Source organism: Macrosteles quadrilineatus, unplaced genomic scaffold (genome assembly GCF_028750875.1).
Source record: "Macrosteles quadrilineatus isolate MER2022 unplaced genomic scaffold, UCM_ALF_1.0 Scaffold_2__2_contigs__length_208266976, whole genome shotgun sequence".
Taxonomy (NCBI): domain Eukaryota; kingdom Metazoa; phylum Arthropoda; class Insecta; order Hemiptera; family Cicadellidae; genus Macrosteles; species Macrosteles quadrilineatus.
In genome coordinates, this window is record NW_026542595.1 from 133,808,317 (window position 1) to 133,947,744 (window position 139,428).

Sequence of the window (139,428 nt, forward strand, 5' to 3'; positions counted from 1 at the left end):
TTTCACGAGACGAGATTATATAAAAAAAACAGTTAAAAAGCGCCTGCAGAAAGTCAACGCAATACAGGAATGTGTTGTTGTTGCGTTTCCTTTGCGAAGGCTTTCTTATTTAATTAATTCTTTACATGTAAATATTTCTTTAATTGTTTTATAATTTTTTGTTTTGATAATGACATTGCAAATGATGAGAATATTCCTCATCTTTAAACATACACAATAAACTCCTTGCTAAAAATAGAGATTTTTTTTGTCCTAGGACGCTTCGAACTCAGCTAACAAGAGCACATTTTACTTGCTATACTCACAGCTAGTCATACAGAAGTGAAGTCAATCATCTCCAGTTCTTGGTCTTCAGCCTTTTTGACATTAGAGCTTTAACATGCATATCTTGTTTCTAATTTAGCTTCCCTGGTTCTTTCTTAATAAGCATTAAGCGTTGAATATAACTCTTGATAATTGGGTAAAGAATTATTATTTATCTATCTATCTATCTATACTATTATAAAAAAGAGGTGGTGTCTGTGTGTATGGGAAAAGTAAACGCGAAAACTACTGGTCGGATCGGGCTGAAATTCGGCATGATGATAGCTCATATTCCCGATTAACATATAGGCATATTTTTATCCCAAAAATCCTTCCGGGCTCCGCCCCAGTGGCTCTGGAGCAAAGGTTCCCATGTTAACCTTATGAGAAATGGAATGAATGAATCTTAACAGCTGTTTCAATTAAACAAGTTGGTTCTGTTCTATGATTTTCAATAGCATTAAAGTTACAAGGATTACCAACAGGGTGCAGCACTAGCATTATTTCTTTTACATTTATGACAACAGCTAATTTGCAACCAAAAGGTGAGTGAGCGTAGCGACGAACTTCAACCTGGAGGCGAGTGAGCGTAGCGAACGAGCTAACCTGAAGGCAAGTGAGCGTAGCGAACGAGCTAACCTGAAGGAAAGTGAGCGCAGCGAACGAGCTCCAACCTAAAGGTGAGTGAGCGTAGCGAACGAACTTCAAAAAGAACCGAAATTTCTTAAACCATGTCCTCACTCATAACTGCTATAAGCATTTGATACTTATATGCCAACCCCGTACGAAGGACGGGTACTCTGCTAGTACTATTATAAAAAAGAGGTGGTTGCTGTATGTGTGTATGGGAAAAGTAAACTCGAAAAATACTGGTCGGATTGGGCTGAAATTTGGCATGATGATAGCTCACATTCCCGATTGACATATAGGCATATTCTTATTTCAAAAATCCTTTCGGGCTCCGCCCCAGTGGCTCCGGAGTTTCCCATGTTAACCTTATGAGAAATGGAATTATTGAATCTTAACAGCTGTTTCAATTAAACAAGTTGGTTCTGTTCTATGATGTTCAATAGCATTAAAGTTACAAGGATTACCAACAGGGTGCAGCACTATTATTTCTTTTACATTTATGACAACAGCTAATTTGCAACCAAAAGGTGAGTGAGCGTAGCGAACGAACTTCAACCTGGAGGCGAGTTAGCGTAGCGAACGAGCTAACCTGAAGGCAAGTGAGCGCAGCGAACGAGCTCCAACCTAAAGGTGAGTGAGCGTAGCGAACGAGCTCCAACCTAAAGGTGAGTGAGCGTAGGGTTCCCAGGGACCCTCCATCAAAAAAGAGGACAAAATTACTCACCAAGGGTGGTCCTAGACCTATATTTTGGGGGGTCACCGGGGGGCCTGGGGGGTATGGAATACCCCCCAGCAAAGAAAATTTTGGAAATAACGTGCTAAAATTAGTACTTTTTAAGCTATTTTGAGGACCTAGTTTAACGTGTTCAAGCTTCCCAGTTTATTTTTTAAAGGTCAAGAAATGTTAAAAAATAAACTTGTACTCGTATAATGTCATGTTTTTTTTTTATATTATTGAGACTTGTGGTTTTAATATCAAAGGAATACCGCAACATTACAACACATTCAAGCATGTTTGATTTACAAAAACACCCTGGTGCCAATGTGCATGCTAAACAGAAATTGTCCAAAATCAGACCATGATTTTGAACCAGAGGACTTATTTCATCTAAGAAGTGTTTAAGAACTAGCACCCAACACGACTGCATTATACCTGCCCAGCAAGCAACAGTTAACCTACACAAAGTACACTACCCAACTAACGATGCCGTCGGCGTCCCGTCACTGCTACTGCCTGAAGAGTTGGTTCTCAGTGTTCTAATTTTTTTCTACGCCAGTGGCATTTTACAAGGGGTCAATGTGAGAATAAATTTTTGTGCAACTTTTTTGTGGTTGTGAGTGGTTGTGCCGGGAATTAAATCCGTCCCTTCCGCACCTAAGTCTGAGACACTACCATTTTGTTGTTGTTTTGTGGCTAGCAACATACCAATTGGGTAGTGTTATTCTTAAATATGATATCAGGTGCTCTAAATATGAATGATTTAATATTGAAATTTTAAAAATTTTCAATGGTAATCATTGAGTTACATTACTGTAATAACAAATTCCTATCGCTGAACTCAGATAAATTAATATTCAACTACCCAATTCAAGTTTTAAACCATCTAGGTTAAAATTAATGGTAACATTAAATGCCGAAAAATTAAATAAGAAGAATGCGGCCGAACGTCGAACGCCAGCATCGGACACTGCGTCCGTCGTCTGCCGATCTTCCAGTCTTTTCATAACGTACAAAAAATAGTCAAGACTCAAACGATCCCGAGGTTTGGGTTAGAGTTTGTAATTAGTCCATTCGTTCGCCACAAGTGTAAAGACTACAATGAATTCAATTTGGTAGAACGATTTGCAATAAAAATTATTAAAGTTCCCCTGGTATAATAGTTTAGTAAGACATTATTAAAGTGTAGTATTTTAACTTAGTTTAATGCTATGATGACGATTAATTATAAAAGCTGATTGCTAATATTAATACTTGCAGAAATATTTTTTTATTCTCTCACAAAGTCAAAATCCCGGACATTTGAAAGTATTGCCAAAAATCCCCCCGGACGTTTTTTTTTGTACCCAAAAAGAGGACGTGTCTGGGAAAAAGAGGACGTCTGGGATCCCTAAGTGAGCGTAGCGAACAAACTTCAACCAGGACGTGATTGAGCCATGCGAACGAGATAATCTTGAAAATTAAGAAGTTAAACGGGGCAAAGCCCGCGGGTTACAGCTAGTGATTTAATAAAATACAACATTGATAAGGTAAAATTAACTGGTACTGCCATGTTATTCCTTTGCTCCTGAACTTTCTATACAAATATTTGAGAGTCTGTGTTTGAGAGATTTCAAAATAATTTCTCCAATTTCAAGTTCTACAGGGTTTAAATAGGGGGGGGGGGGTTAAGTTGTTACTAAATACTAAATGTGTACCTAGTTTAGTTGGGATAGAGATTAGTTGAATTCCAATGCCAAGTACTTTTCCTGAAGTCAATTATAGTTAAATATACCAAAGAAAAATGACTCAGTGGAAATTTACTTCTAGTTTAGAAGTAAATGAATGTACAAGTTAGTAATGGTTGTAGCAAGGGAACTCATTACCTCAATTGAGTTCATTGACCCAATGTATCCCAATTGACTTAAATCTCTCGGACCCTCCTGTTGTGAAAAACACTAACAGAACTTGACATTGATCTTGACTGTACATTTGAGACATTAGAAACAGGGCGAAATGTACAATAGGATAAGAATTTAACTTACAGTACCTTAATAAATTTATAAAACCAGTTTTCAGCAAATTTCTAATAAAGGGAATAAACTATTGCTTTGGGTCTCTTAAGACCTAGCCACAGGATCGGTTTACTATTTTTGTTTTGAGGTCTCCAGACGCCAAACATAGGCCTACCATTAGTTCAAATTCATAATGTATTTATGTGTTTTTTGAATCTAGTGAAAATTATCTGATTAGCAGCAAACCTAAGTACTCATTAAAACATAGTTTTATTTAAAAAGAAAATAACTTAAATCTGACATTAAAAAAAATAGTGATAATCAAATCAGGTTAATGTAGTGTTGCTTAGACTGCAGGTTTGCTACGTGGATGTATTTCATTCTAATCGACGATCCATTTTTTATCAGATAAGAAAAAGGTTAGAAAACTACGAGAAATAACGGACTACCTCTTAATGAGTACTGCCTTTTAATGTGTAACAATTATCTCACAGTATGATAAATATATGTGTTTATGGTCATAAATGATTCCGGTGACATCAGTAGTTGGTGGTTGTGCGAACGTAGACTTTGCCTGATGGCATGTTCACTCTGTCCACTCCCTTGGGAAACAGCTTGGGAATGTCTTCATCCTTGACATCCGGTAGGATCATCACCTTCTCTCCCGGCTACAGCATGAACATGATTAAAAATAAATCTTGACAACTGACATAATCATTTCACTGACAGTGTTGTAATTAGGTGTTGACAGTGTGTCACACCAAGCTGAATATGATTTAAAGGTGAAGGTAGAATTAGAATGGAGTATGGAGTGGATGAATTGTGTAGTTTTGTTTATTTGTACTATACTCAGTTCACAAAATTAAGGCGGTTTTAAGAAAAGAAATCTACTCCCTCCACTTGATCCTACCTTTAAAACAATAACTCAACAGCTGAGGTTTTCCAAAATATGTCAATCAGCTGCAAGATGTATTACGTAAAAAAAAGTGGTGGAGGAACTTCTTCTCTTATCGCCTAGATTTTAAACAGACTATAGCTTTGTTGGTGACTTAGGTCAGCTGTTTATCCAAGATCTTTTATGAAAAGCCCAATGTATGTAACAGTTTGGTTTTTTTTTGAACGATCAAACAGCTAAATACTTTTCTCGGTTATTTGAAAAGAAAATTTTCTGTCCAAAAAAAGGGTAACTGCATAAGTAAGTGTGAGATTGTGTTTTAAGAGTTAGGAATGTTGGAAGTTTCAATATAAATTTATTATGAATTGGTTCACGTACCGTATGTATTAAAATAGGAAAACAAACTTGTTACGATAAAACTATACTCCTTCTAAAACTTATCCTGGAATTTATTTGCATGTTTCTCAAAAAGGTGAAGTATGACCGAGTTGTTCTAATATTACTTTGTTTCCAAATATAATTTAAACTGAACACCTTTAAACAATAAAAGACAAAAATTGGGCACCTGAAACAGGTTCTATAGGAACCTTCCTTTCCATATTATTAATAAGGTTCAAAGTTCAACTATGGATTATGTAATATCGATTACCTAAAGTGTTCTTACATAATTAAAAACTTGTACCAACTCCAATGACTCATTGTTGAGTAAACAAGAATCTATAATTAACTTGTTTAAAGCCTTGAGAAAGCCAGGATTAGAATTAGCTAATGTAGGAAGCATGATTTGCATATCTGTGGGTAAAAACTTTTAGTTATTGCTCTCCACATAGTGGCTAGAAAAATTTTAATTGTTGAAAGACTGAATAAATTACCAACCAGACTATATCTTTGTGATGCCACCAAAGCTGGAAAAAACTTGATTTGTCTCTGTTTTGTATATATCCGTATGCAGATTAGAATTAGAATTGCATTTACATGCAAACTGTGTTGGAATATTTAGATTTTCAGCCTTCAACAGGTGTAAGTAATAAATACCATAAGAAAGCCTGATGAAGTCCACAATATTTAAATGACAGTGATGCCATCTAAGACAACAGTTTCTTTAACTCCGCAGCCTACTTGCGTAACGATTTTTTACTTGACACTCCAGTAAAAATATCTGCAGGATTTATTTGAATAAAACCCGGTGAAGGATCACTTGAAATAAACAAATTAAACTCAATCTTATGGAACAGAGCACTTTTGGAAGTAAATTATAATTTCATCCGTTTCAGATTTTTTTAAATATTCAACTAGTCTTGTTGGCGAATACTATGAGGAGTGTGTTCACAGGCATATAAACATTGAGGGGTCAGGGTTCTGACCTGTTACTTTACAAAAATTCCTAACTTACTCCTCCCCCCTCACGTTTGCCCCCCACTCAGCACCATTTGGTGGTCACGTTAATACTAATAATGTTGAAGTTAAGTTCCTCCACTTATCATGTATATGTGGTATTATGTATGGGGATATTTATAGTAAAAAATTAAAAAAAATATCCGCCTAACACTTTCTAGTCAAAGTATCTACTCTATCTTACCGTCCAATTGGCCGGAGTAGCAATGACTTTGAGTTTGTCGCAGAGCTGGAGGGAATCGATAACTCTTAGGATCTCACTGAAACAAAAACAATAATATTTAGGCCTAACTTACACCAGCTTACACCAGAAAAACTGAATGTGAGATCCTTTGTTTCTTTCTCACCACCTCCTTTGATGGTAAAAAACCAATCCTTTCTTGAGTATTGGAAAGTCAAATCTACAAAATTTGTAAATTTCATGAGGCTTCTGAAAATTTCTATTGGCTTCTGAGTCATCAGAATAAATAAACAATTGATGTTACTTGTTAGTTGTTACCAACGGATTGGTCAGTTGCAGTTAACTATTTCAGTTTAAGATTGTTCATTCTTTATTGGGAACATCATCGGTTAATGGCTCGCTTTTATTAGGAACACAATGGACAAGTATATAAACATTTCACTATTTAAAAGAATTACTCTGAACATATTTCTCAATCAAAAAACTGTTTTAAAATTGTTCTCAGGCACATGACCAACAAGAGGTTAGATAGAAATACACATGTTTTCAGTGCTGTTTCTCATACTGATGCTCAAATACATACTCAACATTTCTGCCTGTGGAGGTTGGGTAGGTCATAGCCAGTCGCAGCTTGTGATCAGGACTGATGATGTACAAAGCTCGGACAGTCATAGCCGTGTCAGGGTTGTCCTTGTCTTCTTCGTCCAGCATATCCAACTGGACGGCCAGCTCTCTCTTCTCATCACTGACGATGGCATAGGGAAACTCCCCGGGAATGTCCAGGCAGTATGACTTGATGTCCTGGAAATTGTTTTAGGTTAGATATTAGGGAACTTGAATTAATAGGCTCCTTGTTGATATATTATAGGTTATGGGTTCAATGGCATATTTTATACCAAAGGTACAGTATCAAGTGAGAAACTAAATAAATATAATATATTTAAAAAGAGATCCCCGTTCACCAATCTATATTCAAGCTCTGCTTCACTTGTTTTACGTAGACCATCCAATTCTCCAGGAAAAGCACTACTACTGCACTGATTGACCATATGCTCCACTTTATAATTTAAGACTGTAAAGTTGATGATTGTGTAGTTGACGATGAGTTGTAGTTGATGATGAGTGTAAAGTTGACATGTGAAGTTGATGAAAAGTTGATGATCCTCTAAGTTACTGTCAAAAAACACCAAAGTTAGAATTTATAAGACAGTAATTGGCCCAGTATTATATTATACGGAGCTGAAACATGGAAACCAAATAAAAAAGAAGACAAGAAGTTAATCACATTCGAAAATAAGATTTTAAGAAAAATCTATGGACCAATTTATGAAGGTGGTGAATGGAGGAAGAGACACAACCGAGAACTGAGAGAACTCTACAGAGATCCAGATGTGGTGTGTGAATTTAAGTGTAGAAGAGTTAGATGGGCTGGACATGTTTTACGAAGAGAGGAGCAAAATAAGTTAAAATTAGTTTTACTAAGAAATCCCGAAGGAAGACGACCGAGAGGAAGGCCAAAACAAAAATGGTGGAGCCAAGTAAAGAAAGACATGGAGCATCTAGGAGCAACTGAGGAGGATGCAGAGGATAGAGCAAGATGGAGAGGCTTTGTTGGTGCGGCCAAATATCTTCTTAGATGTGCATGGCCCTGAGAAATGGAAAAAAAAGTTGATGATTGCGCCCCTCTCCACCTACATTGTGGGAGAATTTTCTCTTCCTTGCGAACCCCCAACAAACCTAAAACCTCTTGCGGACCTACCCCACAGCATTGACAATCTGATTTAAAAACTTCAATCTGAAGTATAATGCTTCGTAATACAACTCAGTTAGTTAGTTTATCATGAAAACCATTGAAAAAGAGACTCATACACGGTTCGGGTTCACTGCCTGTCTTTAGAAGAAGAGTTTGACTCTCCAGAAGAATTCTCTGATCCCTTCCTGGACACAGTTGCATGACTTTGTCTGCCAAAGTTTTAATGTTTTTGTAAATAGGCTATAGTCGCTGTGTGAGTGGATGAAATGTTTGTAGGGAATATGGCAATCATGAAAACCACTGAAAAAGAGAAACAAACTGTTCACTGCCTGGCTTTAGAAGAAGAAAATTTTAATTTGTTTGTAAATATTGTTTGCAAGTGGATGAAAAGTTTGTATTGACAAAACTTATCCAGATAAATTTGGTAAAGTATCACTGTTTGATTTAAGGCAATAAAAAAAAATTGTTCTCTAGTACGTACATTGACCCAATCCTTGTGGTCCTGTAGTTTGTCACAAGATAGAGCTAGCAGTTTGGTGTTTCGCTTGACGAAGTGTGGATGATGCACAGCTATGCGGCCAAGTTCCGTGGTACACACGGGTGTGAAGTCTGCAGGGTGGGAAAACAACACCACCCATCTGCAACAAGCAAATTACATTAGTCATTTAGAATTTCTAATACAACATTTTTGATGCTGAAATTGTATTTAAATGTGACAGTTGAAGATCATTAAAAAAATACTAATGCTTTTACTATCGACTCTTGAATACTGAAGCAAAGATCCCAATGGACTATTTGTAGCCATTCAGATTAATCATAGTTGAATAAGATTCTAAAAAAATACTGCTGATATTTTCTCCTTTCTTTGATACTGTGATAGATAATGTGACTCGATGATGTAGAGTACTTGGAGGTATTGGTGTTATATACTGTATCCTGTAATCCTCTTGTATACTCCTCTCTTGTGTACTGTTAATCCTCTGTATACTGTATCCTGTCAATTTTGCGTTGTTAAAAATTTGGTGTATTCAACATAATTCATTCTACAGACTTCAGTGCACTCTGTCGGACGGGCATTAATTGTGCTAACTTACCTGAGCAGGTAGGTTAGGTTAGGTTAAATTAGGTTAGGATTGGTTAGATTAGGATGACATGTAAACAAGGACATTCCTTCTGCCAGCAACTCACCCCTACCTGGCTTGGCCTTGGCGCAACTAAGGAACATTTTTTGGGGCCTTTTGAGGGCTTGGCACAATTAATTCACGACCATAATCTGTCAATCCCTTATTTCAAGATGTCCGTTTATTTCTACAACTAGCTACAGCTTTAACATGGCATGGGATGTCTGGTTCTATAAATATATAGTCAAGGACTTTATAAAGATAAAAATTAAATCACTACCGGTATCTGCAGTATTTTCGAAACCATCAAAGTTATTATTAGAAATTGTCAAAATTGAAAACAAACAAAAAACTATTAAATTAAGTGGGGTTAACTAATCTTTTTCGAACTTGACCTTGCTATCACAAACAAGGATATGTTAAAACAACTTCCATCTGTTAGTTGTTATGTTGCTTTCTCGGAAGAAGTCTTATCTGTTGAGGTTTAATACCCTAGTCTTAAATAAGACATAAATAGTACAGTATAAAATATGTTTTTTTAGGATTTTTGATTAACTCCCTTTGTAATATAAGCAATATTTTCATCACTCCGCATCGAAATGAGCTATTTTCGATAATAGCTGATATCAAAGAAAGTAGATGTTTCCCAAGATCTAATCTAGAGGGAGGGAAAAGCGATCAGCTGATTTTGCACCCTTTAAATTTACTTTCCCTCACTCTTGATTAGTTCTCCATCTACCCACTACGCACGCTGTTAAGGTTTATGTTAATAATTTAAATCAGCTGTTTTCATTGTTGCACAATTTAAATGTGTATAAAGAAACAGGCATTATTTTGTTTTGCTGTGTTTTTACCATAGTCCATGGTTGAGATCGCTCATGTCTAACATTCCTGATGATTTGATGGAAACAACTTCAGAGATAACTTAAAACATTCCACCAAAGGCCTGTAATGGATTAATAGTCTTTTAATCTGTGGTAGTACCCCGAAAGTGGCATTTTCACTGAAGTGTTTGTGTGTGTGACGAAGCCGGATGACGGGAGTAATTGGAGCTAGTGCCGAAAATTACCAGCTATGACTCTTCATCACGCAATAAAGAATAATAGAAACAGATCACAATAAAATTAAAACCATTACTGTGTATTTCGTCAAAATTATTTTTATAACAAAAAAAATTTATAACAAAAAGGTTATAGCAAATCTATACACTGTATAAGTGAAAACAATAGACTCAGCAACAGCAATTAACTGAGTTTGAGATGTTTGTCAGTACTCAATGTCAGTGTTAGTGTGTGTTTTTATTTGTTTAAAAATAGTGATAACAACCAAGCACATTTTGAAGGATTATAAATATGAGGAGTATACATGTTATCTTGGCATTCTTGACATGAAGATGTACTTTTGATCATGACTAAGCAATTAAAAAAAACTTGATTTTAAGGACTTGGACTTAGTTAGGGTAATTAATAAATAACCGTTCTTTCAATAAATAGCTTGTATTGATACCAAACCTTATTATTTTACTTTAAGGCTGTACTCGACAATAATTAATCTAATGGAATTTAACTTTAAATAGGATTTAACTACACACTCTGAAGCCACTCGTTATGTGCAGAGTAAAACATTTTGAATAGGCAAGTCGGTCAACTAACACAATCAAAGATTAATTCAATTTCAATGTCAACTCTGTCCTTTTAAGATTACATAACCCGAAACATCTTAACATTCTACAGGTGAAAAGATGTGCTTTAGCGGCGTGGCGGTCCCTGATTTGGTCGGTATGTGCAGTACAAACTTCCGGTGCGTACATGCACTGCACAATAATGTGTTTCCAATTATTTACGCCATGACATCGGTTGCCGGCAGTCAAAAGAAAGACCACACAACACAATTTCATTAGAGTTACATCATGGTAGTGCACCATATTATAATACTGTGGAATTGGAATAGTCTAGCTTGCACTTGCTTGAAATGGCAGACTTGAATTGTCACATTAGATTCAAACTCGAATCAAGTGTGTAATATTACTCACAACTCCGTGTGACACACTTATTAATTACGCTTACGTTTAGCAATTTTGGCATACAATATTGTATGTACATTTTGAGCTGGTTTTTGTGTCTATAGTTCATGTCCGGTGACACTGATCGCTAATGTCGACGAAATTTTGTTTCTATTGTTTTAGGGTTGATTTTATGATGTGTGCTTTACTGTTATGTAACTAAGGAGCGAGTTATTGTTTACGATACCATCGTTTCATTTGGTTTAACAAGGTTTTAAATGTTGAAATAACAAGAAACAATTTCAATTTGTAAACAAAACATGCCCTAGTGCACCGGACAGAACTAAAATAAATCTTCGGCTGATCCATAAGGATGAGAAATCTATGATACTACATGTAGTTGACACAAACCACAATGCCGCAATAGCAATAGATACGCCAGCAAGTGATTATTCATGTTTGTTTCGCAATCAACGCGTTAGTGATGATAATACAATAAACTTTCAGTAATAAAGCCTCAGACAAGGGAATAAATACTCGTGAGTCACGATCACTCTACGATGAATCTATTATGAATATGATAAACAATTACTGATAAAATACTTGAAACACGCGGGGATTATTCCCGCTCGCTTCGCAACTTACTCTCTGCCGAATCAACAAATTGCACCATTAGATAGGTATATTTGATCGAAAATAGGTCCAAATCAATCAAGAGCCCGTCTCAAACCATAGAAGTATAATTACTTGATTTCATTGTGGTATTGTAATGGTACCATTATAATTTCAATAGTCCAAAGAAGTTCACGTATCTGTTGGGAAAACTCCTAAAGGTCAGTAGTGAAAACACGTCTTCAACTATCACCTGAGCCCTAGAGCCCAGAGGCCATGCACGTACGCTGGCAATAGATACGTTTGACCACATGCTATAATATTTCACATTCCAAAGTATTGACTCTGTGCAATTTCGCAACTTGTTTACTACGTAACTGTTAGAAGCCTTCCTGGTCTAAAATGATAAAAATAGGTTTGTTTCATGTTCGGTTGTTTGGTTTGGACGTTTTTCGACGGTTACATATTAATATTCAGAGACAGGTGTTTACTTTGGGGCCAGTGACGTCATTTGTCTATGTTTAAAATCCATGTCGTTTCTTTTCTCTTTATTTTCAGGTTATAGTACGTCACAAAGTAGTTAATGCGTGGAGGACAAGCACGACTAGCCGTCATACACTATTCCAACTACAAGTAGTATTGGTTGTAATAGTTGTAAAGTTAAAATACATACAGAAATAAATTTAAAAAATACATCGACGCGCCCAAACCTTGTCGGACATAAAATATACATAAAAGTTGTCTTCAGTTGATAATAGATAATTCTACATAGTACAAGGGAGTATGTCGAATAAAAACGTTTTCAAAATGCCAGCCTCTTTACTTAAACTAATTAATTAAAGGCTTAAGTCGCGTGATAATCAATTGATTTTGTGTCTCTTAATTACCATACTACATTGACGTATTCTAAATTTTGCAAATGAAGTAGAATTAAATTTTTTATTTGTTCAAGCTGTGGATGAAAATAAGGTGCTCCAATGCCTAAACCCCATATTCATTTCGTTACAATATTAGTAAGTAAAGTGACTGTAAATAAAATTAGTTGAACCTAAGTTGATTTAATATTGTTAACAATAAATGCATACCAAACAAATGGCACACTTTGTGAAGTTCTATTTATATTTTTTAAGTTCGAATAAATCTAGAACTCTACATTACAGTACCTTTTATTTGTGAAATCGTTATCATCAAAATTGGTACTATACGGTCTAAGAAGAAAGTTCAAGGTTTAGTGCTAATACTTGAAGAAAGTATAAAACCATACGAACTACCTTGCTTTAAATTTATTGGAAACAGTAACTCTGTTATATAGATTGAAATGATGCCATGTTTTGGACTTGAGTGACCGTTTTATGGATTTCATGGACTTACTTCGTAACAAATATGCAAAGTTTGTTTGTTGGGTTTTTTTTTTGTGGTTGTAGACAAACTACTGTATTTTAACTGTGTCGTATTTCCTTATTGTTCTATTTCGTTGAACCAATTTAAATTATAAATAAGATGTTACAAATGGTACTTTGTAAGAAAAGAACATTGCCTCGTTTACAACTATGATAAAAGTGAAGTTGTTTTTGTTTACAGTCTCTTTGATTGCCTTAACACAAGAATCTGGTCGACCCTTTGAAACTATTTACAAAGCACCATTGGCTTGGAATTCTTAGACTTCTCATACCAATGACAATAGGGAGCTTATTTATTTACTTGTTGATGGGCGTTTCGTAACAGAGAGGAAGTCATTGGGTTTCATTTTACAATCTTTAATTTGTTCAATTATACAAAAACGTTAAACAAACCATACAAAACATTATCAATTATTTGTAATATTTAAAACATTCGTGCACAGGAATATAGCATAACAACAACTGTTAGTTAACTACTTTAATAACTGTGATTATCAAAATAACATGAGAAAAGTTTTCAAGCATAAACTCATTCTAAAGAAAATGAAAAACAGGTAAAAATGCTTAAGACATTTCAAATGTTTCACACTGCATTTTTGTGATCAAACCAATACTTAAAAGTTAAATCTCCGAAAAGTCTTATACAAATTCTAAAATGTCATAAAATAATTGTGATATTGTGTATTTTAATAATAAATCCTAAACAATTTTAATACCAACAAACAATGTGCTGTAATGTAACTCGAGCACTAGGAATCGTGAATTTATACTAGTATTAAGTTGAATATTATTGCATTAATTTTGATGCAGTGCGAAAATGCCCCCGCCGCAGCAAACCTGCAGCGAATTTCCATTTTCCTGGCTAGACTTCTACAAAAATATTCCCTTAAAATTAATTGTCAGATGTATTTCCTATTTAAATAACATTAATTTTAATGAGTACTTAGGTTTGCTGTTACAGGGAAGGTATTGAGGTGTTTTTTTTATTGAAATGTAAATTAGTATGAAATAAACAAAATTGCCAAATTTGATTAAATATATTTATAAACAAGCAAACTACAACATCCTTATATATAATACCGTACGTGAAGGCGATTTCTACGAAACACTACTCCTCCGTTAATAATGGACGGATGTTTACAAACGATGTGTCAACATGAAATATTGTTTGTGTAGACAACCCCTTTCACCAATTCCTGTAATAAAAGTCCTCAGGCTTTGCCCCACAGGCCATCAAAATCCCAATTTATTTCTTATGAAGAAAAGATTTTGTTTACTTAAACGCACTAATATTTTTTATTAATTACAGCTGTTCAGAGTAAACACATGTTACACACAAGAGCGTTCGTTTTCAGTTTCGATAACTGGAGTGGAGTGATTGATTACATTATCTTTGAGTTGACTCTTTCAAGTCATCGGAAATAATGACTGTTATTTGTTTTGAAATAACGCTGGTAATACTTTGCAATTGCTCGAATTCGAGCAACAGGTGCACTAGTATTATTTATTCTCCATAAGAATAACATGGAAGTTTTAAATTTACAATTATTTGAATTATCTCCGTAACCGTTAAGAATACAACGATTCAATATTCAAAATTACTTTTTTTTTTAATATCTACAAAATGGTTGGAAAGATGTTGTGAAATTTTACGTTTTTAGGGTCAAATAAGGGAAACCCCAATTTTTACCCCATAAAACACGTTCCCATGACCGATCATGCTGGTTCGCGAAATCGAATAAATGCAGGTTTATAAGTTTGTACCGAATTTAATCAAAATCGGATAATTTTTGCTCGAGTTAACGCGCTAACGGACACATACATAGGTCTTACCATGATACCTACAGTTAAAGCTTATTCCCTATAGTATGGGAAATTCGCTAAAGAAAGGACACGCCCCAGACAGCACACTTTCTCCTCAGGACATCCCACGGATATTGCGACAGGATATGCAAGATATCCCATAGTGGTCCTATGGTCAACTTCCTAATGTCCCCGCCCGGGGATGTCCTACGGATAAGCTCACACGCATATCCGTGGGACATCCGAGGTCATCCCAGGGTAGTCCTCAGGACATTCTCAGGACATATGGGACTACTATGGGATGTCCCTGGGATAAAGTGTGGTCTGGGCCTGAACATAAAAAACACAAAATAATATAGATTTAGTATGAAAAGCTTAATTACAAGTTTAGTAAATTGATTAAATAGTTAATAAACACAAATTTTGAAGAAAAAAACGAGAAAAAAGTTTTTGGCCCAGACGGGTTTCGAACCTGGTACCTTCGTCTTGTGAGCCTCTTACCTTACCTCCTGAGCTATCTGCGCTTGTTGATTGTGGGTGTTTTCAAGTGGTTAAAGAGTAGCCGACAGTTGCAATGGTCACAATACTTAAAATATTTTTGACACTACAGTATAGGCTATATATGATTCTGTTAATCTGTTTATGCCTCAAGTAGTTGAATTGTTTTTCTGGTAGTTGGAGAGGATACTGGTATTTGAATATAGATTATTTAATCACCATTAGATTAGCACTGTAATAATTGATTGTTATATGATTAAAATTAGTTTTTTGTTGTTTTATTAATTTAAAGTTAGAATTAAATTCACATTCCACACAACTATGATAGAACTCTAGTTTTCCTGAACTCAGTGGTAATATGTCAGTAAAGTAAAGTCAACCCTTGCTAGCCATAGTATTAACAAGACATATTTTCAATCTGGGAAACCTTAAACTTTTAAAATAAATTATAAAACCTCAACATCTTAATGCGTGGGAATCTTATTTTTGAAAAAAAAACAGACCAAAATTATTTGTTAGCACTAGTGAAAAAAACAAATTATTATATATTGGCCTTGTTGAACATTTAAATTTAGATATACTGTACATTTCATCAGTGGTAGTATTTTTTTTTCTTCGGTTTGTTACCGGGACATTACAGGATATCCAGTGGATTTTGTACATGTCCTGGGATGTCATGGGACATTCTGGGATATCCTATGGCATTCGTACATATCCCGGGACTTTACAGGATATCCTGAGGTTAACTTACAAATCCCGGGACATTGCGGTATATTGTAGGATATCCTGTGGATTTCGTACTCGTCCCGGGATTTTGCGGGATATCCTGAGGATAGCGCACATATCCCGAGACATTCTCAGGACATATGGGACTACGATGGGATGTCCCTGGGATAATGTGTGCTGTCTGGGGCATTATATAATCGTGTGTTTGAATTATGTTCTCGCATCTAAAATTAAATTAAATCACAATAAAACTTAACAATAAAAACAAATCTAAAGTATATTCCTGACAAATGTACTACTTACGAATCGCCTTGCCAATCATAGAATTGGATAGGGCCGTGAGTGGAGTCTGCGCTGAAATCGGGAATGGTTGCTCCTAGACGCATCTTGCTTGACTGTGCTTGACTGACTGACTCACTGACTGACACTGACAACACGCCACCGCCACACTCACTCTCACTTCTTTTATACTCTCCGACCCGCCGCACGTCGCTGCGACCGACGGCGGACGCCGCAAGTGTGTGCGACGGCTGTAGTAGTGGTAAGGACGTTAGGGCTACCAACTTATGGATTTATATTCACTACCTAATTTGATTTGCAGTTATTTTATTGACGAATCGTGACAAAGAGCAGTTTTAAAACGTTTTTAGAACGTTTTAGATGAATCGGGAGTAAAAAACGATAACCTTGTGCTTTAAAACTTTATAAAAATAATGGTGAGGGTTTTATTTTATCATGTTGCCAGCACTTGACAGCACAGCTGTGGTGTATCGCGGGGTTAAAAAGTTCCCATATGCCTACGTTTCTGCGGCTCGAAGGTGCGCCACTGTGCACCTAGACCGACGCATCATCGCGGCTTTCGGCAGTTCCCGCATGATGCCGTAGGCGTAGGTCGCAGCGGCGTTATCACTGTTTGGCCCCCCCACCCAATACACCGTTCGGTACGTTTGGTCCCACATGTGGAACTGCCATTAAAAAAGTAGATGAACATTTTTGCTTAACCTAAACAATGTAGCTCAAACCGTTCGTTAGGAAGTTATGAATATTTTTGTAAACATACACATACATATACAAAAAGACGCCAATCAAAACGAGATAGGAAATATGTTTATACAGATTGTTTTTGCTTATTTTGAAACGAAAAATCACTACGAAAATTATGTGTACCCACCTCTTTTGAACAGTTGTATTTATACTCATACTAGCTGTACCCGCGGGCTTTGCCCCGTTTAACTTCTTAATTTTTAAGATGAGCTCGTTCGCATGGCTCAATTACGTCCTGGTTGAAGTTCGTTCACTACGCTCACTCACCTTTAGGTTGGAGCTAGTTCGCTGCGCTCACTTGCCTTCAGGTTAGCTAGTTCGCTACGCTAACTCGCCTCCAGGTTGAAGTTCGTTCGCTACGCTCACTCACCTTTTGGTTGCAAATTAGCTGTTGTCATAAATAAAAAAAAAATAATAGTGCTGCACCCTGTTGGTAATCCTTGTAACTTTAATGCTATTGAACATCATAGAACAGAACCAACTTGTTTAACTGAAACAGCTGATAAGATTCATTAATTCCTTTTAAATATGAAAACCCATAAGGTTAACATGGGAAACTCCAGAGCCACTGGGGCGGAGCCCGAGGGTCCGATCAGAATAAAAACAACTTAGTTTGCCTATTTAATACCTAAAGATTCGGTGTACCAAATTTCAGCCTCCTAGGTAAATGGGAAGTGGGAGAATTAGTGATGAGTGAGTGAGTGAGTGTGTCAGTGAGGACTTTGCCTTTTATAAGTATAGATTAAAATGTGAACGACTATGTAGCTTTTTTTTATGTGCTTTTTATGAAAAAGTTAATCGGTCCCGAGTTTAGGTATTACTGTGCTTCCTATGGCGATAGCTACTTCCCTATAGGGAAATTCACTAAAAACACTGTATTTTTTAACTAATGGCGGATGTTACAATGGATTATACAGTAGAACAGATTTAAAGAACAAATTGTTCTCCTCCGCGTCCTATCCCCGTTGCGAAGCATGGGTAGTCAACATCAGCTAGTAGAGAATCTGATCAGTTTAAGGCAATTTTTGAGTAAATTATAATAGGTATTAATATGTGTGTAACTATTTTATGCAACCGATGTAAATATTAAAATGTTTCTATTTTGTGTCCCATTCCCGTTGCAAAGCACGGGTACAACAGCTAGTTATATATAATGGACATACAATAGATTCACTATATTTATGTAAATACCGGTAATTATTTAGGATTGATATTAAATTAAGCTATAAGAGTGGCTTGGATAGCAACGAGAAACTTTTGAGACTGGACCTAGGGCGCACGAGTAAGTGACATTTATTTATTTTTCGACGTCCATATGTGAGGTAAAGTTGACAAGTTGATTAAAAAGATGGAAAAGTATTGTATGCAGCCTTCAGTTTGGTCTTGTGTGATCACTGTCAACCTCGGCCTTAGAGCCCGTTTGACAATCACAAAGTTGATAAGATACATCTAATTCTTAAATAAACACGTTTAATTGCTCATTATAAAAATATGATTACCTATTTATCATTGTACGGTAGTTGAAGCACAATATAATTTGAATATCTCTATCATTCGTCGTATAAAACGAGTTTATAATAACACATGAATCTATTAACTGTGAGTATGGGAAGGGGCGGCAATTGGATTTAGCCTACGAGGTGGCATACTCCTAAATCCGGCCCTGATGAGACTCATGTCCGATACAGATATGTCTCGAACATCCGCCGAAAGCAGTGTACGTAAGCTCTGATTTGATAACAAGTTACTTGATACTTACTTACTTACTTGATACTTGTATTCTTGATCCTTGACTGACAATGTCAGATGGATCGCGTCATGTCTTTAAAAATGTAAAGACTTGATTTATTTCTTTAAATACTGTAAGTTACTATGATAAAACTAATATTTACAACTACTGGTGGTATGGCGGACGTTTTTATTGTGAAGGGAAGAGTTGTATCTCATTTAGCTCCCCCAGAGAATATAGTGGCCTATTCACGAGGGCCTTATGAACAACTTTTTTAAATTCTTTCATGCCCATCTCTCGAACTTGCGACGGCAGTGTGTTGAAGATTTTTATGGCCGACCTAGGGTAGGACTTCAAGGTCCGTTCGAGTCGACAGCGCGGAAGGTCTAAATCCTGAGCTCTTCGAGTGCTGTAGTTATGATGATCTTCCCTTTTCATGAAGTCGCTCCTATTTTCTTTCAGGAGTGTGAGTATGTTGTAAACTGTTCTCTACTGTACACTGTGAGGATCTTCAGTTCCCTAAAGATAGGCCGGCAATGCTCATAATACCCAGATGATGTAATGACTCTGAGTGCCATCTTTTGAAGTAAGAGAACATCCCTTGTAGCAGGGGAATGCCCCCACAGTATCAATCCATACATCACGTGACTATGGAAGAGAGCATGATAAACCGTTGTAAGGTATGGCTGAGTTATTAAATCCCTAAGTTTCCTTAGAAGATACAGCACTCTTGAAAGTTTGACACATACCTTGCTTATATGGTGGTTCCATGTGCACCTCGAGTCGACCCAGAAACCCATAGTAGTTTGACCGGTTCACCCTCTTCTACCCCTGCACTCAGAGTGCAGGTTAGAGTTATAGAGTTATAGAGTAAAGTTATATGAGTTAGACAAAAGATGTTGTCGGTAGGATGTCTATGACACCAGTGTGTAACCGCTTACGTCTTTACAAAGTAATCTTTTTAATTGGATTAAACTTGAAAACCCACTCCTGCTAATCTTTTTGTTTAGTCCATCCCAATTGAACATCCATTCAACATAACATAGCTATACAACTCTACACAACGTGGAATTTCGCCCATAAAGCCAGATTATAGGAGTCCTTGGTGGTGGCTAGCGGCCATCTTGGATTAATTTCAAACAGCTACTGGAGAACACTCAGCAGAATTTTTTGATTTATCATCACAAAACATTTGTTCATATACTAAAATTGTTGTACCGTAATTTAATATTCAGGTCACTGTGGGGAAACTTTTGGTGGTTTTGTAATTGTTTTACCAAGGGAGTCCTTTGAGGCTAACGGCCATCATGGATTTGCTTGCCACAAGAGTAATGTTAATTTTGTTAATTTCAAACAGCCTCTGAAGAGTTATTTACTATTTCAAAATATTTGTTTCAATTCCAATGTGTATTTAAATACCTATTAAAATACATTGTATTGTGAAATTAGAAATTGTCTTTGCAATTGTAGTTTTGTAATTGCTTGATGAGTTAAAACTAAAAACTTAAAAGGTATAGGCACCAAGGACTCAAAGCAAAAGCATAAAGCTAGTTCACTTTCCTCGTTTTATCTTGCTTTTAATTGATATTAACTCCTATTATAGTAACCATAATGTGTTATCATACATTATGTCAATCTATTTTTTTTTTTTTGCATTGCGTGGTAATTTAACTGAAAACGCATAATAATAATCATTGTATAAACATAACAACATCACATATATCGATAAGTGTTATGATCAATGACAATGACAATATTGAACAAGAACAACTTACTTTCCTCTGGTCTGATTTAAATCATCTGTGATTGTATTTATCTTCTGCTAGCGAACGAACGGATGCCAAGCCAAATGCCAAATCAAAGTTGTCATTTTCTTACCTTACTGTTGAGTGTTGACAGTTTTTAGCCATCATGGCTGTAACCGCGGAAAGTTTTCGCTGGTTAGATATTTTAGAAAAAGAGTTCGACAAAGCTTTTGTTGATTTGGATCTTTTAATTGGTACGTACTTACCAGTTATAAAATCAATAAGTACAGTCTCTGGCTACCTTCGCAGCAAATTTAACTCTGATAATCTAAGTACAAGCCTTGCAGTTTAAGTTACGTCAAACTTTCCGGTTTTTGTTTCTTAATGAAGTAATATTATTCGAAAATGAAGTATACATTTACTGATGTTTTGAGTTAGCCTTAAATATGTTGTACACTTTTACTAATATATATTTCGTGCCATCATGGTCCTGGTTCATTTTATAGGTTAGAATACATTAAGAAGGTATAAGCCTAGCGAAGATATTAAATTATTTATTTGTTTTTCTTTCAAGGAAAGGTTTTAAAAGTCTTTAATAAGCTAAACCAAATCAAAATCTTCAATAATACAATTTAGATTAATTGATTCCCTTAACACTTCAGTTTTAGGGTTTCTGGTTAGGCTAGGTATTCACTTTGTTTGTCTTTATAGCTTAGAGATCAAATCAAAATGTGTGAAAACTGATTGTCATTGTAAAACCTTGTATATAACTTGCATAAACCTTGTAATACCTTTGTATATTTTGCCCAAGCTCCTCTCTCAAACCTTTTTTCCCCCTTTACCCTAATTAACTGTGCCGTGTGTCTTAACTCTCTGTGCTGTGATTTCCCTGAGGTAAAACATTACTTTAAGGTAATGTGACATTCCTTAGGCATATAATTAACTTAGTCGTGAATCTAAAATCTGAATTTTTTGCCAACATACATTACGGTAAATAAATGTATAGGCTGTTGTTAAATTAGGTATCTTACTTAATGAATATTTAAGCAAATTGTTGAACTGGCAAATAAGTAGCCTAACGGGGGTTTGGGACACACCTGTACTGTTTTTTACTTGACACAAAATGTTGTTTAGTAACAGAACTCATTAAATGACCACCTCCATTGCCGGTAGATGTATATTTTTTGTACTAACTTAAGCTGGTCTTTTGTGTGTGATGGAATGTTTTTCACATGGTAAACAGTGTTAATTTTTAATGTAATATAAGAAACTAGCAAACCCGTTGTGTTGTGGCTTCGCTCACAAAAATTTAAGAGTTAAATGTTCAACCTGAGTAGGACCTACTCTTGATTTTTTAATTCATTTAACTATTAAAAATCTGTTATGCAGTAAGACTTTTTTTCACCACACTATGATGTTATTAGCTGTTTTACATACGTTAATTAGAGGCTGAAAGTTACGTTTTGCTGGCCATGCCAATTGTTATCGTCATTTGGGGACTGAGCTGGTTTTTACATCTCTAGGGCCGCAAAATCAGCTGCCAGCTTGCATATTAATTACACAAACAGTATCCATAGCATTGTAATAGAATTGTTTTATTTTCACCGTTGCCTAGCAACTGTTTATTATTATTTTTTCTGATTCCTGAAATTACTTCTTCACATAACCTTAAAGTTGCGTTGACTAACAGTGTTCCTTATTATTATTGTGAATAGTTAGTGGTGTGGTGAAAAATAGTGTTTGTACGTCGGACCAAAAATGGTTTTGCAGCTCTCGATCGATTTAAGTTCTCGACTTCGTCTTGAACTTAAAAACCATCTCGAGCAGGCAAAACCACGTTTTTGGCCCAAGGTACGAAATATACTATTTCAAGCCACAACATAAAGTTTTTTTTTTTTTTTTTTTTTTTTTAACTTTATTTAATTTACAATCTGTTTAAGTTGAACAATAAGCAAATGATATAACTAGTAATACAAAAATAACTTGAAGAACATGAGCTAGTGATTGACCACCGTCAACACTAGCAAACAAAGAGAATTTTGATAACACTTAGCCGAATCTGAATGGTAGGTCCAATATCGTATGTCGCTTCAGTCTGTAAATGGTGTTGTGATTGTCCAATAAATTAAGTGCAAGATGATTTGAATGATTTTCCAATTTCATAATGTATTTTTCACTATATTTTGTAATTTCTTCTTTTACTGTTCGAATTTGAAGATCATTGTGAAGTGTTCTGTTGGTAACAAACCAAGGAGCGTTGACAATTTTACGTAATAATTTTGATTGGTAACGTTGAATAATTTCAATGTTTGAGGTACTTGCTGATCCCCAAAGCTGAATACCATAAGTCCAAATTGGTTTTAAAACTGTTTTGTACAGTAACAATTTATTTTGTGTACTGAGTTTTGATTTAGATCCAAGAAGCCAATTAAGTTTAGTTGTTTTTAAATTTAGATGTTGCCTTTTAGTCCAGATATGTGCCTTCCAATTAAGCTTTGCATCTAAGTGCATGCCCAAGTATTTTATTTCCGTTACTTGAGGGAGGTGAATATTGTTCATGGATACTGGAGGACATGTAGCCTGATTTAAGGTAAAAGTAATGTGTGCTGATTTATTTTCATTAATTTTGAACCTCCATGTTTTAAACCAATGAGAAATTTCATCCAAGTTTAGCTGTAAATTTGCTGTAGCTTGAGCTGGATTGTCGTGGACAGATAAAATCGCCGTGTCATCCGCAAATGTAGCAACCATAGTGTTTACACTTTCTGGTAGGTCCGATGTATAGAGAATATACAAGTATGGTCCAAGCACGCTTCCTTGGGGGATTCCTGATTCTATAGGGTAAAGGTCAGTTAAGTAATTTTGATGTTTAATTTGGAAAGTTCTGTTGGTAAGATATGATTTTAAAATAGGAAAAATTGAATGGGGTAGTAACTTCTTAATTTTGAATAGTAAGCCAGAGTGCCATACTTTGTCAAATGCCTGACTGACATCAAGGAAAGCAGCAGAACAAAATTGTTTGTTTTCCAAACAGTTTCGAATTGTATGAACAACCCTATGGACCTGCTCCACGGTGCCATGTCTCCGTCTAAACCCGAATTGGTGTCCTGGAATGACGTCGTCTTCTTCAAAAAGAGCTTGTAGTCTTTTGAGGAACAATTTCTCAAACAACTTGGACACTATAGGCAAGAGACTTATAGGTCTGTAGGAAGTGATTTCATGAGGAGGTTTTCCTGGTTTTGGTATAACAATTAATTGGGCTTTCTTAAATTGAGTTGGTATGTGGTCTAGTCTCAATATAGAATTAAAGAGAAATGCAATAAAAATCATTCCTTTCCTTGGCAGTTCTTTTAACATTTTTCCAGTGATAGAATCGTAACCAGGAGATTTTTTCGGATTTAGCGATTTGTCAATGGTTGCCTTAATTTCTGTAGGTCTGAATTTTTCCAGAGGAAAGTCAAGTTGAAGTGGAGAGTCCAAGAATTCTATTATTTCTTCTTCATTATTGACCACACCTACATTTGGCTTGAATACATTGGAAAAGTAATCCCCGAAAGCTTCAGATTTTTCTATGTCACTCTTAGCCCAGCTTCCATCCGGTTTACGAATTGGCGGGATTGAAATTTGGGGTTGCTTCAGCCTTTTTGTTACTTTCCATAACGAGTAATCCGTAGCTTCCGTAGCCGACAAAGATTGAGTATATTCTTCAAACCATCGGTTTTTTGTGTCGTACAATAATCTTTTCAAATTCCGTGCTGCTCGGTTAAAGTTGGCCTTATCATTTGGGTTTCTTGAGTTTTGCCAAATTCTTCTGAGTCGTCTCTTTTCTGCTATCTTTTTCTTGATATGAATTGGGTAGCCTAGGCCTATTTTCTCTGATTTTTCATGATTAGGTAGAGGTGTGGATTCTTTGGCAGAATTTTGAATACAGTCAACAAAGTGATCAACAGCAGCTTCTACATTTTCAGGACTACGTAGCTGTATGTGTAAATTTAAGTTTTGATTTATAAAATTTCGAAATTGATTCCAGTCCGTGTATTTATTGAAAAATACGTCCCCTGGTTCTTTGTGAAATATTTCGGTACTTAAATTTAACATAACTGGTGAATGGTCAGAAGATAGGTCAAGACAAGATTAAGTAAGTGAAATATTTCATTTTATGTAATACAGTAAAGTAAAATATAACCAGCTGTTTCCTTAATTAATAGTGCAGATTCAAAAGTATTCATGTGTTCAAATGTAAACAAATCTATTCTCCATGAGGATACCATGGGAACTTTAAAAACCACTGGGGCAGAGCCCTGATGGAATTTCTTGAAAACGCTTCCTATTGCACACCTAAAGGTTGATTGGAACCTCCATGCCGATTCCTGAGTTTTTATGGATTGAGATATAGTGAACAGTGAGGAAGTGAGTGGTATTTGACTTTTACAAGTATAGATATCTGTAACATTTTGGTCCTGGTGATAGTTAAGTTTTCTCATTTTGCATTCCAAATTCCAAATTAATGATGAATTTTTAATAGGCCCTATCATACAATAGCTTTTAAAGTTTCTAAATACGGTAATCTTTGCCAATTATAGGTGTATGGTGCATCTAAGATAACTTTTTCTATAAACTGTTGAAAAACTGTACATATTTAGCCTACTTTGATGTTTGTGACGCTGTCAATCCCACTTTGTAGGTAAAAGATGAGGAGGATGTATTGAGGTATTTAATACCGGTATAGCTACCAATTTTATCATCGTATCCCAATTTTTTTTATTATTCTTACAGCTCATTTCCCCACTTTTACTATACCGTACTAACTTATCCATACTTTCTTAATGAGAAGAAATATTTGCAAACTACCTATATATTTTTGTAATATTTTTTTATTTCAAACAAAGGGTTAGGCCTATACATTCAGTGGGGTGATAAATTTTCCTTTAAATTTGTAACTTATGAATCAACTTGTAGCAAACTTGTAAATTACACAAGTTAAGTTTGTAAATTGTTATACATAAAATTTCCACATTTAAATACACTTCTCCGCGCTAATTTACCAAATGGCAATGATTTTAATGAGAGTTCACCCCCTTCCCACTGAAAAAAATCACAGAACACGATTCATAGCATATATGGTTAAAACCATAGACAAATAGAATAAATATATACTGTCAAAGGAAGGTTCTGCGATGTGCTGCTAGAGCGTGCTTAGTGTTTATCGATTAGTTGCCGTCGTCGACTCACCATCTGCTACCAACACTTTCACCCTTGCAAAAAAATGCTACCAACGTATCAGACCCATTTTTCAATAATGTTAAAGTTCAAATCCCGTACTTTAAACGGAAAAGCACATTTTTTTTACTCCTCGGGAAAAAGACACAGAAAATAAACGGAAGAAACTCCTACTCCCCGGTTTCCGGGGGATTCTCCAGAAGTTGGCAATCCTGGGTCCAACTACCAACTTGTCATGACAATGATCATTAGCACTTGACGCTTCAGCGGCGTTCCCGAAAACTACACAGTTCTCCTAGCAGTGGTGGCTAGAATATATGCTAACTGCAAAACTGCTGTCGGTCTATATTAAATTAAATTAAAAAAATAAATTTTAACTCTTTTTTTTTCTATGGTAGAACCAACCAAAACAAGTTGGAAAAGTGAAAAACACAACAATGGTGACATATTTAAACTAGCTGGCACATGGGCGCTACTTTAGCTAGGCTAGTTGAAGACCCTAAATTTGTAGACAACCCGCTTAACTATAGAAAATATTTTGGACATGAAGATCCAATAGGAATAGAACATTACCATAAATACCCTACCATCGTACCTAATTATTTAATTGTCAATATAACCTGTTTATGCTTAATTTATATAAGACATGTACTAATGCCAATACCACAAGCTTTTGAAATTAAATATCAGCAAAATTTCCATCCGAACATTTCCCCGATCAAGACCAAAACCAGATTAATTCTACCGAGTGTGGTAAAAGGGAGTTTAGAGAGAGATGGAGAGCGTGTGTGAGTGAGATAGAATAAAATTGTGGGGGTGTTAATGTTAAAATACAACACCTATCTAGGCTATATTAAAATATTCTAAAAAGGGTGTATACAGTTATACGTGTTGATTTTTATTGGGGTTAATCATTAAAATAACATGTTACGGAATAATTATTTAAATTGCATTTAATAATATTAATGTTTATATTAATTTTGAAAGAATTTAAGTATTATATCGATTACATAATTCAAGTTTAAAATTATTGATATAATTGATTTAACGGTTTCAATGTGTAAAATACATTTTTGGCCAAACACAAAATTGCAGCTTAAAGGCCCATAACATAAAACAACAAGTATTATATGGCAATTATCCTATTTAATTGGTAAAATAAATCAATTGTGGGTAATATTTTGTCAATTAGAACCATCAACGCTAGCACAGGCGGCCGCTCAGTGCGGCGCTCACAATGGCGTACGGGGCAAAAATATACTGACACACTATCGTACATCACTCTGTACATCGGACCGATCTTTTCTTTGATCTTTAGCCAAAAACCTGCCTCCAGAGCGCTCGTCTCCCTGCTCAGCCTGATGTCTGGTTCGCCGTCTGGATAAGTGTACGGACCCCTGACACACTATCGAACATGCTCCCTTCGACCTCCCTTCTCCCTGCTCGGTTCAGGTCTTGATCGGGGAAAAGATTGATAGTTTTCACCATCTTTAGTCTAGGATTGTAAGTTACAAAATTCTGTCCTACTGAAGCCTATATATCTATAGTCTAAGTAAATTATTCCAAGCATAATCTTTCCAATCGAAATAGTTTAACACATAACCAGATATTTAAAAAGTTCAACATATTTACAGGTGATCTAGATAGTGATGAACCGGAAATGGTGTATAATGCAAGACAGAAAATGGCTACGTTGAGTTCTTGCTTTGCTCAACTTACCCATAAGGCACAGACGATCTTCCAAAATAATGCGAAGAATGAGGTAAGTGTCAAAATAGTATTTTTCCTACGACTGCATGGAAATGATCACATTGCCACACCTGTAAACAGTACGCAATATTGCTCATTTCTGCTCTACAGCCGGAAGGACCATTCCTGCTCGCTAATTTTATTGTTGGGGTTTCTAAAAAAAAACTAACATTGAGTAAGCAGATACATGGGAAGTGCAAGAAGAAGTACACTGTCTTTCTTCTAATGGAAGCACCAGAAGAGTAGATATTTTATTGATTGAGAGAGATACTAACAAAGGCATAATTCTCGATCCTACAATTCGATTTGAAACAAACATAAATCAAGCTAACGAAAGAAATGAAGAAAAGAAAAAAATTTATGATTCTACCTTTGAATATTTCAAGCAAAATTTTAAAATTACAAAAATTGAGGTGATTGGATTGTTTATTGGTTCTAGAGGAACATTATCAAAATTTTTTTTGAACTTTTGGAAACAATATGATTTGGACAGATCCTTTTTGAAAATTATTATTCATGAAACATTAAGAGGTTCATTGACCATAATGAGAAATCATCTATATGGCTGTATAATCCTTAGATATTTTATGTGTACTATTTTTCTGTGTCATTGGCAACCTTATTGTTTAAGGCGGAGGTATTTATTTTTATAAATAAATTCTTTTCTCTAACCTAAAAAAGCAAACATAATCTAAATTATTACATTTTACATAGGCCTACAACTAAAAAGTGTATTTGTGTGTGGTTATGGTTAGTTATGGTGGTGGGAAAAGCTGTGTGTGTATTACGAGCACAAACAGTCAGTGTCGCTCTCAAAATGTATGGCCACCCTCAGCTGAGTGGCAATGATGCACTTTTGACTAAATTAATACACAAAAAAGCTATTTCATTTATTGTCAGTAAACCATTGGTATCACAGATGTATATCAAATTAGAACATTTTTATGTATTTTATCTAACTAGTATTTAGCTCTATCAATTTGCTGACTTCGTGTGAGGGGAAAGATACGGATACGTAGAAATATTTACAATGTTTGTGATATAGCCTATCTGTAGTTATCACTCATTTCAAAATATTTTTAGACAGACACACACGTAGGTGCGTATTTGAATGGAGTGAGATGATCTGTAGCTTTGGAACTTACCAAGATTAGCTATTTACTAGCCAAGACCACTTAATTGCCCTATGCTCATGGGCAGGTGGGTTCAATTTTAAATCATCATGAAGCTTCTACTTTTTCTTATAATTGAACCGGCAACTTTTTGACTGTTAGACAAGCATTGTAACCATTTGGCTGAACAGCTGTTGTGTAAAAATCTTCCTTTTTAATCGCAAGTAAGAATTCCTATTCTAAAGTACAACAAGGTACAACCATTGACTATTGGATACTGAAGTCAATTAATTATCAATAGCCAAAGGTACAACCTAGAAGAAAATAGCTAAGAATATTAATCTTAAAAATAAATGAACATGTTTGCTTCAGACCCAGAAAGAGAAATTGGAGACATTACCAGGTTTTAATTGAATATCAGTCAAAATGACAGTCACATATCTGGCTTCAAACAGGTGTTGCTAGTTAAACATTTTGTTTATCTTTCATTAGGAACACAATGAATTTCTAACTTTCAATTCATTGTGAAAACTTTAACTTTTAGTTTGGCTTTGTTAAAAATTTGGTGTATTCAACGTTAAATTTTAATTTAATCAGTGTAGCTGTTGCTCAACTAAATTACGTTCATTTTTTTCTTAGCTATGAACATTTAAAAAATGGTCGTTTTGACATTTTGACAGTAAGAAATTCATTTGAGAGCTTTGAGACATATACCCCCAGCACTACATACAAGTTACATTCATATATTGAAATCATAAAATAAAAAGCGTATACCTGTTCTCTAACGTTTGTTGCCTAGACCTACAGATAATCGTCCACTAACATTCAGTGCCAGACACAAATTTATTCAATAACTCGAGAGTCCAAACTGGTTGATCAGCAGGCACCAGATGACCGGCGTTTCTAACCATCACTTCCGTCAACCCTCCCCCACTTTTACAGTAGCCGGCTAGATCTTCATGCACCCACCACACACGTCTCTGCGCCTGTTGGAATTCTGCTTTACCACTCCAATTAAATTGTTGTATCATTTGTTCGCCCAACGGGTAAGCACATATTACATCAAGTTGTCCAAAGTAAAAGAGTACCCTGTAGTTTTCTAGCAACTCTTCAACATTACTCTTAACTGACTTCATGATATCATCTTTTAACGCTAGAGCTATTGTTTTTCCATCATTGAACTGATTCTCTCCCACGTGAAGTGCGTTTCTGATGGATGTGTTGGTTACAAAAGGTTGAAAATCATTATCGCCCTCCTGGTCGTTGATGTAGTTATAGTGTAGTTTGAGCCCAGTCAGGTTGTTATAGAGGGTGAAATTAGAGTAGTAGTAGTCCATCACCATCATTGAGAATATTTCTGTCGCTTTGGTCCATTGTTGTGATGAAATTTTTTCTGCAATAATTTTCTCGTACTGTTGGAACATTTTTTTCCCGTTTGAATCGACTAACCCCAATTGATAAAGGTAGTCTCCGTAGTGTAACATATTTACGGGATCAACCATTCCGTTTCCAATAAATAGTCCATGAAGGTTAATTTTTAATGTGGAATTAAACTTGTTTTTGTATATAGAATATGCTACTGAAGGGATGTACTTTCCTGCGTACGATTCTCCAGTGAGGAAAAAACTATTGGTTTTTATTTCCGGGAACAAAGCGAAAAGTTGGAGCAAAGCGTTGTGCACAGTGTTGCCGATTTCATCTTGTGTCGTCGGATAACCTCGGGAATCATTTGTAAAGCTGAATCCCGATCCCACTGGATTATCAATGTAAATTACGTTGTACAGTTTCGACCACGAGTAAGGATTCTTTTTCAACCCTACCTTTGTCAAACGAATCGGACCGTTTTCAAACAAAAGTCCCAACAATGATGAAGCTCCTGGACCTCCTTGTAGCCACAACAACACCGGCTTCGTCTCCCACGAAGTTTCGCTTGGGAAAAACCAGAAAAATAAGTTTGAGTTGTATTGTTTATCGACGGTCAAGTAACCTGAAAAACTGATTAAACCTTCTAACATGGGCGGCACAAGAGCTAAGAGTCGGGCATCGTAAATTCTTCCTGATTCGATGTAAGGTGTCAAATACAAAGGTTGGTTTGGACCTGGAACTTCATTGGTAGTTACACTAACACTCACAGACACAAAGAATATAAACAGTAGCTTCATCACTGTCTGTGGACTGACTGAGTTGTAATCTTGTATGCACTGATAATGATGTCTGGTGATAACCTAGTGATCAGACAGCGGCTTAGTAGTTTGTTTACTCTATGCATAACTGCATGGATACAATTTGTGTCCCCAGGTTACCAACTTATCTCAGTTACTGTAACAGATATAATGTGTTTAGGCAAATAAAATTTTATACAGAGAGAAAAAAAATTGTGAATAATTGTAATCTAGAAATAATTTGTGTATGAAATATACATAATTTAAGGTCAATAAATAAAAATATTTAATAAATCAAATTTTTGTAATCTTTTCTAACAAATGTTAATACAACAACAAACCAATGCACAAGTAAAGGCATACTTGATTTAGTTCAATAAATCAAGTTTTTATTAGAATTTTGTATTTTCTAAATTATGTAATACAATTACTGTATTCAGCAAGAAAATTATTTAAATTATATTTTAGCTCATGAGTTTTCATGAAGTGTATGAACTACATCTCCTATGTATCTCAACCTTTTAATATAAATTCCATAGAAAAAGGTAGCCAGGACAGTTTGGAATAAGACCACAAATCACTTTTATTTTAATATTTACTTTTACATTTAAGAGTCCTAAAATTTGTTAACTTTAAAAGTTCAATAATAAAAAATAAAAATAAAAATACGGGTAATTAACTAATTATAATTTTTTAATTTGTCACTTAAATTATCGATAGGTAATATAATATTTTTTTACGTTCTCGATTTGCTTAAGATTTTAAGTGTTGATTAAAGCCATAAAATCTACCCATCTAAAATAATTTCACAATTCTTGTAGTGATACATGGATCCACAGTTTCTTTTACGTGTTCCGGATGTTTTACTCTTTTCATATCTTACATAATTTAATGACTTGGATGACGAGCCCTTGAATATTTTTAACTTTTCTGCCTGTTTGTTTCTGACTTTGACTTTATTAACAAGATTTCTAGGTAGGCTTGTTTATTTCTAAACAAATGAAGCAGTCTTACGCTAAAAGGAATATATCCGACATAGTACTGGACTCAATTCAAACCAACTACAAACACTGTGTTTTTTTAAAGCTCCAAACTTAGAAATTATGAACTAAAACTAACTCACAAGTGAAACATTTACATCACATTAACTAAAAACATCTAATTTAAGACTAGTTCAAAACTAAAGAATAAAACTTAAACTATCTGTACAGTTTACACATAGTTCTAACAAATATCTAAATAAACGTATCTACAACCAGAGAATAGTCTAAAGAATAGTCGACACTTTATTCTGTACTACAACTCTCTAGCAACTCTCATTCGTGATGTTTTAATTCTATCTGCAACATTTCTTCAGTAGAGTCTTTGGAAACTATCTTCTCATTCATTGAATTACAAACGTTTTCAATTCTCTCATACAGACTTTTGTCACTCGTGATTTGATGTATAAGTAAAAGCCTTTCCCTCATTTTTGAGTTTGAATCTGTCGCAACGCTTTGTATGTTTTCTTCTCCAAAGCACAAGGTCTCTACTAAAGGTAGTAGTAAACTTTGATTATGGTTTTCAGTTGAATTGGAAACTTGTAAAGGTTTCCATAACTCGGATATGTTTAAATTTCCGTGTTTAATTTTCATTATTAGTGCATAATACTTGAGCAGAGTTTTCAAATCTTCTGGAATACCAGAGGGTTTATCTTCAGAGTTGGTTGTATTGGATTTTTGATCAATCATGTACGTAGTTCCATTCGCCATGGTAAGTGTAATAGTAGTTTCTTCATTATGAATGTCATCATTATTTTCATCAGAAATGTTTTCCTCCAGAGATAAGTCTGTCGTCAAAGTCGTCGTCTGGATGTTTCCTGCAGTGCTTGACTCTTCATCATCAGTTTTGTTCAACGGCTCTAAATTATACATTTCTCCGCTCTCATCGTCTGGATCCGCCTCGGTGTTTTGAATTACAGCTTCTAATCTGTCCAGACTTATTGTACTGTTGAGAAAGCGTAGTAGTGAGTCTTTTTGGTCTTGGGTCAGATTTGAAGTCATCAACTCAATCACTTGTAGTATTGAAGAATCCAGTGTAAGAGGATGAAATGGTTTTATTACGACAGGTGTTAAGACTGAGGCACTCGCTACACTGCTGTTGTCTGCTAAAATATCGATGTCACGGGTTATCTTCAAAACTCCTGAATCGTAGTTTTTCTCACTTTTGTCTTCTACAATGGTGGTATTTGTTGGAAGTACAGTTTCTGTGGTCGTAGACACAAATGGGGTTTCCTCTGTACTGTTTGTAAGGTTATGTGTTTTCTGGAGAATATTGTCTTCACGGGCTGGTTCACTTTTATTGCAGGTATTTGCACTTTGATTAGATATTTTTGATACTTCATTGTGTATTCCCTGTAACAAAAGTTTATTTTAAGTAATAAAAGTAATGTTTTTACTTCAAACGAGTTCCACACCTAATAGATATGTATATAAACTCCAAATTTTATTAGAACAATTAAGTTTTCCTGACGGTTTAGATGTAAAGTATCCTGGTCCTAGAGTCACTGTTGTCTTTGGTTAGTGTCACTACCATGTTGGTGTTGTAAGTGACTGTACTGGGCCTTACCTGCAAGTTGTTGACAGTCTGATGTGTCAGTTGTGAGACAGAGTGTTGTAGCAGCTTGGTAGAGTCACTGTGGTCCTTGGCTAGTGTCACAATCATGTTGGTGTTGTAAGTGACTGTACTGGGCCTTACCTGCAAGTTGTTGACAGTCTGATGTGTCAGTTGTGTGACAGAGTGTTGTAGCAGCTTGGTAGAGTCACTGTGGTCCTTGGCTAGTGTCAAAACCATGTTGGTGTTGTAAGTGACTGTACTGGGCCTCACCTGCAAGTTGTTGACAGTCTGATGTGTCAGTTGTGTGACAGAGTGTTGTAGCAGCTTGGTAGAGTCACTGTGGTCCTTGGCTAGTGTCACAACCATGTTGGTGTTGTAAGTGACTGTACTGGGCCTCACCTGCAAGTTGTTGACAGTCTGATGTGTCAGTTGTGTGACAGAGTGTTGTAGCAGCTTGGTAGAGTCACTGTGGTCCTTGGCTAGTGTCACTACCATGTTGGTGTTGTAAGTGACTGTACTGGGCCTTACCTGCAAGTTGTTGACAGTCTGATGTGTCAGTTGTGTGACAGAGTGTTGTAGCAGCTTGGTAGAGTCACTGTGGTCCTTGGCTAGTGTCACAACCATGTTGGTGTTGTAAGTGACTGTACTGGGCCTTACCTGCAAGTTGTTGACAGTCTGATGTGTCAGTTGTGTGACAGAGTGTTGTAGCAGCTTGGTAGAGTCACTGTGGTCCTTGGCTAGTGTCACTACCATGTTGGTGTTGTAACTGACTTTACTGGGCCTTACCTGCAAGTTGTTGACAGTCTGATGTGTCAGTTGTGTGACAGAGTGTTGTAGCAGCTTGGTAGAGTCACTGTGGTCCTTGGTTAGTGTCACTACCATGTTGGAGTTGTAAGTGACTGTACTGGGCCTTACCTGCAAGTTGTTGACAGTCTGATGTGTCAGTTGTGTGACAGAGTGTTGTAGCAGCTTGGTAGATACACTGTGGTCCTTGGCTAGTGTCACTACCATGTTGGTGTTGTAAGTGACTGTACTGGGCCTTACCTGCAAGTTGTTGACAGTCTGATGTGTCAGTTGTGTGACAGAGTGTTGTAGCAGCTTGGTAGAGTCACTGTGGTCCTTGGCTAGTGTCACTACCATGTTGGTGTTGTAACTGACTTTACTGGGCCTTACCTGCAAGTTGTTGACAGTCTGATGTGTCAGTTGTGTGACAGAGTGTTGTAGCAGCTTGGTAGAGTCACTGTGGTCCTTGGCTAGTGTCACAACCATGTTGGTGTTGTAAGTGACTGTACTGGGCCTCACCTGCAAGTTGTTGACAGTCTGATGTGTCAGTTGTGTGACAGAGTGTTGTAGCAGCTTGGTAGAGTCACTGTGGTCCTTGGCTAGTGTCACTACCATGTTGGTGTTGTAAGTGACTGTACTGGGCCTTACCTGCAAGTTGTTGACAGTCTGATGTGTCAGTTGTGTGACAGAGTGTTGTAGCAGCTTGGTAGAGTCACTGTGGTCCTTGGCTAGTGTCACTACCATGTTGGTGTTGTAAGTGACTGTACTGGGCCTTACCTGCAAGTTGTTGACAGTCTGATGTGTCAGTTGTGAGACAGAGTGTTGTAGCAGCTTGGTAGAGTCACTGTGGTCCTTGGCTAGTGTCACTACCATGTTGGTGTTGTAACTGACTGTACTGGGCCTTACCTGCAAGTTGTTGACAGTCTGATGTGTCAGTTGTGTGACAGAGTGTTGTAGCAGCTTGGTAGAGTCACTGTGGTCCTTGGCTAGTGTCACTACCATGTTGGTGTTGTAAGTGACTGTACTGGGCCTTACCTGCAAGTTGTTGACAGTCTGATGTGTCAGTTGTGAGACAGAGTGTTGTAGCAGCTTGGTAGAGTCACTGTGGTCCTTGGCTAGTGTCACTACCATGTTGGTGTTGTAAGTGACTGTACTGGGCCTTACCTGCAAGTTGTTGACAGTCTGATGTGTCAGTTGTGAGACAGAGTGTTGTAGCAGCTTGGTAGAGTCACTGTGGTCCTTGGCTAGTGTCACTACCATGTTGGTGTTGTAAGTGACTGTACTGGGCCTTACCTGCAAGTTGTTGACAGTCTGATGTGTCAGTTGTGTGACAGAGTGTTGTAGCAGCTTGGTAGAGTCACTGTGGTCCTTGGCTAGTGTCACAATCATGTTGGTGTTGTAAGTGACTGTACTGGGCCTTACCTGCAAGTTGTTGACAGTCTGATGTGTCAGTTGTGTGACAGAGTGTTGTAGCAGCTTGGTAGAGTCACTGTGGTCCTTGGCTAGTGTCAAAACCATGTTGGTGTTGTAAGTGACTGTACTGGGCCTTACCTGCAAGTTGTTGACAGTCTGATGTGTCAGTTGTGTGACAGAGTGTTGTAGCAGCTTGGTAGAGTCACTGTGGTCCTTGGCTAGTGTCAAAACCATGTTGGTGTTGTAAGTGACTGTACTGGGCCTTACCTGCAAGTTGTTGACAGTCTGATGTGTCAGTTGTGAGACAGAGTGTTGTAGCAGCTTGGTAGAGTCACTGTTGTCCTTGGCCAGTGTCACTACCATGTTGGTGTTGTAAGTGACTGTACTGGGCCTTACCTGCAAGTTGTTGACAGTCTGATGTGTCAGTTGTGAGACAGAGTGTTGTAGCAGCTTGGTAGAGTCACTGTGGTCCTTGGCTAGTGTCAAAACCATGTTTATTGTTGTAAGTGACTGTACTGGGCCTTACCTGCAAGTTGTTGACAGTCTGACGTGTCAGTTGTGTGACAGAGTGTTGTAGCAGCTTGGTAGAGTCACTGTGGTCCTTGGCTAGTGTCAAAACCATGTTGGTGTTGTAAGTGACTGTACTGGGCCTTACCTGCAAGTTGTTGACAGTCTGATGTGTCAGTTGTGTGACAGAGTGTTGTAGCAGCTTGGTAGAGTCACTGTGGTCCTTGGCTAGTGTCAAAACCATGTTGGTGTTGTAAGTGACTGTACTGGGCCTTACCTGCAAGTTGTTGACAGTCTGATGTGTCAGTTGTGTGACAGAGTGTTGTAGCAGCTTGGTAGAGTCACTGTGGTCCTTGGCTAGTGTCAAAACCATGTTGGTGTTGTAAGTGACTGTACTGGGCCAGTCTGATGTGTCAGTTGTGAGACAGAGTGTTGTAGCAGCTTGGTAGAGTCACTGTTGTCCTTGGCCAGTGTCACTACCATGTTGGTGTTGTAAGTGTCTGTACTGGGCCTTACCTGCAAGTTGTTGACAGTCTGATGTGTCAGTTGTGAGACAGAGTGTTGTAGCAGCTTGGTAGAGTCACTGTGGTCCTTGGCCAGTGTCACTACCATGTTGGTGTTGTAAGTGACTGTACTGGGCCTTACCTGCAAGTTGTTTACAGTCTGATGTGTCAGTTGTGAGACAGAGTGTTGTAGCAGCTTGGTAGAGTCACTGTGGTCCTTGGCCAGCGTCACAACCATGTTGGTGTTGTGGGTGACTGTCCTTATCAACTGACTGTGTTGAGATTTGACCAATTCCATCATTTCCATGACCAGCCCGTCAAGATCAAGAGTCCTACAACAAACATAATCGTTATTGAAGTCATGTTATGATAGCAGACATTCTGTACCAACTCACGTATTCCTTCATTTATCTGGTCATTCCATAGATTTTCGAGATATCCAAACGTAGAGAGTTGCTGCTCTAGTCCTGAGAAGAACACTTTCTTGGTTTAATTTATATTTATCATGCCTTATTTATCGAAAAAAGTACTAATTTTCATTATTTAAAACTATCTACTGAAATTTTTGATTAGCTAGCTCCTTCTCCATGCTTATGGGCAGGAATGCATAGAATTACAGTTATGTTTTACACAAAAAATACTATAGGTTATTTTTTTACAAAAACATATTTTGGTTACCTGTTTGAAAATCCTTCAATTTTGTCCGAGAAGACATCAAAGATTTTCTCAAGCACTTGTGACAGTCGGGATTCCAGTCCTCGACAGATTCCTCCGTCAAAGCAGCTGTCCATGACTAAGTTTTGTGTCGCAGTCAGAGTGTCGAGTCTATCATCAACTTTACGACCAAGATCCAATAGTCTCCTTTGTAGCTTACGTTCTAATGCGTCTAAGGCAACCTCAAGGAAATCTGAGAACAGATTCATCAGTTGAAAATGAAATATATGACTAAGAATATTCGGTTGGTGAAATGTGTTTGGGACTAATTGCAAGAATAGCATGAAATCCAAAACCATGTAACATTCTTGCAAGAATCATTTCTTGGATTTGATTTGAACATTGTCCTTGATTTGCTTAATTAAAATGGTGCTGCATGGTAAAGTAAATAAGTTCATCTACCCTCTTGCTGATCTTAATCGCTTTTGTCGTTAATTTCACTCTCTCCTGTAAGTTTAGTGAAACATACTATATGACAAGCTTGACTCTCTTGGAAATTTTACTTAAACCCACTCCATGAACAAAATGAACCTCCACGAATCTTGTCTCTCTCCTGGAAAGCTGATTAAAACCCACTCCAGGACAGTCTAGCATTTAAGATGCTCTTGGAAAGTTAACTGATAATCACTCCATGATAATCCAACCTTACTATTCTGGGTTACTAAAACTCAATCCGTGAAAATCTAACTTTACTCTCTTGGAAAGCTTACAGAAATTCACTCTGAGTAAATCCAACTTTACTCTTCAGGAAAGCCAACTGAAACTCACTACATGAAAATATAATTTGACTTTCATTGTAAGCTCACTGATACTTACTCTCCTGTGAGTCTCCGGGGAAATCCCGATTGTCCGGGTGGATTAGGGATCTCACTTCCAGGACTTCTCGTTGTGTTGTGTTGGCGACCTTGTTTAGGTCCTTGACTAAAGATTCAACCGACATGACACGACGCCATAGGTCGTTGTACATGTTGTTGATCTGAAAATGAAAAACAAGAACTTGGTATGCTGAATGACTTGGTAGTTAATTGCTGTTCATGCTAAGATTAATCAGATTAGTCAATGGTGATAGAGAATAATGAATAAAATATTATCAACAGTCTAACACATAGGATGTATTCACGATTTGTGACATAGCTTCACTTTAAAATGCCCTAATTATTGGGAGCACATCAACATCCATTGACTTGACTTTGTTCATCCTCATTTTGTCTTAAATAATTGGAGTTATTGATAAATAACAATGTTGATGTACCAAAAAGTTTAATATTAGGGGAGATAATTGGAGATAAATGAAATAGTGAAGTTATAACTTAATATGAAAGCTCTTGATACTAATACTAAAATACACGTTCCAAATCCATGCTGCTAGGTTATGGTTGAAGCACTATTGAGAAATTCAACAGATGTGTAGTTTCAAAACGTTCTAAGGTTTCAATCTTTGGAACTTCTATTAAACTTTTATATTTTATACGGTATTTGATGTCCACTGTGGTGTACAGAGCTATATTTTCCAACCATATCCAATCTTTGGTTATCTGTCCCTTCATAACATTGTCCAGCAGGTGATAAAGTACTAAGAAATCATGTTCAATTTACATGTGGGTACGTCCATAAAACCCTATTGCTGCCGCTATCTGTACTCAGAAGATATACGCCAGGCTTTAGGCACCTTCATGTGGCTTTATGTTCCTACGTATGTTCTGATTGTTTTTGCACTCTGAATAACACACAATTCGTCAACTTCTCTTGCTTGAATACAACTCTGGTACCCCTAACATCTTAGTGACATGCTTACTTTGTAATTTCATTAAAACTAGCAGTTATCCGGCGCTAGGGATGTTGCGATACCACTGTCTTTCCGATATTTGGTATCGATACCGTATCGCAAAAAAGTATCGATACCGGCTCAGTATCGGAACTTAAGTATCGATACCGTCAGTATCGTATCCATTCGATACCAGTGACGTCATATTCTGATTCACTGATCTTCGATTAAAGTTCACTCGTTCCAGTACAGTATGCAGCCAATATAGGATTTGAATTCAAGCTGCTAAAAACTACCTAAATTATGTAAAACATTGATAAAATTAACCAAACATAGCCAACCATTGTTTTCAATTTTACTTTCAAGTATAAGTTCAAGAATAATAGAGATCGATGGTTCAAGTAGGCCTAAGCTTACCTTAAGTTCTAGGCCTATATAATTTATCTTTTCAATAGACAATGTTATTTAATTACCAACGTAACACATTCGTGTTTACCTTACCATCAGCCTACTAAATAAAAAAAAAGTTTTTTAGTTAAATAACTTTAAGTGCCATCTTTTTAGTTCATTTGATGTTAAATAGTCCATGGTTTCATTTTATTTGCCTAACACAACTTTGCTAACATTGACTTGTAACAAATATAACTCTGCAACTAAACCCTTAAGTTCGATCATTGACTAAATATACGTCTGTAGGTATATATAGTCAATGGTTTTACTTATAGTTATGTAAAGTTCTATGAAAAGTGAATCATAATTTACTCAAACCACATAACAGACAAGCTAGATAAACAAAAATATTTAATTGGGTTAAAGTTTGTTTCTTTTTTGGGTCACTGTTGTTCCAGCCTTGGAAAATAACCACTCAGAAGGCACGAGTGTGGCCATTTTACTCAGATTTGTCAGAAATTACCTTCCGATACTTACGATACGATACTGGCCTCTTGGTATCGATACCAAGTAAATATCTGAACAACCGATACCGATACGATACCAGCAGTATCGCAATAAAAGTATCGATACCTACTGGTATCGATAGTATCGCAACATCCCTATCCGGCGCGTGTTGCTGCGCTAACAACAATGATTTTAAATGGTAATTTGTTCTTTACGATAAATAATAAAGATATATACCAAAAGCGAAAATAAACTAATGTTACATAACATAAACAATGTTTTTTTGTTTTTTCATTTGGTGTATACATATATAAGTTTTTAGGTGTACCTACCACCTCGTGAGCACGCAACATACAGCTGTCCGTGTGGAAAGCATGCATTTTCTAAATTTAAACCATCAATAGTCAGGGATTGCCATTGTGCCTTATAATGGTGATTGAAAAAGCATGACACAAAGGAAATTGTAGTCGCTTGAATTCAAATGGTAATTCGGATGAAATCATCGGTATTCAGGAATATGAATTTCTCCCTTAAACTATTACTGATGATTGTTACTTCGATCAAGTTTGGTGTCATTTTTTCATTCGTCAGTCTAGTAACGTTACACAGCCTTCTGTGGATTTACGTTTCGCATTAGTATTATTAGAGTTCCTTCTTTTGAATGACAGTAATGAGGTGGGTTATTGACTATTTGGGAGGCATTTGAATACCTGAGATAGCACACACGATTATTATTCACTTAATAATTTATGTTACATTTTGTGGGTATATAGCAAAAGATAAAAATATTAAGGTATTGCCATCCCTTTTATTGTTGTAATCTATACTATTATAAAGAAGAGGTGGTGTCTGTGTGTGTGTGTGTTTGTATGAGCTAATCTCAAAAACTACTGAACCGACTGGGCTCAAATTGCACAAAAATGAAGCTACAGCTCCGAGGATACATATAGAACTATTCCCGCTTCGATATTGTCCTAGGGCTCTACCCCGTGGGCTTTCAAAAATTTGAGGTGAGAGATTTAAAAGTAAATATTGATTGATGGTATCCATGGTAACAAAGAACAAACCTACAAAGTTTAAAAATGTAAACAAGCAGAACTAACTGTCAAATGAATTTTGATTTCATAATTCCACACAGCTGGTTCAAACATATTGAATATTGCACGAACATTAGAAAACAGAGGGTAAGGATTATAAATTTAAAATAATGATGTCACTAGCCTGAACGTAAACATTATTTAACATTACTTAATGGAGCTGTCAAACCGTATGTTAATGTAATTTGAATTTCATTAGTATATGATTCTTTCAGTTACTTCATTTGTTTAAGTTTATTATCTATTATACTGAGTCTGTTCTAAATATTTGTGAAATAATATTTTACAGGGAATAATTCGTTGTAAAAAAAATTGTTCATGGATATAGGAAATAATTAAGATTCTATAATCATTGCCGTATCAATCTAGGCTCTTATCCTGAGTTTTATGAGGTTATTTTTTTATTTTTTTTGTGTAAACAGTAATAACCACCCTGCCGCAGCTAATCTATAGACTGAGCCAATTTCCATTTGCCTGATTATAATTTCACTAAAATATGTTATAAAATTACCCTATTTTCCATATTTATTTCTACTTTCCCTTTTTTTCAATTTGGAACTATTGTGATAGTTTTTCGTTTAAAGTGCAAACCATGAAATACTTTTTTTTATTATACCTTAAAATCTATCTTTGGTTTTGTATCGTAGGTATCATAATAACCCCACCACAGCAATCCTGCAGCCAAAGCAAATTTCCATTTGTGTGACTTAATTTTCAATTAAATCTAATTCAATAACATTAGGTTTAACGAGTACCTAGGTTTTTGCTGCCTACAGGGAGGGAAACGAAGTGTGATTTTAAGGAACATATCATTAGCTTACTATAAAATAAATAAATTTGCCAAGTTTGATAAAAATCGATCCATAAACAAGCAATACTACAACAGTTTACTTATCCTACTAATATTATAAGTCATAAAGTTTGGATGTACGGATGTATGGATGGATGGATGTTTGTGACAAGTAAACACAAAAAATACTTAACTAACAAGGTTGAAATTTAGTATGATGATAGCTGACATTCCCGATTAACATATAGACATATATTCTAATAACATATATTCTTACCTCAAAAATCCTTTCAGGCTCCGCCCCAAAGGCTCTGGCTCTGGAGTTTCTCATGTAAACCTTATGAGTATTCATATTTAAAGAAATTAAAGAGTTTTGTCAGCCGTTTCAACTTTACAAGTTGGTTCTATGATATTAAATAGCATTAAAAAAGTATAAGGCTTACCAACAGGGTGCAGCACTATTATGTTTTTTGCATTTATGACCACAACTAACTTTAACCAACTAGCAACAAAAAATTGTAGTACAAAATGAGAACTTAACTTTTTTCATGGTTTAGGTTCAGTGGTAGAAAATTAGGGCTATGGTAGATACTGAAGGACACCATAGGATACCGTATAAATTAAAAGACCAAATTTTCTTAAACCGTGTTCTCTCCCATAACTACAATAAGCATTTATACTTATATGCCAACCCCGTACGAAGGACGGGTACTCTGCTAGTACTTTGATAAAGGTCTTTACTTTTTATGTTTACATGGAGAATTTAAACATTGTTGAGTGCACAGGTGTGCTGCGATTGGGGTTTAAAATATTTGGACTTATCCAAAAGTAAAATAGTTTTCTGTGCTGCATCCTGTAGAAACAGTGTGGCACTATTTAAAATCATGACTAATACAGAATGTTGTGATTATTCAAACCTACAAAACAGTTGGTGAAAGTAAACATCTGCTTTTAAATTATATCTATTTATAAACATTGTAGTTCCTAAAGTCTGACATTGTCCCACTTAAAACCCTCTGGGGTGGAGCCCTTTTGACGGATCTGCCCCAAACTTCACAAAAACCATCCTAGAATAATGCCTGAAAGTTTCATTACAAGCTGTTTCAGAGTCCATAGGGTAACATACATACAAACTTCCTCTTTTACAGATATAGATGGATAAAATTGTTGTGGTTTTTAACTGGTTTGAATTGTTTTTTATTTTCCTTGTTATGCAACTTCCCTCTTACCTGAAGTATGCTATACAAGATTTCATTTCACTCACCTTGCTAGTTATCTTGGTCCCCTCGGAGCCAATCTCCCTCCTCAGGCTGATTAAGACATCGGTGGTCGGAGGTCCGTCGTTCTGACTGCTCCACACTCCAATTGGTGGTAGTGATCCGTTGAGTCTGGATCCGAGATGCTCCAAGGATCCGGATATCTTTTGCAGCTCTTCCTGATTTGGAGATATCAGCTTCTGGAATCAAGCCAAGAGCTTCAACAACTCTTATCCAATAATCCTATCCGGTTGGCTGTCCAACAACAATTGAATGAGAAATTTTGCTCACAATTTGGTAAATGAACTATCTTGTGAAAGAATTAGTGAGCAACAGGAAGAATTTAGATCCGTTGAGCCTAGATCTAGGATTCTCCAAAAACAAGGGAACATTACAATTTTAGAGAGTTTTCAGACTGTGATGCTGTCACTTTTTCCATATTACAGAGTCCCTTGCAGCTATGAGGACCTAAAAATATGATTATATTGTAAATTGATTTTATTCTAAATGTCATAGAAAGAAAACAATTTGGCCATCATGACAATTCTTATTTGCAACACTCATTGCTTCTATTGTAAAACTAATTCTTCCCATAATGTAATATACAATTTTCTTTTTTTTGTTTACCTGGATATGTTGTTGAATAATCCTGTGTGTGTTGTTGAGTTTGTCCTCGGCTGTTGACGATTGACTTTTGAGATCCTCCAACAGGGTGACTGCTTCCAGCACTTCTGTCTGGACATCTTCTTGCTGCTTTTCTAGTCTGTTGAGACTGGCTTCAGTTGTCATCTGTAATAGTGGAGTATACTTATTTTGTTTTTTTGGGTATCAGTTGTCAATAGTTAGTTATCTCTGTCTCACAAAACCTGTAGATATCTCTTAGTGTGTCTAGCAATATTAGCTGGTGTCTAGAGAAAATTCTATTCGTCGTCCCCACCCGCTCTTCTTCCTCCCCCTCGTATACACTTACTACAGTGCTTGTACGCTGTAGGAAGACCCTCTGCTGTTTAAAAATGCTTTGTGGCCATCACCGTTCAGGCTCTTCCTGGCTCATTACAAGTACATATACACCCCAACATACCAGAGATAAAAGCGCACAGTTGTCCCATAAGCTTTTACCTCTGTATCTTACCTCTATGTGACAAAAAATTTGTAGCTTTAGTAGCTTTGTAAGTTTAAAGATTGTAAATAAAGTGTATGCAAAAATCGTAACTTTCTTACTCTTTTTATGGAAACCAAACAATCAAATAATTCTCTAAAGGTAACTTCGAAAGCCTGAGGGTGGATCTTTAAGGGGTGTTTTAGGTTCAGGAATTATACAAAAATATATCCAGGCATATTTATCAAATTTTCACGGCAATAAAGTGGATGGTTTGGCAATGTTGGAAGGGCAGATGCACAAAATTTTTATATTTTGTTTTATACTTTAAAATATTTATTTAAACATCACGATTTGTGTGTGAATATAAATATCTGATAGCTCTAAAGCTAAGCATCCAAGTTAGATTTATACGTTGAAGGCCTAACCTGTATTTTTTTCAAGACCATCTCCAGCTTTTCCTCTGTGTAGCTGAGCCTTCGGTTGTAACGGTCGTAGTTCGAGTCCATCACATCCCGTATCTTGTGGGATAGTTTCTCTACGGTCAGTTCATCTTTGAGCTCCTTCGAGTTGAGATTCTGCAACAAGCCAGACATATTGTTATCCCAAAGATTGTTAGGACAATTGTGTTAATGTAAATTAATTATGTTTTTATGATTTTAAGTTTTCAAAGATAGTTAGTATTTTGTTGTTACACCATAAAATGTTGTTAGGCCTGTATATAAAATCCAATTTGAGCTAAGTTTTGTTATCTGAGCTAAGTACAGCAGTAAAAAGTCAGTCATTTGTTAGTAACATTGCACTTAATTAAATGCTTTTAATTTTGTCTTAAAATATGCATTTTTGTAAATAATCCACTGTTTTGGTGAATTATTCCGTATTTATAATGAATACTGTAGGTGGCACGGTAAGACCTAGACCCGGGACCGATTTACTTTTTCATTTTGATGTCCCAGATGCCAGAAACGTTATTCATAGAACATTTTATATATGTATATATATAGGGTTATATATGTGTCCGTGAACGCGATAACTCGAGTACTTTTTGTCCGATTTTGATGAAATTTGGTTCTAAGGTGTAAGGTGGGATAAGGTTGAATGAGTTCGTGAACCAGCGTGATTAAAAACCCACACTTTATTAGTTTCCTTGGTGCAGCAAACCTAGGTACTCGTTAAACCTAATGTTATTTAAATAGATTCAATTGAAAATCAATTAGGACAAATGGAAATTCGCTTATTCGGCAGGTTTGCTGCGGTGGGGGTATGAATAAATCGTTCACCAATGGTTGAGATATCTTGACATTGAACATGTGTTAAGTCTGTTTGTTTAAAGTAACTACCCTTCTCACAACTGACTAAACAAACAAGAAACAAACAAATAGACAAACTTCTTCTGTAACTAGAGCCCTGTGGCTTCTTATCAAACTACTTCCTTAAACTGCCCTTCAAAAGTTATGCTTGCATCAAAATCAGTTAAACAATTTATCCATATCCTCCAAATTCTTTTAAAATATTTTGGACAAAAACTAGATCGGAAAAATTGACTTGAGTGATATTTGAAGTTCAATTAAATTTTTTATGCAAATTAGTGTTTCAAACTATTGCCTCATATGGTACTTAGCTCTAACATACACAGAAGATGCTGTTAAAAACTAAGCATATACAGGGTGTTTTTTTAAAAACTTGCATCTTTATTTATGTAAAAACCGCAATAGATAGAAATATGCAGTTTGCGGGAATCATCTATTGACGTAGAGGGCCCAATCGTTTTGAATTCAACGTTACATTCACATTCCCCCCCTTTCCCCCCCTGCCACCAACTTAATTTTTTTAAATAGCAAGGTACCCCTTGTGACATATCAAATGAAAGAGCATAAAAAAAGAAAATGTTTGATGAAAAAAAATTAAAAATCGGTTCATAAATTTGCGAGATATTTCCACCCCCCCTCCCCGGAACTTAATTTTTTTTTAATAGCAAAGTACCCCTGTGACATATCAAATGAAAGAGCATGAAAAAAGAAAATGTTTGGTGAAATTTATTTTTCATTTGATATGTCACAAGGGCAGGGACCTTGCTATTAAAAAACATGTTATGGGTAGGAGAAAAGGGGGGGGGGATTATCTCACAGATTCATGAGCCGATTTAAAAATCTTTTTCACCAAAAGTTTTCTTTTTTCATGCTCTTTCATTTGATTTGTCACAACGGGTACCTTGCTATAAAAAAAAAATAAGTTCCGGGGAGGGGGGGTGGAAATATCTCGCAAATTTATGAACCAATTTTTAATTTTTTTTCATCAAACATTTTCTTTTTTTATGATCTTTCATTTGATATGTCACAAGGGGTACCTTGCTATTTAAAAAAATTAAGTTGGGGGCAGGGGGGAAAGGGGGGGAATGTGAATGTAACGTTGAATTCAAAACAATTGGGCCCCCTACGTCAATAGATGATTCCCGCAAACTGCATATTTCTATCTATTGCGGTTTTTACATAAATAAAGATACAAGTTTTTAAAAAAACACCCTGTATAGCTTTGCCATAATGTTTTGTTTTATGAAAAAAAAGGAATGGAGTATCATGTTTATATATTTTGTTTTGGGCTATTGATCTCTATAATTTTATTTCTATAGTTTTTAGATTATACATTGGAAAATCATAATTTATGAAGATAACCAATACAGTATACAGTACTAATTCTTATATAAATTTGGGCACTGGTTGTCTACTAGTTGGTGTTTTGGAAGCATTTGTTCAGATCCCATCAAACACTTATGGCTTTTATTTATGTGATAATAACCTAGGCTCACAAATATAGAAATTAAAAGAAAAGGTGAGCAAGAACATTCCATGTATTGGATTTGGATAACTTCTCCGCACAAATTCATAATATTTAACAATTTAATCTGGTAAAAAACCATCCAAAGATTAAAGAGTGATATGCTCTGAGCCTTCGGTTGTAACGGTCGTAGTTTGAGTCCATCACATCCCGTATCTTGTGAGATAGTTTCTCTACGGTCAGTTTAGTCAGGCATACTAAAGTATTATTCCCACCATGTTAAGAAACTCATATTACAAAACACAATACTTCAAAGAATTAGCCAGAACTTAAATCAAACCTTGTTCTACAAAGAGATTCTAAAACAACTAGGTCTACAATAAAACAATAAATAAACAAACCAAATAAACAATAGAAATAGCAAAGAGAACAGCTGTGAGCAAGAATGCTGACAGAATCTAGACAATGTAGTCGAAGATTCTTTAGATGTAGGATTAGGTTTGAAGAATCCTACCACTAATCTAAATAAAAAACAACACTGACTGAAGCAGTACCAATTCAATGAAACTTTTTAAACTATTTCCTTTATAGAATCAGGAAACCTTTTCTAAATGCTGACAAATTTAAATCTAATTAATTTACCATAAAATATTGAAAAAATTAATTGAGAGTAGCTTAATATATTTATAAAAAATCTTAATCCCAGACCACATTTTAATAAATTTAAAACTAATTCAAATGGTAAATTGCGCACCAAATATTTTTGGCCATTTGGTTGATAATTGTTTGAATTGGAATGGCGAAGGAAACAACATTCTATCCAATCTATATTCAGTATCTTTGCCTTTTGGAAAGGGGCAACATTATGTAATGAAAATTACTTTTTTTAATAAATATCCTTATGGCAAAATATTCTATGAATGTGATTTTAATCTATCTGTCTATAAGTTTTTTAGTACAATAAGTATTTAATCTGTAACATCCCTTTTTCAGTCGCTCTATTTATCTGATTTTCACAATTGAGGTGTCATTTCAAAGCTTATGATCTATCAAAGGGATGAATGGTAACTAAAATGTCTTCTTTAGGATTTTGCCCCTCTAGTGTTTGATTTATTTCTAGAGTTTGCTTTCCAAGGTTCAGTGGTGCTGACTGATCTTTCTTAATATCTGTTTAAATGGGAAATGTACAAACAGCAGCCCTCAGTTTAATGTTTATCCACCTAGTTAGATTGTAAACAAGAGACAAAACAGTTTATGAAAATGATTTTTAAATAGACTTCTTTATTGATAACTGTAACTTGATAGAATATTTCAATCTCTCCTAATAGTGTAGATTGTAGATCCAAAAAATTAAATTTATTCGTAAATTAGTAGTCTTATTAACCTAATAACTGTCTCAAACCATTATCTTTAAAGAGTAAAAGATTATTGCACTGTTTATTTTGCCTCGGAAATGAGTTTTGCACCCTATAGAAATAAATATGCAATCCATGCAGGAGCCCCCTTGAGTATAAAAATTACTAAATTTGTAACGATTCATAAACTTTCAACACCAGGAAAATAATACTAATTTGTAACAGACATTGTTTAAAAAAATCATATGCAGAGGTTTAAATTGTTAGGGCATTACTAAAAAAAAATAAAAAGTGAAGGAATATATAAATTAATAAAATAAAATTAAATTAAAGGATTTGATTGATTCTAAGGCTTAATGTAACAATAGTGAACGATAGTAGTAAAATTGTCCTATGGCCAACACTGGACTTCACCTTAGTACCTTTCTGGCTGCATTAAAAAAAATAAATAGAAACCTATAAGAAAGGAAGAAAGCAGACTTTGCTCATCATGTAATTTCCTCAATGATTTGTACAAAATACGTAAATCCAAGCAATACATGAAGCATATTTAAATTTTGAAAAAGAAAGGCTACAGACCCGATACTTTCTATCACAGTTGGTGATATTCAAGATAGCCGGAGGTCACTAATCTCTACCTGTGACCTCAGGGTGGGCATTAGTGACCAGATTACATGCAAAGTGGGCATATAATGGTCCAACTGGTTTGGGATGCATCATCAAAAGGAGTGATTTTGGTTTGATGAACGAGATTAGGCCTGCTCAGGAAGCACATTCAGATGTTGAGATTCCAATGCTAATCAGATTTATGGCTCGAGATTTTTCGGATTTAAGATCTATCGGGATTTACTGGAAAACTGGTTAGGTAGAGTGGTTATAGGACTCGCCTAACAATCCAAAGGTTGCTGGATCGATCCTGAGAAAAGTCATTTGCTAATATGGTTTGAAAATGGACACAGCTGTCCCTGGTTATTGGGTTTAAAATAAAATGATCCTTGCTGATTTCAGGCAGTAACAAAGTTATTTAAATCATCTCGCTACTTTCTTCACTTATTGTACCCTTCTCTCTTATTTAGGTTAAAATAAGCACCCTCTAGTAGGTTGCATCCCCATTTTTGTATAATACTCTTGGGGGTTTTTCTTTCAGTTTTAAAATTGTTTCAATGCTTTATCTTATTTTTTTAGTTATTCAGATTTTTTTTTCAATTAATATGTAAGAATTTAGGGTCACTGAGGCAGATTGAAAACTCATTTTTTTACTTTTGTAATCTTCCTGATTTTGATTTGGGTAGTAATTATTTAATTGAGTTTTCTATATTAATCGATCACAGTGATATCTACAAACACACTCATCATTTGAAAATAGATTGGTCATGGATACAATTCAAAATACAAATAATGTTTGGTTTAAAATTTTGTTGTACAAAATGGATTTGGATTTCAAAAAATTGCTGACACTTCTATCAAGGAACAATTTAGGATATAGATATATTTAGTGGAAAAAACTATACACCTACCCTCTCCAGCTTATCCAGTCGGTCTTGAAAGGTGGAGTCGAGTCTTCGGATGGAAGATTCTAAAGTTTCCAGTCGCTGTTCTGTTTGTCTCAAAGTCATCTCCCATCTTGCGTTTTCCAGGGTCTGGAGTCTCTCATCTATGGACACCATCAGTCCATGTAGGGTCTGAAATAAGAGTGTCATGCCACAAGATCAGAGAATAAAATACCCTCGCCGCAACAAACCTGCAGACTAAGCAAAATTCCATTCGCTTAATTGCATTTTCACCAAAATATTTTTTCCAGAAGTTGTCAGTTTTACTCCCTATTTAAAGAAAAATACCCCCGCCACAGCAAACCTGCAGATTAAGCGAATTTCCATTTGTCTGAATTGATTTTAAATTAAATCTATTTAAATAACATTAAGATTTAACGAGTACCTAGGCTTGCTGCTACAGGGAGGCTAAAAAATGTGTTTTTTAAGTAAAATATTAGCAGCTTAGTATAAAATAATAAATTTGCCAAGTTTGATCAAAATGTTTCCATAATAAGCTACACATAACAAACTACAACATTTTACAATATTCTCCATAAGAATAACATGGGAATTTTAAATTTGGAATTTTTGGAATTTTCTCCGTAACTAATAACCGTACAAAAACACTCTGGTATATACTAAAATATTTGATTTTTAAGCGCTTTAAAATGGTCTAGAGAGAAATTGGTAAATTTTGTGTTTTTAGGGTCAAAAATGAGAAATATACCAATTTTTACCCCATAAACCCCCTGTAAAACCCTGTTCCCATGGTCCAATCATGCTGGTTCATTTTAAGTTTATCTCGCCTTACACCTTCAAACCAAATTTCATTAAAATCGGATAAAATTACTCAAGTTATCTTTTTTACTAACTATAATAAATCTACATATAAATCTATATATATATATATATAGGCCTATATATATATATATATATATATATATATATATATAAAATTTTAACGAATAGTGTTTTTCGCCTCTTGGGACATCAAAATGAAACTGTATATCGGTTCCAGCTCCAGGTTTTACTACGGTAATAGCTACTTACCTATAGGAGAATTCGCTAAAAGGTATTAGGCTCAACAAGCACTTTAGGTTTGCTGCTACAGGACATAGTGTGTTTTTAATAAAATAATAATAGTTTAATAAATAGTTTAGCATTAAATAAACTGGATAAGTTTGATCAAAATATACCTATAAGCAAGCAAACTACAATAGTAAACTTACTCTCCCTAAGAACATTGGTATATCAATTTAACAGATTTTTTACAATTTTCTCAGTAACCATTAGGTGTACAGCAACACTTCTTCAATAATAAATTATTTGCTTTAATCTCTTCATGATGCTGCTCTTTTTGAACTTGTTTGCATAAATGTAGGTTTTTTGGTTTTACAGATTTGATCTAAATCGCATGATTTTTGCTTGAGTTATTGAACACACACACACACACACATAAATTATCACACCCTTCTTGTGATTGGAACAGCAGCCTCCAGATTTGAAGGCGAGCACTTCCACCAAGCTAACCATACTATTGGTTTGTACAAATGGAACGTATACCTAGTAACTTACGATTCAAATCCAACCAAAATCACGTATTTTCCAATAGGTCTTCTGAGATACAGAAGCCAACTATATAGGATTTCAGTTAAATAATAAGTGTCTCAAATAAAATTATCGTATTAATAATTAAAATAGAAAAGAGCTTGAATAGCCTACGTGTATCACATTCTAAAAGTCTCATCCAGTTATGTTCTCTTTTTGATTAAAAACTGACTACAGCAGGAGAAGCTCCTTCAACTTTAGTATCCAAAGACGATATTCATTCAAATCACCAACGGTTTCCCAAAATTAATTAACATTTTACTATAAACACTCAGATAACCTTGATTTATACTTCACTATCCAAAGTCAATGTGTACATTCAAATGACTAACCGTTTCCCAGAATTAATGCATTATGTTCCAATAATTATTTACTCGCATGATATATTTATGAGACGACAAAGAACGTTTCATCGGCACACAGAAGGACCTAAGTCAACAGTTAGCAGGCGAAATGCTCTGTGATAAGATATGGACAGTTCACGGCGTTATCAACAAAGAACTTCTGTGTGGCGTTGACGCCGCCTTGGGCAAACATGTCACATGGGACCTGGGCGATGCAGCAAACAGCTGGTAGCGGTGCTAAAATGGTTGCAAAATTCTTTGAGATCCGTGTTTGTATTGTTTACATCTTCGATTGTGGATAAGAGATCAATATGGACCAACTGTAGCTAGTTTAATCAATTAAATCATCTTTGAACAGTCCTTATCACAGATTAATACACCCCTTATAGACACACGTTCATCATGGAACAGGTAAACACTACAAAGTAGCAAAAAATGTTCTCTAGAATAAAATTGAATATACATAAAAGCTCATTCAAACGTAACAAGTATGTAAACGTTTACAATAGAATATTCGTTCTGTCAATGTTGATGTAAAAGGTAAAACAATCGTGTAACAGAAGCAAATTTTGTCGCTGCTCGGTGTATTTACTGTGAATTACGGTGAATTTACGGTGTAGTTACTAGCAAGTTAAGTAGTAAGCTGGTAATCGTATGTCTACCCGGAAGTATAGCCTATCTCCAATCTAAGGAAAGCCCGTGTGATTATTTTTATATGTAAATATTGTAATGTATCACATTGTGTCAATGTATCTACTGTCTATCTTTATAATTAATTCAGTACGGGGGTGTAATCAAGGCCCCACTACTAGTGGAGCCTTGGTGTAATATACCTTTCCCAGCTGTCCTTCTTAACCGATATTCACGATTGATGTGTCATATTAAAAAACTTGATACAGTGCACTTGCGAATAATATAAAAAAGGTAATTTCCTTAAGGGCTTCACCCCCTTGCGTTAAATTATTTCTACATATGTTCCTATAGTTGGATGTTTAACCACATGTTTGTAAACAAGAGACAGACGAAAGTTTATGAAAATGTATTTTAAATTGGTTATTTGTTTTAATAACTGCAACCTGAATGATGCAGGTTAATCACTCTCCAGTCTTTATAGTTTGGATCTAGTTCTTTGAAAATTAAAAGGGTATCATTGTTTTCACCTTGGAATTAAGTTCTGAACCCTAAATGCACAATTTGTGCATGGGTCCCTCGTACAAATTATTTTATATATCCACACGGACGAGTCCATAATCGTTTACATTACCAAAATCCGCATGAAATGTATTTCTATTTTCATATTTGACATCAGTCATCGCCCTCTTCAATTCCTGTCGCGTTGCGTCGCAGCTGCCGGCATTTCTCATTTCACGCAGTCAGAAACGTATATTTATAGAGCCTTCAGAGTTTCGCCATCCGTGCAATGTCAATACGGCATACGCATCATGGACGTGCGAACGCACCGCCGAATATGCAATGGCAAAACACGGACGTGAATGTTAAAAACTTCTTTGTCAACTGAACCGACATGTTTTTGTAGTTTTAGAATGTTATATGCTATGTTTATGGGGTTTCGTAGATACGGAAGTAGACCACGTATGGGAAACATTTGTGTTAGCACCATCATATGGTTGTCGTTGTCGTATCTACGAGAGGGTCGCTGTGTCTTCACCTCTTATGGTTTACCAACAGACGAAAACACTGTGTTCGATTATATGACGGCATAAAACTGTATACAAAAATAAAATCTTCAAATTGTACAATATCGTTCTCCATAAACCTATGAGTAAGCCACGAAAACTTTAGAAAGATTTGTTTAAGCTGTTTTTTTACAATATGAACTTCAATGTTAGTGTGAAATTTTTCAAACCTGTACTTTTAGGGTGCTAACTTATATTAATTGTTCTGGCTAGCGGAAAATTGTTTTATTGTTACCACGTAAAATGTATCTAAACTATCTTCAATTTGATTTAATTATCAGCACAGTTAGATGATACATCTCATATATATTAGTCTAAATTTAAGTAGCCAACGCATAATTCTTTCCTCGACAGTACGTGTTGAATAAAATCCGATTTTCAAAAACAAATTTTCCATGCACGTTGTAAACTTACGCATATTTACATGAATCATACTTGGTAACGGAACTGAACTACTATTTTTGTTATGGGTTTGCAGTAAAGACTTTTCTTATATTTTTTACCAAAGAAGTATAAATATTTTAACTACAACTAATTGTGTATCAATATAGCGGAAATACTACCGTACTACATAAAATACATGTATGTATTTCGATTCTACTGTAGTAAGTTGTAATTATAATTAAAACATATTGTAGCAGGGTTTCTGTTTAAATGTACCAACTCACACTCGCGAAGTATCACAAGTTTACTCATAGGAAGAAGTCATATGATAATTTCAATTGTTTTTGTATTGAAATTGTGTAATGTTTGTTCTCAATCTTGTTGCTTGTCATACTCGGGTGTTACGTTTATTTTTTCCAAAAAGGAATTGGGGGAACATTCAACCAAACTATGTTTAGTTAGCTATAATTAATTCTTTCTTTAGTCGTACTTCGTATTTATTCTTTCCAATCGATTCAGATCCTCTTCGTAACGATGGCTATCGTAGAGATGAGTAAATATAAATATTACTCGCAGATAGATTACTATCGATATCTAAGGATTTCCTGCTTTTAGTGCAGTCAAGATTTGATTATGATTGATACGTTGTTTTAGCATAATGGTGTCCGACTTTCGGGTTGTATCGGAAAAATTGAGATGGTATTGGACTCTTCTAACTCTCGCAAATACATTTTTTATTTTCAAACAATGCAGTTTTACTCCATGATGCAATAGTGGTAATCGTTTTTTATTTGTACCTAAAAGTAGCATTTGAAATATTACACTTTCTTGTGATGATATACAGTATTGTACTTCAATATCCAATCTAAAGATCTCTATGTTTATGTTCGTGTATTACACAAAAAGAATGAGTTATCAACAATTAATTTCGTCCTACTGAAATAGACGTACATAAAAAATACAAATATCTTGATAAGCCACTCACAGAACTTGATACAGTCGAAAATTATATTCTATCTCTTAATTTATCTTCCCATGATAGTTGATAGACATAAGTGATGATATTGTTTAAAATTGTCCTCTTGGCTTGGCAGAAAGGTGGCGTATTTGACAGATATTTGTAATTTACATCTGTGTAGTCTGTCAGAGTCTGTCAGGAGCTAAAACTACATACCTGTTCTAAAAATTGTTACAATATTAACATGGAAATTGTATGTCTAGATTCATCCTTGCATAGTATTTTAAATTCCTTTTTATTACTTTGTCAGCAAAGCTGGTAATCTTATGTATACATGTTAGCCCTTGTCAAAAAGAAAAAGCGATTCCTCTCGTTTACCGCATGTTTGGAGAAGCGGTACTCGGTACATTTTAACAGGAGCCCAACAATAATTGCAATAACGGTAATCTTTCAAATTATGGGCAAATCGTGGAATTTGATCAAGAAATATACAATTAATAAGGTACTAAACAAAACGCTCAGTTTCGGAAATGGCAAAATACCTGATATTAGATCACCATGGTTGTTATGGTCCGAAGTCGAGTAGGTAAGTAAGTAAGGAATAATGTTGACACTGAAAAATCAATAAAAAAACTGTATTTGCTAAATTATTGCTAACGTAAAATCAAATAAATCGTCCACTTTTATTTTAATATACTGAAAGTAAATTTCCATTTTGTGTTTGATTTCTTGTACTGACCAGGAATAAAATTCAAGTTATAAAAATAATAAGATTATGACTAACTTGGGAGCTAGACAGTTAAAATGTTTTTGACTGACTAGTGTATTTTATGTTGCTCAAAATCGAGCAATTGCAAGTATTACAGAATTTTTTTATAACGAATAGCAGTAATAATTTCCGATGAGTTTGTAATATAAACTCAAAGATTACTCACAATGTACATAACAGTTCAATTGTTCGATATAATCAACATTTCTTGTAAATATTGTATCATTTTTCAAAAGCTGATCTTGTTTTTTTAGCATTTTCTACAGATGTTTCCTACTCATAGCCGCATTAGGCTGTCCATGTTTACCTTCGTCATTGATACTTTAGCCTTCGGTACTACCATAGATTTCAAAAACCTTACTTTGATGTACGATGGTGTACGACGGTCTATGGTCTATAGCTTTCTTAACACTCTTTTCGGTTTTCACTAAAATCATTAATAACGTCTGAAAAGTCAAGTGAATTTCACCAATTCATAACTAAACCAAAAATCTAGAATTAATATTATTTTTTCACTTTGATTTTGTAATTAACTAAATGTAGGCGGAATGGGCCCTGCGACTAGAGTGGCACCATCCCCACCCTTATGAAAATACCTGTTGTGGAGGAGAGCGTATCCATGTTGAAGTGTCCGGAGCTGCTTCAGTTATCACCAACACTGCTATCAACACACAAACACCCGCGTGCGCGGTCATGTTCCCGCCAGATTCCACACAGCTGACTGCCCAGTGAGGCAGCTGATCACAGACTGACTGACCATAGCCCCCGCAGCAGTCACCTGCCCCTCCCACCACCTGGCCACTGAATGGAGGATCGGTTGATTGATGAGGGCGAGAGTTTTGTAGCACGCGCCACTGTCAGGTGGCAAAGTGGTTTTGTGGTTCTTTCCATGAGGGTTAGCGAGCGGCTTCTGCTTTGGAGGCGCGAGTTCGAATACAGGAAATCGCCAATATTTCTGTTGGTCGGAGATCTGAGTTTAAGAGTATATGGAGTCAAGGCGTGCTAAGTCATTAAAAAACTAACAAAACAATGAAAATGTCTAATCTCATAGTTCCCTGGGTATTTAAATTACAATAACTTTGGTATTTGAAAAAAATATTTTTTTAGAAGGTAAATAACTCCTCAGTGAATGTTTGAAATTAACATTGCTCTTGTGGGTAAGTCCAAGATGGCCATTAGCCTCCCAAGGACTCCCTTGGAAGTGACAAAACTAAAAAGACATTCCTAATCTCATAGTGCACTGGGTATTTAAATTACAATAAATTTAGTATTTGAAAAAAATATTTTTGGATGGTAAATAACTCTTCAGCAGTTGTTTGAAATTAAACCAAGATGGCCGCTAGCCTCCAAGGACTCTAGAACCAATCTCAAGCTGTAGAATGTGTTAAAAGGAAAAAAAGTAACACTATGACTGAAAAGTAAACATAGCATTCCCATGTCACTATAGATTTTTACTGTAGTTTTATAGGCACTCCATTCCAGTATGGCCAACATTTTACAAGGCGCTCCCCAGGGCCGATTTACCGAATAGGCAAGGTAGGCACGTGCCTAGGGCGCGAGGCAATTGGCTTTTTTGGGGTTGGCAGCACTGACTGCATGTGATTAAGACTACTGGTACGACAGCTCCCACATTTCTAGCAGTTTTAGTGGATTTATTGACGTTAGAAGACTTAATTTTGTGTTTAAAAGATTATTTAGTGTCCGCATAAGATTAACTAGCTATCAGCCCGAAGCTAATCGTGTGCCGAGGCAAATAATCGAAATATTGTGGTGCGTTGTGGTGGTGCGGCCGAGCGGGTCTGTGCGGGCGAGTGGAACAGTGAGGACACCACGTGGTGACAGACATTTTGAGGTTATATGTCCGACCGCAAAATCAGTGATTATTTTACTCCTCGTAGATTTAAACGACATAGATACTCTAGTTCACCAGAGTTGGAATCGAACACAAACCCTGACAGGCGTGCTAGGTTGACGTGCGATATGGATAGTGTAGCAGTAAGCAGTTTGACTATGGGTCAATTGTTAGAGGGACTAAATGATAACATAAGTAGACTACTAGACCAAAAACTCGCTAATCTAGCTTCCAAGCAGGATTTAGTCACCTTATCGATGGAGGTTAGTAACCTTAGTAAGGGATGTGATAAAATAAATGAAGACATAGACTCATTAAAGACCCAGAACTCGAGGTTGATTGCTAGAATAAATGACCTAGAGAGTCGTTCGCGGCGAAATAATCTCGTGTTTAGAGGACTAAAGTGGAGTGGTACACCGGATTTTTGTCAAATTATAAGGGACTTCTGTTCGGAGCATTTTGGAACTGATAAGTCTAAGTTATGGGTCAATCGCGCACACCCCTTGGGGAGGGACGGTAAAGCCATTATAGCGCATTTTCCGGACGACTATGACCTTGAATACATAATGGCTCATGTGAGGGACCTTAAAGGCACCAGGTACGTGGTCCATCGAGACTTGACTCGGGAAGTTAGAGCGAAACGCGCCTATCTAGCCGAAGTCCGTACGGAAATTGAGAAAGTCTCCGGGAAGCTCAGAATGCCGATCGTCCACGACCATCTGAAGGTGGAGAACACTCGCTTCACCTGGGAGGAGAATAAATTGATGGCTGGGAGAGAAGACGGAGGGCAGAAGCTACTACACATCCTCGACAAGGACTTCACGGATTTTCTTAAGAATCTCGCTGAGAAGGGCCCTGGGAAGAGGACAGACCGCAACCCAGGTGTGAGAACAACGTACGCGGAGGCGACGAAAGTGGCGAGGGAGCAGCAGCACGTGTCGACGGCGGCGGGTACGACCAAACCGACACCGACAGTATCGCCGGTGGAGTCCATGGCTTCATCTCCAGGTGCCAAGGTCTAGGGAGTGGACGCCGATCCTGTAAGTGTCACTACTTTCAGAGCGAACAAGGAACTTAGTATATTAGCATACAATGTTTGTGGACTTAAAAATAAGCTAGAGGATAATTTATTTATAGATTTTGTCAATGAGTATGATTTAATTTTTTTACAAGAAACATTTATTAATCACGAGTAACATGATTTAGTTTTAAAAAGACTAGTTAACTTTAAGATAGATTTTAAATTTGCAGTAAGAAATGCAACACTAGGTAGACAGTCAGGTGGTATAGTTTTAGGAATAAATAAACAGTCAAAATTCTTCAATAATATTAAGTTTGAATATTTTAGAAATATAACTGCTTTTAAGTTACTGGAAGAAAACTATAATAGAGAATTTATTATTTTGCCAATTTATTTGAATTATAGCACTTGGGAAAATGATTTCGAAAATTTGTATGAAATAATCCATGGTAACAATGGTACAAATTTAATCGTAATTGGAGATCTAAACAGTCGTATTTCTAGTGAGCAAAACATTACTGAAGATACTAATATACTGACCAATGCATGCCTAAATTATGATCGAAAGTCAAAAGATACAGTTTTAAATGTAAATGGGAAAAAAATTTTAGAAATGTGTGATGATTTTGGATTACTTGTATTGAATGGGAGAACAAAGTGTGATTCTAAGGGCGAATTTACTTTCATAAATAAATTGGGAGCGTCAGTGATAGATTTAGCACTTGTTTCAATTCATTGTTTACAAATAGTTAGTGATTTTAAGATAATAGAGTACATTGGGTCAGATCACTTGCCAATACAATTAACTCTTAAGATAAGGAAAGAATTAGATTCCAGAGTCGAGGGACAAGTTTTATCTTTACTTCCAAGATTAAAGTGGACCAATTTCGATGATTTTAATTTTAAGGAAAGAATACACACTGCTGCTTTAAATTTGCAATTGGACATAGACGAGGAAAGAAATGTTAAGAGTCTCATTCAATGCATTACAGAGTCAGCTCATGTTAAACAAGTAAAGTCAAATACAAATAACTCTTTCAAGTTTGCAAGGAAACAGCCATGGTTTGACTTACAGTGCGCTAAAGCTAGGCACAATGTGTTTAAACTATTGAGAAAGTACAGAAAAAGCGATGAAATTGAGATAAAAAATGAATATATTGAGGCCAACAGATCATTTAAAAATTTACTTAAAGCAAAAAAAACTGCTTACTTTGACAATATGTATTTATCTTTGACTCAGGCTAAAGACAGTAAATGTTTATGGAAACTTATAAATAGTTTTAAGATTCAAAGTCCTAATACAGGTGGTCAAGTCAGCCCAAACGAATGGTTAGAACACTTTAAGAGTCTCTTGAACCCGCCCCTGCTGTCAGCCAATGTCTGTTATGCGCTTCCTATTATTCAAGACGACTTTCTAGATAAAGAATTTAATTTGAACGAATTAAAAACAGTTTTATTGAAAGTAAAGAATGGTAAGGCACCAGGAGCTGACGGAATACCCTACGAGTTCTTTAAAAATGGTTCAGAGTCATTTTTAGTTAAGTTGCTGAATTTTTATAACAATATTTTCAAAACTAATAAAGTACCGAAAAGTTTTAAACAATCAATTATCAATCCTCTGTTTAAGAAAGGTGATAAAAACATTGCACAAAATTATAGGGGTTTATCATTTATAGATTGCGTAGCTAAGTTATACACAAGTTTACTGCACAACAGATTAAATCTTTGGATAACAGATCATGATAAGCTGTGTGAATATCAAGCTGGTTTCAGGAGTGGCTATTCGACAATTGATAATGTTTTTATTCTTTCAAATGCTGCAAAATTGTGTCTCAGTAAAAAAAAGGGTAAATTATATACTTTTTTTGTAGATTTTACTGCAGCTTTCGATACAATAGATAGAAATGCTTTATTTTATAAGTTATCATGTCTTGGTATTTCTACGCATATGTTACGCGTTTTAATGGATTTATATAATGGCACTTCGTCAGCTGTCTGGTGTAAAGATGGAATAACAGACTACTTTGAAACAGGCCTCGGTCTAAAACAAGGAGATGTTTTGAGTCCTTTATGTTTTAACTTATTTGTAAATGACATTATAGATTCATTAAGTGGAGGCTGCATTTTTGGAGATGTTCAAATTAAGGCTTTGTTATATGCTGACGACATTGTGTTGATGGCTCCGACGGGAACCAGTCTGCAGTTAATGATAAATGACCTTGAGAGATATTGTCAACAATGGAACTTGACCGTGAATTTAAGTAAGTCAAAGATTATGGTTTTTAGGAAAGGAGGGAAACTGAGGAAAAATGACAAATGGTATTTTCGAGGTGAAAGAATCGATGTGGTTAATGATTATAAATATTTGGGAATAAACTTAAATTCTAAACTATCCTGGGGTTTGCATTTAAAACACAAGTGCAGCTCTTCAAAATTAGCAATTAACAGTATTTGGAATACATTTCTAAATAACAAAAATGTACCTTTAAGTAAAAAATTCACCATTTATTTTTCAATTGTCAGATCAACTCTTTGTTATGGGTGTCAAATATGGGGTTTATGGGAAAGTGATTATGTAGATGGGACTCTTTGTTATTTTGTAAAGAAAATTTTAGGATTGGCAAAAAATACTCCCAACTATGCATTGTATCTCGAAACTGGACTAGAAAAAGAGTACATTTATACACTCAGCATGCATGCTCGTTACATCATACATGCTCTGTCACTGCCGCCGAACCGTCTACCAAATAAATTAGCAAAGAAAATAATCAGCGAAAATATTTATTGGAGCAGAGATTGGAAGGGTCTTGGAAGTAAACATGGAATTGAATTATCCTTTGATGTGAATTCCATTGAGGATACCCAGCGACACCTGTTATCAGTAGTAGAGGCAATAAGGGGGGAGAGCAGGCGGGGGTTAGTCCAGGCGGCATTGGCCTCACGATACCACACAACTTATGCTTCACTGAATCTTGACCTTGGAGATAATGGATATCTATCAGATAACGTTCCTGATATTGTTAGACGATGGGTATTCAAAGTAAGGACAGAGACTATTTCCTTAAATTTTAAACCTTGGATGACAGACGCTAATTTTATATGTTATTTGTGTAATCTAAATGAGAATGAGGACACTTATCATTTTGTTGCTCGTTGTCCAATTTTAACACAAATTAGAAATAAATGGCTATCGAAACCTGTTTTAACTCGCTCAGATTTTATAGATTTTCTTAATGGTAAGGATTGGCGTTCACTGGCAAATTTTCTTAAAGAGGCTTGGAAGTATAGGTGGGATTTGGTTTTAGAATTCAATGTCTAGCAGCAAAACAATATACATATTACAGCTTATTACAAATATTTCACATTTTTAGTTGTATAAAATAAAATGTTGTCAACCCGGCAGACGGTCTTATGACCATTGCTGTAATGTGCTGTTTTTAGTAATTTTGTTGTTGTTATGCAGAAGATTATGTTTAGTTATAAGTTCATATGTATTTATGCAGTTTATTTTTTTTGTTAATAAAGCACTTTTTCATTTCATTTTCATTTCATTTCATTTCATTCATTTCATTTCATTCAATTGGCTTTTTTGGGGGGCGCCAAAAAATTGGAAAAAAGAAAAAAATTGTGGCCGTTTTTGCATGCGATCGCGGTAAACTGATAATCCCTTGCGGCCGTGAAGACACCTTAACAGTCTCCCACAATTGCGGCAAGATGTTAATTATTTACCGCGGTTGTATATACGTCGTCATCATCCGTCTCCCGCGATCGCGTCAAAGTTCTGACTATTTCCAGCGGATGTGTGGACATAATTATCGTCTTCCTTGATCGCGGCAATATATGAACACATCCCGCGGTCGTGATGAGATTATCACCGTCTACCGCGAATGAGGCAAAATTGTAATCTTTTCCCGGGGTCGTGTGGACATTATCATCTTCTTGCGTGATCACGATAAAATTCTGATAATCCCTCACAGCCGTGAAGACATCATCGCCTCCCGTGGTCGTGAGGCATTGTCATCCTCTCCCGCCATTGCGGCAAATGGTAATCATCTCCCGCGGTTGTTTGGAGATCATCATCGTCTTTCACGAATGAGGCAAATTTCTGATCTTTCCCGTGGTTGAGTGGACATTATCATCGTCTTACGCGATTGTGGTAAAATTCTGATCATCCCTCGCAGCCGTGTAGAGTAGACATCATTATTGTAACTCCCGCGATCGTGTACACATCGCAATCGTCCCCCGCTGTCGTAAAGACATCATATAATCGTCTCCCTCGGTCGTGAAGACATCGTAATCGTCTCCCGCGATCGTGAAGACATCGTAATCGTCTCCGCGCGATCGTGAAGACATCGTAATCGTCTCCGCGCGATCGTGAAGACATCGTAATCGTCTCCGCGCGATCGTGAAGACATCGTAATCGTCTCCGCGCGATCGTGAAGACATCGTAATCGTCTCCGCGCGATCGTGAAGACATCGTAATCGTCTCCCGCGGTCGTGAAGACATCGTAATCGTCTCCCGCGGTCGTGAAGACATCGTAATCGTCTCCCGCTGTCGTGCAGACATCGTAATTGTCTCCCGCGATTACGGCAAAATGTTAATAATATCCCGCAGTTATGTGGATATCATTATCGTCTTCCGCGATCGTGGCAAATTTCTGACTGTTTTCCGTGGTTGTGTGGACCATGATCATATCCCGCGGTCATTTAGTCATTATCATAGTCTGGCACGATCGCGGTAAAATCATGATCATATCCCATGGTCGTTTAGACATTAACATCGTATCATGCGATCGCGGCAATATTCTGATTATCCTTCACGGCTCTGTGGATCTCATTATCGTATTGCACGATCGCGGTAAAATCATGATCATATCCCGCGGTCGTTTAGATATTATTATCATTTCATGCGATCGCGGCAAAGTTCTGATCATCCCTCGAGGCCTTGTGGAGACATATTATCGCCTCCCGTCTCCCGTGGTCACGGAAACGTCACTGTTGTAAATTGACAATTCCAGGTAGAAATAGAAAATTAACACATAATTCCTGGTTCAAAAAAATTCACGCTTAGTTCCCGGATTTCCCGGTTGTGGGTCACCCTGTTATATATTGCAAAGGGGCGCTACTGTTAGTTGTGCCTAGGGCGCTGACATGGTCAAAAACGGGCCTGGCGCTCCCGCGTGCATGTCTTCAAACCCCCTTGCGAATCACAGTCATTTTAAACGTCACAAACGATAATAGTTTAACGGTCATAGTGAACAACGCTTAAGTGTTGGAACCATTAAGATCACAATTCTATCTTCGAATAATGTTCACACACCACCTGCTATGAGTGGGGATGAGCAAGTATGCTAACTACACCCAAGGGTTAAATAAAGAAGTTGTCTCACGGGTAAGGTATGCGGAAACATAACTACGACCTATCCCAACAACGTCTGGAGTCATCTCTAGGCTATAAACATATCGTAAATCGTACAAGCACTTAGCACGGCTGCGTTCAGTGTTGCCATAGGAACTTGATGATAAACATAATAAGATTATTGTGAAGCCTACAATCCTCCCAACAAGTTAAACGCCTTAGGTTCACAAAATGTTGTTCATCGTAAAGACAACGGTTCAATTTGATTTAGGAACCGACTTTAACGTTTGTACGATGATACATGATTGATTTGTTTATTTACTTTCTCACCGATACACATGTGCTTCGCAATGGGGAGAGGGCGCGCAAGAAAATAAGTTTTCTTGATCTATCTTATTAAATAACACATTCGCCATTGGTTTTAGAAACAACCTCAATTATACCGCTTTAGAAGTTGTGCCGAGGCACTTTTAAATTCCCAAAATAAATATGATAGTTGATAAAAGATAGGTCTATGTTTACTTAAACTTGTATTCACTTGAAAATCGTAACCGATATTTGAAATCAATAGGGACAAGAATATTTCAATGGTACACATTGTAATTTAGCAATAGTAGTCGATCAACAAACATTTTCACTTGAAATGGATTTGTCTTATATTCGATTTTAGTCTGGCCTCTTCTCTTGTAGCTCATTGCATAATTTTAACAGTAAGTAAACGGCAAAATCATGCAAAACTTTTACTGTTCATCATGAAACCTCCCAGAAAATGTCAGCTCTATTGATCTTTTAGTTCTTAGGTGATGTAACACCAGACTTGCGTACCTACATACATACTTTCCCGTTTATATCGAATTCATATTATGTAGAACCACGTATAATTGTTTACCCTGTGTACATTCACCTTTAGCCTTTTGCCGTCAAATCGCCAAAACAGAAGGTCGCCGAGGTTACGGACGTCGTAGGAATGTTTACGCGACTATGGAAGGTCGTTTTCACGTGAAATGCCAATTCAGCTTCTCATAGAATCAACACTTTAATTAGCTACCTGTGAGAATTTAGTCTTTGGTGAGTATCGTGAATATGATGTAATCGACAATTGTATCTGGTGTAAGGTTCTAGGTTAAATTATTGGTGTAGCCATTTTGTATGTATAATTTATTCATTTGGAAATCACCTTAGGATTGCTTTCATAGCAGTGAAAGCCAGTTGAGCGGAGCGATAACGTTTCATGGTTTTACAAAATCAATGAATTAAAACAATGTTTATAGATATAATTCAACTATTTTATCAATTTAGCTTATCTGTTTGTCACAGAACTATCAACATTTATGACAAGTTTCATAAGTAAAGATTACATACATATCCTTTGTATAGGTATTTTTTCCATGTTTGCATGGTAATGTCATCTGTTGAACCCACAGTTCTGGTTGAACCCGACCTTGAACCTAAATCGATCGACATTTTCTCAATCTTAGCCAGATTTCGCAATTCAGGCAGAAATAATCCTGCATGGATCCATACGATTAGCAGAACTTTTCAAAGACTTGCCTGCTTTGACAGAATTGCAGAAATAGTTGTCACCATACCAAGGTATGTTTTCTTAAACTTTGTGCATTTAACATAATGAATCGCATTGTTTCCAAGCAAGTGTTCCACATTCAATTATCTCAAATATTGCCATAAGTAGTTGTTCTGCGTTTCGGGCATTTCTTGCTTGTCTTCATTTTCTACAAATATATCAGGCAGTTTTGAGAATGCATTCTGAAATTTTCCTTAATACTGTACAATGGCACTTTTATGTGAATTAGGCATTTTCTTGTAAAACGAAAACTACTTTAGACTTACTTACTTGAACTTGGGCACTCTGTACCCCAAATCGTTGCCAATATGCTGATCAATACAACATGACGTTCAACAACATAGAATAAATAAACCCATTAGTTTTGGTTATTGTTAACCAGTTTAACAACAACTCAACTATGGTTATTAATTGTTGAGATCAGTTATAAAGTTATTATTATTTGCGATTTAAATACAGTTCCATGTGCTTAGTTTTGAAACAGTATATTTCGGAGTATTGTATGTGGAAAATACAAACAAAACATTTTTATGGAAACGTTAATAACAGTGCAACAGCGCAATTAACGGCCTAATAACCGCTACCGATTTAAGAACCTTTTGCTACTTATTATTTACCGACTAATAATGGACCAATAAAATTTTATTGTTTGTACGGTACTCCCGTTTATTCCGTGATCCTACCGGGCCGGACCAATTTGGAGGCGTAATCATATGATTTGATTGCCTTAAAGCAATCATCTGCGGGTGGTCCTACTTAATTTTTTCGTGATTGTTTTGGGCTGTAAGTACAATGGTAATTTGAAAACTCTCAAGTTTAATTAGCCTTTATACGGATTGTGTTTTGTCCCGAGCAATTGGGTGGGTGCCACAGCCAACTGTTAACATAGAGATAAGGAAATTAATCAGCTGATGAGAAACAGGCCTAGGCGTGTATGTCCCTTGCCCCAGGTTTACTATTCTAAACTACTGTGGTGGTATTTTTTCGGAAACTGGGAAACTACCATTAGCTTTCGCTATTATTGTTGACTAACGGCAACAAAATATTGTGTTGTTTTTTTTTAATTGCCTATTGACGTGATTGGTGGTTTGGAGCCTTTCTTAAGTTTTAGTTTAAACTGTAAAATGTCTAGTCTTTTCTAGAAGAAAGTCCAAAGACTAATAATGTCTACTTCAGTAAATTTTTAGTCACAAACACTTTTACGGGAAAGCGATCCAAGCCCCTGAAATTTTTGTGGATGTGCCGGGAGTTTAACTCATCACGTCTATTGGTAAAGCTTCTGGTTCCTGTTGGTAAATTTTTTGGTTCCTGAGGTTCGGATTTCAATCCCTGCCAATAATTAATAGCTTTAGCTATATGCAAATTCCACAACCCACTAGGCTTAGTCTCTGAGGTAATGTATAAAACTGATCCGGAATAGAGCCTAGCATTCTGGAATGTAAAGGACATTAAAAAATCTAAGCAGCGTGATTTCATTTCTAGTTCTAGCAGAGCTAGTCGAGACCAAGACCCGCAGTCAGTGTTTGGAGGAAGAGCTGCTCACAGTGTTGGTACAACTACACAGATGCAGTACATCAGCAACACAGACAACGTGATTTCATCTATAGTTATTGTTGACAGGCAGAGTTGGTGAACATGAGAGCAGAGCTAGTCGAGACCAAGACCCGCAGTCAGTGTTTGGAGGAGGAGCTGCACGCAGTGTTGGTACAACTACACACTACGCAGCTGTAGCACATCAACAACACAGACAACGTGATTTCATCTATAGTTATTTTTGACAGGCAGAGTTGGTGAACATGAGAGCAGAGCTAGTCGAGACCAAGACCCGCAGTCAGTGTTTGGAGGAGGAGCTGCACACAGTGTTGGTACAACTACACACTACGCAGCTGCAGCACATCAATAACACAGACAACGTGATTTCATCTATAGTTATTTTGACAGGCAGAGTTGGTGAACATGAGAGCAGAGCTAGTCGAGACCAAGACCCGCAGTCAGTGTTTGGAGGAGGAGCTGCACGCAGTGTTGGTACAACTACACACTACGCAGCTGCAGCACATCAACAACACAGACGATGGTGCGGCCATCAAGAACAAGCTGCAGCAAGGCCTGGTTCTGCGGTCGCCCACACATAAAGCTTCCTTGTCAGGTAAAGCGAGGAATGTATTGAAAAAAAATTGATTGCCTTTTATTTGTTTTGGAATATTTGTTAACCAATGGCATTGTTTAAGTTTTTTGTAAGGTATCCAATCTTTGGTATTTTGTTGGATGAAATTTTACCATGATGGATAACAGCTCAGAACAAATGGCATCTAAGTTTAGAATCAACTCCATTGGGTATCGAACCCAGCAACATAATTGCACTTCATTTATGTTGGTAATTTTATATTAGAAACACTTTTTTTGCTCAAACTGTCGAAACTCGTTACTTCTAGCATTGGTTATATAGTAAGAGTATATCGTATATCTTAGAATAGTTTTAAGTACCGTAATGAGATCTTGTGACAACAGTTTTGCATACCAGTATTGTATTGCTTAATTGATTGAACTCAAGTTAGATGCACATGTGGTATTTTTTGGTGTAAATACTGATCACTAAACTCTAAGTCAACTATTTCTGATGCAAATTATACACTGTCAGCTGTATATTAATTATTTGTCAAACATATCTTCCAAATCCCTACCAGGTACATGTACGAAAACAACTGTCTAAATAATTTAGGAAAATTAAATCTGAACGTAGCGCCTTTGCCAATGATGTCTCAGGTATCAAGCTGGATGCCCTGGTGATGTCGCTGGAGAACTGGAAGTGTCAGCTGGAGCTGGAGAATGACAGTTTGCGTCACACACTCGTGAGTCTCCAGGCAGAAGTGTGCGGGGCCAGGCTGGCGGCCAGGTATCTGGACAAGGAGTTGGCTGGCAGGTACGTGCCAATTCTTTTATGAATTTATCTTTAAATTTAGTTTTAACACTGTTTAACAGTCTACTACACGATAAATACGCAAGAATAGTTAACTTTTTGGAAAAAACATTCCCTTTTGAATTTCCTACTGGACTAATTCAAGGTGATATTCCAGGATCCAACAGCTCCAACTGCTCGGCCGGTCTGACATGACGGGCGACGTACGCAACCGACTGTGGAGTCAGCTGGAGTCGGAGATCCTACTGCAGAGGCACAAAACTGTGATGAGAGCCGTGAGACAAACCGACCATCGGACACCACCTGCGGCCAAGCTCGGCAATGTTAGGACGATAGAGCTGCATCGACGGCCCGACCAGGGGCTGGGGATATCCATTACAGTTAGTAAACTCTTTGACTATTGATAGTAGACATCTTAATCTGGCGTTAATGTTATAGCTAGTTTCAAATAGAAAATGACAGTTGAACTCATCCTCTATTTTTTTGTAAGTGAACTAGTGAGAAGTGGCAACACTGCATAAGTGGTAAGAGCCATGGCAGCAACCATTTTGTGAACCTTCTTTCTATACACTTGACAAACTTCCCCCCTGTATACAAAATAGTGTGTATTTTACTGTATGTGTCTTCTGTGTGTTTAATAGCCTGCCAGTACTTCTTCTTAGTTAAATTAGCTGATCCTCCTTTATTCTACAATTAAAAATCCAGACATAGGGCCTTTCCTTGAACAAAACTAATCCTTTGAAGGAATATTTAGTCTTTGACAATTGATAGAAGTAGACATTTTATTTCCATTATAAAGTTGTTACAAATTTATATTGAAATTGACACAATTGAATGTCACCGTCTGAGCATTCTAATGTTAATTTCTGGTTTTTCGTTGCATTCACCAATGTTTTAACCAAGCCAAAGTGAAAGAATAACTTAATTGTAAACTGTTGCGTCTGTTATGTCTCATTAACTATCTGAATTTGCTTATAATGCTTCCATAATCAGTTTTCATAACAGTTCTTGTTAAATATTAAGTTTATTTTAACATGTATTCACCATCGATTATTTACAGGGAGGGAGGGAACACGGAGTGCCTATCCTTATATCTGAGTTGGAGCCAGGAGGTGACACACAGGACTTGTATGTCGGAGACTCGGTGTTGAGTGTCAACGGGATCGATCTCACCCAGGTAGGTTGGACTAAAACATAATTCTTATGGTTGACTATTTAGTATTTTAATTCCAACATCATAAAGAGGCAACAATTAGGAAAATATTGTAAAAATTTACCCCACCACAAAGCATCTTCTGCCAAACAGAAATTGTCTGGTCCAGCATCCACTGCATGCCAATTTGTGGAGAATTTATCCTCTATTCCTTGGCTATACTTTGAGTTATTTTTGTTTGCAAAAATTAGTTCTTGATTCCCAGCCAAACAAAAGCAGGAGGTGAAATGCAACGTAGCTGCAAGGAGTCTGCTTTAATAAACTAGTTTCACTACCATATAGGTACATTAAACTCCCATACATGTAAGTGGTGACACATTCTAAGTTAGTCTTTGTTTTAAAAGATTCAAAACACAATATTTTATACTTATACAGTTGACTTCATGATAATAAAACTAACTTGTAACATGTAACTGTGGGGACCAATCACATTATACGAATCATGCATCAGAAGTACTCAAATGCTTCTGCAGCAACACTTAACCTAAAAATTCATGGTCTTCAGGATAAATATGTGTCATATTGCAGATGACTTGTGCTGATGCTTTGGTTTCATTGCAGAAATGTCATCTTTAAAGCAGTAACAAATCACTTCTACAGTAGTAATGGTAGTATACAATTATGGTAGTAGTGCTCTGTTACGGTCAACTACAACAAGGCTGAGACAAAAGCTCAAGTCATGAGATATGAAACGATTTCATGTCAAAAACGACAGTTATGTTATGAACCATACTATCTGATTTGACATTATCAATTTGTTAAATATGTTGGAAACTGTTACCTAATGGTTATTTATGCTTATTAGATTGGAGGCTACTTATTAATTGTGTGATTTTCAGGCCAGTCATAAGGAAGCAGTCAGCCTACTTAGTAGCCAAACAGGGAATGTTACCTTAAGGGTGCAATATTTGTCTGCTGGCAATGATGACAGTGAAGAAGACGCTGACCTATCCAACCTCAGGTAGGTAATACAGCCTTACTCTAATGAATACCATTTAGTCTTTCTAGAGTGTCCTGTAAAGTGAAAGATTCATACCATTATTTTAAGTATTTTGAACAAATATAGGTTTGTAACAGGTTTATTGGCTAAAAGGTCTATGTTTGTGTAATTAAAAGTTTGAGAAATTGTTCGTTGATAAACGCTGGTATTCACTGAGTACCTTAGTTAATCATTAGCCACAAATGTTTGACACGATTTCTATTTTCAGGTATAGGTTTTTTGAAGACCTTCCTGAAGGGATGGTTTACAGAATGAATGGATTTGCGGAATCAGACAAGAAAGGCGGGGAAATGCTGGTAACTCCCACTGCCCCTCGAACCCCTGACTCCTCAGTTAGGTAAGAAGGTGAAAATAAAAAAATAATAATTAGTACTAAGTGTAGGCTACAGTATGTAATAAATATATACAAAAATGGAATACTTGTATACTCATCCACATTTTTCTGCTGTGACTAAGACGGGTGGCAAAGAGGTGTGTATAAAGTCAAGACTAGGTACCTAAAACTGCTTATCTTCTGAGTACAGACAAGGCAACTTTAAAAAATCCTACCTCAAATTTTGAAAATGTAAAGCTGTGTTTACCAAAAGTTTAAAAATTTTGATCTCAAGACAAAATTAGTGCAGTGAAATCTCCCAAATCAATCAGTTGTAGAACTATGTCATGTTCAGAACACAATAAAAGTTGAATAATCAAAGACTGATCCTTAAAGTCTGTGTTTAAACTATCAGATCGTACCCACACACATACTGTACACATTATCCAGCAAAACTCAGTACTATTAAAAAAAAAAAAAAAAAAAAAAATTAAAATAATCTGTATTACGGATCTGTTGTTGATGATCAGATCTACTAAGCAGTGAATGCTTTTGTTCAAAGAATACAATTACGTTCATGAGGCCAACTTTTTTTGTTGGTAGATTATTGGTTCGGATTCCACTATAAACTGTAAGGTCCTTAGTTGCCATTGGCTGTATGGGATATTAATTAACAGTCCTGTCTAAGGAACATGTCGGCCTTAGTCAGTAAGAAGACTACAATATCAGGCCACTCATCCTACACTCATCTTCATTCATACTTGGCTTAAAATACCTACCTTCGTAAGTAATGTTCTATTGTAATATGTGGCTTGTTTTCAGAGGGGAGTCGGAATGTAGCTATTCCAGTAGCCCTACTTTAGAAGGTCACCCCTCTACTATGGACAACAAAGTCTCGACGCCTCCCACAGTCAACCCGACCCCTCACCTCAGTCCTCGGAACTTCGGGGTGACCACACTGCAGAAGATCTTCCGCTCACTAACCCCCAGTGGAGTGTGGGCAGAGGGAGTTGAGGACAAGGTAACACAAATCTTTGTTGATGTTTGAGACTAAATTTTAAACAAATTTTGAATTTTGTATTTTTATACATCATCTTTATGTAGGCTATGCCTGTGTCATATTTTGTGTTTTTTGTAAGGGAGCCATCCAAACAATGGTCTTTTTCACATCTAGCGTCAACCTGTTAGAGATCGTAATTAAATAATATCCCATTGACAAATGGCATTAGTGTTTTGAATCTATCTTGGCAAGCGCTATAGCCACTCGGCTACCAAGACAATTAATTTCCTCTTTTGTAAAAAAAGCTTAATGGCCTGTCACCGGTACTTTCTCTGTAAAAAAATTTCTAATTGCGATGCAAAAACTAGTTGGTTGTTGCAGTAATCCCTCAACTTAAGCATATCATCAATGATGAAATTATTTTCAGGTTATCAGTGTTAGTGAAAAAACAGACAGTGACAGTGATGCAGTGCAAGACTTGACAGTTCAACCGGTCGCAGAGTCAGCCGTTGAGCAGAAACCGGAACTCGACTCTCCGAAGATTCATACGACGAGGCGAACGAGGGACACGAGTCAGCTGTACCACCCACAGACAGAGTCGACCATCTTGGTGGACGGCCTGGGAGACGCTAGCTTCGGCACTCCGGTATAGGACGGCTAACTGGGAACTAAAACTCTCTTTGTGTTTGCGTTTGAATAGTCTAATTTAAATTTAATCAAACTGCAGCACTATATACCTACTTAAAATTAATAGTACGTTGTTAGCAGTTACAATTATAACAAAAGGGGTGTCTCATTTTTTTTTTTTCATTATAGTAGTAGAATGATTTTAAGATAGTGTTTGGGTGTGATGCTAGTCTAGTGGTTAGCGTCTCGGACTTCGGGGCGGGAGGGACAGGTTCAATTCCCGGCACATAAACAAAACTTTATTCTCACGTTGACCTCTTGTAAAATACCACTGGCGTAGACAAAAAAGACCTAAACCACTGTAAAGTTTGCTATAATGGAAAATAAAAATAAAACCATTAAACTAATAGATTTTTCGTTCAGCCATCAAGTTGGTGTTTTTTTCTAGTTTGAAATTGGGTTGGCGTAAATATTACAATGGAAAAAAGTGAGAATGCCTTGACAATTTGATATACTAAAAAGGAAACTGAATTTAAACTGTGCTAAATTTCTTGAACAATCATTGAAAGAGCCGATTTGCAAACAATGAAAACATAGGAAAGTCATAGAACACCACCAAGTAGAAGAAAAAGAAATCGTAATCGTTTTTATGGACAACCTAATGCGGCTAAGAGTGAGAAATATTTGTAGAAAACACAAAAAAACAGGATCAGCTTTTGAAAAATTATATGATATTTACAAGAAATTTTGATTATATCAATCTGTTATGTACATCGTGAGTATTTCCATAATCTTTGAGTCGACTGTTCCAAAGTCATCGGAAATTATTACTGTTATTTTTTTTTTAAATAACGCCTGTAATTATTCGCAATTGCTCGAATTCAAGCAACAGGTACACTAGTCTTACTTAAAAGAACTTTGAAAATATTGACAATTAGATTGCTTAACCCTTTGCGGTCGAAGGGTGATCTTTGCAGTCGAATGGCGAGTATAGGTCGGTGCACCCCATTTTCCCGACTGCTTGAATGGCAACCTATACTCACCGAAAAAAGAAAAAAAATTCGACCTCAAAGGGTTAATTTGATTTTACTATCTAACAAGCACAAAGAGAGTTATGTAAGTAAAGTGTAGTATAGGAAGAGGCACAAAATTAATATATAAAGTTATAAACTAGGTTAAGCACAAATAAATATTTATTGTTATGTTGTTTAAACTTGTACAATTTTTACTGTCAAATGTTTTCTCATATTTTAAGCAAAGTTAGTGCAGAATCGGGATGCATTTGCCGTGTGCAAGTGATTTTTGTTCAATTCACAAATACTTTTTCAGTTTTTAGTCTTCTAGTATTTTAAAATGATTTGTGTTGATGTGAAACATAAAAGGTTTGTAAAATATTCATAAACTTGTATTATGTAACATATTCTGCAGCATTGTTAAAACAATAAGCTTAGACTATCAAACAAGCCTTTCTAAAAATTTTGCATAAAGTTATTTTTGTTTTTGACGATGTTGCTCCTAAGCAATTTAAAATCACAAACATTTTTTAAGTAGTTTCTAAGCTAGAGCTACTTTTGTACCTAACAAGTGTAGTTTTTTTAAGTAGGTACCTACACCTTCACAGTTTTCACTGTTCAGAATGTAATTAAATTTGTTGTATTTGTGTAAGGACCTTTAGTTGGTTGGATACAAAATAATAATATTCTTTGTTTTGTAGTAATTTTATATTTAATATATTTTTAAATTTTGATTTATATAAATTTACGTGATATTAAGCTACTTACTTCTCTGAAACTTTTGAAAGTAGTAAAAAGTTTTTCATATTTCTGTAAATTGTTTAACAAATCTTTTCATGACTAGCAAAACATGTAAGCAAGGTTAGCAGCTAGCAAGGGACAATATCGTTGGTTTTTATTAGCAGTAAAATGTTTTGTTATGATTTTCTTTTGGCTTTATCTTGATTTATGCATTAAAACATTAATTGACGTTAAAAACCATGGTGTACTCCACCATACATGCTCTGAACCCTGTTAAAGCTTGCCCTTGGCTTAATCAGTATAAACAAATTCTCCTTAGACCAATTATACTACATTACTGCCATTACTGGAGTTTTGCTATACAACATTTTCACATCCATCGTTGCCCACTGCAGCATTTCATTTGCTACTCGATGAAAAACTTGTTTTTAATGCATAAAATTGGCAAAAAATGTTAGGCGTTAATAGTTTTTTGAGGTATTTAAAATGTATATGATCTCATACTTAACTTAGTTCTCATTAGATTTGGATTTGATTAAACAGCATTTCACTTAAAATATAAGATTTTCTTCTGATCCTACACACAGTAATAGTTAACACTACCTAGAATGACAACAATGTAGTAGCCTAGGTAGGTGATTTTAACCAAAATGCCAATAGACTAGTTATGAGCAGCTGATTTTTCTCTCCATCTTTCACGTCATTTAAAACCACAATACTTCTAAGCTACCCACATGGAATTTGTGTAACAGTGATGGCACTTCCTAGCTATAACCACTTTCAGTAAACTATGAGCAAGTCAATTTCTTTAGAATTATTTGAGGCACGGTGCAATATTTTTAGATCTTTACAAGATTTGTGTGATCTAAATAGTTACAATAAATGTATAGTTTTCATTTTTTTCCGGTATACAGTCTATTGGTTTATCAAATAAAAGCACAGTTATTAATATTTTGTATGGTGATTGACTTAAAAGAATTTTATATAATTTGTAACTAATAAATCTTGTACCTCACAAGAAATGTAACTCATGTCCAATTTCATCTTAGAATCACAGTTGTAATGTTTAGGACTTCTGCATTCCATAAAGCATTTTACTTGTGCAAAGCAAAATAAATATTTTAGTGTTCTGGTTAATTGGGGTTTGACTCTGTACATTCACATTATAAGGCTAAAAAGTAAGACTTAAGATGGTTAGTCCATTAGCTATTTCAATAATAAAAAAACAACAATATCTTAAAATTGGAATCATCTTTCAACAAGTTGATAGTAAATCGAAAACGTATATATGTACAGTATATAAAATAGTAATAATACAAGATTAAGCAATTAGATTAGATAATTCAATTGTAAATAACGACCAATATTTGAATCAGGGTAGAAGTTTAAATTGAAAAATGTAAATTTCTGTAGTAAAGATTTCTAAGTTAAGTTGAGATATGATTCAGCTAAGCCATAGCCCTCCACTTGAGCAATCATGTTAAAAATGTAGTATACCCTTATAATTGTAATTTTTCTACATGTTTTAAACATCAATTTGACCATCTAAACTTTATACATCAGAATACCCTCATCTATTATTTCCTATTATTATTGCCTAATTACAGGTGTATTAAACATGTGTATGTTTTTACTTTTGTATCCTGACATATTTTGTACAACTACAGTATAATTCAATTGTATGGTTTGAATTTATAAGCCGCCATGATACATAAAGGCCTGCCCAAACTGCTGTGTTACGGGGTCTGCGGTGTATTTACACCACGAATACTAAAAAAATACTGGTATGGATCATAAACATAAACAAATGACTTTGTTGGCCCGAATCCTATACTAATAGCATTGAACATATATTTTGGCAGTTCCATTTAAGCAATGTTAAATAATGTTTATTTTCGGGCCAAAAACGTTTTTTGTTTATGTTTATAATCCATACCGGTATTTTTCTAGTAATCGTGATTTACACTGTCTCAACAGATACACCGGTAGCGGTAGGGTGCACATACTCGCACGGTACGCTGTATGGGGTACTGAGCGTAACTATTTAAAGATTTGCTGTAAGAATGTACGTACAATACTGATAATATGGGTACTGCTGAAATACCGCACAGCAAAAACAGAGCATGCAGCTTTTTGGCGGTACGAGGTTAAATTGCCCCATGCCGGTGCCGGTTTACCCCGCCAGTGTGGGCGCTCCTGTTAGCTAACGTTGTTCTAAATTACCTGGCGGTTTACCCATACCGCATAGCGGCTGTTTGGGCGAGCATTTAAACTGAATACCAAAAAAATGTACCAGCGCTAAATGGGAAAGATATAATTGAATGTACATATACATATAGGTACATTTTGAAATTAACTTTAACAATGCTAAATGTCCTATATTGTTTGACACCAATCTCCCCATCCACTTAACATTTATGCCCATTTAAATTGCATATAGTTATACACTCCTCTTATCCCAGTTCAAACAATTGGGTATAGTACATTACCCTCCGATACCGCCTTCACTTTTGAGTTGTGTTACTGTATCACTAATACAATACAAAACACCTATATGACTCTATCAAATTTCCAGCATGCTTAAAATTAATCTTCATATCAAAGATAATATCATAGAATACGGTGTTTATTGCGTTCTGTATGTTTAGGATTATTCTAAAATAATGAACTGAGACAATACTAAGTATATATCTACTCATAATATAATATTGCATTATTCATCAAATGTTCATACTCATCGTTATTCACAGCCAGAATATTTGTGTATGCCTTGAAAATCTGACATGTAATAAGTTATTTGTACATTTATTGTATGCAGCATAAAATCAGACTGTTAAAACTGTGTTCTACTTTGTTTCATCTCCCATTCCTTCCTTCCATGATTTATTATTGGGGTAATTCGGTGCTGTATTATCCTCATTCTGCAATTAAGTATTAAATAAGTCACAGAAGATATAATTCCTAGTTGAGCTCTAAAAATAGACTGGATACATAAAAAAAATACTAATACGCATAAAATACATTAAAAATATTGATTCCATTGTTTCAAAAATTACCGTCATTTCCCAAAATGGTAGCAAATTTGAAAATAGGAAAACTGTGTACTTTTATGGTATTTTTCGAATGTAGATGCAGTTTTAAGACTTAGTTACTCCTAGCTTACTCTCTAAACCTACTTGCAGAATTTACACGCAAGTAGTTTTTTCTTAGTTGTAACACACTGTAACTCCTAAACGAGTACGGTACCTAGCTATGGAGAAAAAAATGTCAAGAATAAAAACGTTTTTAAATTGCACTTACTTTCTTAAGAAATCGTCAAATATAGGGTCTTCCATAAGATAAATCAAACTTGGTGGCCATATTGGAAAAATGGCAGCTAAATTATTTTTTCAACTTGACCAACATTTTTTACATAAAAAATCCAAGGCGGTTACAATTTAACATTTTTTCTATATCTTATTACTTTCGAATAAAACAGCTGGCACACTTATATCAATCACCCTGTCCCTGTATAACATACACAACTGGGGGTTTAGAGCACAGAACAATATTTATTCTATGCTCTGTGGTTTAGAGAAAGACTACAAACAACCAACTAAAACACACAATTTCAATCAACAAAATCGTTGGGCTATCTCTTAGAAAATTTGATTTTATTGTTATTTTATGTTTTTTTTATAGAAACCCAAAATATAAAAAAAATTTGAAATAAATAACAAAACCCTGGGGATACTATGATTAATTAGTACAGTAGCCACATAGCCTACCAGTACCAAATTTCTTCAAAATTGAAACACAGGTATGTGGTCTGTAATAGCTCTGTACACATACCAGACGCACACACAGATATCACTTTGATAACCACTTTTTTGGGTTCATGGGGGGCCCAAAACAGATGTATAATAGGAATAGCCAAAACAAGTATACTTTTCATCCCATTGTAATTTTTTTTATTATTTATTATTATTATTTTATTTATATACGCTCACTCACCTTTAGGTTGGAGCTCGTTCGCTGCGCTCACTTGCCTTCAGGTTAGCTCGTTCGCTACGCTAACTCGCCTCCAGGTTGAAGTTCGTTCGCTACGCTCACTCACCTTTTGGTTGGAAATTAGCTGTTGTCATAAATAAAAAAATAATAATAGTGCTGCACCCTGTTGGTAATCCTTGTAACTTTGATGCTATTGAACATCATAGAACAGAACCAATATAACTTGTTTAATTGAAACAGCTGTTAAGATTCATTAATTCCTTTTAAATATGAAAAATCGTAAGGTTAACATGGGGAAATAGAAATACAGAGCCACCGGGGCGGAGCCTATAAGGTTTTTTGAGATAAGAATATGCTTTAATGTTAATCGGGAATGTGATGAGCTATCATCATTCCAAATTTCAGCCCAATCCGTCCAGTAGTTTATGCGTGATTGAGCAACATACACACAAACTTTCAGATTTATTAGTAAGATATTGAAAATAAAACATACAGAATTGAAAACCGAAACAATATGAATTAAAAATCTATATCTGTACATTTTAAGTGGAGTCAATATTGCCATAGTAAAGTAACCAATCTTTCGTAAAACACAAATAGGCTACTATTAGCTGCTTCCAAAGAAAACAGCTGTTGACAACACCACTTGCGACGTTGCCACTTCGAAGGCCGCGGCCTGGAGTTAAAGGCGGCCGTGGCAGTTGTTGGTTGTTGGAGTGTGCGCTGGCGGCTCGCCGACTGCTACGTAGTCGAGGACAACGTAATAATACACCGAAGATGTCTTAATAGTGAACAGTCTTTAATAGAGGAAAGAAAGAAACTCATTTACGCAAGATACAATCAAAGGTTGAATCATTGAATGTAATATTATACTTTGACTTTAATACTATTATTGAGTACTTATAATCAGTGGTATTATATTCTACAAGCATAGTCGCATAGTAGTAAATTCGTTCTTGTGACTCTATGCATGTGGGTGGAGCAGAAGTAGTGGAGTACATGAAAAAAAGTTATTGTCAAAAGTGAAGTGATTGTGTTGTGATTGTCAAAATGTTAAGGTTGTGTGCTGTGTTAGTGTTTGTTTGGTAAATTTTATTTTGTGATATTACAACTATACAACGATGAAAATAACATTATGAAATAATTAGTGTTGCTCACCACGCTTATTCATAAACTGTGTAAATCTTACGATCAACCATTTTCCTTAAAAATTGTATTGAATCATAAGCTACAATTGTTATCTTTTGCAGCTAGGCCTAGTTAAAACAAATCACCAACATGAATACTAAAGTGTTTAAAACTCAAATTCCTACAACAACAGACTCTAATATAGTTAAAATTGCTGTTGAAATGGCTGATCAGAACCCACAATTAAAGGGATTCAACCAAACTCAACCTTTATCGGCTATAATTCAAGATCTGTGCAATGGCTGGAATCTCTCTGACTCAGAACAGTACGCTCTCCAGTTTTCTGAGCCTAACAATTCAAACTATGTTACTGAGAAAAACCGAAATGAAGTGAAAAATGGGTCTGTTCTAAGATTAGCTCATTCTCCATCAAAAACAGCTCATGATATTTTACAGAAACTGAACACTGGAAGTAACGATGAGAAAGTTTCTGCTCTACAAAAATTGGCAAGTTTGAGCACAGACATAACATTTGCATTAGAGTTCATCAATAAACAAGGATTGGGATTTATAATTCAACTTATTGAAAACGGCAAGTGTGTTGGCGGTATGCTTGCTTATTCCCTGCTATCTTTTGTTGAGTTGATGGAGCATGGCATTGTATCTTGGGATATTCTCGAGGTTCCATTTATCAACACTGTTGCCAGTTATGTAAATAACCAGTCAAGTACAGCACAAGATGCTAAAGTAGTCCAGGCCTCCCTTTCTATTTTAGAGAACATTGTCCTTAACAGCTCCGGAAAATATGGCCAAGTTGAAAAGGAAGTCACATTTCCAAACCTAGTCATGCACCTTCAAAGTCAAAACCAAGCAATTCAACTAAATGCGATTGCATTAATAAATGCTCTATTCTTAAAAGCAGATCCTGCCAAGAGAAAAGCTATTTCTGGAACTTTGTCTTCCAAACAAGTTCGAAATGTCATATGGAGTAATATCATTCAATCTTCCTCAGGGCAGGTAAGTTAAATTATAAAAATATTTAGGCCTAATATAAGTTTATTATGTATCTGGCTTAAAATAAACTAGGGTACCTAACTTAACCATACATTTTTTTACCTAGGAAGCTAGGAACGAGCCCGGAATTGTATTCACATTACTTCAGGCTAGACCTAGGGGTTGCGGCATTATCACTTAGATAAAATCAATTGGTGATTTGGCGAGATTTGAACCTGGGACCTCAGGAACCGAAGTCCCGCGCTCGAACCACTAGACCAGCTCGCTCCCCACCTAACCATACATTAGGAATATAGTCAGGAAATGATCATTTTTACAATTCTGCCTTAAAAAATTTGGTGTTATAAAATGATAGCCTATATCAAATGGTTTAACAACTTTGTGACTACCCTATTGCTTTTATTGCATAAGTTTAGGACCTAATTATTATAATTTCATACTTTTTATAGGCTAGAGTTTTTGTTCTTTTATAATCAATAAAAGAGGGCCTATTTTAGATCCTGGGGCAATTTTTCCATTTGTTTGTTTAACCAAGCTTACTTAGATCATGGGTGCTTCAATGACTTCAACCTTCGGTCGAAAAGGCCGATGTCGTAAACCATCTTACATCATTCAAAAGTGGCGATTATGTTGTTGAAAAGCTGAATACCAAGTATCCAACCTATAACTCCTTCAAAGTTGGTGTTCCAGAATCGCTATGGGATAGCATTTTTTGTGAGGACTTTTGGCCGGAAAACACTTTCATCAGTGAATTCAAACTTCCAAGGCGCAATTTAAACTCTCAACGCACGGCCGAGACTGGGGCAAACATAGCCTAAACCCAGTAAATGATAACCTTAATGTCTTGTTTCTTAATGTGCAGGGGTTACATTCCAAGGAAAACATCTTAGGCCTACATGCTGTGAGTAATCAGTATGACTTTCTCTGCCTTAGCGAGCATTGGTTGAACCCAAACGAGGCAGGTTATGTTATCGTTGAGGGTTATGAGCTTTCATCGATATTTTGTCGTAAAACCCATATAAGAGGTGGCGTCGCAATATTCGCCAATAATAGCAAGCCTACTAGGCCTACCTTCCAAGTGTTGGACATTGAATGTTTTTGTCATGAAATAAGCTTTGAATGTGTGGGAATAGTTTTAGACAATCCTAAAATCATAATTGTTTGTATATATCACTCTCCTGCAGGGGATGAACTTATATTTCTGAATAATCTGGAGCTACTACTGATCCACCTGAGTAAATTGAAGATGAATATTGTTATTGGTGGCGATGTAAACTCAAGATTTGATGTTACCCGAGATCAGCCTAGTGTTAGAAGATTACTTAACCTACTCAGGCAATTTGATTGTGTTTACTTAAATGACAAGCCTACTCGCAAAAAAGCTTGTCTGGACAATATTTTTACAAATGTCCCGACCAACTCCTGCTCCACACACATCGTTCACCCTGACATAGCTGATCACGAAGGCCTGGAGTTGAGGCTAATAACGGCATCAGAAGCTGCTAAACCATATATTGAGGAAATTATGCACCGCAGTCTTTCCCCAAGGTGCTTAAACAACTTTAAAGCTGAACTGGGGAATGTGAACTGGCCTAACATCCTGAACAGTAACCGTGCGGCCCATCAGTCAGCTGAAGAGACTTTCAATTTTTTTTTTAACAAGCTGATTGATATTTTCAACTTAACTTGTCCTGTTAGTTACCTAACCGCAAAGAAGATTTCCGGACGTAAGGACAATAGGCCTAAAAGTGGAGTGGCCTGGTATAGTGATGACCTCAAGAAACTTAAGGAAACAGTTATGGCTTACCGTACTGTCTACATGAACCTTAGAACTGATGCCTCGTACAGTGCCTACAAAGAACTAAGAAGCCTCTATAAAAACGTTGCGAACAGAGCAAAATTAGCCGCAAACGCTGACTTCATTGAGCGATCAGCAAACAAATGCCAAGCAGCGTGGACGATAGTAAGGCGAGTTTCTGGAGAGAAGAAGGAGGTCAGCAACAACCATTCTGCCGAGGACTTCAATAGATTCTTCATCGACTCCGTAAACGATGTTCGAGCCAGCATTCCTGTGAGTCCCCTGCCTGCGGATCACTTCCTGCAGCAAGTGAAGAGGCCCAGCACCCAACTTGAGTGGAATGAAGTGTCATGTGATGATGTGCTCAGTGCAGTGTCAAAAATGAAATCCTCAAAAAGCAAAGATGTGTATGGTCTCACAAGCAATATTGTTAAACACATTATCTTTGAAATAGTAATGCCCCTTGTCTTTTGTATCAACCTATGTCTGAAAGAAGGTGTTTTCCCAACCTCCCAAAAAATTTCTCGAGTCATCCCAATTTTCAAAAAAGGGGAAAAATCACAGATTAAAAATTATCGTCCTATTTCTCTGGTCCCTATAATTGGCAAGATCATTGAAGCTGTCATCAAACCTCAGGTATGTTCTTTTTTTGACACAAACAAAATTTTTTCAAATTTTCAATTTGGTTTTCGTAAAAGTTTGTCTACCGTGGATGCCCTGGACCACCTTGTTTCTAAGATTTTGAGAGCTTTTGAGGAGTCGAGCTTTGCTCAGATCACAGCTTGTGATCTGAGTAAAGCATTTGACTGTATTGATCACAACATACTCATCACTAAGCTGGAGTACTATGGCATCCGCGGTATACAGCTTAAGTTTTTTGATTCATACCTGAGAGAGAGAACTCAATTCGTTGATGCAGGAGGCAAGATGTCAAGCTGCTTGAAAGTTAGCTCAGGTGTGCCACAAGGCTCGATTATAGGCCCCCTTCTTTTTATCACAGTCATCAATGACCTACCAGCCAATATTAAAAGATCCTCTACCATCATGTTTGCGGACGACACCAATTTTTTGAGTGTTCATCCCAACTTTTATGATCTTATGTCAGTAACTGAGCTCACAACTGATTCAGCTTATATGTGGTTTAATGCTAATAGCCTTTGTCTTAATAAGAATAAAACTCAAAATCTATTGTGTAGTCTTAAAAACATTCCAGTAGAGTCACAAGATGTAAACAATGAAAATGTAATTACAGTTTTAGGAATAAAAATTGATAAATGTTTAAGCTGGTCTCCTCAGATAGATTTGGTTTGTGCAAGATTGTCCAGAGTAATCTGTTTGCTTAGAAATCTTATGGGTGTTGTACCTGAAACCTACATAAGGGTAGCCTACTTTGCATTTTTCCAATCCATAATTAGCTACGGCTTGATTCTTTGGGGAAACAGTAGTCACATAAGTGAAGTGTTAATACTCCAAAAGAAGGTAGTTAGAATAATAAACAAAGCTCCAATTGAAGAGCATTGCAAACCATTGTTCATAAGAAGTAGAATATTGACTGTGATTAATCTGTACATATTTATGTGTTTACTTAGGGTTGAGAAAAATACTAGTTCCCATGTTTATAGGTTTAATATCCATTCACACAACACACGTAATCAGTTCCTATTAGACGTGCCTTATTGTAGGTTAAGTAAATGTAAAAATAGTTGCCATGTTATTTCATTAAGATTATTTAATAAGCTTAGCATCAATGCCAAAGAATTGGACCTTAAGTCATTTAAAAAAAGAGCTCAGGATTGGTTACTTTTAAATCCTTTTTATGACTTAGAAGAATATTTTAAGGTTGACGAAGTTAACTTTTAATGTCCTCACATTTCCACATTGTTTTTTATTTGTAAGTATGTGTATTAGTATAGCCTATTTTGACTTGTTTTTAGGCTTGTTTTGTTTTGCCTAAAAATAGGCTGTTTATGTAATAGCTGAATTTTCTTGACTTTTGTCTATTGCATTTGTTGTAAATGTTGAAGGACAATAAAACGTTTCTGATTTCTGATTTCTGATTTCTGAGAAGCTCAAATACAAAATTAAGGGGTAAGTTTATCAGTAATATTTTTATCTGTTTGATTATTTCCAGTCTATCTTACAATATTTAAGCACTCTAAAAAGTTAATCAAACAATTTTTCTGTAGCCAACTGTTGCTGGTTTTGTGTCATTTGTTCCCGAAAGTCAAAAGTGGACTTGTGTGGATCAAGGTGTAAGTAAAACATTTTTGCCAGTGTTATTGATAACCATTCGCACTGTCAATTTTTGGTGTCATCACTCTTTGTGGGTTCTTAGTCCTTTGGGTTTACGGGTTTGATTGATGGGCATTGCTTAAACCTAACATACTTGATTAAATTTTCACCCCAGTACAATCCAGGTACGGGTCAACATTTTCATCTGGGCTGTTCCGGAAGGGGCGTCCACATTAGCAGCCTCAAACTGGGCTTTCCAGGATTAGATTTTGTGAATTATCGGTTTATTTGCCAATTGCAACTGAAATGAATATAAGAAAAGTGACTAGGCCTACCTATGCTTTTACATGCTGTATCTGAAAAAAGAAGTACCGGTACTCCTGTGACCTGTGACAAAGTCGTTTGGATCCATACGTTGGCTGATTGATGGTGTTTTTCAAAAGTTATTAGTCAGTGTCAGGGTGAAAGAGATAAAGTTTAAACTTCTGTAGAATGTCCATAATCTAGTTTTAATGAGTTTAACTTTGAACACACCTTTCTGTTATCAAAAGAAAATTAAGATACCGTATGCAAAACATAAAGACAATGGCCCAAAACCGAACTACAGTTGAACCTCTATAATACGATTTCAAGGGGTACGGGAAAAATTCGTACTATAGAGGTATTCTTAATAAAGAGGGTCGTTTTATCGAGGTTTAATGCTACTGTTATTCTTCTTATAGAGGTTTCTCCTCGCTCCAAGGTTTCTCCAAACAATGACTGAGGAAGGAGGAGGGATGGGTGAGGGTTTCATGTTGAGACAAGCTTCTGTTTGTTTTGAAAACTACGTACTATGGAGGTTAAGATTATGATAAATTCGTCTTATAGAGGTCGCGTTCGTCTTGTAGAGGTTTTGTGCTAAGAATATTCGTTGTATAGAGGTTAATCAGTCCTAGCCCATGTCACAAACAACCTCTTATGGAGGTTTTTTTACTTAATTACTACGTTGTATAGAGGTGTTTTTAGCATTGACCTATATGAAAGTGTCAAGGGGATTAACAAAATTTGTCTTATCGAGGAATTCGTTTTATCGAGGTTCGTACAAACGAGGTTCAACTGTAATTTAATAATTGACCAAACTAATTTAAGTTAGTGCTCGATGTCAATATTTTACTTACCGTACCTACATAATATAACACAACCAAATTACCCACTAAACTACTTTCAACAAGAGAGTAGGAGTACCAACTGCACTCCACACTGATAGACACAGACTGGTAAAATAGGTATTTGGATTCAGATTCCTGGTTAATCCGGACTGTTCTGGTGTGAAGTGTACATAAAAGCTGATATACAAAATAGTAGCTATCCGATCTGGGCCGGGATTGCAAGTTTTGGCTCTTCTGTTTTTGCGCTTGGACAGAAATTTTGGCTTGTCCGAGTACACCTGCTATAGTTAAAAAGACAGTTCTTAAATTATAACTAAGATGTCATTCTTTGGGACTTCATGATATCAAACAAAGAACTAAAAAGACATGAAATTACTTAGGTTCTTCTCTAAATCTTAAAAATCAACATCTGTTTATTTTCATAATCTTGCAGGATTAAACTGTCATTTCCCTCATCTTGTGGGATGAATTGTTGATCTTCATTGGTGTTGCCTGTCGGGATTGCACTTCCTTCATTTTCATTTCAATTATTGTGGGATTGCACTGTTTATTCTGTTGGTTGGTTCATCTTCATTTCCAATGTTTTAAGTGTTTGGTGGCATTTTACTGTATCTGCATTCGCGTTGTCTGATGGGATTTAACTGTATTTTGTCATTAAATAGTCTGGTATAGCCTATTCAATAAAATGGCATCTGTAAAAAGGCTTTTTACACAGAATAAGACTTTCAGATTTGAGGGCTAACACATCTTACACAGCTAACATATCTTCATGCTAACACAATTTTTTTAGGTGGCACTCAGTAATCCAAAGTCCTAAAGGTGCAGGAACAGCAATATTTACTATTTGTGACTTGAGAAAATTTAGTCACTAATCCATTAATCAACCTAAACAACTGTCCTACAAGTCTCCGAGTTCAGTTGATTAAATTGACTCAACAATTTCATTTCTTAGAGTTATTTTCAACGATCTGGTAAATTTATTTACATACGCAACAAACTTGGCTTTTTAACTTTACAGTATTAAAATTTCAATACATAGTATCATATATTTACAAATAATTCGTAACGGTTTCAGGTTGGAACAGAAATGGCTCACCAGCTGTATGTCCTTCAAACATTGTCTTTGGGGCTCTTAGAGCAAAGGATGAATACAAAAATGGACCCTCAGGTAAAGTTGTGGTTAAGTTACAAAAGAAGTTTATTAATCTCAATGAGAGGGCTTTCTTATTTTCTCCTTGATTACATTCAGTAAGCTCTCAAACCAAATATCTTTTGACAAAGTAAACTTTCTTGAATTATTCTCCCAAGTGGAGGTGTTTAGGGATAATCTAAGCAAAAACTACGACGAAAAACGAATTTAAACTATAAAATAATCAAATGTATTTCTCATTAATGTTTTCATGACAAGGAACAATATTGGACAACGAAACAGACAGCTGATAGTAAAAACAACATTCATATCATCTGTATGACTATTACAAATAAATAGAAATGGCAGGCATTTTCAACACTTTCCCTTATTTGCATAGTCCAAGATTTTCTCGCAGAACTTGAAGTCTTGGTCGAGGTATAGGCTTCGTCAGTATATCTGCTAGTTGATATTCTGAACCGATGTGCTTTACAGTCAGCATACCTATATTTATCCTGTCTCGAATGAACAGGTACTTCCGCTGAATATGTTTTGTACGAAAGTGAAACTCGGGGTTTTCACAGAGTTTTCTTGCTGATTCGTTGTCAACTTTCAGGATAGGAACAGCAGACAAACCTATAAGTTCTTTGAACAAACGAGCAATCCAGATTGTTTCTTTTGAACCAAGATTAGCTGCAATGATTTCAGCTTCACAAGTTGAGTCCGCAACTAACTCCTGACGACGACTAAGCCAAGTTATAGCTGCACCCGCGTATTTAATTATAACTCCACTTGTTGAACGCATTGTAGTTGGACAACCAGCAAAGTCCGCGTCACTATAGCATTCCAGTAGACGTGTTTTAGGTTTGGATTGGTACACTAGCTTCTGGTCCACAGTGCCAGTCAAATAGCGTATAACACGCTTTGCTCTTGTGACATCATCTTTTGTAGGATTTTCTAAGTGACGTGATAGAACACTTACACTAAATGCAATGTCAAAGCGAGTACCACGAGCAACATAAAGTAGGGCTCCAACTGCCGATCGGTATGGAAAATCGGAGGCTTTCCCTGGTGTTTGAGCAGTGAGCTTCTCTATGGGAGTAAGTACTGGCTTGCATCCTTCCATGTTAAATCGAGAAATGATCTTCTTGATATACGCTGATTGGCATACCAATATATCACCATCACTTTGAGAAATTTCGAGTCCGAGAAAGTATGACACTTCTTTAGCAACAATTTCAAATTGTGAAAGAAGTTGCCCAATAAATAAGTCAATTTCAGTCTGACTAGTCGCTGCGACTAATCCGTCATTAACATAGAGTGTAACGATGATTTTTCCAGCAGGGGTAGGACAAATATAGACGCAGGGATCTTCACGGCTCTGTCGAAATCCTAAGCCTTTCATGAAGTCGTCAAACCGTTTATTCCAGCATCGAGGTGCCTGTTTCAGGCCGTATAAGCTGCGTTTGAGACAACAAACACGATTTGTCCCATCTGAATATCCTCCAGGCTGCTTCATAAAAATCTCTTCTTCAACGTCTCCGTACAAGAACGCAGTTGAGACGTCAAACTGCCGTAGAACCATCTTCTCAACAGCTGCGATGGACAATATTGATCGAACGACCTCCAGACGAGCAACCGGGCTGAAGGTTTCGGCATAATCAATACCAGGTCTTTGCGCACATCCTTTGATGACCAATCTCGCTCGATATTTGTCAACACTCCCATCAGGATTGCGCTTTATTCGGTAGACCCACTTGTTGTTGATAGTCTTCTTTCCCGGAGGGAGTTCGGTCAATTCCCATGCACCGTGTTTATGCATGGACCCCATTTCTTTGTCCATTGCTGTTTTCCATTCAGCACTATCTTCTGAACTGATGGCTTCAGTGTACGACTTAGGTTCATCGTCAACAAGAAGAACTTCGGCAAAGTTAGACGTCAGACGAGACGTAATCGTTTAGCCACTCGGGTTGCCTTCTTTCCCGAGTCGAGTGCCGAGTTGCAGGATCGTTGGATAACTCTGCATCTTCACTATCACTACTACTTGACGTGTCCTCAGTCGGTATAGGCTCATCATTACCCTTCACTGGAGAACTAGGCTCGTCAATAGTCTCTTCAACTTCTTGCCAATCTTCTTCGACGTCATTGGTTTTCTCAATCTTGATGGGCCACTCAACTTTCTTGTCACAGTCTCCAACGATTTCTTGAAAAACGACATCACGAGAGACTACGATATCTCTTCTCTCTGGGACGTAGATTCGATATCGTTCATCGCCATCGTATCCAACCAGGTAACCAACCACAGCTTTCTTGTCCATTTTCCGCCTCTTCTGCACAGGAACATGGACGTAGCACTTTGAGCTGACCACTCGCAGATGTTTGATCCTCGGCTTTTGACCAAACCAGAGCTCAAAAGGTGATTTGTTGGCAACTGCTGACTTTCCCACACGATTCAAAACGTAGCCAGCAGTGATGACAAGTTCAGCCCAGATCGCTGCAGGAAATGTCACATTTGGATTGGCATACTTGAAGGTACGGGCCATTTCAACGATTGTTCTGTTCTCTCTCTCTACAGCACCATTTTGCTCGGGTGTATACGGCGCTGTCAGACGTTGGTTAACACCATATTCTCTGAGGATTTGACGAACTTCAGCGTTGTCAAACTCACCACCGTTGTCACTGAGAAACTCTTTGACGTGATGACCAATTGTGCGTGCTTTAGACAACACTTCACGCAACGCTTCCTTCACAGCAGATTTTTCCCTTGCGACAAAACAGTATCGGTACCTTGAAAAGTGGTCTTTTATGACGATCAAGTATCGGTGACCTCCGAAGGATGGGTCAAACGGGCCGCAAACATCACCGGATAACAACTCACCGGGGGCTGAGGGGCGTTCTCGTGTTCCAAATGGTAGACGGTGTGCCTTTCCGAACTGACACGGTTCGCAGATCTCGTAGTTGGCTGGCACTTTGATACCCATTTCGGATTCGAGCTTCGATCGGACGTAACGTTTATCCATGTGACCCCAGCGCTCATGATATAACTGCAGAATTTGATTGTCTTCTGCTGCATTAGCGCAAACCTCAGATGGCTGAACTGTGTGAAATGAGGCACGATACAAAGTTCCACCACAGTTTCGAGTACCTTTGAATACAGTTTTTTCGTTAATAGTGAACCGACACTCGGTATTAGTCGATTCAAACCTGCTATTAGGGTTTCGATCATGAGCTGCGAGAATGGACACTAAGTTCCGAGAAACGTCAGGAACATACCAGACATCGTTGAGTGTGAACGTTTCCAGTTTTCCATTTTCATAGTTTGCTACTTCAACGACTCCACTGCCAAGAGCTTTTATAACTTCCTTTCCCGCCGCCTTTACTGTTGCGTTCGAGTTTGCAGGAAAAGGTTTGTACTCCGTGAACCAACTCAGATTTGACGTAATGTGCCGCGTAGCGCCATTGTCGATCCACCACTGGTCGTTCGTGGTCACGATATTCATGTCACTGCTGATGGAAATCAGCGCACTTCGGTTGTCGGTCACGTTAACTTGAGAGCCCTTCGTTCTCTTCTTATCAGTGTCACTTGTTTTTGAACTAGTGCTAATACCGTTAGCTCGAGCTGGATACGCAGGCTTGCCGTCAGCTTTCCATTTAGAACACTGGCGAATCCAATGACCTTTCCCCGAACAGTATTTGCACAAAGTGTCACCTTTTGGTTTCCTATTCTTCTGACCACCGCTGTTTGTGGCACTAAGAATGTCACCAGCTTTTGAAGTAGGAGCAACATTACGCTCATGAAGGATCAATGCAGATGAAACATCTTCAAGTTTCTTGCTCTCGTTTGCCTTCATAAGTAAGTAGCTAGACTTGAACGATTCAAAACGCTTCGGCAAAATATGTAACACTTTTGAGACAAACAGGAGCTCAAGAAAATCTTCGACTGTTTGGATGTTACGCGTTTTGAGGCCAACTGCAAATTCGCGGTTTTGATTCTTCAATCTTGAAAGCACGGTCGGGGCATCCTCGGTATCATCCCATTCCATATTGAAGAAATCCAAACACTGACGAAACAACTGATCTTCTGCCTTGTTATCGAACTGCTTGATCAAAATGTCCCACGCTTCCTTAGCTGATAATCTTCCGGAAATACGTTGATGTAGATCATCACTAACGCACTGAGAAATAACTATTTTTGCCTGAGTCGTGGATTTGTTGAATTTCTGAAGTTCTTCCTTTTCGGCTTTAGTCGGAGGCTCAGAGAGGGTAGGCGTTTCTCTCTTTCCCTCGACGATATCAACCGCGTCAAACAACTCTAGAACGTCCAACACTCGATCTTTCCACGTCGGCCAATCTTCTGCTCCTTTCAATGGTTTTATACCTTTCACGTATTCCATTTGTAGAGCTGGACGAACTCGATCGAAAGATATACCAAAGAAATAATACTCTTGAGACAGAAAATTACGTCAGAATAAATTGTTCTTACCGTGTACGTAGTAGACTAGATTTCCCAACACTGTTATGTACATAAAACGATGCTGGCGACCATAACCTCTTGAATTATTCTCCCAAGTGGAGGTGTTTAGGGATAATCTAAGCAAAAACTACGACGAAAAACGAATTTAAACTATAAAATAATCAAATGTATTTCTCATTAATGTTTTCATGACAAGGAACAATATTGGACAACGAAACAGACAGCTGATAGTAAAAACAACATTCATATCATCTGTATGACTATTACAAATAAATAGAAAAGGCAGGCATTTTCAACAAACTTAAGTGTTTTAATCAATTGCTTACATGTTCTAACAACTTTCCTCTCAGGACCAAGACGCTCATGACAAAATCAAGGAGCTACGTCGCATAGCGTTTGACTCTGACGGGGCCAATGCAACAGACGGGGGCGCTCGACGGCAACACGGAGGTTTTGCTAAGGATTACAAGAAACTGGGCTTCAAGTGTGATATCAACCCAGCGCTGGACTTTACCGAGGCCCCGCCTGGCATGCTGGCACTGGATTGTATGATATACTTTGCCCGCAGCCACACAGAGAGTTACACCAAGGTTAGTGGACGAATAACGAGAATTGATGAAGGTGAAAAGTGTTGAGTTTATGATTGCTAATTTTGTTTTATTTCACGGCAAATGACTGGGGGTTGGAATTCCCACTTGAGAGCTCTGATCCCTGATGTTTCCTTTCCAATTGAAGAGCTGTATCCAATAGAGTTGGCTTGACTATTGATTTTATCATTTGGTACAATGTCTGGGTAGTTTCTATCACCACGTATATATCATATTTTTTACTGTGGACACCACTTAACCCCACTTTTGGATAAGTTGCAAATTTTCGTCTAAAGATTTGTAGTCGTGTCCAGACTGATTGAGATACTCATCATTACTTGATTTTTGTACAGCCAAAATTCCTGGAATGGTATTTAAAATGAGTCCTAAATGGCCTTCCCGTTTGTCCTAAGTAGAACCATAGATAAAACATACTCGTTGTGTTGGTTAGTCTATGTCAGAACTTGTGACAGTCACTACAAAGAACATAGATTCATCATACTTGTAATTTAATCTTGTTTTTGTCATTATTTTATGTAATCTTATCCGTGTCTCAGGTAGTGTTAGAGAACTCTTGTCGGGCGGATGAGCATGAGTGCCCGTTTGGCCGGACGAGCATTGAGTTGGTGAAGCTGCTCTGTGAGATCCTGCACATAGGGGAGCCTCCAAGTGAACAAGGACAGAATTATCATCCGATGTTCTTCACCCACGATCGCCCCTTTGAGGAGTTCTTCTGCATCTGCATAGTGCTACTGAACAAGACGTGGAAAGAGATGAGGGCTACTACTGAGGACTTTATCAAGGTTTGAGAACGATGCTACTTAGCCCATTTTTTTTAACACGTTGACTGCGCGCGCCGACTTTACAGGCGCTCCCCAGTGGCGGGCGAAGCCCCGGCGCGCAACCGAATCAGCGAACGCAATTGGCATTCAAATATTTCAGTCTGACGAATCACAAAAGAGCAGTGGTGACTGTGCTGCGTTACCCCGAGAGTGGATGTAGTTCACTGAAACACCCAAAGGTAGCAGCACTGCATGGATCCTTATCCAGTGTCTTTGTAATGTGGGTTGAAGAGAAAAAATCCCCGAAACCGGGACAAAAGCATTGCCAGACGGGATTTTACGGGAAATTTTAGTACCAACCTACACCAAAGTAAAGCTCGCATTCTAAGCTGGCAGGCTGGCAACGATTATAACGTCTCCGTCTGAGGCTAAGCTCACAATGACTCAATATATTACTGTTGGTCTGGTGCCTACTGTAGTCGGCGCGCGCCACCTGGGAGCGCTGGCGACGCCGACTAAAGTCGGCACGCGCAGTCAACGTGTTAAAGTTAATTAAATAATATGTAGACCTCATTAAAATCTGAAAATGAAAGTGTAGTGAGCCAAAGCACTGAATGAATCTCTTATGCGAATTCCATAGCTAATGTAGCCTACCCAAGTTTTAGCTGAATTTTAAAAGATCTAGAGCAAGCAAACATGTTTGCCTAAGATGTGCTTACTCCTTAATCATTCATTTTCTATTTCATTATAAAGTGAAAGTACTAAACTGAAAACATTAATATTCAATTTTGACTAAAAATTTATAAATAACTAACATTGACAACATATTTAAGTTTTTTTTCTTCATATGTTTGCTGAGTGAACAAATTACAAATTACGGGTTAAACAAATGTTACAAACTAAAACACTTTATATTCAGTCTTAAAAGGAGTTATTGATACCTTCAAAGTTCAAATACAATCTTGGACTTTATGTCATCCATTAACCTTCCAAAAGCAGCACAAAATGTTCTAATGGTAAACAACCTAGTTGTACCAGATGTAAATTAATAACGGTAATATAAACTAACTTTTGATCATAAAATGCCCAGGTTTTCAGCGTGGTAAAAGAGCAGATCACGAGAGCGTTGGCCGCTCAGCCCGTGGAACTTTCCATGTTCAAAGCACGGCTACAGCTGCTGACGTACGCAGAGATCACCAACCTGTGGCAGCAAGAACGAACGTCGCGCGAGGAGTGGGAGAGTCATGCGCGACCTGTCACGCAGCTCAAGGAGATGATCACGCCAGAGATTATGGAACTGATACAACAACAGCGTCTCGGCTTCCTGGTGGAGGGAACGAGGTTTACCAAGTACTCCAATAGAGGGCAGGTAGGTTAAAGTCTTAGAGTAAAGATGTGCTAATTTACTGGAAGCACTAGAGGACCCTCTTTCCACAGAAACCTGATCACAGAATGCGGTATATATATTAGAGGGGAGCATCAAATTCCTTCACATCGTTTTTGGCTGTCATATTGAGACAAATCGTCGCATAGGGGCGGTAATCGGCTAGAATCGTAATGAATGAAGTAAGAGGACGGTGTTAGTCTCCTTCTAGCTAGAAGGAGAATTAGCTACAATGGTAGCGTGTTGGAAACCATAATCTACAAACATGCCTTGTACTTTACAATAACGTTAGCATCACACAATTTGCCTCCTTTGAGTATGTCTAAGTTGACAATCCAACAACTTAACTTTTTTGTTTCTTCTTAAAAAGCTGAACTAAATTATAAATCAAGGAAAACACATTACGATAAATTTTATTTTACAATAAATACAGATATGTTTTAGCACCGCAGTACCAAACAAATATTATGAATTGTCATAGTCTTCTACACTGATTCAAAATTGAAATCGGGGTTTTGAACTAATTTATTTGTCACAGGCCTGACTAGACCTTGTGCGACATGGTTCACCGTTAGTATAATACATTTTGTGTTTTAGAGGATAAAAGACAAGTTCTGGTATGTGCGACTGTCACCAAACCACAAGGTGTTTCACTACGGCGACTGTGATGAGAAGTCTCAACCTTCACTGGAGGAGTTGCCCAACAAACTGGCAGTGGTTGACATCAAGGCTCTGGTCACAGGCAAAGAGTGCCCTCACATGAAGGATGTCAGGTTAGTATACTTCTTGATAACTTGTGAATGTTTTATGTGAGTATCGTTTTAGTGTCTTATTAAATGGGAAGTTTCTAGCCGCAAGTACCTCCCAGTTGTAATTAACTTACTATAGGCCTACGTTTAATCTATCCATGGGTATTTTCCAATAAGTAGCCTATAAGAAAACGCATTTTGTTTAAAGCAGCTAGACAGTTAATGGTGTAACATTTCAGGGAATTTAAAATCACAAATATTTACAAAGAATTTGAGGGTTATCTTCCCAATTTTTCCCCCAAAAGTACAGAGTGACCGACAGGAACCGTTATATTATGTAGGCGACAGTTATTGTCGCGAGGGAGAAGGGGTTGTATCAAAATTTGATGTATATCAAAATTGATGTATACATTTATTTAATTACATTTAATTATCCATGGAGCATTGAACGGTAAGCCTCGTATGGGTCTTAAGGATGCAATTAACCAGGAAGAAGACAATTAATGGTGGCCTTGAAATGCTAGGTCGTGTAATGGAAGAATTTAAGAAATGGTTTGTGACCCCTTAATAGACTGTTTGACATTGTTTTCTAAAAGTAAAGAGCATCTGACATGTGTAACATACTATGTTTCACAATAGTGTATTTCTTAAATGGCAAGAGTTTACGAACATTTTAATGCAATAGGCCTAAAAGTTATAATTGACACAAAAACAGATGAGTAATGCATGTCCTGCTTTTCAGTCACCCTTTAGAGTAGATATGTTGGAGTATAAAAATCTGGGTATTTCAAATATAATTTTACAAAAAAATATATCCTACAAAACATTAAAATTTTGTACTATATATCTTACATACGGTACTAATATTATAAACAAGTATATAATTTTGTGTGATATTTCTGAAAATATAGTCTTTCCTGTTAACGAATCCAATGTTTTAGAATGATCATTTGATCCAAGTTTGATTAGGGTATTTTATACAAAAAAATTTTTTTGTAAATCTTGTTGTTTTGAAAATCTTGCTTTATCATTACTTCCTGACACTTACACAACATCTTGGCTGGTTTGATGCTAGTAGTTTTAATTCTATTGCATAAATAACATTTTCTTGAAGGTCTTGTATACAGAAGAATTTCCATTAGGCTATCATTATAAAGCTTGGAATTCTGCTTAAGTTTTTAGAGAGAGCTCAGTCCAAAAAGTATTTTCATAGGACTCCTTATTCAAAAGTAACCTTTTTAACTGTGTGTTCTGTTACAGAGGCCGGAAGACCACTTATCATCTAGCATTCTCACTAACCTTGGACTCTGTGGATGTCACTTCTCTGGATTTTGTAGCCCCAGATGAAGAAGTGTTTGACTATTGGACTGACGGAATCAACGCTCTGTTAGGTAAGTTAAAACATTTCTTCTCAAGCTATAAAGCACTAAAATCTAGAAGTACAGCTTCAACACACTTAATATTACTATCATGGTCATATCGCCCAGAACCAGGTTCGGACCGTTCTCTTACAAAAACCTTAAAAACGCCTATGACAAAAAACACACAAACAAATGTTTAAAATCTCATAAATATGTGTCATACAGACTTGACCATACACAGAGAGTTCAAGGCAGGTAAAATTATTATAAACCTAAGTCTTTGAATATTGGTTGAAGGTGGCTCCAGACATGCGTCATTCGCCAAGCACCGAGCAGCGACTTGCCAAATCTCGTGTAGTGTGGATAGGTGTTTGTGTTTCAAATTAAATCAATCATTATTGTCACAAAACATTTATACATAGCATAGCTACAAAACAGGTAACATTGTCAAATTATTATAAACTAGGTGAAACCCGTCGAAACCGACGGTTACTCTTGAGGTTTTAAATAAATTCAGCTAACTGCGATAGATAGAGTGAAGTTATTAAAATCTTAGTTATATGAAGGGAGGATGAACATAATTATGCATATGACGATTGTGTACCTTAAAAAACGTTGATGAATTTCTTGAATACAATATTTTCTATCCTTTCATAGGCTTAAGGTTGCCCAAAAAGTTTTTTAGGAGTCTTACAATTGTTTCTTGTTCATGAGCTTTGATCATGTTAAAGCCTGTTTCACTAAAGGAAAAGGAGTTCATTTAATTGGTCTGTAATCTTACGGAAAGAGTCAATATTACTAATAACTTTAACTGAATCACATGATAATCCCCAGAACTCAATCCCATAGTTCAATTCTAGTTTTAAGGTCAATATAATTACGTAGTATTAGCATTTGATAACGGGCGGAATTTAATGTACTAATAATATTATCAATACAATTACCCCAAGAAATATTAATATCCAGTTCCAAACCAAGGAATTTTGCGCTGCCACTGTTTTTCCGTTCATTGTCAAAGTATTTTTGCACACATCCAAGTAAACAAATATTTGCTATTCCCGAAACGAAAGAAAAATGAACATTTGGCAATGTGTTAGGCAACAAGATGACAAGTAAGGAGACGGAGAACGACCTTGGGATCCTCTTATCTATGGAGATCAAACTGCGACTGTTGGACGCTGAAGGGGTCGATATTCCACAAGAGCCACCTCCAATACCTGACGACCCTCCCAACTACGACTTTTGCTACGAGCTCAAATAACCTAGTCATTAAGATAAGTAGTGATAAGGCCTGAATAGTGATGACGAGGGGACCCGTTTGCTAATTGCGCATTTTAATAAGTTTCTATTCCGAGGCAAAGGAAAAAATGTAATACCCTTTTACTTTCAAAGATTATGTTTTTTTGAGACGGTTATGAATAAACCAATCTGGTGAATAAACCAATTAATTTACAATAAAGTAAATTGTTGCTTTTAGATCTACAATATGAAATTTAAAAGTGATGTCTCTATCAGGTTACAGTTATGTTATAAAGAAGAACCTAATCCATTTTCAAATGCTGTTAGGTCTCTTGTTTAATATCTGACTGTGGTTAAACATTCAACTGAATGATCAGCTGTTCACATTTAAATTCACATCCGAACCGTTAAAAAAAGTTAGTCAGCATCGCTGAATCTTTAAAAAAAATTCTCTCTAAATTTTCTCTAAAAAAAATAAAAAAATAAGAGGTAAGCCTTAAAGGAAATGATGTTTTTAGTTGTCATTTGTCATTTCGCTAGACCTTAAGTTATACAATGCCACCTCAATCGTAAAAATTGGTTAAGTAGGACAGCTTAAAAGGAGATGTAAGCGAGTAAACCCTTATTGTGTATATAGATGGATAGATCCTCGAATACGCTCTCCGCTAAATCGGGTATTCAAGTGATTCTTAAGGTGACAGAAAATAAATGAGGGCTGAAATTACTGTATAACCATGTGATGAACTATATTTTACGTCACACTGCATTATTATGTAGGCTAACCAATTTATTAAACAAATATATATATATATATTTGTGTACTGTAAAAAAAACAGTTCAGAATTCATGCAGACCATGGTTTTAACATATTTTGTGTTATGATTAACCCAGATACTCACATAGAAATCAGTCCATAGGAATATTTTACTCACTTGTCCAAGTTATGCCATTGAATTTTTACTATAAATTAATAATTTTGAATTAAAATGGTGTCATAAGTATGACAGATTAAGTAGAGGGGAGCCTTGAGAGAATGGTTTTAGTTGTAAAACATTATTTATAAAAAACTCAAAATATTTTATACACATTGTAAGGAACTTGCTATTGCTACCATTCATAACAGATCTAGGAATTTCAAGAATCTATTTTTGTTGTTAGTATAAGTTAGTATTTAAGGAACTGAACTTGTATTTTAGACATTTATGCATTAAGTATTTATTAATAGGCCTTTGGCATTTTTTACTGATACAATAGATCTGATCTGTTACTACCAAAGAAGTATTTTTAATATACATAAATTTAGAACTATTGAATCTATATTGTTTTGTAATGATTTTACCGTTTGTGTTCGAGTCTAATGGTTATGGTTGTAATTTGTTGTATTTAAGTTACGTTTTAAAACTAAAACAATCATTCCTGAATATTTTAACTTAATATATTTTTTAACTGTTTTGAACTCTCAAACTGTTTTAAATATTTTAACTTTTAACAAAGTTCTCTATGTATGTTTTATTTTAACAGTTTATATTTAAATAAATTTTATGATATCTCTGTTTATAATCACATCCAATTATTTTGCATTGATTGTTATTTATTTTATTGTCGTTATTTTAGGTGATAACTAAACAGTATAAGGTAATACCATAGATTAAACATACTTCCTTAGTAGATTTCTCATCCTTATGGAACAGCTGAAGACAATTTAATCGTTAGTTCTGTACGGTTTATGTAGAGGTTGTGTTTTGTTTACTATTTGTTTCCCGTTATTACAGTAATTTAAAACCTCGTTTAACCAAATAATACGATCTAATCATAAACAATGAATTTTCCCCTTTTTATATAACCAAACAGTGAAGCACAAATCAAGAAATTAACCCTAAAATAATATAAACAAAATTTTGTTGACACTAGTGCCCAGTGACACCGTACATGAACTAGACCTGAAAAACGTGCTTCAAAATTTACAATGGGATGAGAAGTCTACTTGTGTTGGTTAGTCAATGGTAATACATCTAAGTAAGTAGCATACCTATTGTATTTATTTGAATAACAATTATTTTAGGATTTCAAGGCACAATTATTATTTTTATTTGCGCACAATCATGTTAATTACAGTATAATCATAATAGTTACCTTCCTAACTAACCTCTGTAATAATTAGTACACTTATTTATACAATGATAATTGAAAGTATGATGTTTAACTAGCTTATTCGAAAGATATAAGATTTTCTTGTCATATGGATGAACCTTTCTTTTTATATTTTACCAGTTAGTAAACAAACTACTTTGTAAAGCATTGTACCCGCAAATCACTAGCTATCACAGAAACTGGATGTACAAGGGTGAAGTAAAACTTTTGAATAAATGTTGTTTTATCATTCTCTTGAATTAATATCCCATTATCACTAAAAATAGCGTATTATAGATGAGATCCACGAATGTCATTAATTAAATTCTAATCAAACAATTAGTGATCAGCGACCTTTAACTCCAGACCGCAGCCTTTGAAGTGGCAACGTCGCAAGTAGTGTTGTAACAGCTGTGTTGTTGTGCTGTTTGGAGGCAGTTAATGGCATTTGTGTTGTTTTTTTTTAATACATAAGCTTGGTTACTGGGCTGTGAAAATATTGACTACTTTTTAAATGTACAGAAATAGATTTTCAATTTATATCGTTTTGGTTTTCAATTTTATATGTTTGATTTTCAATCTTTTGATAAATTCATGTTCATAAAACTTCTGTCATGTTAAATGTTCTGTGTTGTAAATGTCTGTCATGTTATCTTATGGGACGTCTGGCGCTAAACAACAGTACTTGAGACGTTGCCAATTCTACCAGGCTGCGGCCTGGAGTTAATGGTGGCCGTGGATCAGCTGTCATTGCATGTAACAAACTAAGTTCCTTTGTTCAGCTTAACAGGATCACTTATTTGTTGGGACTTTTCATAGTGAAAAATTGCAGTAAATTTTAAAATTAAAAATTAAATAAAATTAACAAGCTTTATAAATGAACATGTAGGCTAAATGACGTTATTTGTCTTTTGTTTGACTATGAGTCTAGGCTGCGGATGCACAAGCAAAACATAGGATGTTTTACTGAAGTTTTTCCAAGTATCATCTCCAGAAAAAATCTTCAAATATGATACATCCTTTGCTAATTAATAATGGATAAGATGAAAGTAAAGATGTTTTTCCATCAAAAACGAATAACAGTAGTTTGAAAACAAACCTTCTTTTCAGTCATAGGACTTTTGTAATATATTTCGGTTAAATTTGTAACAAACTAACTATTGTCAACCAGTGTGTTTGGGTGCACAAGACAAAAACCTAGCTAATTTTTTACTTTTTGTGAACATGAGTTACTATTACTATCACAAGATGGGTTTTAAATGATCATTGGTAGTAACACACCACCACCAATCCTTGTTAACATACTTCAGGCAATAAATTTGCAATGTGGTTTTGTAGAAATCAAAGACAAAGAGGTGAATTACATAATTTAATTTATTTCATTTTGAGTCTTAGAATGTATAATACATATCAATCATAAATTACCTAATAATTAGATTTAACATGGTTAAATTATGTGTTTAGTAACAGTTGTGAAGTACACACTGTAGTTACAATACTCTGTTACTGAGACGGCTGACTTAATCTTATCAATAAATAAAACTTTTATTGTAATATTCTGTACTACATACAAATCTGTAAATTCAGATAGTGAAAAAAATCATCCAACACCATTAAACCATCTTTTTGCAAATAATTATTTTCACATCATAAATAATAATAAAAATTACTAAATCAACAACATAAAGCAACTAGAAAAATATGTACAGTATAAAAATAACATACACATCATGCAACGTCTATCACATCATCAAAATACTAAAAATAATACTAATTGTTACAATCAAAATTATCTAACCTAGAGACTTGGTCAACCGTAATGATAGAAAATCACATACAATGTCACAATGGATGATATACTCTGGAAACATGTAAAAATAAATTAATTTGATGCTCTACCAGAAAGTCTTGGAAGTATTTACAAATTTAACATTGTAACAGTTACAATGTTGATCACGTAAACTCTGATTTACGACGTTCAAGTCGAATCGGGAATCCATTCACACTTCTCATCAGCAAATCTATCTTTAATTTGATGTCTTCCATTTTAATATCTGTGAAGAGTTTGTAGCTTCTTAGAATGGCAGATATTGTAGTTTTCATGGACAGCATTGCGTATTTTGATCCTGGAAATGCAAAACAATCAAAATTTACTTTTTAAACAATATTTTATCCTTCAATAAAATTTAGCGTGAAACTTCGGCCATTAAAGTTTTTAGTAATTTATAAGAGCATGTAGAATTGGTTATTATTTTATTCATACTTCTATAAATTCAGACCTTTTGGGAAGTGTAGAGAAATTTAACAAAGAATTCTCAAAAAGTGCTAAGATAACAAACTAACTATTGTCAACCAGTGTGTTTGGGTGCACAAGACAAAAACCATTCCTGAATATTTTAACTTAATATTGTAGTTTATGAATTGAGGATTCGTAGTTTAGATCAATCTACGAAGCAAAAGTGTATCTTACCAATGCAGCCCCGTGGACCCCCACTGAAGGGAATGTAGGCGTAGCGATGTCTCGCAGCAACTGCCTCTGCCGTAAACCTTTCTGGGTCAAACTTTTCCGGGTCCGGGTACAAAGCTGTGTTCATGTGGGTGGAGAGTGGGGCGATCACTATGCTACAACCTTGTGGCAGTGTGTAGTTGGCTGAAAAGAGAAACAATCGACAGTTATAAACCTCTCCAGGTCTGGTAATAAGATACAGGCTAAACATTCAATAGTACACTTAAGTGGTGTCTAGCACTAGTGCTAGTGTCTAGGGAAAAGTCCAACACCACCCCTCTGTCCTCTTGTACTACAACGCTCATGGTGGAGGAAGGCCCTGTGCCCCTTACTTTTCTGTGATAGGTAAATGTGGTCCATTAATTAGATTGTGATACTTAATGTATGCTCAAGTATAGGAGTCATTTTTAAGTAACTTAAGATCTCAGCCATTACTGTTATTAACTGGGTGCACTCACAATTTTTGCCTGGAGTCAGATATTAAAGAATCATAGGAGTAAAGCTGGGAACACTTAAATACAAGATTTTGGAAAGAAAATCCTACTCATGTGATTGCTGATGTACCTAATCGTCTGACATTTACACTCAAACCGATTCTGTATTTATGTTCACCAATCAAGTAACTATATTCTGTTCACAAAATTTAAGGGAAGAAATCTATCCCCTCCACTTGAACCTACCTTCAAAACGATAAATCAACAGCTGAGATCTACCAAAACATCAATCAGCTGCTACGTATATATTAAACAAAACTAGTAGTGGGGGAACTTCCCCTCAAACCACCTACATTTTGTGAAACGAGTATAGTTAACGAATGACGATAATAAAGATTTTTTTACAACATGCTGATAATAGAGGTATGTTTTAAGGATTGTTTCAGAGTCACTCACTGATTTCAATGTCTTCGATGACCTTCCTCAGGAACAGAGGCCCCACTGGAAACCTTCGTAACGTTTCCTTGATCACCATCTCCATGTAGGTCATCTGGTTCAAGTCCTCCATTGTAACTCCTCGATCCGAGTCTCCAAAGATGTTGTAGACCTCCTCGTAAACTTTTTTCTGCAAACATACCTCTCGTTTATTACATACTGTACAATCTATAAATAATAAAAATAAACACCGTCTGACTATTTTAGGTGGGCCTGAAACCAACAAAGAGAGCTGTTTCAGCTAGAAAAAAAATCCCTTTTTTTAAGGACAGCTTGGTCCAGTTTACAGTACTTTATAGCATCCTTTGAATTTTACTTGGTTAGACGATTTTGGCAAAGGACAGAAATCAGTAATTAATTGGCATTAGCACATACTATTGGTGGCACGATTTAACTAAATTCATTTTCACTCTAAAATTGGTTCTAGCTTTAACATGGTAATGGAATTTTTACTGATTTCCTTGGTCATTAGTTTTGAATAATCAACAGAGCAACTGACTTTTTCGTAGGATCAAATCTATAACATTCTAATTACTACATGAGCATTATATAATCACTGGGCTAACCAGCTGTACTATAGTTCGGCCCCTTAGACAGCAACGTCCTCTAGCATTGGTTAGCATTAGCGCGCAGTTCGCTATCTAAGCGGCCAAACTATAGATATTAATATAATCAGTATATTTATTTTTTAATCCATACCTGAATGTCCTGATGCATAGCCAACATGAGCAAGCAGAAACAGTTTGTCAGCCCACTTGTTTCACTTCCCTGTAAAACATACAATATAATTAGATTATAATTAGTCAAGAATTTACCAATCAATCGTTTGAGATGGGGACCACCTAGGTGCATATTTTAACCGAAATATGAGTGAAGGATGAGTGTAGAATGGTGTGTGATGACCTGTGTAGCTTTGTTACTGACTAAGATCAGCTGTTTTAATAGCAAGGATCATTTATTCAAAGCCCAATTATCAGGAAAAGGTGGGTCCAGTTTCGAACCATAAAGTATTGAAATGACAGGAGAGAAACGGTTTATTTTTATAAAGGCAGCTGTTTCCCCCCCTCACCAACAGAAACAAGGACCAATAGTTTCAACATCCTTTAACTAAAGAATGATTAACTACACAGTTACTTACTCCAATCATCATAGTGACGACTTCGTCCCGTAAATCATCATCTGAGAAGTTAGTGCCACTGTCCTTCAGCTCCAGCAGAATGTCAAGAAAAACTCTCAATTTCTTCTCATCTAAAAATATTTCTGAATGAGTTTAATGCAAAATATATAAGTATAATCATTTTATTATTTGACGCTAATTGATTCCTAAATGGCTGAAATAATTTTTTGGTGACAGGTATTTGATATAACTTAAATATTTTATGTAAATATATGTATCATACTCTGAAACAAAAAGGTAAGTATTCAGCAAGTTGATTGTACCATTAAGCTGAATTAGTTGCAAGATAAGTAAATAACAAATAAGTAAAAATGCCGCTTGGAATGAAGTTTCATAATTTTGTCTCGTTCATTTGCGGCTTTAGAAGCAAGAACAATAATTACTTTTGTTTTCATCTGTATCAACTTGTTCACATTCTGGTTTGTTCATAGATTCTTCCTTCTTCTTGCGGAAAGCCTCCTTTTTCTGTTGAATTACCTGAAAAAGAAAAAAATACTTTTAATCTTTTTTCTTCCTAGACATAACATAAAGGTTCTCCACAGATCATATGCTCTTCTTTTGGAGCATAGGGCTTAAACTTTGTTACACATTTATAATTAATATTAAATATTATCAACCTCAAGACAGCAATGCACCCCTAGGTGAATGTTTTCAAATAAGCCAATTCAATGTGAGTTTAGAATGTAGATAATTGTTGTAAATTTGTTTACTGACTAAGATCAGCCTTTTTCAGGTATAACAATTAATTGATGAAAATTCCCTTCATCAAACACAGTTGGGCACGGTTTTGAACCATCAAAAAGCTACTTACAGAATCGAACCAGCTACCTATTGTAAGGTAAGCACCAACCACTCCGCTACCCAGCTTTTTCTCTCTTTCCCTTTTCTGAATGACGGTTAGCACTCTTGGATACAGTATGTTACTATGCTTTCAGATAAAAGCAGTGCCAATCCCAGATTTCTAATGCATTTTTCTTAAATTATAAGATCTTTTATGTCACATTAACCATCACATGAAAAAAACTAAGAGAAAAAATATAATTTCAGACTAGCACTCCGAGTGGCTTATTAAACTACACATGTTCTTTTTTAAGAAAACATTCACTACAGCTCTACCATCTGGTCCACATAGATGGAATAACAATTCCAGTGTCCATTTTTAAACAAGTTTTCATAAAAGCAATTGAAGATTTGATTTATTTGATATTTAATGTGATGGAACATGGTAGTGCAAACTCACAGAGTTAGGAAGGCCGTGCAGCTGTTTGTAGACATGTCGTAACTCCTCAGCGTAACTCACTCTGTTGAAGATAAAGTCTGGGTGAAGCCACATCTTGTAAATCCGCATGTAGTCCAGTTCAGAGGCTCTAGAACAAAATTCTTTGGTCTTTTATTGTTCATGTGTAAACTACAGAATTATTGACCGAGGTGTCTTTGATCATTGTTGGGCTTTCAATAATTGATACTTGCTAGAGCAACAGCTGATCGTAGTTAGTGACAATGCTGTCTTCGCATCATCCTTTTAACTCTCATCCCTCACTAAATATTTACCCTAAAATATTGGTACTCCTGGTGTGTCAGCAGTGTATAAATATTGTTTAATCTAATCTAATTTGACATGCCAAGAATGTATCAAGTCTTGAGCCTTAACTGCAGCAAAGTTTTTCGAGCGGGTTTTTTGTTATAATTTTATACCTTCATAAAAAATTAAGCAACCAAAAAATCTTGTCTTGAATAAACATCCTGATAAAACTGGACAAAATATCTGAACAGCACTAACTTAGAGAATAAATTTGACTAACCTTGGCAAAGCTCTTGCGAAGTCAGAATTGGGATCATCTTGAGCTTTGACATCCACTCCCATGGCTGTCTCTGAAATTGTGAAAATTATGAATTACAAATTAATAACACAACAATTACACCTGTATTACAAAACATTACTGATTAGGTCAGTTTAGGAATGTCATCTTCTCTAGCTTGGTGAATGCAATTCAGTTGTTTCTCACACTACAAGCCACATTATAGAACTGTGATATTCTCTACTCACGACATATGATGTCAAGTGTCGCAGGGCTCACAAAGTCCCACACGTCAAACATCCCGAGGTCCACCATCTTGGACATCTTCTCCACCAAGACACGGTTTTGGTCATTAAACACCGGGATGAACTGTTCCAACAGCCGCATGTTAAAGGCTGGAGTAATGGCTCTGCGATTGCGTTTCCATTTCTCAACTGTAAACAAAATTATAGTTAGGCATCACACAGGCTCAACTTGATTTTTATTGCGCCAGACTGTCAGAGGTTAAAATCTGTATAGCTGTAAAAGTGTATAGGGTTTTCAGATGATCATTGTAGACTACTGTAGTGAATTACAGGATCACATTATAAGGTTATATTGGAAAGACAAGTTGGTCAAAGGTCACCTAACAATATATGGTTGTCTCTTCAATCTATTCTGATGAAGTTCTATATTATTTAGAAGAAATATCGTGATAGGAGATCATTGTGTATAATTTAGCTCCAATACTTAAATATTTGAAAAAGGCAAGAAAAACTCTCTTCCTTTAAAAAACAATCCTTAGGATTACTAAGTTGTAATAACACGTTTTCCCCAATTCTCTATTCGAGCCTTTCCATACTGACAATTTTTAAGAGCTCCAAATTCAAAATTTTGACGGATCAATAATAAAAATCCCTAAACAGAATTACCAAAGGGTATGACCCCACTAGATATACAGATCATCTCATTCCACTCTACGCCCACTCTTCTTTCGTGTTCAGCTTAAAATACACAAAAAGATTGTGTGGTGTGTTAAATAATTGAATTGGATCAATAACTAGGCAAGTATTAAGTTAACAAAAGTTAAAAAAATATTTATGGACAAAATTATTTCAACAATGACAATCATACAGAATAAGTATTTTTCTATGTTAGTGCTATTGGTGCTATTAACTCAATCTACACCTCCTCTTCACTAGGACATAAATAGAAGGTTTTAATGATAAAGACACTGCAACTAGTCTTGGTAAACTCTCTGAAGGCTACGTCTGCAATAAATTAATTTTCTGCTCTAACAATAATAATATGTTACAATACAAAATAACTTACCTGGAGCTGAGAATAGTCCAGTGCCTACAGTGTTCCTGAAGAATCTGTACAAAGGGTCTTTGGCCAGAGTTTTAGAACTGTTCAACACAATCTAAAAAAAATCCCCAGAGAATTGTTAACGTCAATTAATATTTTAAATTCATCAACAAAAGTATAACAATTTATAAAAATATGCTATAGAACAAATAACTCTTTTAAACAGGGTTATAATTTATCAGTGGAGGGGATGGGTAAGGTTTGCAATGTATTTTTCCTACCACTGCATGGAAACTATCACATTTCCACACCTGTAAATAGTACGCAAAATAGCTCTTTTCCTTTTTCGCTCAAGAATGGAATGGACAATTCTCGATCTTTAATCAGCTGATTTCACAGTTAGCGTTTCTACACTAACCACCGTCGCGATCAGGTACATAACAACCGGTAAGCAAATAAAATAGGCCTAACCTAAAAACAAACGCACGCATAATCTTTTTTTAAATGACTTATTTATACATCTACAGTGCAACTAAAAAGTTAATCAATATAAGTTATGAAAGTAAGTTGTTGATAGTTCAAAACTACATCCAGATCCTCAATAAGGCTTTGAATAAAACGGTTCTGGATAAGGAAACGATCTGGTAGTCGATGACGATACACAATTTAAGGCAGCTCAATTCATTCTACACTCTTCCTTCACTCATAATCGGGTTTCAATACACCCCCATCTCAATTGGTAATATTATAAAAATTCTCAACTAATAAATCCGCATAAAAAATTCCAATATATTAGCTAATAAATTATTATAAAAATGCATTGTTTAGTTTATATTTAGTACATAAGAGGTTAACTGTAAGAAAGGACCATATGGCCCTAATGTTCGCCTCAATAACAAAGTATTTTCATTCATTCATAAAACGTTTGATCATGTAAAAGAAAACTAATCAATGATGCTACAATAGTAAAAATATCTTCAAAAAATGAATCTGCATGGTGGAAAAACAAACGGTAGCAGAGCATTAAGTGCAATTGCCATAACAAGGATTACAATCGTGTGAACGAAGAGGTTAAACCTTCCGACATGAGATCCATTGTCAATTCTCTCACGTCAGTTTCAACATCCGGTTTTAATTTGTAGTTTTGCCAGAGTTAAAGATTCCGACACGAGGAGGATACCGTTTAAACAGAGCCTACAGACAAGCTTTCGTCTGCTAAAGACTTGACTTCACTGTTATGTTAAAGTTAATTTGTGTTCCAGTTCAATTTTAGTGTTAAAATAAGGGAGAAGAAACCTATGACAGATATTTTATAAAATAAACATTCATTACATCTAATTATTAATCTAGAACCATTGACAAGCTAGAACTTACCTGAAGATCGTCTGGTTTGCTGATGACGACAAACAGAATCGGTCCAATCCATATACGAAAAGGAGACTCGAATTTCCTGGTCAGTGTCACTACTTTATTCATGACATCTGAAATGAGAATAAATTTTAATTTAAATTTGACAAGGTAAAGCTCCGCACAATAGGTATTAAATTTGGCATGATTATGGATCAGCTAAAAAATATTAAGGTAGTGGGGTTTTGTCCGGTATATTTTTAATTAAAATATATATTTATATAATCAAGTAGAAGATCAAACGTGAGAAGATAAAAGTACTATAAGAAATTTATCCTCAAATAAGAGAAATGCCTATCAACGCACTAAAACCTCCTCAACATGAAACACCCCCCAAAACGGTTATACCCCCTCCAGGAGGTGAACATGGAAGTAGGTAGAGGGGGTGATGGAGGCGGAGACGAATAGAAGTAGGTGGATGTAGATAAGCAGATAGAGATCGAGGTGGATATGGAGGTAGGTAGAGGTGGTGATGGAGTTAGGTAGAGGTGGTGATGGAGGTGGAGATATATGGAAGTAGGTAGGGGTAGGGAAGGAGACGGAGATACAGATGGAGGTGAATATGGGGGTAGGTAGAGGTGACGATGGAGGTGGAGATATATAGAAGTAGGTGGAGGTAGATCAGGAGATGGAGGTAGAGAAGGAGGTGGAGATAGAGAAGGAGATGGAGGTAGAGAAGGAGGTGAAGGTGTAGATAAAGATGGAGGTAGGTAGAGGTGACGATGGAGGTGGATATATAGAAGGAGGTGGAGGTAGAGAAGGAGATGGAGATAGAGAAGAAGATGGAGATAGAGAAGAAGATGGAGATAGAGATGGAGGTGAATATTGAGATAGGTAGAGGTGGAGATAAAGATGGAGGTGAATATTGAGGTAGGTAGAGGTGGAGATTGAAATGGAAATGGAGATGGGAGGTGAAGGTAGACTTCCCCCAACTCACCCTCTGGATCTCCCACGAACTCCAGACCGTTGCCGATGATAGGCAGAGCAGGAGGCCCAGGGAGCTGAGAGCCTAGCTTCTCCAACCTCCGTCGCTTCCACTTGAACATGGCGAGGTAGGCGAGGCTGCAGAACACAGCCAACATTGTGAGAGAGCTAGCCACTCCAGCTGGGGCTGCCTTCGCAGTCGGGACTTGGTAACTCTCCATACTGCCTGGGAACAACAACTGAGTTAAGCAATGATAAGACTATCTAGATATTTGGTTTACTTTCCTCCAATTGGGTCTAGCAAATACATTCGTGTGGGATTTTTGTGGTCAGGTCAAGTGAAAAATAATACCAAATTGGGATTGTAATAGTTATTGACTTGTAAAGCTTTCTTCTTGCTAAACACTAACATTTTTCCCGTTCTGGGAACATGTACCGGTGCACCAGTCAGTGTTCCCAGAACGCGCTCATTCTAATTGACGAATTACCGCCATCAGTGACTACCAAAAAAAAGTTCCTACAAATTCCCGTGAGATACGTCATTAAGTGACGAGAGCAGATAAGACCCAATACACAAGAAGACGTGAAAACTCAAGAGCGAAGACAGTTTTTAGTTCAAGTTTTATGATGTCGTCAACACTCTAAAAATATCGTATTTTTAGTATTTGTATGAAAAAGTTATAATACTATAGTTGAACATTTTGCTGCTAACCTACACAACATAATTTTAATTTTCCATACTACATAAATATGGAAACTACAGTATTATAACTTTTTCATACAAACACAGCACAATTTTCAAAATCCTAGGAAATAATGTGACAAGCAATCCCAGATACTGTATTACTTTCAATTTAATCCTAGACGGGAATGCTTTACTGAGAGGGTTCATACATATTTACAGTGAATCAAATTTACTGTACCTATGTGGTTGACATAACGTTTGTAAATTACGTTATAACCCTGATGCTGTTTCTAACGCCAAGCTGGAACCTTATGTGATAGGTTAAGATAAGTCAATTCATTCTACAACTGGTCCAAAATAGACCTTAATTATTTTTTTCAATGAATTGATCTCGTTACCTTCGGATTTAAAGGCGAAATTCATAATGCTTGATTAGAGCATTATGCATCTAACATCAAAACCCTAAATGTTCCCATCCTCATTCATTTCCAGATAAACATAAGCCAGTATTTTTTTTCTTAATGATTCATTTGAGGAGGTTATGCAAATGGGTCAACATTCCAACAATCAAGTTCCATATCCTTTGTTCCACTGCCCGTTTTCCTTGTCTAGTGGCGGGTCCGAGTCCGCCGGTCCGTGTAGCAAGTGTCGTTCAAGTTCCTGCTCCACGACCATGACAACCTACCTAGCGTTGGTCCTGATTATAATTTTCATCGACCAGTTCCTTTGTACCCAGATACTTTATTTGGCTGCCAACCCGTTTCAAGGGTATATGCGTTTGTTATGTAACAATAAAATCTCACGTTTTAAACTTATTAATAGAGTAGACCTTTATAGAAACTAGAAACCTTGAATTGTATACGATTTTGACAACTTATACAAGTAATTACATCAATATTTATAATTGCAATGTTACATGTCAATGATAGCCTATTCATTACATTCATCCGTTTTAGTTATATAATTTTCCTTCTTTTATTGTACCAAAATTTGCCATTTAGCCTATCTATATATTATTAATAGGCAAGCATGTTTCTTTAAAACCTTTTTTATCAGTTCGTGTGCATCGCAGGGAAAATCTACGCATACTGTTAGAAATATATTTTCCTGTCGATGTGCAGAACCCCTTTATAAATTAGAATAGGCTCAGAATAAGCACATAAAATGAATTTTAAATAAAAAAAATTAACATGGGCCTTATGGGTTGCTATGCTGGTGACGAAATAACAGCAAAATATAAACAGAAAATCAAACCAAATGGAAGAAATTACTATTACATGTTTTATTTACAGCGTAGGGGGAAAATTCATAAAAAATAAACGGTATGGTACAATTAATTGTGATTTGTCTTCCTATAATCAATGAGGGGTGTGTTTCAATAATTTTTGCAGTAGATATAGAACCGTGCTATTATCCTCTGTATTCTCATCCCGTTGCAAAGCACGGGCAGAGCAAACTAGTTATAATAAATTGTCAGAAAATGTATAGTGAATTTAAATTATATTATCCTTTAATCACCCCTCAGAAACCATCATCTTTTTGTGAACAATAAGGCTTTTTTGTTTCAAGATTTACCCCCACATATTATATACCAAAATTTTCCTCTAGGTGTGTAGATGTGCAAACTGGTTTTAGATCTTCGTAATATATCTGTTTAAGCGCGTGGGCTGCCTTCAAACCTTCAGAGTTACTTCCATAAGGATAACATTGTGATTGATTTGAATGATAAATACATTCTGAAGCAGGTGTCAATACATTTGTTTTCCATCAAAAATAAATCCCAGCTGTTTTGTTTGGTTTTGACATGTAGTTTGCAATTTGCATGTTTTTAAAAATACTTAGAAAGCCGGCAAAGGACACGGCGGGAAAAAGTCTTACATTTTATTTTCGTCATGCCAAGGACGAGGCGACAAAAAAATTGCCTGTCGGACACGGCGAGACAACATACGGCTAGAAATAAGGCAAAAAAGGCCAAGGTTGCAAAAAGGCACCGTGCACTTACAAAATTGACTGACAAATATGGGAATTCACCAGCATCCACTTGGCGAGATGGCATTAAAATGTCAGAAATGTGGTGCACTACATTTCAAAGAAGAACAAAGAGGAAATTGTTAAAGCTCTACTTTTCAGCAAATATTCAATCGATTTAAACAACAATCAAACGTATTAATAGATAAAAAAAAGATACCTCAGCTAAACACTCTATAGTTAGTGTAGCCGAAATAGTAAACATCCTACTCAGAAGCTATTGACCGAATATGATATTCAGTATAAATATAATATGCGCTATTCATCTAGTAAAGCTTGTTATTGTAACAACCGGTTTGGAAATATAACACAATTAGTTCAACCATTGATGTATTTAGTCAAAGGTTAAACACACTTATTTGAATTGAATTTTATACTATGGATTTGTGTTAGTTCCCAAAGTGATAGATTTTAAATGTTGGTTACTCTAATCATTATCAGGCCCTGAAGGTGAACAATCCATTTTAAAATCATATACTGCATAATATCTTGAATATAGCCGTTAAATTAAGTTAGGACAAAATAAAATATAATTTCTGATTCATAGCTTAACTAACTGTCTTTTATGCGCATAACCCAAAAGTCTCATCTTGATTCTTTGTACCACATACGTACTATCATTATTATCATTGACTATATGTTTATATAGTCAATGGTATTATCTCTTAACGTGTAACGCTTGTTGTGATTTGCTTTATAAAAAAGACAAAACTTATCAACATACAAGTTTACTTTCAGCCTCACAGGAGTTTTTAACCGTTTCCAAGCGAAATGTAAACATAAGATAACATTCTCGATACCGGCGCGTACGGGGAATGTTCTCTTTTACGCCAACCTTTTTTACTTCCGCCTAGACATCCATAAATAGAGCATGTGATCGTTGAAATATGGCAAGAATCCTCTCAAGTTTTCATGTATGTGTTTGAATGAATTAATACACAAATCTGATTTGTAATTCTTGAATCCCGATGTACAATGATTGGAAGGCAAATAAATCAATTAATCAGTTGGATCTTATGAACACAAATAACTAAAATAAATACCCCCGCCGCAGCAAACCTGCAGACTAAGCGAATTTCCATTTCCCTGAATGGATTTACACTAAAATGTCTCCTTAAAAATATCACATTTATTCCCTATTTAAATAGAATCAGTTTAAAACATACTTAGGTTTGCTGCAACAGGGAGGGTAAAAGTGTTTTTTATGTAAAATGTTAATAGTTAGTAAGAAATAAAAACATTTTCCAAATTTTGGCAAAATATGTTTATAAACAAGCAAACTACAACAGTTTACTTATTCTCCATAAGAATAACATGGGAATTTTAAATTTACAATTTTTTGGAATTTTCTCCGTAACCATTAGGCGCATTATAACGCTTCAATATACTAAATTATTTGTTTTTTTAAGCTCTACAAAATAGTTTTGAAAGAAATTGCAAAATTTTTTGTTTTTTGGGTCAAAAATGGGAAAAACCCATTTTTACCCCATAAAAGCCCCCATAAACCCCCATTCCCATGGTCCGATCATGCTGGTTCGCGAACTCGTTCGAATAAACGTAGGTTTATACGTTTGTACCAAATTTCATCAAAATCGGATCATTTTTGCTCGAGTTATCGCGCTAACGGACACATATATATATATATATATATATATATATAAATATATATATATATATATGAATTTGAACGGATGGTGTTTTTGACCTCTAGGGACCTCAAAACGAAAAAAAAAATCGGTCCCGGGTCCAGGTCTTACCGTGAGTACTACGGTAATAGCTTATTCCCTATATGGGAAATTCGCTAAAAATACATTTTTTGAGCATCACCACCGACGACATTTGAACAGATCGGGTTTCCCTGGCCGATAAGTACCGTCAATGCCATCGATTAAGTCCACGATAAATACTTGCAAGTAGCCTAGATAGGTAGTAAGTTGTGTCCCTAGTAGGCCTAGTTGTAGTTTTACCATATAGCTGGCCAGGTTTTCAACAATTTTACAATGAAAATCCTCAATAATTGTAGAACATAAATGCGTATTTGTCATTTAATGATTTCCGATTTATCAGGATTTTTAGCTAAATGGATTAAACGATCGATCAATGCATTTGTTTATAAACAAAAATAAGAAAGTATGATTATGCTCATAACGTTGATTTGCTGAAATGATTAATTTAATTATTCTAATTACCAAAGTTGGTATATGCTATTTACCAATTGATTGCTGTGCGAGTCGGTAGCGCGATTGTCGAATCAAAGTACAGTAGGTAGCAATGTTTTTTGGGTTAGTGGTTATTCCTCATTGTCACCACTTAAAAAACATCAGTCCAGTTCAATCTTGCTCTGTACCGACTCGGTGGCTAACCCCTTGCTTGTTGACACGTTCCATTTCTACTAATGTAATGCACTAATGTAATTTAATGTACTAATGTAATGTAATGTACTAATGTAATGATCAAAGGACCCAAGATCAGGCCCGAGGCTAATTTGTACGTAGGGCGAATTCAAGGTTTTCAGGAAACTGTAAAATATCAAGAAGAAGCTTATCCAAATCATCATAACATTTCGAAAATTGCACTTATTTTTGTATGTAGATAGTCTATATATGTTTTGTTTATCTATGATAAAGGATAAGGTAACATTTTGCATGATTGACGTCGGTCTCCATTGAACAACAAACTTTACTACGGAAGTCTCGTAGGAACTAATAGACCTATTAACCGTCCTATTAGACTTTTACGCTCTAGGCTTCATGTTGCTGAAATGTTGACTGGATCATGCCAGAGTATAGCTTAAGGGTAGACAGGCATCTTTCACGAGACTTTAATATCTTGTCAAATGTGCCATTTAGTAACAGGGGTCACTTAACGCTTGATTACTTCTTATGGCATGTGCTTCTAAACCCTATTTTTAACTCAATGTAGGCTTAAAACATTTTTTCTTTGTTAAAAGCACTTACTACTGGTTGTGGGGTTATTTAATATTTTAGATGAACGTGATAAAATTCCCTGATTGATTAAATATATTCCCATTTATTATTAGCAATGACAAACATAGCAAATAACGAAACAAATCCAGTGTAAAACCATGACGTTACTATAACATGCTACTTGGAACTGTGAATTTAATAAACTGGAAAACTCAACCAATCTATAGAAGGGATGTGTAAATACTCACTACAAAAAAATGTTATAATATTTTTAGTGGTATACTAGCTGTACCCGCGGGCTTTGCCCCGCCTAACTTCATAAGTATTCGCATGGCTCAATCACGTCCTGTTTGAAGTTCGTTCGCTACGCTCACTCACCTTCGGGTTGGAAATCGTTCGCTGCGTTCACTTGTTTTCAGGTTAGCTCGTTCGCTACGCTTACTCGCCTCCAGGTTGATGTTCGTTCGCTACGCTCACTCACCTTTTGGTTGCAAATTAGCTATTGTCATACATTTAAAAAAGTCATCCCTTTTATTGTTTATAATCCAGTACTTTTATAAAGGTTTTTATGTTTTAATATTTAACATTGGAGAATTTAAACGTTGTTAAGTGCACAGGTGTGCTGCGATTGGGGTTTAATACATTTGGACTTATTCAAAAGTAAAATAGTTTTCTGTGCTGCAATCTGTAGAAACACTGTGGCACTATTTCAAATCATGACTAATGCTAATACACAACATGGTACAACACAGTTTGTAAAAGTAAACATCTGCTTTTAAATTATATTTATTTGTAAACATTCTAGATCAAAAAGTCTGACATTGGCCCACTTAAAACCCTCTGGGGCAGAGCCCTTTTGACGGATCTGCACCAAACTTCACTCGAACCATCCTTGAAAGATGCTTAATAATGCCTGAAAGTTTCATTACAATCTGTCGAGCGGTTTCGGAGTCCGTAACGTATATACACATATATATACATACATAGTTCCTCTTTTATAGATATAGATAGATGTATAATAATAATAAGCCTAAGAAAACAATTGTATAATAATTAATAATTTAAGATGATGTAGCCATTTAGGATCATCTAAGCGAAGCAGTTCTGTGGTAGCAATTATTAACATTATTTTTGATTTTTAGTTAAATTGTTAATACGCTATATGAAACTTTGTGAACCATAAGGATTTTTTGTTATAAGATTTAACCCCACATATTATACAAAAAAATGTTCGTCTAGGTTTGTAGATTTGCAAACTGACCTTACATTTTTGAAAAAGTCCCTTGGGCTCTGTCCCAGGATAATTAGTAATATATAATAATAAAGTTACCATGTTATACTATGAAGAACATATTTGTTTACGTTATGATCAACTGGATAATTTAATTGCTGTTAATTTAGTTGCAATTTAAGGAAATGTGTGCTACAAACATTTAATGGCTAGGTTGAAATTGAATATTTACTTTTGAATTTGGGTAAATACCACTATGGAAGAAAAAAGCGAGAATGCCTGGACAATTTGATATACTAAAAAGATAACTGAAACAACACTGTGCTGCATTTCTTGAGCAATCATTGAAATAACCGATTTGTTAACTATGGATCCATAGGAAAGTCATAGAGCACCACCAATTAGAAAAAATAGAATTAATGTTTTATTTTTAGAATTTATAATCGTTTTTATGGACAACCTAATGCATCTATGAGTGGGAAACATTTGTAGAACACTAAAAACAAGATCATCTTTAGAAAAATTATAAGATATTTACAAGAATTGTTGATTATATCGAACTGTTATGCACATCGTGAGTATTTTCATAACCTTTGATGCGACTCTTTAAAAGTCATTGGAAATTATGACTGTTATTCGTTTTAAAATAACGCTGTAATATCTCGCAGTTGCTCGAATTCGAGCAACAGATACACTATATTCTTATTTTATGCACGAATATAAATAACATTTGAAAATACACATATTTATATCATAACTATTTATTGAAGTAAAATTGCATGATGCGTGTTTTTTCAATTAGTAGGTTTATTGATGTTGAACAAACAAGCTGTCTCGTATGTTCGATAATGGCTTCATTTCAACTCCGAATAGAACTGTACAATCACTCACTATATTTAGGATAAAAATAAGTAGCATTTAAAATAGCTACAGACTAAATAAAAATTACTGTAATAGAGTACATTAAATCTACTTTATTTTTTAAATTAAATTAGTCTATTGATAAAGGAATAGTTATTGTACTAACTTATGCGATGTATCTCGATTATGAACACAAATAAATGACAATGGTGTTAACAAGTAGGTAAATGACGATATGATATCAATGCTTTTCACCTAAAAAATACTCGGCCTGTAAATATAACCGGTAACTTTAACCTATGCATATAACGAACTATAGCCTATGCAATATACATACATATAACTATAACCCTAGATAAAAACATAGTCCCTTAGTATATTTCCCATCCTTATGGAACAGCTGAAGCCAATTTTATTCTTAGTTCTGTCCGGTTTTCTGTAGATGTCGTGTTTTGTTTACAATTTGTTTCTTGTTATTTCAGCAATTTAAAACCTCGTTTAAACAAATAAAACTATCTAATCATAAACAATAACTCATCCACTAGCTATATAACCACAGTGAGGCACAAATAGCCTAATGAGAAACTAACCCTAAAATAATAGAAACAAATTGTAAACAAAATACGACATCTACAGAAAACCGGACAGAACTAACCGGATAAAATTAGTTTCAGCTGTTCTATAAGGATGGGAAATCTACTAAGGGACTATGTTTTATCTATGCTATAACCTATAAGCGCACAGTATAGCACTAATAATCCTATCATTTTATAATCATTTGATCAGTAAAAAAAATAGTTCTTAATGTTTTTTAACGATTGATAAATCAGTTCATGGATGACTTTGGATAGAAACAATGGCTATAAACAGAATAGGCTTCCCATTTGAAACCTAAAATTTGAAGCTTAAAAATTTGAAGCCAAGAAAATATATGAAGTTCAGGACCATCCCACCAGAGTTTACTAATGTATTAGGTTAAATCATTGACAGCATTGACTATTGGATACAGAGGTATTAATAGTCAAAACTCTATTAGTCAAAGGTTAAAAATTAATAACTTAAATTTAATGCAGTATTATAGCAAACAGCTGATTAATTTATCACTTGACATAGAATATTGTTATCAGTTGGTGGTAACCATCTCAACAGATTGCACCACCTTTTTTTTGCTTCAAATTTTTACATTACATGGGAACTCTATTGATAGAAACCTACATTTGGATTGGTAAACTATTCATATAGCTAAAGAGCTTGCTGATTGAAAACCAATTATATAAAAAAGAGGACGTTACATTTTAAGTACATTTAAGTACATTTTAGTACGGTATATTTAAATTGATTTAAATAATTTACATTTCTGGTATTCATTTAATATGATTTACGATGGTATCGCTTTTTCATGTTTGTTTAAAACACAAGATTAGGAGGGAAGTTCTTACTCACATTGCTGTAGTTTAGTACACGTAGGTCAAGTCGAGTTTTCAATTTGCATACAAACAATAAATGTAAGTTATTTTTAGGGATGTTAAGTTTACATAATAAGAATTAGTTTAATTTTTTTAGTTACATGATACCATTACTAATAAATAATTAATAGTCTAAGAGTGTACACAACATCTTTCCCAATGTAATAATGTTTAATTATTTTAATGTTCTTAACAAAAACATGATAATTTAAAAGAGCAAATTTTGCATTGTAAAATGGAGTTGTTTACATATACAGTACGTAAAATTATGCAAACTACATATATTTACGCGAATGTTTCAACAACTTAACAATTTTCTCCATTTACTGTGCTATAATTAGCAATGCACTAACAACTAAATTATTTAAAAAATTAAAAATCTCTAAATAAAAACAGACGTATAAAAGAAAAAAATACTTCAAAATCTGAGCAATATTCCCCATTAAATTATGTAGATGTTGACGACTAGGTGTTACAGATTAAAAACTCTCAAGGTAAAAAACAAATTTGCAATATAATAACTGTGCAATATTAAAAATTTAATTATAAAAGTATAAAACATGAGCCTATTTAAAAAATTAAAAAGTGTGAAAGAATTCTTAAAAAAAATGTATTCTTAATTTACAATTCATGGAAATTCAATTAATTTAACATAATTAATCCTAGTTATTAAGGAGTTCAAAAATTAAAAAACAAAATATTATAATGATTACCTGCACAATCTGTCTGTGGACCAATGTGTCGACAGCGTGTCCCGTAGTATAGAACTCTGGTGACTGAGAGGCTAGGGAGGTTGTGCGGTATCAAGACCTGTGCGACCTTGAAATTGCCTTGTCGGGGCGTGAGACCGCGCAGGCCCCTCTTATCACAGCCGGGGGCACACTTCGCGCCATATCGCTGTATTTTGGCGGGCAGGGATGATCAGCTGATTACTGGGTAAAGTTTTGTCACGATTCCCCAGTGAAAGTGTTTACGTTTTGGGTTGGGACTATTTTTCACTGAATTATATTTTAGTTTTTTTTTGTGCTGTAATAGTTATGTGTGAGTTATTTGGTGTTAACGTAAAAATTGGGGGTACTGTTAAAAAGAAGGATACTATTAACATGTCCCCTATGCAAATGAAGGGGATGCCTAACCCAGAGATTTGTATAGGGCAAAGTTTTGGTGGTGGTCCTCTTCTTGAAAAGACTCGGCAGTAAACCTTTGTCTATGGCTGGTGGAATTGGCTGAAATAAGAGACAAATAGTGAATAGAGAGTTTCTATACGTCGACTAGACAGAATTAACCAAAAATTGTCTTTAGCTTAAACATTTTCTCAAGAGTAGAACTATAGCATCGTCAAATGGATGATTCTTTTACCTTTCACTTGTACCTGCTTAGGAAGAGAACATGTCATGATTTTATTTTCATTTATGAAATTGACTGTGAATAAATCGTTGTAACGTTGACAGTGTTTGCAACGTTGATAATGTGTTTTGTAGAAAGTAATTAATTTAGGTTTTTGTTATGTTTTATAAGATTTTTAAGTTAAGTCAACGGATATTTACAGAACACTTGTTAGAGAACTTGTCAATCAAAAATCCTTCTAGGGGTACTTTGGTATTGTACCAACCACACCGATAAATCGACTTCTAAATAAGATTTTAACTAGTTTAAATAAGAAAATTTTCCTAACCTAACCTAGCCTAATCGAACCTAACCAAAAACATAGTTAGGTTAGGCTAAATTATAATTATTAGGTGTAGTCGGTATACCAAAGTACCCTTTTAAGTTTCAAAATCCAAAAAAAATATTTTAGGTTTCTGATACAGTGGTAAAAAAACTACACTTAACTGTGAAATTTATTTTCTCTATTTTTCTGACAATTTTTAAAATTTTGTTAACCATTTTTAATGTTATCGAAACAAGATTATTTCTGATTTACATATTTTTTCGTAGTCAAATAATTTATTTTCGCTATTGTGGAAACCTTCCAACCATGATTCATGTACGAAATAACATTTCTAAAATGGTTCTGCAGCGATTATTGTCTGGTTCACTAGGTAAACAGTGAAACAGCCCAACGTCCGCGTCATTCCGTGCCGCAGGACAGGGAAACCAGGGACACAATTAAACAAACTTCCCATTCCCAGTCTGATGATACGGTCTTTAATGTGGGGTTGCCGTTATGAAGGGGTTTGCCTAAGAATTAACTACATTACGGAGTTTCATGTGAGTAATTGGGGACTTTGGTAAACAGATAGACCTAAAACATACGTCATTGAAAGTGTTTTCATTTAGTTGGCGTTATGAGGGGTTTTACCTGGGAATTAATTTTTTACGGTACAAATAGTTACATGGAGTTCTATGTGAGTAATTTGGGTAACAACGTAAACGAAAGTGTTTGTGTAATTTATGTGGAGGCTTGATATTACTTTATTACTACCATGTTTTTGCTTTGTTTGAATTAGTTTGATAATCATAACCTCGGAATATTGATAAACGCGATCTCTTGACAGCTGTTTAGTTTTTTTTTTCATACTGATTGATAACACATCCATATAGGAATTTTCGTCCCCGATAAAAACAATTACAGTAAACTATAAATACCAGGATAGCATTTCTTTGCGTTTACTTGAATTTATACCACTATCTTTAGTTATCAAGTGCGTCAACCGTTGTAAATTTGAACTTTACAATGTTGTCTTAGCATTATGACAATGCATTTGCGTGTTTTGTTTTCATGAAGTAGGGAATATACTGAATGCATTTGATTACTTAATTGACGAATCTCTTAAAACGAAAGTAAAAGGAGTAAACTCGGTATAATGTTACAATGGGGAGAGGATGCAGAAAAGAACGTTATGGTTTTCAAAATCCCCTTTAATTCACCGCTACACACCCACCATCAAACAAGATCCACTTGTACAACTAAGTCTTATATAATCCTCAGCTCAAGTTTGTTTCTAATGTGTGACAGAATAAAGTAACAAGAATGCATTTAAATTAAATGTAAATAATGGAAAATTGTTTATTAGTGCAATTGGGGTTTTATTTTAACTTTCATGACACCAAATCAATATTTACTTGGAAAAGATCTACCTTGAAATTTAGACACCCACCAGTATAGTTTTTGCGTTAATTCGGAAAAATACGGATTTATAATATAAAATATGTTTTTCAAGGGGGAGGAGGGAAAATGATTTTACGCACACAGGGGGCCAACTAGCATGTAGTGTGAGACTTGAATTTATAAGACTCTTCACTAAAAAACCTCCACCCTTTTGAGCACATAACTGGAATTGTTTGTCACATTGCTTCAAGTCTGGCTAACATAATAATACAAAACACTGTGCAGGATATAAACTTAATAATAATGTGGCTGTGATGTTTAAAATAAGTAGTTCCTGATTTTCGTGTGCAGTAAGAACGTATCGCTCCACCCAATGACCTTTATGTTCCGACAATTCAATGGTGTTTCGAACTATTTTTTTTCAGTTGTGTGTTTCAACATAGTTTTGTGAGAAACCAACAGTTTGAAACACCTTATGTTTAGGTCCAGGTTGAAAAGATTCGTTTTGAGAGTCAATCACGGAGAAGCACTCACGATTCACTGGATATCCTTGACGTTTATAGTTCAACGTGCGAATCGAAATCTGTTATACATTTCCAAGCGTTTAGTTTGGCGGATTGGAACCGGACAACCTTCGAACATTGATGTTTGTGAATTGCATTCGGATTCGTCTTTTTATATTATATAATCTTTACTTCGGTTTGAATTCTGATTTAATTTAAGATTGTTGGAGAGTCTGTCCATCTATTTGGACATGGTGAAGCCAATTTTTAATTAAAAAATAAAATACAGTATAGTGAATGAGCAATGACAATTTAAATATGGATATCCTATGGGGCCTTTTTATAGACTGGATATTATAGTATGTGAGTAAAAAATACACGACATTAAAATAATAGGTTTATTATTAACACAGTTAACAAATATAGACATAAACAGTAACAACTTAACAAAAAAATTAATAACATATTGTTTGTACAATATATATGTTTATTGTATGAGACTAGCATAGAGATGTTTTTCGGTTAAGGTACTCTTAGCGCAAAAAGGTATTCCCAATTATAACTATTATAGATGTACAGTAATGTGATACCATTAGTGAATTTAGCTACAAAATAAACAACTTATTTTCTGTTGTTAGAAATCTTTAGGATTGAAGCTGATATAAGTTAATCAAATGATTCAATATATTAAAAATGGATTTGTGCTATCGTATACATAAAAAAATCATCCCAAATTCTAAAATTATAGACCAGTAACATGATACCTACCTTAGCAGTAAATATTAGGTAAAAGCCTATACAAAATAGACGCAATGAACATTATTGGGTATCAAAGTAATACAATAAAGTTGAATAAACTATTAAAACTCACATTAGAATAAATACAATTAAATAAGATTTAAATATTGGGATATATTTTATTAGCTAACTAAACAAAATTTCAAAAATCTTAAATTAAAAAAAATCAGTCATGAATAAGTTTTAACATTTAACAACAATAATATGTAGGTAGTATTTTAATAACATAAATATTAAAGAGAAGGGACGGCAAAAAAGACAATAATCAAATCAGGAGCATGCCGATAAGGTGACAGAGAACATCATGTCACAAAAAAAGTTTTGTGTTACTTAACGTTACTCTAAGATAAACTAACTTATCTAATACTTTTTAATAAATTTTTTGGAAAATTTTGCTTACGGTATAATTATGAGTGAATGGAAATAAAACAGGAATAATATTTTTGGTAATAACATTATGTGGGATTTTACAGAGAGAGTAGTTCCGTAGCGAAAAGGCCCCACTAGAAAAAACAGGCCATGCTGCAGCGCGGGTAGCGCAACACTACGTCACAGTGGTGGATAGTTGTACTAAACTCTTACCATTTAAAATCTTACAAACAGCCAGCTTGTTTATTTTCCTAAAACATATGGGAATGGTGATGGCAATGAATTTATCAATGAAATCTATCCACTCCATCTATCTATGACTCTATCTATGACGTCATGGATCCTGCAGCATGGCCTGCTTTTTCTAGTGGGGCAGCGAAGTCACAACTTCAGCGGGCTTATAAAAAAAACCTCAAAAGTATGTCGGGCGAAGCTGACGGGCAACAGCTAGTAATGATAAAAAACAACAACAAAATCGAACATTCAATCGGGGTTGGTTGTTAAAAAGTTGCTGTATGTCAAAAGGTTAGATAAAATAGAAATAAACAATTATTTTAGAAATAATAGCAACATTTTATACACCACAATGAATATTGTAGTCTAAGAGAGACTGAGAGGCGAAGAAAATGTCTTTTCATTTTTCTAACCAAAATTGTATAAGAATTAAAACAGAGAAGTAAAACCAGAATGTCGCTTCTGCTGCACCCCTAAAAATGACAGTAATTGACACAAAAATTGGAAAAACCTTTTGTTTAACTCAAAGACTTGTTATGTATAATTTACGCACAATTCACAATTTAACGTATACCAAATTGCACATTACGGTTTTCTCGAGCGAAAAAAGGGGATTCGGTAATAGTAACGCGAGTTGCGTACACTACTTTACCTACGACAGTTTTTTTATTACTAACAATCTGGTTTTTAATTACTAACAATCACTACTCCTAACTTCTTAGAGAGGTTATGTTTTCGATTATTGTCAGTGCCTCTGAAAGTGATGCAACGACTTAATTGAATAATCGGCTGATTTAATGTAATTACGTGTTTGTAAAACTTCGTTAAATAATACGTTACCTTTTTCTGGGAATAGCAGCATTCTTACCATAAATACTGTATCAGGTACAATTAGGGAAATATTGCATTTTTTTACAACTGAATGATTATAGTGATACAGTTAATTTACAGTTAGATCTCAGCATCGAATATTATAGAATATTATAAACAGTTTGTGCTCTCACTTCCATCTCGTCAACTTCATTTTTAAATCAGTTTAATCAACCCACCTTTATCTTCCACCAACTTAGGTTAAGAATACGCGAGTATCAACAGGAACAAGTTGGATCAACAATTAAAATGTCATTTGATCAGCTGATTAGTTGACGTTCGAAGCATTACAATTTTACTTCTTTTCTCTCAATCCTTGAACCTCATTGGTCCGTTACCCTTGTTGTTATGAGCAAAACTATGCTGTTATGAAATGAAACTATGCTGTTATAAAAGTAAACAGCTGTTAAGTGAAACTTTTCAATTCTAAGAACTGAACTGAAATGACCACTTTAAAAAACGGTCGTAGGTACAGTAAATGTTGTAACATAACACCACAGGGAAACTTATTTGACCAACACTTGATTTAATTGGTAGCACCTGAGCACCAGTTGAGTAGAAAAGATAGCTCGCAAAGAGTTAACCGTTTTCAAAAGTCTGATTGACACAGCTCCGCATGTTCCTCTAGGCAACTTTTAAACTGACCTCAAATGAAGCAGTTCCTTTAAATTACCATAAGTACCGTGGCATACAGTTTTTGGTTTTTCTTGGGAGTAAATGCGTTGAATAACATGTCACAAAACACAAAATAAAAATAAAACTTATATTCTACAAAAGCGTGAAGTATTTCTTACGTACATAAAGGTTTTTCCGTGGTTTTTCCTTTCGGTTTACGTAAACCTTACTTAAGAACAACATACAAGTGCAATCTTTGTCTTACTTCCCTGTGTAGTTAAAATATCTACTAATAATACATATTAGCATATAGGGTAACTGTAGTATCTATTTTTGTTTTGTTGGTGCCATGTTTTCCGTGTAGGTGACGTGGTGTACAGTACCGTCCAGGTCCATGACAGTGTATCCTCCCTCTACAGTGTCTCCCTGTCGTCTCTCCCACTTGTCTCGTACCTAGACACAACAGACGATACAGTTATATCAACGTGTTGTTGGTGCCATGTTCTCCGTGTAAGTGACGTGGTGTACAGTACCGTCCAGGTCCATGACAGTGTATCCTCTCTCCACAGTGTCTCCCTGTCGTCTCTCCCACTTGTCTCGTACCTAGACACAACAGACGATACAGTTATATCAACGTGTTGTAGGTGCCATGTTCTCCGTGTAAGTGACGTGGTGTACAGTACCGTCCAGGTCCATGACAGTGTATCCTCCCTCCACAGTGTCTCCCTGTCGTCTCTCCCACTTGTCTCGTACCTAGACACAACAGACGATACAGTTATATCAACGTGTTGTTGGTGCCATGTTCTCCGTGTAAGTGACGTGGTGTACAGTACCGTACAGGTCCATAAAAGTGTATCCTCCCTCCACAGTGTCTCCCTGTCGTCTCTCCCACTTGTCTCGTACCTAGACACAACAGACGATACAGTTATATCAACGTGTTGTAGGTGCCATGTTCTCCGTGTAAGTGACGTGGTGTACAGTACCGTCCAGGTCCATGACAGTGTATCCTCCCTCCACAGTGTCTCCCTGTCGTCTCTCCCACTTGTCTCGTACCTAGACACAACAGACGATACAGTTATATCAACGTGTTGTTGGTGCCATGTTCTCCGTGTAAGTGACGTGGTGTACAGTACCGTCCAGGTCCATGACAGTGTATCCTCCCTCCACAGTGTCTCCCTGTCGTCTCTCCCACTTGTCTCGTACCTAGACACAACAGACGATACAGTTATATCAACGTGTTGTTGGTGCCATGTTCTCCGTGTAAGTGACGTGGTGTACAGTACCGTCCAGGTCCATAAAAGTGTATCCTCCCTCCACAGTGTCTCCCTGTCGTCTCTCCCACTTGTCTCGTACCTAGACACAACAGACGATACAGTTATATCAACGTGTTGTTGGTGCCATGTTCTCCGTGTAAGTGACGTGGTGTACAGTACCGTCCAGGTCCATAAAAGTGTATCCTCCCTCCACAGTGTCTCCCTGTCGTCTCTCCCACTTGTCTCGTACCTAGACACAACAGACGATACAGTTATATCAACGTGTTGTTGGTGCCATGTTCTCCGTGTAAGTGACGTGGTGTACAGTACCGTCCAGGTCCATGACAGTGTATCCTCCCTCCACAGTGTCTCCCTGTCGTCTCTCCCACTTGTCTCGTACCTAGACACAACAGACGATACAGTTATATCAACGTGTTGTTGGTGCCATGTTCTCCGTGTAAGTGACGTGGTGTACAGTACCGTCCAGGTCCATAAAAGTGTATCCTCCCTCCACAGTGTCTCCCTGTCGTCTCTCCCACTTGTCTCGTACCTAGACACAACAGACGATACAGTTATATCAACGTGTTGTTGGTGCCATGTTCTCCGTGTAAGTGACGTGGTGTACAGTACCGTCCAGGTCCATGACAGTGTATCCTCCCTCCACAGTGTCTCCCTGTCGTCTCTCCCACTTGTCTCGTACCTAGACACAACAGACGATACAGTTATATCAACGTGTTGTAGGTGCCATGTTCTCCGTGTAAGTGACGTGGTGTACAGCACCGTCCAGGTCCATAAAAGTGTATCCTCCCTCCACAGTGTCTCCCTGTCGTCTCTCCCACTTGTCTCGTACCTAGACACAACAGACGATACAGTTATATCAACGTGTTGTTGGTGCCATGTTCTCCGTGTAAGTGACGTGGTGTACAGTACCGTCCAGGTCCATGACAGTGTATCCTCCCTCCACAGTGTCTCCCTGTCATCTCTCCCACTTGTCTCATACCTAGACACAACAGACGATACAGTTATATCAACGTGTTGTAGGTGCCATGTTCTCCGTGTAAGTGACGTGGTGTACAGTACCGTCCAGGTCCATGACAGTGTATCCTCCCTCCACAGTGTCTCCCTGTCGTCTCTCCCACTTGTCTCGTACCTAGACACAACAGACGATACAGTTATATCAACGTGTTGTTGGTTCCATGTTCTCCGTGTAAGTGACGTGGTGTACAGTACCGTCCAGGTCCATGACAGTGTATCCTCCCTCCACAGTGTCTCCCTGTCGTCTCTCCCACTTGTCTCATACCTAGACACAACAGACGATACAGTTATATCAACGTGTTGTAGGTGCCATGTTCTCCGTGTAAGTGACGTGGTGTACAGTACCGTCCAGGTCCATGACAGTGTATCCTCCCTCTACAGTGTCTCCCTGTCGTCTCTCCCACTTGTCTCGTACCTAGACACAACAGACGATACAGTTATATCAACGTGTTGTAGGTGCCATGTTCTCCGTGTAAGTGACGTGGTGTACAGTACCGTCCAGGTCCATGACAGTGTATCCTCCCTCCACAGTGTCTCCCTGTCGTCTCTCCAACTTGTCTCATACCTAGAAATGAACGATGGACAATATATGTTGATTTTAGTGACGGGTCAGATAATAAATACCAGGTCGCAGCAAACCTGCAAATTTAAATAAACTGTATTGCTGTGCATTATTTTGTTCATAATCTTAGTTCCGACCAAACATCTTCAGAAAAATCCCAACCTTGAGTCATATAGATTATATTTATTTAACTTTAAGATTTTAAACGTACCTGTGAAGGATGCGGGTTGTCCAGGTGGGGAGGCAGCGCCGTCTCATGATCATGGGTCGCCTCGGAGTCGTGGTCCATCTCATGGTCATGGTCCGCCATATATTCATGGTCTGTCATATGGTCCATTTCATGGTCATGTTCCATACTCGAGAGGGCTTCCAACTCGTAGTTGGACTCTGGCTGCAAGAAGCATATATTATATGATTGTTTATTGACAAGAGTTTTGTTGAAAAGCTATTTTTCTAAAACGTAACCTTAAGTTCATTTGAAAAAAGGTATAAATTTAAAAAATCGAATGGAACTGCTGAGTATTTACATTCATGTACTTACTCTAGTTTGTCGTAGTAAAGGCCACATGTTCTTTTATAGGGAAAGTACAGGTTATAGGTAAACCTTATAGGGAAAGGTGGATTCTTTGTGGGCTGCCAGGGCTGTACCTCATTTTCGTATATCTTTACTGTGAAATCCAATTTCTCCTTAACTTGCCACTTATTTAACTATAACCATTGACTATTAAATCCAGAACGAAATCTTGTTATTCCTACGAGAAACTCTACACTTACGTATGTTGGTAATACCTTTAACTATTAATACAACCCAGCAACAAAAAATAAGGTCAAAAATAGAGTTTAGTCACTAGCGCATTCTGTGACTAACTCACACAACTACGTTCTTTAAAAAAAGTGGCTGCAGTTGGTCCATATAGATGGGTGTCTACTTCAGTGTCCAATAGTCAATGGTAATACTTTAATACTTTATTTGAAATGGCGACCATACGAAGGTAGGTATTTTAGGCCAAGTATGAATGGAGATGAGTGTAGGATGAGTGGCGCATCAGTTTTTTTCCCTGAAGAGGACCGCATTGCTTAGAAAATCCTCTGTAAAAATTCCGTACGTTACTTGACGTGAGAGATCATTCGAAAATAGAAATGACCACTACACTCAGGTTCATAAAACATCCGTCTAAATGCAAAACAAAGTCTTTGGGTGAATTGAATCTATGTCTCTATAGGAATATCCTGTGCAAAATGGTTCAAAACATTGACATTGTTGATAGTCAACGTTACTTTAGATTTTACAATAGAAAGATAAGAAACTAACCATTTACGTTGAAATATCATACTCACGTAATATTCGAGCTCGTAATCGCATAAAACAGAGTGAATCAGGAATATGAAAAGCTGCAACAAACAAAAAGTCAGTTACTCGTTACAATAATACATAGTTTTTAGAGGATCACTATTATGTCATGAGTTTATTATTCTTTCATCCCTTGCAACTAGGGGCGCTGATGGATTTTGGGGTCCATTGCGAGACCTTCTGTCATGGAGTTCCGGGTTCGATTCCAGGTAATCATCTATGGATTTAAGCTAAGTGATATTACCATGACCCAAAGGTTCAGAGAACACCTTATAAGTCTGATAAGGTGTAACAGAAAAGGATAGGTGAATGTGAAGGAGAATGATGGACGTTTTCCGTATTCAACCTTCATTAAAACGCATACGACTACAGCATGTTTAAAAAGAGTTTTATGTCTTGCTATGTTTTCCCGAAATATTGAGCTCTTAAAAACATATGAAGCTGCAGCAATTGTTTATTCGTTTCCAAACTAAAATAATAAATACGCGGGTGTTGATGAAACGCTCAAAATGCAAACAATTTGAGTCAGTGACTACTACATTTCCTTTACGACACCGTGCAGCTCACTACTACACAATGATTACATATCTGCCAACAGTACGCAAAATAGCTCATTTCCACTCTAGAGCGGGAATGGATCAATTCCGCATTCTAAATCAGCTGATTATACAGTTAAAGTGTTTATACACCAACCACAGACGCTGATCCGCGTAACAACCGGTAAGCAAATAACATAACCTAAAAAAGCAACGAAAATACATCCTAAATGGTATTTTATATACACCGTGTGTTATGATAAGTTAATTATGGTGGTAACATCTTGTGTGTATTACAAGCACAAACAGTTATTGCCTCTCTCGAAATGAATGGCCACTCTCAGCTTCGTGTGGCTATGTACAGTTCTCGAGCAGAAATTACGTACTTTGCGCTCTTAATATACAAATAGCGTAACAACTGAGCTGGATAACTGAGAGCATATATTCACATGTTCGCACTGGTAATCAGAAGGTCGTCGTTCGATCGTGTGGAAAAGAGTCAGTATAGTTTTTATTGTTTGAAACTGAACTCAGCTGTCCTTGTGGTCATTGGACTGAACCAGCTGATCTTAGGTACAAAGTTGCCAACTCATTCATTCAACCCTAGTTCTTTCCTCCTTAAAGTTCGTATTGACCCTCAAGATTGGAAAGGAGTTATTTTGCGTACTGTTGTCAGATAGCAATTTGTTCATTTCTATGAAGTGGTTGGACAATTTATTTGCTAGCTGCTTTAGGAGATGCAGTCTTACTGACTGACTCCGATTGTTTAATATTTCAAATACACGAGCCCTGTCAGTTTCGTTCCAATTTCCTACACGGAACGTGGGGTTCATCACATTATTAGGTTAACAGCTCCATTGATATCGCTTCCCCATTAGTAATTCGCCATTAATGTATCAGCTGATCTTCTAGGAAACAATGGAGGTGCCAAAAGCGACAGTTTTAGACTCTGATTCAATCCTAATATTGTTGACAACCCAGGAGCCGCTGGCGCGATCGTTAGGATCTTAGACTGAGTGCAGAAAACGAGGAAACAGGAAGAGTTTCCCATCAAACAATCCTACAGACCGGTGAACTACAAATATTTGTGTATCACTTCCTAAATATTCCATTTCCTGATGGGAAACGATTACTTTCTACAAGGATCGACTAAACTGATGCTATATTAACTACAAACTACGTCAGTTTACTATGATTAATGGTTTTCAATGTTTGACTATTTTAAATGGGAGCTGGTATTGAAATGGCTCCTTTGAGCCTACTGTAAAATTAAAATATTACTATTGATTATAATTCAATATGATTTGCTAAATCATAGTGAAACGTGGAAGAGTAAATAAACTACTACTATTACTAAGTAGGAAAAGTGCTTGACTTAAAACTTTCAAATGTTAAAAAATATCCATTTCATTCATTGTTGAAGTTTTCAACAGTTTTAGAATTGAACCACTGTCTGGTGTGCTAATGTAAATTTCTGATTTCGATCGAATAAGCCAACATTTTTTAAGAAGTCAAAATAAAAGAACGAGTGTTTAAAACTATAGCATCTTTCCACATAAACTATCACAGTTACACAAATTAAGTACGAGAATATAACTTTAGCCTGAAGCATACTCTTTAAATGGCTCATCACAATTGGTCATGGATGGAGTAAACTTTAGTGAAAAAATCAATGGTTTTTATGATCACTATTTTTCATTCGACTATCTGTAAAAAATATTTTTCCTTTGGTCTCCTAAAAATAACTACTAATCATTTATATCGTCGCTCTTTATGGTGGAAGGCTTACCACCATGGTCGCTTATAATCAAAACTTATGATTTGCTTAAGATTTTTCCACAGTATGAAGCTTACTTGAAGTATTTACTGTCGATGGTTGTATGTTGTCATGATAATTTTATGGCTTTCAACCAACACAAAGGTTTATTTAAGTATTTTCATTTTAATTTAATATTTATCTCTAAGTTTCTAATATATTGTCTCATCCAAAACGATAACTTATCATTAATTTGTTTAGCAAAATCGCCATTAATAATATATAAACAGCCTGTTCGTATTTCTCGCGATTCCTGAAATTCAATCAGTCTATCAGCTGTATCACTTTCTGCTAAGATAACGAAAAGATCACACTTCCCTGACAATGATAAGAAGTTGTTTGAGTCGATCTTGTGAAACACAAACAAAAACAGCTCAACGGGATCGTTTAAAACCACCGTTTTGTCATCTGTTTAAAATATAGCTTTGTCTGTACGTTGTGTAGAATCATGAAGTTTTTGGTTATCTATATATTAATTTGAAACTGTTTTTCTTTGTCATAGCTATTTTGAGAGAACGGCTGGGTGTAGAAACTCGGTAGAGGGGTCTAAAGAAAGGTCTTGGTCTGTAGATGAGCCATCAAAAGAGAAACATCGTGAATTCCCTTGGGGCTCTGCCCCAGTAGCCTTTAAATTCCTATCCCATGTTATTCTTATGGAGGAAAACGGGGTTTTTGTCATAGCTAATTTGAGAGAACGGCTGGGCGTAGAAACTTTGTAGGGGTATCTAAAGAAAGGTCTTGGTCTGTAGATGAGCCATCAAAAGAGGAACGAGGTAAATTCCCTTGGGGCTCTGCCCCAGAAGCCTTTAAAGTTGCCTCTTCAGATTTGTTTACATTACGACCATATGCATAATTCTACATTACTTTTTAATGAAACAGCTGTTAATATTTAAATTGTGATTTATTGAATTTGTCAAAATGAAGTACAGTAGCCTATTTGCAATGGGTTTTTCTGATTTTAAATTGGATTTTCTTCTGCATCGATTTATGTTTTGCAATATAATGTTCTATTACCAAATCAGTGGAAAATCCTAATATCACAGTAACTCTTAAAATTATTCCTTTTGGAGTTAACTTATATCTATTGTATGTGTTGGTTTCTGCCTTTTTTACCACTTCTTGGTGATTGTACGTAGGTGATATTCGTTGGCATATTGCATCTGTAGACGAAACTTGGGTTGGTGTAATTATTACAATGGAAAAGAGCGAGAAATCCTGGCCAATTTGATGTAGGCTAAAAATAAAACTGAATTAACACTGTTCTACATTTCTTGAGCAATCATCAAAATAATCAATTTGCAAACAATGGAAACATAGAAAAAGTCATAGAACACAACCAAGAAGAAGAAATAGAATTTTTTTTCATTTATAATCGTTGTCATAGACAACCTAATGCGGCTATGAGAGGGAAAACTTTTTTAGAAAACACTGAAAAACAAGATAAGCTTTTTGAAAAAAGATAAGATATTTACAAAAGGTATTGATTATATCTAACTGTTGTGTAGATCGTGAGTATTTCCATAATCTTTGAGTCGCCTGTAATGCTTCGCAATTGCTCGAATTCGAGCAACAGGTACACTAGTTTTCATGAACGAGCAAGCTATAGCAAGTATTTAATTCTGTCTGTCTGTCTGTATGTTTGTGTATCCGTCTGTGACACACAATGTGGTAAATTACGCTGCCTACTACGGGCAAACTAGAGCAGTTAAACTAGAATACCGATCGAGATTCAATCTTTATCCTTCTTTAAATTAACATTTGAGAATATCAATGGCTATTAAATCCTATTCTAACCTCTAAAAATATAAAGTAATGAACCTTCAAATGCGCAGTTTTGCGCGATATGGTGCTTTTTATATCGAATATGCAGCTGTTTCTTTAGGACTGTTTGTTCAAGGGCAGCTAGGTCCAGTCGTAGATGAAACAGTCCAGTTTTGTGATTCGTTCAGGATCGAACCGGCAACCTTGAGATTGTTAGGCGAGAACTAGAACCACTCAGCTACCTATTTAAATGATAGTATGAATAACAGGTTTTTGGTTTTTGTATTGTTCCTAAGCGGATTAAAATTTCCGTTAGTGAGGTATTGTAAGATAAGTACACTGACAATTTTAATTTAATTCTATATTCATGAGTTTTATTTGAATTAGTATGTATAAACACGGCATATTAATTTCATTCGACTTGTCCCGCTTGCTTACACTATGCTTACAAGAAGCCGTAGAGAGTCTAAAGTAGTATAGGATAGGATAAGGTTGAGAAAAATACACAAACTCCCTAAACATACACAGAACTATTTCAGATTACATTTTTGGAAATGCATAATGGACAAACACACATACATACATACATTTGTCCACAGACTACATACCACCAAGGCAAATTTACTAAATTTAAAACATATAAAATCAATAAAAGCAATAAAAGGAAAGACGAAAGATTTCGAGGACCAAGCCAAAGATAAGAAGGAAACTTAGCCTCAGAAAAATTCGGGTGTAGTGAAGGATGTCCCAACCCCTGTAATAGACAAGCCGGGAAAGCCTACTGTCAGCCCGGGAAACTATATGGAGGAAAATGAAAAAAAAAACAGCTTGTATCTCTATTTATTATGTGAATCTATGTACAGTATTTTCCTTAAAACATGACATCACCAGAGAATAAATAAACGTAAATTGGAGTTTTAAAAAATCGTTTATCATATTTGTTTGAATTAGTTTAATTAATAGGTAGCCTTTGAGAAACATGAACGAAACAAATCTAACAAAATCAGCAATCTGACACATACTTTCTCCCATTAACTTGTCAACAACCCTTATCATGGGTAAGCGGTGGGAGTAACTAAGGGATTTTAAGATTAGGAAGGAGATTTAAACATTCCCAGACAAAGATAAAAGAAGATTACAAAGTTTTTGGCGATTGGAGAAACGGTTGTCATGTGTATGACATTGGACTTTTGAATGAACAAAATGTTATGTAAGCATTTTTTTTATTTAAAAAATAACACTGTTTAATGAGCTACTCACAGATTGTGGTAGGCATACAGTCTAAAATTTTCTTCTAATCTTTGTAACTGCGGTAGTTGATGTGACATAACAGACAATAAGTCGTCAATTCAATTTGGCCTGCGTACAAAGTTGCATAAAGAGTATTTTACCAAAGTCAGTAATTTAAATCAGCACTCTGTCATCAGCTTAATTTTACTACGATAATTTTATTTTTTTGCTAAAACCTTTACAGAAGAATGGAACGTCTACTACTCTCCATAGTAATATTATGCAATGCATATTTGCGTTATACAGAAATGCATTTATAATCCAAATAGAATTCATACTAGTATTTATAAGTTAATAAATAATTCTGTAGCCTGGGATGTTATTGTAAACATACAGAACCAGAACAGTGGCGGTTCCAAGGAGGGGGGGCTATAGGGGCTAAAGCCGCCCCATTGGATCCTAGGAGTATAAATTCAAACATAGGCTACATTTCGTTATAAAAACGTAATGGAGTTTTTTTAATCGTAGTTCTAGACATTGAATATGACTTTTAAAATAGCAAACTTTCCGAGGGAGGACCCCCCCCCCCGATCCCCTCCCGGTGAGGAGGTAGCCCCCCGCTTTAACAATGCCCTAGAACCGCCACTGTACCACAAACTGTGAAACACAAAATTTATGAAGAATTTTTTATTTAAAGCTTCGATTTATCGCATTACTGTGAAAATACTGCAGTTCAAGGAACATTGAGACAAAACTTGTTCCTCGAGTTGCCCAAATAGGCTTCCAATGCACGCCGTGCTGAGCTGAGAGCTGTTTGCTGACAACAGAACTTGCTGTAGGTAGACTTGAGGTGTTGCCTTGATGACCTCCGTGTGACCTTGGTCAACCAGACCAGACGTGTGCTGGTCACGTGAGTTGCGTATGCTTGATATGATCAGATTCCCTCGTGCTTTATGGATCGATGCTGGGAATCTATATCTTTTTGATTTGTAGCACAGTAGTTTATTTTATGATGCAGACATTTCCTCATGGTTTAACATATATCTTTAACTTATACTTTGGCTGGCGTAGGGCACGTAGGGCCGGCTAGAGGGTGGGGCAGGGGGCGGGCAGAGCCCTGCGGGCCTGGGCTCTGAAGGGGGCCTGGCCCCGTCAAATGTAAACTTTTTTCTGTACATGTAATCTGCTAAAGTCAAAAATTTTAGCATGGTTTTCCAGTTCACTTAGTAACGGCACGGAGGCGGCTCGACACCAAATCAGGAAAATAGGGGACCATGACGGCCCTCGCCGGCCCTCTTGTGGAATATTCTAAAGGATACCTATGATATTGATGAGCTGAAACCATTTTAAGAAAGATACATTAATGCCCGGTAACTTGAGTTGATATGTTTAAGTTGAACATTATTTGTACCAAATAGAATGATCCAAGTGTTTTACTTTCTTATAACCTCTGATGATATTTTTACGAAAAAGTGAAATGTGCTGCACAATTTACCCTATAAAATCAATAACATGAAGATGCATTTAGTCGCACTGGCGTAAATTTTCAAAAAGATTGTGTGAACGACAAGTCCTCATAAATATGGTGTAGTTTGGGCCTGAGGCTATCTGCACAAGTGTATATTTATATCATAGCTTTTAACGTCTTTTAACTTTACCTGTAAAATGTGACGCAAGCCATGCATGTAAATAGGCAATAAAGGGAACATTTGATTGATTGACGTACCGTACACAGTGTTTGCTGACACGATTCACACATCAAAACAGGCAGAATAGAACAAAAAGATGATTCTCAAAATTAAAAATCAACGACGACTCCTAATGTTATATCATAGACCAAAAGAATTAAATATAGACTGTCAGCAGTCCTGCGGTTACCATAGGTTCTGGCGCACACCGCTGGGAGCGCCGTGTAGTGAAGTAGCGCGTACGCCGTAACTACATGGCGCTCCCAGCGGTGTGCGCCAGGACCTATTTAAATCAATCTATTGAAAAGCATTGTGACCATCTGCGATGGAGTAGTCTAATTCCTACAACTTCATAGTGTATTCCGTATTCGAATAAAATCCGAACCGACAATAAATTATGGCCTTTCCTCTTCGCACGACAGCTAACGCCGTTTTCGTTTCAGAATCGCCAACAGACGGCATTCTTTTAGACAAATAACCAATGTTTGGTAGCAAGTTGTTATTTAACGGACGAGTCCAGGTTTGCCAATGACGCAACAATCAAGACCTGACCCTGAAACGTTCGGACGTATAGCAGGTACCGTACAATGAACTACGATGTGTCTGAACGTGATTCGTGATTGTTGGTGTGAACTCTTCGTAAACTCACGATTTCTCACGCATCTTGCTGACGTGAGGGTGAATGTAAATAAAAATAGGTAACTTGCACGAAGGACAGGTATTGATTGAGGAAAATGGAGGTTATTGTGTTATCTAATATCATATACCGTACTAAACTAAAATGTTTCTGCAAAATTCAATGTCAATTGAAAATTGTATCCACCCGAGGAAATGTCATGCATATATGCTGTAAGATCGTTAATTCGTTAGTACTCATCGCCCCCTCCTAAACCTAAATTTATAAATTGATTAGCTAAATGTTCAATGATGGCTGAATGGTGGATGAGCTCATATCTGAGTTATATTGCGAAAATATAAAGTGTGCTATACATCTACATATTAATAGGCAAGCATGTTTCTTGAAAACCTTTTGTCTCAGCTCGTGTACATCGCAGGGAAAATCTATGCATACTGTTAGAAATACATTTACCTGTAGACCTGCAGAATACCTTTATAAATTAAAACAAGAGGTCCCACCCGCGAATCCACGGGTGTACAATTCAAAAGCCACGATTAAATTAATTTAATTAATTTTGACTTTATATTTAATTTTAAGGGCCCAAGTTCAAGAAAATCTCATCAGAAGGAATGTTAAAAGCAGTGGGGCCTTCCTAGCTTAAGTCCTGAGGTGATATCTTACGACCTGAGGTGGCCGACGTGGTTTTACCTGAACTCGCCGCTCTCTTTCACGACGCACTGTTATCGGTGACAACCTCTTGAACGACCAACAGACATGTTTTTTAATCTAATATGCATCGTCTTTCAAACATCTTAAAGCACTCACTTGTATCAAACAGCTAGAAATAGCATCAGTGTTCATTTACCGCACCTCTTTGAACATAAAAGGATAAAAGTAAATAATTAAGTATACGTAAACAAAAGTGTAAATAAACAAACTACTGTCATTTTCATATACCAGCTGTTTTCGATCAATTAGTCGAATAACGGTAACTTCTAAAACGTGCAAGGCGTAGCCATTTGGAAATCGGCCTGTGGGGCAGAGCCCAATGAGAATTCGTTCATACCAATACCTCTCGGCAAATCTACACACTCTGAGATTCATTTTGATTTTATGTAAAAGCAATTTCAATTTAATTATTAATGCACACATAGACAAAAGATAACTAGTTAAAATAACTACTCAATAAATAATCCTTATATGTATACAGACTGTCCCAAAAGTCCCGGACCGGTTTAATATTTTCCAAACGACAACAGATAAATCAATAAGATTTGGTACATCAACACCACACCTAAAAATCTACTTTTTTAAGGAAAAATCGAATTTCTGTCACATCATGGGGACGTCCCGCAAGGAGTCAGAAGGAAATTTTAAATAGAAGCATAGGTTGATATGTACATCAAATTAAAGGTCTTTACTAGCAGAATATAATACTGCAAATTTGAACTCAAACGGACAACCAAGGCAAGAATGACAGTGGTTCAAAGATTCATTTAATTTGCATTTGGGGGCACAGCCCTAGGAATCGGAAAAAAATTTTTAACGTAAGCATAGGTCGATATGCACATCAAATTAAAGGTCTTCACTAGTAGATTACAATGCCGTAAATTCAAGCTCGAAAGAACGCCTGAGTAAAAAATGACAGTCGTTCAAAGATTCAAAATGGCGGGTTCAGGAAATCTTTGAACGGCCGCCATTTCGTAACGGGTGGTCCTTTTGAGGCGCGGTTTCCGGCATTGAACTCTGCTAGCTAACGCCTCTTTCACACGAAGCGGCGCGCGCCGTACGGCGTCCGCCGCGCGGCGCTACGCCGGACAAGCGTGTGTCTTCACACTAGTGCGGTTTCGTGCGGCGCGCGCCGTACGGCACTCCTAAATATTTATTATTTTCTGTTCAGTTGTGGCATTTAAATGAATACTCCACTTAGAAGTTCAAATAAAATGAATGGGCTAGTTTTAAATATAATAAACTAGTGCACCTGTTGCTCGAATTTGAGCAATTGCAAAATATTAAAGGAGTTTTTTTTACGAATAATTGTCACAATTTCCGTTGACGTGTGAGAGTCAACTCAAAGATAATGTAACCAATCACTCCACTCCAGTTATCGAAACTGGAAACGAACTCACTCTGAAAACGAACGCTCACTCCACTCCATCTATCGAAACTGAAAACGAAAACTCTTGTGTGTATCATGTGTGTACTATGAACAGCTGTAATTAATAAAAATTATTTGTCTGTTTAACTAAACAAAATCTTGTCTTCATAAGATATACATTGGGATTTTGATGGCCTGAGGGGCAAAGCCCGAGGGCTTTTAGTACAGGAATTGGTGAAAGGGGGTGTGTCACACAATAAATACTTAATTTTGACACATCGTTTGTAAAAATCCGTCCATTATTAACGGAGGAGTAGTATTTCGTAGAAATCGCCTTCACGTATTATATATAAGTATTCGTCATATCTGAAAATATTGTATTCTAGAAGTTTAAA

General features: G+C 36.1%; 6 protein-coding genes across 8 annotated transcripts; 2 read left to right on the forward strand and 4 right to left on the reverse strand.

Annotated features, from left to right (window-relative positions):
• Positions 1–4,097: 4,097 nt before the first annotated feature.
• Positions 4,098–16,490, reverse strand: LOC128986290 (peroxiredoxin-6-like). Its single transcript, XM_054406580.1, has 5 exons — positions 16,335–16,490; positions 8,351–8,507; positions 6,700–6,917; positions 6,120–6,195; positions 4,098–4,313 (listed from the first exon to the last, which is right to left on the reverse strand). Exons 1-5 carry the CDS (start codon positions 16,415–16,417, stop codon positions 4,185–4,187), a joined length of 663 nt encoding a protein of 220 aa, XP_054262555.1. The 5' UTR covers positions 16,418–16,490; the 3' UTR covers positions 4,098–4,184.
• A 4,187-nt stretch (positions 16,491–20,677) lies between these two features.
• Positions 20,678–72,778, forward strand: LOC128986027 (Golgi-associated PDZ and coiled-coil motif-containing protein-like). The gene is made up of 10 exons (XM_054406109.1): positions 20,678–20,803; positions 27,404–27,531; positions 67,389–67,593; positions 68,211–68,367; positions 68,522–68,744; positions 69,425–69,541; positions 70,417–70,538; positions 70,786–70,914; positions 71,713–71,911; positions 72,318–72,778. The coding sequence occupies exons 1-10, from the start codon at positions 20,716–20,718 to the stop codon at positions 72,540–72,542; spliced, it is 1,593 nt and encodes a 530-aa protein (XP_054262084.1). The 5' UTR covers positions 20,678–20,715; the 3' UTR covers positions 72,543–72,778.
• On the reverse strand, positions 27,641–30,913 carry LOC128986026 (venom serine carboxypeptidase-like). Its single transcript, XM_054406107.1, has one exon. It carries the CDS (start codon positions 30,790–30,792, stop codon positions 29,449–29,451), a length of 1,344 nt encoding a protein of 447 aa, XP_054262082.1. The 5' UTR covers positions 30,793–30,913; the 3' UTR covers positions 27,641–29,448.
• Positions 31,379–56,367, reverse strand: LOC128986023 (putative leucine-rich repeat-containing protein DDB_G0290503). Of its 3 annotated transcripts, none has more exons than XM_054406102.1 (9): positions 56,230–56,367; positions 49,859–50,023; positions 44,640–44,789; positions 43,740–43,901; positions 43,121–43,309; positions 38,124–38,283; positions 37,272–37,500; positions 36,736–36,925; positions 31,379–33,185 (listed from the first exon to the last, which is right to left on the reverse strand). In XM_054406102.1, the coding sequence occupies exons 1-9, from the start codon at positions 56,326–56,328 to the stop codon at positions 32,109–32,111; spliced, it is 2,421 nt and encodes an 806-aa protein (XP_054262077.1). In that variant the 5' UTR covers positions 56,329–56,367; the 3' UTR covers positions 31,379–32,108. The 3 variants fall into 3 exon arrangements, with proteins under 3 accessions (XP_054262077.1, XP_054262078.1, XP_054262076.1); XM_054406103.1 differs by having other exon boundaries at positions 36,736–36,865; positions 43,121–43,312; XM_054406101.1 differs by having other exon boundaries at positions 43,121–43,312.
• A 6,528-nt stretch (positions 72,779–79,306) lies between the features above and the next one.
• Positions 79,307–99,625, forward strand: LOC128986024 (engulfment and cell motility protein 1). Its single transcript, XM_054406105.1, has 8 exons — positions 79,307–80,406; positions 86,657–86,749; positions 91,535–91,774; positions 92,329–92,574; positions 93,644–93,922; positions 94,535–94,710; positions 95,947–96,077; positions 97,145–99,625. Exons 1-8 carry the CDS (start codon positions 79,540–79,542, stop codon positions 97,306–97,308), a joined length of 2,196 nt encoding a protein of 731 aa, XP_054262080.1. The 5' UTR covers positions 79,307–79,539; the 3' UTR covers positions 97,309–99,625.
• Positions 99,626–100,810: 1,185 nt separating this feature from the next.
• LOC128986025 (cytochrome P450 4C1-like) lies at positions 100,811–119,416 on the reverse strand. Its single transcript, XM_054406106.1, has 13 exons — positions 119,357–119,416; positions 109,459–109,671; positions 108,489–108,595; positions 107,139–107,229; positions 106,076–106,261; positions 105,831–105,900; positions 105,269–105,395; positions 104,412–104,505; positions 103,990–104,099; positions 103,551–103,619; positions 102,813–102,981; positions 101,887–102,066; positions 100,811–101,542 (listed from the first exon to the last, which is right to left on the reverse strand). Exons 2-13 carry the CDS (start codon positions 109,664–109,666, stop codon positions 101,370–101,372), a joined length of 1,584 nt encoding a protein of 527 aa, XP_054262081.1. The 5' UTR covers positions 109,667–109,671; positions 119,357–119,416; the 3' UTR covers positions 100,811–101,369.
• Between the last annotated feature and the right edge of the window lie 20,012 nt (positions 119,417–139,428).

Coding starts and splice junctions, on each gene's coding strand:
- LOC128986026 (XM_054406107.1), bottom strand. CDS start 30,792: ATGAAGCTACTGTTTATATTCTTTGTGTCTGTGAGTGTTAGTGTAACT.
- LOC128986023 (XM_054406101.1), bottom strand. CDS start 56,328: ATGACCGCGCACGCGGGTGTTTGTGTGTTGATAGCAGTGTTGGTGATA. Junction 38,284..43,120: donor GGACCAAGATAACTAGCAAG/GTGAGTGAAATG, acceptor TTTCATTTTCAG/ATCAACAACATGTACAACGA. Junction 33,186..36,735: donor AGACTGTAAACAACTTGCAG/GTAAGGCCCAGT, acceptor CTTTTGTTACAG/GGAATACACAATGAAGTATC.
- LOC128986024 (XM_054406105.1), top strand. CDS start 79,540: ATGAATACTAAAGTGTTTAAAACTCAAATTCCTACAACAACAGACTCT. Junction 80,407..86,656: donor TTCAATCTTCCTCAGGGCAG/GTAAGTTAAATT, acceptor TAACGGTTTCAG/GTTGGAACAGAAATGGCTCA. Junction 91,775..92,328: donor ACACAGAGAGTTACACCAAG/GTTAGTGGACGA, acceptor TCCGTGTCTCAG/GTAGTGTTAGAGAACTCTTG.
- LOC128986025 (XM_054406106.1), bottom strand. CDS start 109,666: ATGGAGAGTTACCAAGTCCCGACTGCGAAGGCAGCCCCAGCTGGAGTG. Junction 106,262..107,138: donor TGGACTATTCTCAGCTCCAG/GTAAGTTATTTT, acceptor TTTTGTTTACAG/TTGAGAAATGGAAACGCAAT. Junction 104,100..104,411: donor TGATACAGATGAAAACAAAA/GTAATTATTGTT, acceptor AAATATTTTTAG/ATGAGAAGAAATTGAGAGTT.
- LOC128986290 (XM_054406580.1), bottom strand. CDS start 16,417: ATGCGTCTAGGAGCAACCATTCCCGATTTCAGCGCAGACTCCACTCAC. Junction 8,508..16,334: donor TATGATTGGCAAGGCGATTC/GTAAGTAGTACA, acceptor TGCTTGTTGCAG/ATGGGTGGTGTTGTTTTCCC. Junction 6,196..6,699: donor TCCACAGGCAGAAATGTTGA/GTATGTATTTGA, acceptor TTTTTGTTTCAG/TGAGATCCTAAGAGTTATCG.
- LOC128986027 (XM_054406109.1), top strand. CDS start 20,716: ATGGCTGTAACCGCGGAAAGTTTTCGCTGGTTAGATATTTTAGAAAAA. Junction 68,368..68,521: donor GACAAGGAGTTGGCTGGCAG/GTACGTGCCAAT, acceptor GTGATATTCCAG/GATCCAACAGCTCCAACTGC. Junction 69,542..70,416: donor ACGGGATCGATCTCACCCAG/GTAGGTTGGACT, acceptor TGTGATTTTCAG/GCCAGTCATAAGGAAGCAGT.